The sequence below is a fragment of the Liolophura sinensis genome, chromosome 1 (genome assembly GCF_032854445.1).
Source record: "Liolophura sinensis isolate JHLJ2023 chromosome 1, CUHK_Ljap_v2, whole genome shotgun sequence".
In the NCBI taxonomy this organism is placed as follows: Eukaryota; Metazoa; Mollusca; class Polyplacophora; order Chitonida; family Chitonidae; genus Liolophura; species Liolophura sinensis.
In genome coordinates this window covers 86,903,289-87,047,467 of record NC_088295.1, presented here as the reverse complement: position 1 = coordinate 87,047,467, position 144,179 = coordinate 86,903,289, and the positions used below count along the sequence as shown (strand labels likewise).

General features: G+C 38.7%; 9 protein-coding genes across 15 annotated transcripts in view; 5 read left to right on the top strand and 4 right to left on the bottom strand.

Moving 5' to 3' along the window:
• The window catches only part of LOC135479296 (fibropellin-1-like), a 20,405-nt gene extending 14,416 nt beyond the window's left edge, over nucleotides 1-5,989 (bottom strand). For both annotated transcript variants that reach the window (XM_064759120.1, XM_064759127.1), the window contains exons 1-2: nucleotides 5,638-5,989; nucleotides 3,699-3,903 (exon numbers count right to left, since the gene is read on the bottom strand). In XM_064759120.1, the coding sequence (XP_064615190.1) occupies nucleotides 3,699-3,903; nucleotides 5,638-5,709 (277 nt within the window). In that variant the 5' untranslated portion in view covers nucleotides 5,710-5,989. The remainder of the gene's footprint in view (nucleotides 1-3,698; nucleotides 3,904-5,637) is intronic.
• Nucleotides 5,990-29,100: 23,111 nt separating this feature from the next.
• LOC135461972 (protein lifeguard 3-like) lies at nucleotides 29,101-39,826 on the bottom strand. Of its 3 annotated transcripts, none has more exons than XM_064739280.1 (12): nucleotides 39,708-39,826; nucleotides 38,765-38,931; nucleotides 38,106-38,359; nucleotides 37,715-37,779; nucleotides 35,400-35,453; nucleotides 35,073-35,123; nucleotides 33,775-33,814; nucleotides 33,300-33,337; nucleotides 32,550-32,637; nucleotides 32,117-32,227; nucleotides 31,396-31,443; nucleotides 29,101-30,363 (listed from the first exon to the last, which is right to left on the bottom strand). In XM_064739280.1, exons 2-12 carry the CDS (start codon nucleotides 38,874-38,876, stop codon nucleotides 30,217-30,219), a joined length of 1,008 nt encoding a protein of 335 aa, XP_064595350.1. In that variant the 5' UTR covers nucleotides 38,877-38,931; nucleotides 39,708-39,826; the 3' UTR covers nucleotides 29,101-30,216. The 3 variants fall into 3 exon arrangements, with proteins under 3 accessions (XP_064595350.1, XP_064595352.1, XP_064595351.1); XM_064739282.1 differs by having other exon boundaries at nucleotides 38,106-38,356; XM_064739281.1 differs by having other exon boundaries at nucleotides 38,765-38,944; nucleotides 39,708-39,805.
• Nucleotides 39,827-45,192: 5,366 nt separating this feature from the next.
• LOC135461971 (uncharacterized) lies at nucleotides 45,193-52,551 on the top strand. Its single transcript, XM_064739279.1, has 5 exons — nucleotides 45,193-45,220; nucleotides 45,904-46,012; nucleotides 46,372-46,713; nucleotides 47,482-47,576; nucleotides 49,758-52,551. The coding sequence occupies exons 1-5, from the start codon at nucleotides 45,209-45,211 to the stop codon at nucleotides 49,914-49,916; spliced, it is 717 nt and encodes a 238-aa protein (XP_064595349.1). The 5' UTR covers nucleotides 45,193-45,208; the 3' UTR covers nucleotides 49,917-52,551.
• A 1,520-nt stretch (nucleotides 52,552-54,071) lies between these two features.
• On the bottom strand, nucleotides 54,072-65,746 carry LOC135461970 (KAT8 regulatory NSL complex subunit 2-like). 2 transcript variants are annotated; one of them, XM_064739276.1, is made up of 9 exons: nucleotides 64,394-65,746; nucleotides 62,761-63,003; nucleotides 62,122-62,306; nucleotides 61,703-61,820; nucleotides 59,191-59,354; nucleotides 58,311-58,399; nucleotides 56,550-56,703; nucleotides 55,243-55,397; nucleotides 54,072-54,902 (listed from the first exon to the last, which is right to left on the bottom strand). In XM_064739276.1, exons 1-9 carry the CDS (start codon nucleotides 64,528-64,530, stop codon nucleotides 54,192-54,194), a joined length of 1,956 nt encoding a protein of 651 aa, XP_064595346.1. In that variant the 5' UTR covers nucleotides 64,531-65,746; the 3' UTR covers nucleotides 54,072-54,191. The 2 variants fall into 2 exon arrangements, with proteins under 2 accessions (XP_064595346.1, XP_064595348.1); XM_064739278.1 differs by lacking the exon at nucleotides 64,394-65,746 and adding an exon at nucleotides 63,573-63,785.
• LOC135461969 (cyclin-T2-like) lies at nucleotides 64,044-78,944 on the top strand. The gene is made up of 10 exons (XM_064739275.1): nucleotides 64,044-64,186; nucleotides 66,083-66,164; nucleotides 66,473-66,601; nucleotides 69,009-69,069; nucleotides 69,493-69,555; nucleotides 71,430-71,475; nucleotides 73,766-73,856; nucleotides 74,373-74,445; nucleotides 74,959-75,032; nucleotides 75,273-78,944. Exons 1-10 carry the CDS (start codon nucleotides 64,044-64,046, stop codon nucleotides 77,082-77,084), a joined length of 2,574 nt encoding a protein of 857 aa, XP_064595345.1. The 3' UTR covers nucleotides 77,085-78,944.
• A 3,471-nt stretch (nucleotides 78,945-82,415) lies between these two features.
• Nucleotides 82,416-90,980, top strand: LOC135479257 (uridine phosphorylase 2-like). 3 transcript variants are annotated; one of them, XM_064759073.1, is made up of 8 exons: nucleotides 82,416-82,601; nucleotides 84,710-84,821; nucleotides 85,376-85,537; nucleotides 86,374-86,488; nucleotides 87,002-87,072; nucleotides 87,378-87,516; nucleotides 88,148-88,294; nucleotides 89,146-90,980. In XM_064759073.1, exons 1-8 carry the CDS (start codon nucleotides 82,543-82,545, stop codon nucleotides 89,286-89,288), a joined length of 948 nt encoding a protein of 315 aa, XP_064615143.1. In that variant the 5' UTR covers nucleotides 82,416-82,542; the 3' UTR covers nucleotides 89,289-90,980. The 3 variants fall into 3 exon arrangements, with proteins under 3 accessions (XP_064615143.1, XP_064615152.1, XP_064615159.1); XM_064759082.1 differs by having other exon boundaries at nucleotides 82,501-82,601; nucleotides 83,312-84,821; XM_064759089.1 differs by lacking the exon at nucleotides 82,416-82,601 and adding an exon at nucleotides 82,844-83,479.
• A 2,952-nt stretch (nucleotides 90,981-93,932) lies between these two features.
• Nucleotides 93,933-103,991, bottom strand: LOC135461967 (speckle-type POZ protein B-like). Its single transcript, XM_064739274.1, has 10 exons — nucleotides 103,857-103,991; nucleotides 102,998-103,164; nucleotides 102,445-102,566; nucleotides 102,069-102,220; nucleotides 100,281-100,408; nucleotides 99,226-99,403; nucleotides 98,578-98,633; nucleotides 98,253-98,375; nucleotides 97,186-97,328; nucleotides 93,933-96,673 (listed from the first exon to the last, which is right to left on the bottom strand). The coding sequence occupies exons 2-10, from the start codon at nucleotides 103,073-103,075 to the stop codon at nucleotides 96,529-96,531; spliced, it is 1,125 nt and encodes a 374-aa protein (XP_064595344.1). The 5' UTR covers nucleotides 103,076-103,164; nucleotides 103,857-103,991; the 3' UTR covers nucleotides 93,933-96,528.
• Nucleotides 103,992-104,234: 243 nt separating this feature from the next.
• Nucleotides 104,235-117,366, top strand: LOC135465036 (RUN domain-containing protein 3B-like). Its single transcript, XM_064742579.1, has 9 exons — nucleotides 104,235-104,398; nucleotides 105,196-105,311; nucleotides 109,482-109,615; nucleotides 109,932-110,017; nucleotides 110,498-110,587; nucleotides 111,169-111,249; nucleotides 112,398-112,551; nucleotides 112,851-113,008; nucleotides 114,141-117,366. Exons 1-9 carry the CDS (start codon nucleotides 104,313-104,315, stop codon nucleotides 114,832-114,834), a joined length of 1,599 nt encoding a protein of 532 aa, XP_064598649.1. The 5' UTR covers nucleotides 104,235-104,312; the 3' UTR covers nucleotides 114,835-117,366.
• A 13,164-nt stretch (nucleotides 117,367-130,530) lies between these two features.
• On the top strand, nucleotides 130,531-143,244 carry LOC135479241 (glutamate decarboxylase 1-like). Its single transcript, XM_064759048.1, has 12 exons — nucleotides 130,531-130,609; nucleotides 131,479-131,585; nucleotides 132,837-132,952; nucleotides 133,572-133,651; nucleotides 134,245-134,416; nucleotides 134,992-135,056; nucleotides 138,611-138,689; nucleotides 139,324-139,473; nucleotides 140,370-140,419; nucleotides 141,390-141,444; nucleotides 142,627-142,716; nucleotides 143,071-143,244. The coding sequence occupies exons 1-12, from the start codon at nucleotides 130,569-130,571 to the stop codon at nucleotides 143,242-143,244; spliced, it is 1,179 nt and encodes a 392-aa protein (XP_064615118.1). The 5' UTR covers nucleotides 130,531-130,568.
• The last annotated feature ends 935 nt before the right edge of the window (nucleotides 143,245-144,179 follow it).

Sequence of the window (144,179 nt, the reverse complement as noted above, 5' to 3'; positions counted from 1 at the left end):
GGAGAGAGTGTCATGGTCACCTGACAAAGGGAAACGCCCAGGTCTAACGATAAATCTGTGATCCGATTGGCTCAAAGAAGATTATCACGAGAGCCCAGTGGATACAAACGACTTAGCGACGGCTTACAGACTCACAAAGTGGGTGCACTGTAGAGAAACTTAAGCAGGGGTAAGTCGACCGGCAGAAATGGGAATAAGTAATACTTATATGTCAAACTGGGTAACCTTATCAGAGCTTTGAGAGAAGGTGTTGGTTAGGGTCTTGTTTTAGCTTTGTAATACTCGGACAAGACTGGATGTCTGAAAAGTTCGCAGAGCTACTCTAAAACAGCGCTGGTAATCAAAAATCTTTTTATAACCGTAGGAAACCCCATAGACTTCCTCCCTTGATAAACACGTCACTATAAGCGTGGTGAAGGTAAGACAGAAAGCTGAATATCCTGTGTTCGTTGTATATATCATAGCAAGGAGTGGGGCGGTTCAGGGTCGGGGCCGTTATTGGGGTATAGAGTCGGTACAGGTCGCTGTACTGCTATATGGCTGTAGCAGATGTACCTCACTCTGATAACATATTGTGTTGCCGAAACCTGTTGAAACAAAGCTATAATTGAAAGAGTTTTGAAGGTCAGCGCAGCACCAGCAAACATCCATTCACACAGTTTTTGTTACCGCTTCTGGATAAGGCCTGGCTAATCTAATGAAATCAAGTTTGCTGTGTACGTGTAAATCTTTGAGGAGCGTGACATGATGTGGTCCTGTGTCGTGCTAACATAGGAAATCCCTTCTCCCTGATCCACCCGTGGGGATAGGCTGTCATGTACTGGTCGCCTTTGCGACGTATACACCTGGGGATGGTGTATAATCCATGTAGTTCATTTAACTATACAGACCTACACTGCTTAACTATACTGCATTTAACTATAAAGACCTATACTGCTGAACTATACTACATTTAACTATAAAGACCTATACTGCTGAACTATACTACATTTAAAAATACAGGCCTACACTGCTGAACTATACTGTATTCAAGTGAATGCTGGTCCGGAGTGACATGACAATGAGCCTCTTAAATTATTTTTTTTTTTAATTTTCAACGATTTCTCATCAAACCTAACGTTTGTTTGGATTAAAAAAGACAATGACTATAGTTTCGCGTCCCGTTCCTTAAATACGTTGGTTTCTGTTCAGTCCATGTTTCCTGTGAACAAAGCGGAGAGTCTAGTGCCTGTCACACAAAGCAAACTCATTTACGACTGAACTCAATGTGGAAACCTTCAATAAATATTTAATTATGTGGGTGGCCTGAATGAAGGAGAAAAGTGTGCCTTATTACTATGGTTTTGTTAATATTGGAAGAATAATATCTTCCCTGGGTAATTATTAAGCTTCTGGGCGGGGCCCACCTGAATTCATCGACGACAACACTTGACTGCTATAAAGATGTCCGCTAATGGCGTGTCAGAGATGGGTAATGATCGTTTTACTTAAAACTACGCGGGTGAAGTGTATATATCACTCACAGGCAAATGGGAGCTAAAACCATGAGGCATAAGTATTCCTGGGTTATCGTATGAGCGCGTGTGAGGTTTGCGAAAAGGAGAGGAGAGCGTATAAGGAGTGTGCATTGGGGAACATGCTGTGCATTCTAACGAGGAATATTTGCCGAATAAATTAGTCCTCCATAGAATCGCTCGCATTGACCTGAGAGGAATGCCGTTTTCACGGCTATTTCCGTGCCGCTTCGAGATACACCAAATCTCTAACAAACACATACAGGGCTTCAGTTTTTACTTATTGACAAACGGTCGCTCGTTAGGCGGGTAGAACAAAACGTGAATGAGGTTGCACCTTAAACCTGCCGTCCCATCTAGATATGATCGTGATTTATACAACTACGATGTTGTAGGCCCATGTCAATCTTGAAAAGTATCATTTTTACACAATTGTGTAAAAGAAAACATTCTTTGTGAATATACCAATATTTGTAAAATTCTTAGCGCTTATTTAGATGTTACGTGACAGCATTATTATCAGTTTAGGTATATATATATACTTTAACAAAAAATCTGACCGATAACTGATACCATTTCACAAAAATCAATGCTTTCAGATGAAGATTATTCTAACATAAATACATAACGTGTTGAGATTCACCGTAATTTTGGACGATTACGAATAAGTATGTAAGTACAACAGACTACAGCAATCAACATGACTCAGGGAAAATGACTTCCCTAAATGATGAAAGATTGCATTTACGTCGATCTCACAGATTATTCTGTTCCTTATTACGTATAAATTCGTGATCAGGGACTGGTGAATTTGTTATTAGGAAAGGATTAATCCATTAAATCGATTATCAGTCAGGGAACGGATTAAACACTGGATTTAACGTTGGATTTTGTGAGGGTTGTTTTTAGTACAATTATTGGTGAAAGTATTTCGAGCATAATTTCAACAGGTAATAGACGTTGAGTTGCTTTATTTTAGAAAATTAAACGTACATTTATTGATATATGACAGTCGCAAACGTATTTTGATGAGGGAGGACAATCGGTGGAGTTGGGCCGGATCCAGCTTGACATTGGCCCATATGGGCTGGCCACGTAGCAATGTGATATATACGGGCCAAATCCGGTTCAAACTCTCTGCACTTTCAACAATTCAGCCAGCTGCACTTGACTGAAGATACCTGCCAAGTTAATCAAGGTGACCAGCTTCTTTTCTCCGCAATTTTGTTCAACTGAAGAACTGGTCCAAAATGGACGAATGCCGATTCTGGGCCAAAACGGATTCGCTTCTATGCTTAAAATGATTAACAGCTCAAGGGCACAGACTCTCTCATCTTTCAAACAGCGCTCCTCAAGTTATCTTCTTAGTAGTCTACTCTAGATGTGCGACATAACAATATTAACAGAAATGTGGACTGCCAAGGTGAAATTCATAATTATACTGTATGATTATGTATTTGGTTTGAAGCAGATCACATGAAGCTATAATAACCCATTGCAGTTACTTAATATTCAAGGTCAAAGACTCTCTACATTAGGTCATACGTCCGCAGCCACAAGCACAACACACTTTACACAAATGTCACAAAGGTTTGTCTTTAGACATGAGAAAGAAAGAAAACAACAGTATACACAAACACGCAGACAAAACTGTTGATATATACATACAATTCCGGTTCGCATATAAACCAAGACAAATGGCACGCACGCACTTCTCAAATGTGTATAACTTCTGTGATGTGAGATAACCTTCGCCGGAACACGATCAGGCCAATTGTTACTCTGACATTTGAGACTCTATGGATATCCTCTGTTCTGCTCTTGTACGTTATCAAAGTAGGTGTATAGCTGAACATAAAAGCGTAAATGAACTGTTGGTGATGAATGGTGAATAGACCCAAGTACCGACGGTCCGCATCGGAAAAGATGTGTATTCAACGCAGCTTTCAGTCATTTAAAGTTACTGAAACTATTCACGTGAATACCAAACGCCTTGTAATAGTTCGACAAAGTGTCGAGAACTATTGTCTATTTTTTAAGTGTAAATGAAGCGCAAAACCATATATCTTTAATTACCGAAGGAAAAAATGAATGCTTCAGAAAACAGCTACGGATGGACTTCTTTTTTCGACTGAACTGTTTTAAGTGCGTCCAGTTTCTGGGATCAAGGAAGTTATAACTTACCAAGCACGGCTGTCTTAAATTCTCCGAAATCACAGCTACCGGCAGCGTTTAAATTGTAGACGCACACCTCGAAGTAGGTCTCGCATGGGTCTCCCTGTTGCCTGTCACACACTTGGTAACCACTGCCGAGAGGGGATGCCAGTTCTCGTCTTAGGTTTTCGTATCTGTTTAGTCGCAGCTCTATCACCGTGTCTCCCAGGCAAAACTGGAAACATACAATAAATTTGTTCAACCTCAAAAGTCCTCTTTTGTGCCAAATTAGTTTATGATAACAATGTTGTGTAAAAGGATTATAACAGGATTAGAATGGATAATAAACTGTTTGTATCGATCGGCCACAGTAGGATATATAAATCAATTAACAATGACACTGACTCAGTGTTGTTCAATTTTTTAAAATACTTCAGTTTTATTTAACATACTTAAATAAATGACAAAAAGTATTAGGAAATAATGACAAGTATTAGCTTCGCCTTAAAGCCTTATTCAATTTATCGTTCTTACACGCATGTTTGGGGAATTACGTCACCAGGGAGAACCAAAGAGGCAGCCAATTGTTTGACATCCGGCTAAAGCCAAGTCTTTGGGAGCAACAAGCACCCATGCTCAATATTAGCACCCGATGGAATAAGTCAAGGGCACTAAATGTTGTCTATGTTTTCTTTGCCAATGTATGCGTGTGGTAAATGGAAGTCAATTAAGAGATGGATCATATACCGGCGTGCTAATGCAACGGGTGTACAAGGGATAAGCGCAAGGCTGGATGAAGGTGGCCAGTGTACTTGCAAAATATGATTCGAGCAACATTGACGGGAGATGGCCAGTGTATACAGGGGATTCGAACAACATTAGGTGAAGATGACCGGTGTGTACAGGGGATTCGAACTTCAGTGGGTGAAGATGGGCGGTGTATACAACGGATTCGAACAGCATGGAGTGAAGATGACTGGTGTTTTAGAGAACAGGCACAATTTTGGATAATTATGGCCGGTGTAAATGGGATAGACACAACAGTAGTTGAAGATGGCCGGTGTGCCCCAGGTTAATCAGGAGAACAGACAAAATAGTAGGTGGATGTGGGCAGTGTGAGAGATGTCCAGGATACTAACGTCTGGCCGCACACAAATCTCCGCAGATCAGGAGGCGGTTAGATTTCATACATACGAGCTCACGTCTGGTCTGTTGGCTCTGTTTACCCGCCATTATAGAGACAGGCCAGGAGAAGACCTACTCTACACCTAATGAATCTAATACATTCCCAGATACATGTATTTAATGTTCCATTTCAAATACTGTGTTTCAGATTCTTACCTTCGATCGCCGCAATATTCCTGCATGTATAAAATAAGACGCTAGCTTACTAGAGGTAAAGATGTTATAAAATGAACATCGTACATACTCACACTCACGATATACGGTTACAAATATTCCAATCAATTCATTTACGGATAGCCCCATTATTCAAAGGTCTTTTCATTGATTTCCTAAAACTGTAAACTGTTATCCCAGAAAGACAACAGTCATCAGGAAGGATGCAGCCGTGGACACAATTGATATCGTATTGATAACTGGCTATAGTGGGGCGCGGCATTTAATAATAATTTTCCCGCCCGATTCTGACTTCCCCTCAGCCTGTGTTAATGGATTCTATTGATCACCGAATGCTCAAATAATCGACGAACTTCCGAGACATGCCTAATGCAAGACGCCGGGGAAGCCTAAGATGTCACCTTCTCACGACGACTCAAAATGTCTATTCTTAGCTTTTAAACTTACAAACTAACCTGTGGTTTTGTTGAACATACGGCTTACATATGATTGTGTGTAATACTCTGGCTACTTACAGAATAACGTGGAGACTGCTGAACTATGGAGGCCAAACACTGTTTAACACTAATACACACCCGACACAGCGTCTGAATAACAAAATACTTCTTACCCCGGGCAGAAGAACAGTTAATATAACTGTTCTCAGAGACAGCATGTTGGTTGGTGTTGGGGGAAGTCTCATCCAAGTAGTCCTCTAGTTATTTCACAAAGTGTTCCGCTTCTTTCTCCTTCCCACTACGATTCACAGTGTGCTCGATTTCCTTGTCCCTTCGTACGTGTACTGCTCCGTTAATATTTCCGACGGTATTACCACTAAAGGAACCCCCTGAATGTTGCCTATGATTCCTTGCCTGGGTTCCGAAAACTGAGAGAACGATGAAGTGGAGTTAATATTTAAGAATCCCCCACGATGTAAACTGTGTAAACAAGAGGACGTGAAACTTCTTCCCGGCTATAGGAAGGCCGTATTGAGGTGAATGTCGCTGGGAGGCTTGTCCGTTTGTTCAGGGGCGGATCGCTAGACCGCTACAGCATTAAGCTACAATCAAAACCAGAGCCTATAGCCAATGAAATCACACAGAAGCTGATCCTTAAAAGGAAGGGCGTAAAGTAGCAATTTTGTTTAAGAAATCTTTATCATATCCAAAAATAACAAGCCAAACATTTTAATGAAATTTTCCATGCATGTGAAGCAGATCGAACGATCTTTTCCTTAAAACAGTCAACCTTTTTTCCACGTATTATTCTCATGTAACTCTTGACAAAACAGGTGTTAGGAATATTGTTTTTATTATATTCAGATATACTACTAAACAATAATTGTCGTTCTGTGCCTTCTGCTAGACGAAAGTGTTTGAGAAATCGACATTGTTTCTAACGTTTCTAAAAGCAGTTTCCTGGCCGTGAGTTAATGCATGAAGCACGTTTCTGTCGCCGCTAACTACTGACTCTCCGCACAGATTGCGTGTACTCCTGCGAAGAGTGGATAACACGCCAAGCCTCTGTTTGAGGTGTAAGTCATAGCGCACAAATAAAGCCAAACTACGAAAACTGCTTATGTTACACATGTAGTCCAAAGGACCGCGAATTAATTGTGAAGAAGTTGCTTTATTTTATATTTGTTAAGGGTTTGTGTGGAAATTTAAAATGTTTGGTCTAAACTATATAGATTTTTCATACAATGTATGCTGTGTGTTAGGGTGACTCCAGAAAGTCTGGCCCAATCCGGAAAGTATATTACTTAGTGCACGAAAAGGCTAAGAAAATGAAACCATAATTCATCTGTGTTACAGTTCATATATCGTGCTACTGAAATTAGATCACTGGCCACGAATTACTCGTGACAAAATGATCTGGCGTCTATTCTAAAACCAAGAATGTGTAAGTGTGTCTTGTGCATGCTTTCAAATAATAGATAGCTGAATGTGAAAATGTGTCTTCAGGTCGGAAATAATAGACAGCTGATTGTGACACTTGTGACAAAATTTTAGCCAGCTGAAAGTGGAAATTTGTGATTTAGTATCACAAGTAGATGAATGTGAAAACGTGTCATCTGGTCTTAAATAATAGACAGCTGATTGTGACACTTGCCTAAAATTATAGCCAACTGAAAGAGAAAATGTGTGATTTATTATCACAGGCAGATGAATGTGAAAACGTGTCATCTGATCTCATATCACAGATATCTGAATGTGAAAACGTGTCATCTGATCTCATATCACAGATATCTGAATGTGAAAACGTGTCTTCAGGTCTTAAATAATAGACAGCTGATTGGGACACTTGTCTAAAATTAAAGCCTGAATGTGGACATGTGTAGTCAGCTCTGGAATCATGGGTACACCTGAATGTGGACACGTGCAGTCAGCTCTTGAATCAAGGGTAAGCCTATGTCTAAATGTGGACATGTGTAGTCAGCTCTGGAATCATGGGTACACCTGAATGTGAACATGTGTAGTAGCTCTGGAATCATGGGTACAACTGAATGTGGATATGTGTGGTCTGCTCTGGAATCATGGGTACACCTCAATGTGGACATGTGTAGTCAGCTCTGGAATCACGGGTACACCTGAATGTGGACATGTGTGGTCTGCTCTGAAATCATGGGTACACCTCATTGTGGACAAGTGCAGTCAGCTCTAGAATCATGGGTACGCATGAATGTGGACATGTGTAGTCAGCTCTGGAATCATGGGTACACCTGAATGTGAACATGTGTGGCCTGCTCTAGCATCATGGGTACACCTGAATGTGGACACGTGCAGTCAGCTCTTGAATCAGGGGTAGGCCTATGCCTAAATGTGAACATGTGTAGTCTGCTCTGGAATCAGGGGTACGCCTGAATGTGGACATGTGTAGTCTGCTCTGAAATCATGGGTACGCCTGAATGTGGACACATGCAGTCAGCTCTGAAATCATGGGTACGCCTGAACGTGGACATGTGTGGTCTGCTCTGGAATCATGGGTACGCCTGAATGTGAACATGTGTGGTCTGCTCTGGAACCATGGGTACGCCTGAATGTGAATATGTGTGGTCTGCTCTAGAATCATGGGTACGCGTGAATGTGGACACGTGCAGTCAGCTCTGAAATCATGGGTACGCCTGAATGTGAACATGTGTGGTCTGCTCTGGAATCATGGGTACGCCTGAATGTGAATATGTGTGGTCTGCTCTAGAATCATGGGTACGCCTGAATGTGGACACGTGCAGTCAGCTCTGAAATCATGGGTACGCCTGAATGTGAACATGTGTGGTCTGCTCTAGAATCATGGGTACACGTGAATGTGAACATGTGTAGTCAGCTCTGGAATCATGGATACGCCTGAATGTGAACATGTGTAGTCTACTCTGGAATCATGGGTACGCCTGAATGTGAACATGTGTAGTCTGCTCTGAAATCATGGGTACGCGTGAATGTGGACATGTGTGCTCTGCTCTGGAATCATGGGTACGCGTGAATGTGAACATGTGTAGTCAGCTCTGGAATCATGGGTAAACCTGAATGTGGACACGTGTTGTCTGCTCTAGAATCATGGGTACGCCAGAATGTGAACCTGTGCCTGATAACATGAATAAATGAAGCTTGAAATACTTTTAAAAAATTAAACTGTCATTTAAATTCAACAGAAAGTCTGTTAGTTCAGTGATTCTAGAACGTGTTCCGTTATTGCAGCACGTGATTCTGTTATATACACTACACAAACTATTAAATCAAGATGAAGATTTAGTAAATTAGCAGGACATTATATTGAATATGACCGTATTACAATAACAGAATACAGTCTAGCATCGGTCAACCTTTCTGTTAAACACAACAGATTTTTTGAGTGTATATAAGGTAGCTGGATAACCACTAAACCACCTTTCCATGACACTTTAAATATTTACACACTACGAAAACAAATATTACAACATATGATACAGATGGGCCAACAAATGTTTTTTTCAGCTAAGGCCCGTACATTTATGAAATTTATAGACATGAGTATAATCAACTCTTAAAAATGTTTTGATATTCTAAAATGCTGATTTTAAGTGGTATATACATATAAATAGCCGTTACTTGCTTTATATGATAAAAAATGCAAACCCAAAACGCTTCGTAAACGTTTTAGGAAAACAAGAATGCTGAAACATTTATTTTTATTCTGTTGCCCTTTTCAAGAAGTATGGAATTCTCCACATTGTATTCACAAATCTAGTACTATTGCAAGTACATGTTGTTACGATCATGTAACTGCATGTAAATTAATGGAATTTTTAATGAAAAATTAAAATAAAAACCATCAACAAATATAGGTGATCAAATCCATAACGCCTTTATTCAAACTATCAGGAACAAAGTCAACAACCTACTCAGTTTAATTCATAATTTAGCTCTGAGTCACGTCTTCAAAATACCCAGTTTGAATAAACCAAATTCTCAAGAAGCGTATTTCTTTAGTTGCAAAATTGTATTACTATTACCACTACAGAAATCACGCTCATTGTTCTGCAATGCCGGAAAACTCCATGAATGTATAGCTCGTATTCTTGTTGTCTTTGAATGTAGACTACAATGCAATTTTACATACTTCATTTAACTTCAACCACCTAAGACCTTACAACAGAAGAAGTTGTAACTTCCTCGCCTGCCGTTAAGCATTAAGGGTATAGTGCAACGACTGGTTGACCCCCATCAGCATAATGGCTCGGACGGGGCGCCTTACTTTGCCTTCGGTAAATCGTCTCGGTGAAGCAGCGCTAGATAAAAGAGCGGTGGAAATCCGCCCCGCAACAAGGAGGCAGATGAAACTCTAAGGACTCTTTCGTCGTCATATGACTGAAAACTTGTTAAGCACGACGGTTAAACCCTGCTCACTGCCTCAATTTTAATAGTTTCAGAGCAGTTATTCTTCATTTAAACATTATTAAATTATTAATAATGCGGTTTGTATGAGCACTTCCAGCCAGTCTTCAATCTTTTATTATTTGAGCTATTATTGATCATTTTCTGGCTGAAGTTCCTTTTCCCTCGGTACGTCTCAGTTTGCGTATACGTTGGGAGATCATTCCCAAATTCGGTTATTCTAACACACCTGTTTGTACTGAACATTACATGAAAAGATAGTGCGGGGCCGGGTTATGTGCAAATAGTTATATAGGAGCGTTAGCGTTTCTATATTTACCCTCTAATGCTAACATAACAGCTTGTTCGTCAATTATAACGGGGGTCTTGACCTTATGCTTATAACATTGCGGGAACGCCGATACCTCCGCGTTTTTCATTAAGTATTTTGCAAACATCTTTGTACTGATTCCTTTCAGTATATTATGCGTTCAAAGAGTTAGGTGATGTAAACTTTTCCCTTTCGTTGTTTGTCTTGTACAGTAGTAAAGAGTGCACAATAAATTGTATAAAATGTATACCACTCGACAATATCCACCCGTTTGTTTCTTTCTTTACTCGAACGGGAACCATTCAAGCCATAAAGCCGTCTTCAGCGAAGAAGTTTATACGACTTCATTTATCTTTACCTTCATATACTGGTACCGTTTTGCAGTTTGGATGGTGGGATCATAGATCGGTGCAAATTTTACAAAAGTATATTTTTTTTTTATAGGAAGAGCTACATTCAGTTGAACGTGACCCCGACTCAAAGTATATATTAACGATGTTTTAACGATCGATTATGTTTTGAAAGAGAGATCAAAAGTCAAGATTACCAAATTCAGTCATCGCCATGTTTCAATAAACATAAAACATGAAGGATACATACATTCCTGCATCAAAGACCTGAACTTCCACAAGGGCTTAGAGGTGGTTTCTTTAACTGTTTATTAGGTGACAAAATAAATGTTCCGTCGGGATGCAGCATCCATATATAATTACCATAATGATGACACTGCCCGATACACCACGCACTTATTTGGGAGAAAAGATAACCGTATCAGAGCATGGGCTCGCCATCTCAATGATGAGCCATACATGTCCGTGCAATTATCGAAATGAAAACAAGTTAAATACTATATAGATGAATGTATAAAAAAGGTTTCTTATTTTTCATTTTTTATGTTGAAGTCTGAAGCTATTTTAATCGCTTACGACTGTTTGCCTGCTCAATCTTTCTTGTTAATTTTAAATGAGTGCACAAAAAGCTGCGGGAAAACCCCCTAAGATTTATATTTTCAGCTTTAATGCAGGAAAAGGTGGATTTCATGAACAATGCATCTTTACACTGTACATATTCATTTACGCTAAGTCAAACAATCCTTTCGTCGTCTTAATAAGCGCCAAGATTGCCAGAGAAAAGAGATTTGATGATGCGCTGGGCGTTTCTGTTTTACTGCCTTCAATTAATTGCCAATTTTACATCAAAGGCGATGGGGAATTCGCCGGTGAAATGTAAACGGTCAGTGAAGTTTCAATGTATGAGGTGACAAGCACGGGGAGAAATGGTACTGAATGTGAGTTTGATCATCCAGCCCGCCTCTCCACCGTCCCCGTGCCTTTCCCTCTGCTTCTCGTTCCTCACGCAAGTCCACTGGGTGTCGTCTGCCAAGGTTTAGGAGGCTGGCCATTGTGGTGCAGCTGTTCTCAGCGTTTGCTCTGCTAACATGAGCTCGTGGCTCACACCTAAGGGTCACTTAATCCCCAAATGTGAATCGCCAGCATCTTTACGTCAAGCAAATGTTGCTGGAGTGCTATAGATAACTGTTAAAATATGTCCCAGACACATTTTCCCTTGTAAGTAAACACCTTATGGGAGGGTTACCACGGCGCTCATGTACACATCTATGAATGCCATGAGAATTATGGCATATTTAATAATTGCAGTAAACTGCCATAACTTTATGCTCGAGAAAGGGGGCATGTGTACTGTTTCAGGACGAGGTCGAATATCTGAGGTATTTTACTTCAAAAAGTCAACACATTCGAAATTCGTTGAGAAAATTATTTTATTAAATATCTAATAATTTCTTTCAGTAAATAAAGCTAACATCCTAAAGATAAAACATTCTTAAAACATAAAATATTTATTAAGAATACTTTACGACTGATTGTCGTGGTGTCAGCTATAAGAGTTCTGATACACAGATTGTGTTCAAAATTAGTGAAGTCAGTCATCGCTGTGTTTTGAATAAAACCTGCAGAAAGCGTACATTCCTGCTGAGAAAGCCTGGATTTCAACAATACTCTGTTAACTGACAAACACTGCAGATTTTACTGCAGACTTTACATACGTTGTAAGAAAAATACCCAGTCAAAAACTGAAAGATTCCATGAATTGTTATTAGCATATATCGGCAGTCAAATTAATGGAAAGTAACAGAAAAGTTCATAGGTCAAAGGGGCAATCTGATAGTTACTGGGATCTTTACAAGATTCATAAATGGAAAGAGAGAGTGCAACATTTATATACAATTTCGTAAAAAAAAAAAACATGCACAGCAAAGCAACCGTCGCTGGCTCCTTATACTTAAGTATTGTTCTCAGTTCAACCGATCGGCCCTGCAGTGAGTTTGCATGATCAAACAGCCCAACATCTCCATGATTCGGTTGTGACATTAAATCAGAGAGCATACAAATATTCTTCACAACATAATAAACTTTTAATATTAATAAATAGTAATCTTCGTCGCTGGAGCTTTCCTAAATAAATTAAAGTCTGTGCGTAATTTGCAGATTTGCAGAGTAGTTGTGTACATGACGGAGCCGTGAATCTGGGAAAGATTTGTTTGTCAACAAAACAATAATGAGAGAATGTTTGTGCTTTGCCGATAAATGATATAGGGGTGAAGGGTTCATGCAGTCTAGCCTGCAGGTCACATCCATCAGTCCTTCAGTTTAATACCACTACCTAATATTCCAGTTTTGGTCTTCAGGTAGAGATCTACAGATAACACTGGAGAAGGATTCTGTAAGTTAATGCTGTCCGTAATTTTGCAATACATATTTACAGCAGGGGGTGGGGGGGGGGGCTTCCGTGGCTCAGTTGGTCAGCGGGCCAGAACAGAATGAGTTCAAGTCCAACTCATGCTGGCTTCTTCGCTGGTCTGACAGCAATCTGCGGATGGCCGTGGGTTTCCTCCAGCCGCCATCATATGAGTGAAATATGCTTCAGTACAACATAAATCAACACTAATCAAATAAACAAATCAAATCAATCCGCACTGAGCAAGTATAAGTGGTGGCTGGATGTGTTTAAGGTGACCCAAGGGCTAGCACACAGTGTGATTTGGGTGTTTACTTGTTTACAGTTAATTAATGCATGACTAACTTCTTTAATATGGAGATTTGCTGTGTAAATTCTACCAGGTAACCTTTCAGACTCTATAGTAATAAAACTGTAATATAGTAATAATTTGAACTTCATCACCAATCAGAAAATAACACTGTTGATTTGATAGCGACGATCTTAATGTATAACTTTTCAATTTGTACAATGTCTGTGCATATTTGCATGTTTTAATATTAATGTTGATTATTTGTATATGTTCACTCTGTAGGGATTGTAATTAATCTGAGATAGAGAGTAGTCAGTTAGAGATTGTACAACACGGATTGATGAGACGTGACGAGGCAGAACGAAATACTGAAATATCTCCACTTGGGAAATCTTCATGTAAAAGACATGCCAAGTTTTAATTGCATGAAAGTCCATCAGTACCTGGTATTTGATCACCTTTTAATAATGTGCGATAATTAAATAATAAATTTTAACACCAACTTCAACGTAATTTCCATGAAGATGTATGTATGTTTCCGCTCTGTACTTGATGTATATAACCATTTATGAAAATAAGCCTGCATGACATCTGGATTTGAGCTTTCATTTGTACATATTGATCTCTTGAAAACTTTGTAATTCTTCCTTGAGCAGGTCATTACATGTATGTGTATGTTGTTTTGTGCTTTTACATCATACAGTAACATATGCTACCAGGGTAGATGTTTTGTCGTTGAACAACGTATTGGGCCTTTTGCAGTCTTAATGGGTTCTTGCTTTACCGTGCCACGATTAACGTTCTGTTTATTCATGTCACTGTTTTCTTAAACGCAACATTATAAAGAATTTTTCACTTCTACCATTTTATTTTGGGGCGGGGGGGGGGGCACCATATTTGTGCAAGACAAGTGATCTCCAACGAACAGTGAGATCTGCGCAAGCGGCCAACGTCAACCGCTGATGGTCACCAAGGCCTGACGAACAGTGTAATCTGAGGAATCTGCACAAACTCCCTGTATAATGCCGGTTAATATTCATATAAATGTTTTAATTAAAATACTGACGCATACCTGTATGTATCCTAGTTTCCTGCATCTGGTATTTCTTTAGGCGTGGCGTACAATTATACACTACCAGATGCAATTTACAGTTTCATCTTTATGCACAGTGGTTGCTTCGTCACTAATTTCTATCAAGCCTATTTTGCCTTAAAATGACCGATTTGCCCTGGCACTTCTACGTCTAGTGTGAAATAAATTTATTCCATACACCACCTACTTCTCATTACTGCAACATCCAATGTTGTTTTGAACTCTTGTCGATGTCAACGATTAAGGTGAAACTGTCTGGATCATGAACCATGCATATTTATGAAGGAAAGTTCAGGGCTTTGAAGAGTTAATATGGCTCAGTAATTCAAGGTAGATGATGTCGGACATCGCTAGCTTGATTAAATGAAGATGATTACAGGGTAAATAGATCCGTCATATTATCAATCAATTGCCAGACCATCAATCGCCATGATATGGCTGAAATGCTGCCAACATGGCGGTACAGCTAAGATCTAAGCATTCAATGAGTGTTTATTGTGTCGTCACTATAGTGATAGTGACGACAGTGCTTTATCAGCTGGTCAGTTAGGACAATGTCAAAACAGGCTTTGATAAATTGGATTAAACAATTTTCAAAGAAACCAGTGCCCTTAGAAACGATTTGCGACTCTACCGGCTTCAAACAATAGTAGAGTAATAGGTTCTTTAGAAGTACATTGACTTGGTTTACTTTCATTATCATCTAGGTACAAATGATGGCATTTCTTCTTTGTTCCAACTTGCAGATTTTTTGAAGGTTCTGTTGACCTCAGCCAGGTGTGCCCTGCCACACGCACCATTGTTTTCCTCCTGAGAAGTAAAGGTCATAAAAGACCTACAATCAGTGTCTAACATAACGGGGTAGTTCATGTTCACGATATCGGAAAAGATAAATTATTTTATCCATAATTGTTGTATTTTGAACGTAAAGTTATCATAAATTTGTGCCAACAATTAATTAGTATGTAGTTGACGTACCAATATTGACCACAGAGAATTACTGTACTGGTATGAACAGTTAACATGCCATGTATATATTTGCTTGTTTTCATATACAGATACCTTGTACTAATGATATAGGACAAAAACATAAAAAACATACCTGTGAAACATATATGTTTGTCTTTATAAGAAAAAATATTCTTCTCACTTTCTGCTCACTGTCTTCTCACTTTTGTTCTATTCCAAATGATGTTTTGAACCTTGGTTGTAACCAGGCATAGTGTAAACTGTATAATTTATTTATTTATTTATTTGACTGGTGTTTTACGCCGTACTCAAGAATATTTCACTTACACGACTGCGGCCAGCATTACGGTGGGTGGAAACCGGGCAGAGCCCGGGGAAACCAACGACCATACGCATGTTGATGACAGACCTCGCCACGTACGGCCGGAGAGGAAACCAGCATGAGCTGGACTTGAACTCACAGCGGCCGCATTGGTGAGACACTCCTGGGTCATTACGCTGCGCTAGCGCGATAATCAATTGACCCACGGAGGCCCCTGTAAGCTGTATAAAATCGTGTTTAACTCTTGTGGCGTCACAAAGGAGAACCAATATCGGCGAGTGGTAACTGAAATTTAACATATCAAGCTTAACTTTTTGGAAAGATCAAATAAGTTAAGCCTAGAAGCAACACATTCAGAGACAGCTGTTCGTGTTGATATATACGTATGCATATAATTTATGATTTATGAAGAGATGTCATAATGGTCGACGAGGGCGGATATTTTAGTGCAGACAGTTTGCATTAGCCATAGGAAGTTTGTGAGAGGAATTTGATCGTGGCTGAGTGACGAATACTGCAGGTGTTGAACGGCTGCACCCATTCCTCGGGATTACCTGTGAAATCAAGTTTGCTATTTAAAGGTTGTGATTCACTTGTGGCAGTGAAGAGTTAGAAAACGCAATTAAAATACGCCTTTATCAAACATTCTGACACCCTGTATATTTATAATTAGGCCATAACAGCGAAGTTATTCAAAGACAAAACCATCTTGGAAAGCCCTTTTACAAAGTGGAAATACAAACACTCATAAAATATTACATAATTTCTGTTAATTTCTACTAGCCCATTTTCACCTTTTACTGTTTCTTCATGTTTCTTTACCCTGCATATACCTAAAGTAATCAGCAAGATGGCCAGTGTAAAGTCGAACAGGAATCAGATATTTTATTTACGGCGTTATTGTTATTACAATTATAGGATTGTAGATTTTCAGACATCCAGGATAGTATACTACAAAAGAAAACACTATAAAACTGTTCTACTGGACAATGTATATTATTTACTGACATTGCGGCGACAACCTATCGCCTTCAATAGAGTAAGGTGTTAAACAAAAAGACTTCCTATTTATATTGAAGCTACATACAAAAACAAAGTGAACAAACCAGTATGTACAAGTTTCATGGTGAACACAGTTCACGTTCATGGTTGAAGTATACAATGGGTCTACACAATTTCAAACAATGAGACAACAGGAGCTGGTACATGGTGGCCGAATTTGAATATAATACAGTTTTACATGAGTCAACAAATTTTACCATTACGCTGTGCTAGCGTGCTAACCAACTGAGCCACGGAGGCCCCCAAAATATAAAGGTACGTCTTTTAAGCATTATATGTGATTTCTTTTAAGTATACCTGACAGTAGTACACAATTTGGAAAGTTGCGATGACTTTCTCCGCATTCCGCGCGTTTTTCTGCTGCCATGTTAGTGACATAAAATTAACACATCATTTCCAAAAAAAAATAACCAAAAACCAATCCATGGTACTAATCATGTTTGAAAAAGATTTTGAAATAATATGTGCAATTTAGCCTTGCAGAAAAGTCTGGTTACAGGCCTACACGTGACAATAACATAGACCACATGTCAGTATCAGCAGTATACGGATAATATTGATTTCAAAGTCACCTAAAACGCGCACACTGAAAATCGAAAGCGCCGCCATGTTTTTTATTCAAACCAGTCATGTGCAAGTTATTTCTGTAACCTGAGAAAGCGGCTGTTTCCACTGACGCCACGCGAACCCTGTTTTGCCTTTTTTTGCTATAAGATGAGCATTGGGTATACGCGATGCGACATGCTGTTTCAGGTTTCCCTTACATGACGTATCCCACTGAAAAGCAATCATAACCAAGAACATCACAAAAAGGCAGGCGTGGCCGTTTGGGTCTGTTTCCACTCCATTTCCCCCCAAAACTAAGGATGTGTTATTTGCTATTATATTTATCTTTCAACGCCACAACCAAGGTGGGTAAATAGGGCGTACATACCACTACAGTGGGTGCCCCAATCCACGCTATAACAATCTATGTACAAAGAACAGTAATTCCACGAGAACTATGTAACCTGGAAGAAACGGAAACATCAAAAAGGTAAACTAACGCCTAAGATTGGAAACACTGTGTAATGCCCATGTTATAAAGATACCGTTTTATTTTCTAGTCAATGCAATCATGGCCATGAGTTAAGTGAAACAGAAGATGAATTTCCCAATCACTAACCAGTTTATAGACGGTATATGTAAAGTATAAAGCACTCTTGCAAAGTTTGGCAGGAAACAAGATATGAAATCTTGCTATTATGTGATTACCATGCAATCAGATGTTGCTAGATCATATGTTATATGTTATACGTTATATGTTATTTTAAGATAGGTTATACACAGATAGCTTATACAGTTATGGGTTATACACTGATGGGTTACGCACAGAAAACGTGTGCACTGATAGGTTATACACTGATAGGTTATACACAGATAGCTTATACACTGGTAGCTTATATACTGATGGGTTACACACAGATAACGTATACACTGATAGGTTATACACAGACAGGTTATACACAGCTGGCTTATACGCTGATAGGTTATACACTCATATGCTGTACGCTGACAGGTTATACACTCATATGTTGTACTTTCACACGTTGTGCACTGTTATACCAGATGAATTTAGCTGCATCCCACCGGCACAAACACAACCCTCAGCCTGCATGTCTTCCTTCGATTACCACTAACTTGTCATCTTGACCTTCAGTTCCTATTATTTGAATTGATAATTAAGTCTCACGCCAAATTTAGCCGCCAGTTGATGGAATCAATTTTAGTTCAAAAGCTGAAGTTAAATCGCCACACCTATATAATCAATGGATTCCATTTAAAATTAAGATCTTCTCAAATTAAAAGCAAACAGTCTGTTTAGTGAAGCACTTGAGAAAGGTGGACTGTTACCACATCTTATAGAAGTGGAACTCTCGAGTATGATAGACAAACAAAGGCTCAGCATCAATTAAACACTCTACAAAGTTGGTGTGAGCCGCTTCTCACGTGACCAAGTGAGCAGTAAGCAATACTATTAGCAGAGCCACAGTTTGGATGAAAGTTATTTTTGTTCAATATACTGTTGAAGGGGATATATTAACAATATATTCAACTCTTCTTGTTTCGTTTTGATTTACAGTAAAAAGTTGATTTATGTACCTGTATTAATCGCTCTGAATTTGGACCCAGAGTATTGGACCCTAGAGTATAGGACCATGATTATGTTACCCAGAGTACTAAACCCAGAGTATTGGACACCAAGTATTGGACATCAAGTATCCGACCCGGAGTAATGGGGACAGAGTATTGGACTCAGAGTACTGACCACAGAGTATTAGACACATAAACAGTGATACAAGTGTACAGTTGTAAGCCAAATATGGTATAAATACAGTAGCACCAATCCATATACAGGTACATATGTGTCAACCAGCCTATCTGTCTATGCTGCAGTTAGCCGTAGGCTACGTCACAGTGTCCGTATAAAAGATGTGAGGGCGCGATTTTACCCAGCCTTAGCCCCAGGCAGTTTGCGGAATGTCTCAAGTCGATGTCATCCCACCCAAGTGAGACAGGTATTGTGAGTGGGGCAAGTCCGCACAGATACCGGCATGCAATTCACTGGTCAAAATGTCCCATGGATTAACAGTTGCAAATTTTCTCACCTGTTGAATTAGTTAAAATGTTTGCCTTTAAAAAGAGAAGTTCTTCTGATAGTATTCATCAGAAAGGGGTCCATGCACAAAATACCTCACGGGATAAAGGATGGTAAATAGACCAGTTTGTCTTGAGCTTATATGGTGAGGGCCGCAAACGAAAACATGGGGGAGAAAAGGAATCTGCGCGTCACGCTTTTAGACCCTTACCCTCAGATCTCCACTGTAACCCGCCCAGTCCTCACCTGTGCACTGGTCACACCGGCAAACCAACAGTACATACATACGCCGCTCAACAGAATCATGGTTATACGTGTACATGGCTTATCTCCTCGACGTGATTCACACGAAATTGTATTTTTAGATGATATCCCTAGAACAAATTTCATGGCTTTACTCTAACACGAAAGATTAGGACATGTTTCACATGACTGTATCATGTCTGGCCGGAAGACATATTTAACTTGTGGGACGATATGCACTATATTCCATAAGTATAAATAATCAAGGGGGAGACAATTTGTGTCACACCGTTTTCACGCAAGTACAAGTTATGTATGTGTACTGAAAAGAGCTGCACGTTCACTTCATTCTAAATCATTCGTTACAATTACTAAAACTGGTCTGAGTTTGTTCCGAGAGCACCTGTCTTCCACCAATGTGTTGAGAAGTTGCTAAAAATCGGTGGTCTCCCCCGGGCACGGCTTTAGATCTTCATGATTTAGACCGTTAGATTGAGCGCAAACGTATAACTCTCCAGTAAGGCGTTAAACAACAGTCAAATAAATATAAAAATAAGCATATTAAATGCATGCAGCCGGATTATTTTAAAGCTTAAAGAAACACAACCCATTAAGTCATCCTCATCGAATTTAGCCGCACATTTTATTTAGGGGCAAGCTTCTTTCAACAGAAGTATGCCTTTTAAATAGAAACTAAATCCTGAAGGGATGCTATATAGCTCTCGGTTTGATTGATTTGTAGACTTTGACTGAACTAATGTTTTCTTCCAGGGCTGGGGCCTGGCTCACCTATAGGTAAAAGAGCAACTAAAGTAAACATATCAGGCAAAGCCCAACATTAATAGCAGCTGTATATCTGTGGACACGATCATCAGACATGTTGGGTCGGGTTAACACCCTGATATTACACGACACGCATAACCAGATAACAGTGGTCTTTTCATTTTAAGTTAAGTAACAAGACTGGCCAAATTTAACTTCTCTTGAGTCTGTATGTCCAATGTTGTGTAAGTGGCACTGAACGTGCAGCTCTGCTGGCGCTGTGAAGCGATTGGAAAGGCCCTTGGTTAATCACAGGTGTGTATGTCCAGTGTAAGAGGCACTAAACGTGCAGCTCTGCTGGCGCTGTGAAGTGACTGGAAAAGCCCTTGCTTAATCACAGGTGTGTATGCCCAGTGTTGTGTAAGAGACAATAAACGTGCAGATTGGAAAGGCCCTTGGTTAATCACAGGTGTGTATGTCCAGTGTTGTGTAAGAGACAATAAACGTGCAGATTGGAAAGGCCCTTGGTTAATCACAGGTGTGTATGTCCAGTGTTGTGTAAGAGACAATAAACGTGCAGATTGGAAAGGCCCTTGGTTAATCACAGGTGTGTATGTCCAATGTTGTGTAAGAGACAATAAACGTGCAGATTGGAAAGGCCCTTGGTTAATCACAGGTGTGTATGTCCAATGTTGTGTAAGAGACAATAAACGTGCAGATTGGAAAGGCCCTTGGTTAATCACAGGTGTGTATGTCCAATGTTGTGGAAGAGACAATAAACGTGCAGATTGGAAAGGCCCTTGGTTAATCACAGGTGTGTATGTCCAGTGTTGTGTAAGAGACACTAAAAGTGCAGCTCTGCTGGTGCTGTAAAGCGAATGGAAAAGCCCTTGGTTAATCACAGGTGTGTATGTCCAGTGTTGTGTAAGTGGCACCAAGAGTGCAGCTCTCCTGGCGCTGTGAAGCGATTGGAAAAGCCCTTGGTTAATCACAGGTGTGTATGTCCAATGTTGTTTAAGAGACACTAAACGTGCAGATTGGAAAGGCCCTTGGTTAATCACAGGTGTCTAGGTCTAGTGTTGTGTAAGAGGCACTAAACGTGCAGCTCTGCTGGCGCTGTGAAGCGATTGGAAAGGCCCTTGGTTAATCACAGGTGTGTATGTCCAGTGTTGTGTAAAAGGCATTAAACGTGCAGCTCTTCTGGTGCTGTGAAGAGACTGTAACGGCCCTTAGTTAATAACAGGTGTGTATGTCCAGTGTTGTGTAGGAGGCACTAAACGTGCAGCTCTGCTACCGCTGTGAAGTGATTGAAAAGGCCCTTGGTTAATCACAGGTGTCTACGTCCAGTGTTGTCTAAGAGGCACTAAACGTGCAGATCTGCTACCGCTGTGAAGTGATTGAAAAGGCCCTTGGTTAATCACAGGTGTGTATGTCCAGTGTTGTGTAAGAGGCACTAAAAGTGCAGCTCTTCTAGCGCTGTGAAGCGATTGGAAAAGCCCTTGCTTAATCACAGGTGTGTATGTCCAGTGTTGTGTAAAAGGCACTAAACGTGCAGCTCTCCTGGCGCTGTGAAGCGATTGGAAAAGCCCTTAGTTAATCACAGGTGTGTATGTCCAGTGTTGTGTAAAAGGCACTAAACGTGCAGCTCTACTGACACTGTGAAGCGATTGGATAGGCCCTTGGTTAATCACAGGTGTGTATGTCCAGTGCTGTGTAAAAGGCACTAAACGTGCAGCTCTACTGGCGCTGTGTAGCGATTGGAAAGGCCCTTGGTTAATCACAGATTGGGGACTTCAAGGCTGAGGGTGTTATTTTCTGAAAAGTGAAGTTTGATCAAACTTGTACAACGGTTGCCTGTGTACAGGGGTAATGCCTTTACGTCATGTTTGGGACCTGACAAACAGCACTTTCACAATCTCTGCATGGCGTGTGTCAAGCAATAGATGTAGTTTTGTGCAGGGCTACATAAAACGGATATTTAAATAAGCTCGCATTTTTCACTTGTTCAAAGTTGCTGGCAGCGTAATTTTATTATCTTCCGATAAATTTCAGAAGAAAGCATGCAATTGTTTGTGATAAACTGGACCTTGAAACTTTGTTATACATCAGAAGTCTTATGATATGGCTTGAAGGGGAGGGGGATGGGGGGGGGGGAATCTGACGTCTCAGGCATAGCTTCTGTCCGGTTACTGACGACGCCTCATGGTAAATCTGATTCATTTACATGAACATTGCTTGAATATCTAGAGGAGACGATGAAGTAGGCAGACAGGCTAAAAGTTTTTTTGGGGGGAGGGGGGTCGTTCTCATACAGACATACTGTGTTTTGAATATCAGTGGTGGACACCTAGTGTTAAAGTAATGGTATCCGCAAACCTTATCTCTGATGAGAACCTGGTTTTCTTCTCGTTTCGGGATGTAATTTTTTTTTTTTACTTTGCTAAAAATATCAGAAAGAACATACCACCCGGCCACAGTATACACAGACACTATACAAAAAAGACCATCCCACCCGCCGGCCACAGTATACACAGGTATTATGCCAGAAAGACCATCCCACCCGGTCACAGTATACACGGGTACTATGTCAGAAAGAACCTCCCACCCGGTCACAGTACACACAGGGACTATACCAGAAAGAACAGCCCACCAGATCACAGTATACACAGGTACTATACCAAAAAGAACATCCTACCCAGTCAAAATATACAAAGGCACTATACCAGAAATAATATCTCATAGAATCACAGTATACACAGACATAACAGCAGAGAACATCCCACGCTCACAGTATACACAATATAGCAACCTACCTAGTCACAGTATACACGGGCACTATTGCGAGAAGCGAACTTCCCACCCAGTCACAGTATACACAGGCACTATTGCGGAGAACATCCTACCCAGTCACAGTATACATAGGCTCTATAGGAGAGGGAGCACTAGGTTGTTTATTTTTTTTTCTCTGATATCTGCAACTTGTGACTTACTTTTCCATGTGCGACATGCAGACCAGCACACTATATTTAAAACAAGTCACTGAACATCGTAAGGCTGTGCAAATGGCCCTCGAACGCTGTCCATATATTGTCATGAACCAAAAGCTATAAAGGTTTTGGAATCTAGAAAATTCTAGAAAAAAAACTCCCAGTTCATAGTGACTGGATTAGCACAATTTATCACTAAACCACGCCCCCACTGCCAGAACTATTGGATGTAAATCCCCCTATCTTAAAGTATGTACTATATTTTAAAAGGGAACATGTATATGCATAATCGGTGTTAAATGATAAACTGATTTACAATTCATTTGCTTTTATAACTGATACAATATTGTACCCAATTTGAAGATGTAATACAAGAGATTTAAAACTGACAAAAAATCGATCAGCGCAAATCCAATCGATGTTTTATTATTACAGAATAGCCAAAAAACTTACATTCCAACAATCTGTGCACCTGTTACCGTGCAAATTCTGAAATAAAATGTGGATCGCATTATATTTTTCCCAATTATAGAATCATTTGAACTCCACAAATAGTACAGGTAAGAGTCTGATATTTACTGAAAAGCAATAATTTTAGATATTCTTGGTAAATACGCCTACAGCGAATTTGATTTGATTAGCGAAATCTTGCTTAAAAGAGGTTCTAATATACTTAAAGACATAGTCTGCTGGTAGCTTAGATAACTAAAAAATCTCAACGTTTGATAAAGCGATAAAGATTGCTTCTATATCTTCTCTCCAAAATGTGCCAGGTTTGAACAGCTGTTAAAACACACGAACACGTGGATCTGTTAACAATATATAACCCTGAGTCATTTAACATCAACGAGTTGAGCAAATATAAGCTCGAGGCTTCATGAAATGAAACGTGAGCATGTAACAGAGAAATTATGCTTCTTGGCCAGAGGACCGTGGCCGTAGGTCTACTCAACCGGTAGTACGATCTGTCGTGGAGAGAGTACAGGGAAATACAAAATGGAACCAAACTGCCTTAAAGTTTCGCAAAAAGAGACAACAATTTGATGATTTGGTTTTGAGATGTGGTAGATTGTATGTAGGCTTGGTAGAGAGCAGTGATCTCATATGAAGTGACTAAGGGCTTTGAAAGTCTGGGTAGGGGCAAGATGAAAGTGGGCTTGGTGATTGAAAGCAACGTGGGTGTAGGCCTACGCAGAAGGCGGGAAGGTACAATTAGAGCCATGCGCAAATATCGCGGCCGCCGCTATTAAAGGGAGACGGTTGTTGTAAATGTTGAGATCCAGAAAAACCTGTGTAAATCAACACAGTGTACAAAGGAGAGTAGGCTGAAAATGGTCTAAAAACTTGTCAGAACAAACATTGCCCGTACACACTGTTTTGTGAGCGTCTTTCTAACCCGTGGCAACATTGTGAGCTCCGTGTTGGAAAATGTCAGTTCATGTTTTCATTATGTCATAGAACGTGCACAGCCTGACAATTATAGCTGTCACCACTGCGTCAAGAATAGCATTACACATGAGGTTCTAGAGCTGACTATGGGCGCAATCCAGTCACGGAATAATCTAATTAATGTCCTAATCCGTGCACAGACGGTGCACGACTGTAATCCCGCACACAATAGGAGTGCCACGCGCATCCTGGGAGGGTCGTTCTTAGGAATTCCCCAAATATCCCGCGTTTTGGTTTTACTGCCATACATAGCCAAAGATAAACTACACGCAATGATGGGGAAGTAAACGCGGTGATGGGGAAAGTAGGCCTACACGTGATGATTGGGAAAGTAAACCCATGCAATGATGAGGAATATAAACCCAAGGATGAAGACAGTAAACCCAGTAATGGGGAAAGGAAACCCAAGGATTGAGAAAGTAATATCATTAATAGGAAAGGTAAACCCAAAGATGGAGAAAGTAAACCCAATAATGGGGAAAGTAAACCCAATAATGGGGAAAGTAAATTCTAGGACTGAGAAAGAATACTGGATGATGGAAAAGTAAACCCAAGGATGGAGAAAGGATCCCCATACAATACTGAGGAATGGAAACGAAAGGAAAGGGCAAGTAAACCCAGGAATGGGGAAAGTAAACCCAAAGATTGAGAAAGTAAACCTATGAATGGAGACACTCAGTCATGATGAAAGTAAACCCAAGGGTGAAGAAAGTAAACCCATGCAATGATGAGGAATACAAACTCAAGGATGAAGTAAATCAATGACAGAGAAAGTAAACGAATGATGGAGACAGTAAACCCAATAATGGGGAAAGTAAAACCCAATTACGAAGATTGTAAACCCAAGGATAGGGAAAGTAAACCCAATGGTAGGGAAAATAAACCCAAGGGAAAAGTAATCCTAAGTATTGATGAGGAAAGGAAACCTAATTACTAAATCAAGCGATGGGGAACGCGATATATATATATATATATATATATATATATATATATATATATATATATATATATATATATATATATATATATATATCACTGTAAGCTGAAGCTAATCGTCCTAGACAATTCAGAGTGACTGCCGTGGACACGTGATAGGAAAAAAACTTCTGCCTTCAGCCAGTACAAATTTAACACATTAAGGCTCTTAATTGGCATAATTACGTTCCTTTAGCGGGCGTTCCTTGATTACGAGTAAATATTAGATATTGGCACACTTGAACTGACTTCTTGGATGCAGTTGTCTTCTGTTTGTCTGATGTACATACTTCTCACAACCATTGTCGATTGCCGGAAGTGGTACAAATATCGTCTTGATCCTCTCCTACACCAAATTCCCACTTAAGCCACCTCATCCCCTTGTCACCTCGGAAGCCTGATTGTTTTCAGCCTGTGATAGAGTTATATTTATCCGCACACAACTGCAAACTTGGAAGACGGCTTCTCACAACCTCTACCTGTCTGAGGGAGTCGGGCGAGCTGAATAAGTGTTCATATTTAATGGTAACGAAACGTGACAGCCAACATCGATCGTCGATAAGTCTGTCTGGAGAACACTAAATGCACAGACTAGACTAGTGGGAATTCATCATTACTGGTTGTATTCTGATAAGACAGTTTGGCGGACATTTATCGAGCTCCACTCATTCACTCGCTATATCGATTATCTTAGGGGTACAAACCCCATGCCGCCTCCCCGTTGAATTTTTTTTATCGAAATAAATTATTTGTCTCCATGATATCCAATTCGGGATACCAAAATATAAATGGTGCCGGTCCAGATGGCTTAGTTGGTGAAGCGTCCGCTTCGGAGCAGGTAGATCCAGGGTCAATCCTAGGTCGGGTTAAACCTAAGACCTTAAAAGAGGAAGTTGCACCTTTCTCAGGATAGTGCAACGACTGGTTGAACCGTATCAGTATAATGTTTCCAGTGAGGCCGCTTACTTGCCTCCGTGAAGCAGCACTAGATAAAAGAGCGTTGGAAATCCACCCTGAAACAAGGAGGTACATTACACGTATACGCACTCTTAGGATTACTTCGTTGTCATATGACTGAAGAATTGTTAAGTACGGCGTTGAACCCTAAGCACTCACTTACTCAAATACAAATGCATTATACGAGCGGTGTGGCGCATACGACAATGTGTTTGGATGTCCGGCGGTTAACAGATATACATTTAGCATCCCCAGATCGTCATCTCACGATAAAAAAGTGGATAGCGACAAGCCTTTTATATACATGTATTTAACGTGGATATGGTACAGCGTAATAAAGCTTAGAAATCCACACACACCAAAAGGAGGGAAATCACTGTGTTGCACCCCACCCTTGGCACCAGACTTCGTTGCTATGATAAGAACGTATAACATGAGCGGCGTGTCCCTTGGCGATACACGACGATTTCACCTTATATAGAGTTTACACCCAGTACCTACAGTGAGCAGTTCTCAACAGCTTGCTCACAATGAAGCGTGTTATAAACCCCCTCTAGTTTATTCATTTGATGAGAATTCATGAGAAGTTTAATTCAACTTATCAAGGATTCAGCTTAAGCTTCGTTAACTGAAGTCAGCCATTGAGACATATATCGTTTACTCACTTGTTGATATCAATATTTTACTGTTGAAATCAACGACCTGTGAATGCAGCACTTACAGTGTGAGTGCCTCGCGTATCATCTCTACCTTGACAAGAAGTGAAAAAGGGCTCTCATGAAATCACAACCCTATTGTGTTAGTCAGTCACAGAGACTGAGTCCACCCAATATCAGAAGTCAACGGTCCTGGAGGACTAAGAACGACTCCGATGAATATTATTGAATTTTATTTATCGATTTGATTGTGGTTTAACAGCATACTTGAGGAAACTATACCGGAGTTTTCTGAGCAAAAACCTACATTCGCTAATCAAATCAAACTTTCCGTATTAACCAAAAAGTTAAAATTGTCGCCCTCGGTAAATATAGGACTCGTATATTTGTGCTATTCAGTGTTAAAATAATTCTAAATTTGTGATGCGAGACAAGATAGCAAGATTAACATAATCTCGCTACCTTGCATAGCTAAGTAGCCACCTAGTGAGGCAGTATGTGTGTGTGTGGAGGGAGGGAGGGGGGGGGGGGGGATTTTGGTTGGTGGAGGAAAATCAGACTACGAGGCGTAAACCACCTACGTTTGGCAAGTTACTGATAAACTTTCACAGGCGTGACGTATACAAATATGCACGTCATACTGATGGAAGACAAGCAGTCTTCAATATAATTAAAGATGTACAGCATAAAGAGTGGAACCAGAGCAGCGAGGACAAAGTGACAGCCGGCAAATTGTCACACCTAACCCGTTACACTACACAAACAACAGGCAGCGAGAACGGAGAAATGTGCAAATCCTGCTCAAGGCCAGTTTTGAATTCGCATAACGTGGTTCACAGCGCCTGACAGGCAAGCACCTGTAATCACTAGAACGACTGCAATGAAAAACCCCAACCTTATTTTCAAGACTGGAGTGGTGACAACAGCACTCCAAATAAATGTACGATACCCTAATATTTATTTGATTGGTGTTTAATGCTGTATTCAAAAATATTTCACATATACAACGGCGGTCAGCATTATTGTGGAAGAAACCGAGCAGAGCCTGGTGGAAACCCACGACCATCCACAGGTTGCAGGTAGACTTTCCCACGTACCGCCGAAGAGAAAGCTAGCATGAGCTGGACGAATTCACAGCAACGGAATTGATGAAAGGCTCTTGGGTCATTGCGCCGCGCTGGCACGCTGACCATCTCGGCTGTGGAAGCCTCCTTGGGATATAAATGTATGAACAAGTACATTCATCATACACTTTTTTTTCCTTCATCCCTGTACAATAAATGTAAGATAGGACACAAATCAACTGAAAACTCGCAAAATTTACAAGTAAATAGTTGTATACATGTATTTGATTTAAGTACAGCTGTATATCGATTCCATTCATTTCCAGAGAAGCAAATGGCTTTCGTGGCAATTTGGGCCTGCTCCAGAAGCCAGTGGAAAGACACAATAAGTTTACCAATACAGAGCATCAGCACGTCCGAAGTTACAGATACATGTCAAACAATTCCCAACAGCCAACAAATAGAGTGTGATAGAAACATTACCCAAAGGGGGCATAATCCAATAATGAATGATTATCGTAACGAGTTGTCTCACTTGATGTTGTTCTGCTTTTCAGTCCATCAGTCGCGTTCACGGTTCTGCAGTTTCATCATGCAGGTGCGTTCATAATACAATTGCTGTCCATAGCTATTTTGGAAGGAACCAGTCCACAAACCCACACCAAAAGATGCACATATGTGAAAAGTGAATAGGAGAATTAGAGGGAAAATACTAATCTTCAGATTGATGACCAGTTTAATAACAAAAATTACCATGTAAAAAGAGTAAGTATAAGCATATCCTTACCTGATGAAAGTTATATTCTGTGTTGTTAGTAGTTGTATGATCCTGCCGACAAAGCTTTCATTTACAACTCTGAAAAAACACTTACAACTGGCTAAAATACACTGTATTCATTGCAATCATTGTACTATGTACAACATGGCATACACATTCTAGTTGAAAGACTTCCTCAAGAAAAATAGAATAATATTACCCATTAGATCACGAGAGCAAGAACACTACACAGAAACAGTTCTATACCAATGTGACAATATAATAGATTTGGTCTGATCACAATATCTAGTATGAATGTAGTGTTCAATATAGCATGGATGAGTATGTAACACATTAAAGCCTGCAAAATCTGGATTAAAACCCACAAAAATGTAAAATAGGCAAATAGGTCTATATTTTATAGTAACATTTGAAGTGATGAGAAGCTAAACTCACAGCCAGATATAGTGCAAGTCTCAATACGTAAGCAATAAACATGAACAGATAAAAAATGTTCTCTTTAGTCAGAATGATACATATATAACAGTATATACACATTTAACTCAATATACAACAATGGATGAGGAAACAATGGCACAATGAATGGGAAAACAAATAGCAAATCTATCACAACTTACTAAGACTTTCTCACACTGAAATCCTACAGTAATAAGCACATGTAGAAATATTACATTTTAGTACCAGAAATACTAAATACAGACTGTATGGGATAAAGCTAATTGAACAAAACTGCGCACATTAAATACATGTAGTAATACAGATTCTGAAGTCTGGAGCCTGTGTACCCTTTAGTAAGTTTACACATATTTGTGCAAAATATACACAATATACCTTCTCAAACTTCAACCACATAGTAAATTCTACTCTTGTGTGTCTTTTACATTATCCATAGTGACTATTTAACACGGAAAAAAATCCTATATAAAGAGTGTGCAATCTGGAAAGCATATTGTCCTTAACTTAATTTTATCTATCTTCCTTTTTTCACATAATTCAGTATTTTAGTCTTGCTATGTGGTGCTTTATTAGTCTGACTTGCCAAACAGAGAAAGGATGATAAGGAACAGATAGACGACATCCAGGTAGAGCTGCAGGGCTCCATAGATGTACTCTTCTGGGCTCAGCTCATGCTTCCTGCCACCCACCAGCATCTGCGTGTCATACACCAGGAACTGTCAACAATAAACCATATAACATAAATATTCATATACAAAGCATGCTTACTAGAATTCCTCAACCTTTACAGTTTATCAGTTTGGTTTTATCAGTCTACACAAAATAATGCCCTCAGAATATTCTGCAATAAACATCCTGCAAACATGCGAAAGTGTTGAAGAATTATAGTAACACTCGGCTCTCCTACAAAGCACACCACATTTACCTACATCAAACTTTAGTCTGACCATACAACTCTCTGTCCCTGAACTTTATGATTAGCCATGCAGACACTGCAGGCTAAAAACCAATCAAACATATTTTCTTGCTCTGAGTCTGTGATCCTCACCTCTAAGCATAACAAATCACATACATCTTGATACATATCCTGTTTTGGCTCAAACTACACTTTAGTGACTGCCTTCTGTATGATGAATTCAACCAAAACATTATAGTCACTGGTAAATTTCTATGTCCCATCAACCTGAGTAGTCTCCCTTGTACATTAAAAAGCAGTTGTAATTTCCTAATGATGGCAGATGAGGGTTGAAAATGTTTTGATAAGTTTAATATTTTGGTTTGATTCCACATATTGTGGGCAGTCATGACTGTTTGCTTTCAGGTGAATCGAGATGGGATAAATGCATGCAAATGGTATGTGGGATTTGCTACAATGTGAGGCAGGAGTCGCAGGATGAAAAATTCTATATTTTATTGTACACAAGTGTATAATCTGAATTGAGCCAGCGGTGTCTCTGTCGCACAGAAAAACAGTAAAGCAGAGCCAGACATGCAGAGTCATTCATGGAATAAGTAAAACATTTTTCATATGGGAAGAGCAATTCTTATTAATCACCAGTAACAAATTAGTCCAAACAACAACAGGAAATGCTAAATATAAAACAAAAACTGCAACACAGATATCTGGTAAACAAAGTAGCAGATTTGAAACTTTTCAGGCAAGAATTGGATTTAACTGCTTCATAATGACAGTGCAAATTCAAAACCAGAATTACGATAGTATATATGCCCGCACGGATATTACTCACCAGAGAGAACACAAGAGCTGCCAGTCCTCCATACACACACTGTAAGATCTGTAACATACCACAGTAACAAGAAGATTTATAATACACCATACCTGTATCAGTTAACATCAACCTCAATAGTACAGCTTGCACTCAAACCCTTTGAACACAACCTTCCAGTGACAGGCCATTAAACTTCAAAGATCATTCATGAACATGGAACTGTAACCAACATGGTTTGGTTGCTTCAAAATAACTCTCGAAATAAATGTACTACAGTATTTTAGGATTTTTTCACCTCAGTACATGCAACATTTCCTTCAGAATACAAAAACATGCAAAGTTTCATTCTTTCCATCTTATTTATTTATCTGACTCTAGTGTTGTACAACACCATACTTCAAAAATTTTACCATTTATGTGCGGTCTGTTTTATGGGTACCTGGGGTAAACCACTGACCTTTGGCAAATTACTGACAAACTTTCCTATATAAGTATAGACTTGTACGCCATACTGGTGGAAGGTTAGTGGTTGTCAAGGAACCTTAATCGCCAGGAACGTCGTCGACAGCTCACTGTCACCAACACATTCAACAGTGAGAGCAGGGCAATACTGAGTTTAATGAAGCCTTTGACATGACATTTGATTAAGCTCAAGACTACTTCACAATAATCTAATATCTCAAATGCTTTCCCCAGATAAATATGTGACATGGATGAAATCCCTGATACAGTGTCTTACCCTGGCTGTGTCTGGGCCCACCACACCATACACAATGATACAAGCTATGCCGAAGAAAAATAACACCATGCTCAGTGCAAAGATCAAGCCACTGCACAAAGTGAAGTCAATCTGAAAAAAGATAATTGATGATGATGATTAATACTGTAATTCTTTAAGATTTTCACATGTTAACAAGATGTTTGGTTTTGTAACCAAATTCACATAAAATAAGTACATAAATTTGGGTATTCTTGCCAAAGTTTTATCAAATCTATTGAACATTCTATTCTTATTTCAACTACAAAGACAACAAAGACGAATGACAAAAAAAGAGTGGTAAGAAAGCAGTCACTTTGCACCACTGAGTTAAGTAGACTTTTACGGGATATATTTAAATCTTGCAATTACTGCCAAGTACTTGTGGAATATTGCCAACAACAAACTCCCATACCTTGGTCTGGATGGCAAACAGAGTTATGGACAGGCAGACTGCAGTCGTGATTCCGGCAGCATACAATACAATCATGGTGTCATGGAAACTAAAGAACATGAAAAACACAGTCAATCTGTCAAATCAACTGTTGCTACACAGTCAAAATAAATAAATAAATGTTACATTTCTTAAACAGATTTGGTAGCATGTTTATCAAAGAGCACATTAATACAAAACTGTTCAATCCACAAAGTACATGTGTCAGTACGTTAATATTCACTACTCTGATTCACTAAGTCATGAATTTTGTAATCTGAGTAACCAATGTGCATTCCGAGTATCAATGATGGACGCTTAAAGTATGACACACGCTTTGCCTGGACTTTATTAAATACAACTACCAGTTTGGATGCATTTTGGCAAGCTGCTGTCAAATAAATATATTGTTTTATTTGTACAAATTGTTCACTTGTACAACAGCTGTCAGGTTTATGGTTGGTGGAAACCAGCACACATGGATTTATTTTAACATATCCGTCCCGAATCCACCTTTCATTGACTACAGGGAAATTATTAGCTGCATCTTAAAGATAAATAATGTTCTAAAAATGCCAGGTTGTACACCAGTAGTATAGAAGACTAAATGCCTAAGAATTCATGTACATGTCTGATGTACAGCAATATTATACATACAATACAATACATACATATAGGCTGCAATAATTTCACCAAATTGTAATTCAGGGGAGATAATTCTGTAAGAATTACCTTGCAATGGTCCCTGTCATGTAGCTGAAGGCAAGCGTCTGGAAAGAGATGAAACTTGTCATCTTACACATGGTTCTTAAAAGGAATTTCCTAATTAACACACACAAACACAAAAATGCACAACGGCTTGCTAGTAAATTAAAATAATTAAAAATGCTAGTATCTGCCAATCAATGTTTGTTGTTCAATTTTTCATTCTGTTCTGACATTTTTTTTCATATTAACAAAACATTATCTTGGAAGACTCAAACTGACAATAAAAATATTTTACTATTTAGAACTTTGGTCACTGGCAATAATTTTGTGAGGTAACTCAAAATGTTCAAATATTTTGGATGATAGAAAGAATCCAATCAACAGTTTTAGAGACTGCGAAAAAATACCAATATTTCTGACTTTAACTAGCAAATTGTCAAGCTTTGTTTCTGATTGGTCCTGCTTTTCTTCGATGTTATCAGGAATGAAGTGCACTTACAAATACTGCAAGACAAATGAAGTTCCCGGGATACTTCCGCCTGAAAGAGTCATAAAGCATTCAAATAAAAAAAACAAAAAAAAAAACATTATGTACTTCATATTTCTTAATGCATACTCTTTTTCCAGATGCAGTAATTATGAAATATATAACTACACTAGCGCACTTTATGTCCATTCTATTCAAGAACAAGGCATTCAGAGAACCCACCAAAATCCCACCAGCTCGCCTGCTATGGCAGTCAACTAGAGAATGGAATCAGAATAAAAAAAAGTTGTAAAGTTGAGGTGGTGAAGACATTGTGGGGAGTTTGTGCACAAAATTGAGGCCGTGGTCTTTGATATGCGAAATTGGAACCGCATGCTGCAATCTGTGAACAATTCTAACACAGTGAATGGCTGAGCAAATGCTGAGTTACGGTAGTAAATAAACCTTACTGTGGTGTGTTCTAGTACCAACTCACTGGAGTGGTCATTGATATGCAAATGCCTTCCCATGATCGGCTCTCCGTGTACTAAGGGTGGCCACTGCGGCCCTCTGATTGGCTACGCAAATACTCAGCTGACAACAGTCACTGTCTGTGTGGATAGTTTTAAACATTCCGTTGCAGTATGGGAAGGCACATGTATCGGCGAGTGTTATAGGTTCCCAATACTAATACATGTGGTATAAGAGATAAAATGTTACACACAAAGGTAATTTCTTACACTACAAATCACAAAATAAGGTGAAGTAAAATACTGAAAATATTTTTTGTATGATGTTTACTTGGGACCACCTCTTGGTCTTTGTGTAACAATGTTATAAGTGAGGATGTAACACATATTTAATAAACAAATTCTTATTTGTGATATATTCCTAAACATTATCATAATTAAGATTAAATGCATGTCTTTGGACATAAACAACAAGTTTACAATCAAAAAATTTATTAGAAATGCATCATATCCTTATTTAGAACATTACTATGGAAAGACCACATATACCAAATTGTGGTCCAAAATACCCACCATACAAAAATATTTTCAAATATCCTTTCTCCTAAAAGAAAAAAATCAAAAAAAAAAGATTGAAGACCGTACAAGATTTCACACTCTTTTGTCTAATTTTGTCGTCATTTTTATGTTTTCTTCTCCTTCAAAGCAACATGCACAGCCAAACTACCAAGACAGCATTGGTCAGAGGCAATCAGCTGCAGGGAGAGTGTTTTAACCCACAGCCAACACAGGGTCCTCAGTGAATATTACTTAATATAGTTTGTAGCTCCTTGTTTTTACAGTGCTATGCTACAAGCTTACCTGACTCCAGGGCAGCATACCAATGTGATGTAAGTCACCAGAAAGGTGGCACTAAAACAGAAAATAAAACAATCACCATAGCCGCCATTTTCTACACCAATACTTCATATGAACAAAGGACCTTTACAACTTTAGTCGGTTGTTCTGGTGTAAGGTTCAAATACATCTATAATAAAAAAACATGAGCATACACTTACATAATTGCTCTTCAGAACTGAGAGTAATAAACAGATTTATTGTAAAAAAAATTAGAATTAATTTGATACAATGATACAAAAATATATATGTACACATATACCAAAGTTTCATCTTGAGGATAGCACTTACTAGGACACGTAGTAAAACCAGCCATTTCTTTGCACCCAATACTTAACTGAACCTCTGAAAACAAAGTATATGTATATGAGAGCAATTACATGTATATAATGTTACCATATACAGACCACAACTGAAATATTCTGTGAATCATGTGTTCTTTGTTGTGCATTTTTTTGTTTTTTTCCAACCATTTTCCGGTCCTCTTCTTTATTACTTATTTTTCCTTGTGACCCTTTGAAAGACTTTATACAACAACCTTAGGTTTAGATCATCCTTAAAAAAAATCTTTACCAGAAGAAATAGGGCAGTTGGAAATTAATTTTTGTTTATTCTCTTGAATAAAAAGATGGGGATTATTAAAAAAATTGATGTTAGAGAAAAACAAAATTTATTCAAAATTATCAAAATCCCCAAAAACTTTTAAGTAGAGGTTATGCCTAACAAACATATTAAAAGTTTTGATGATGTCCTTATTGCGAGGGGAAACAAACAGAACATCTTCAAAATGTATTCTATGACAAAGAGTGTAATGTGGAACATTTTTTTTTCATAAATGTGATTTTATGACTTCTTGAACACGCTTTAAATTAACAATGATGATGGTGATTAGCTGACTGGGGCCCACTCGAGGAAATCATACAGCAACACAGCCATTTAAAATAGAGCAATGCGCCAGATAATACAACGCAGAGAAACAGGGAATGTGGGTACCTGGAATCTGATGGGAGGCCTGTCAATCATTCATAACACAACAACATTTAATTTGGACTTGAAACTGACAATTTACAATAGTTTTCCCATCAAAATGAAAGTGTTGCAGGTCACAGTAATAAGCCAGCCATCAAGTGACTGCAATGACCTCAACATAGCAATGGTCAATATATAACATAGGTCAACTTAGCAATGCAGTCAATGCAGTGTCGCCATATGTTATTATATGCGTCATTTCTGGCTACGCATACATGTAAAAGTAAAGAGAACATCCATAAGGCTGGACATTGTTCACTTAAATGGTCTGGATGTATCATTTTGTGCTGATTCCAGTGGTTAGATTTATCTTGGTTAATGTGCTGGCTATATTTCAAGCCCTTTTGTATACCAAATATCTAATGTAAGTAAGGGTGAATCTTTTGTAGCCCCACAAGGTGTTACACATCATAAAGCATACTGGCTGTGTTGATATTTCATTCAGTTGCAATGACTTGTACAGAAATTAGCTTCAAAAGCTCTACATTTTCCAGGCTGCTATCAGGCTGAGATATTTGAAGCTGTGTTGGTATGTTGACTGTCAGCATATGTAAAGGCTTTTCTTTGTGTGATATTTTATGTCCAACAAACCATCTCATACAAAACACTTCACCTTGAACACAACATCATACAATTTTCACATATATCAAACATGAATAGTGAGTGGGCTATCTCATAGAAATGTAGCAATCCACTTTGAGATCCACTGAAAAGAATTAAAACATCTTTTCTATTTGAAATTTAAATTCATTACATGTAAGTATGGTATCTTAATGAGGTGCCTCATGGGTGTTTTTTTAAGCTCGTATTTGGTTTAGTATTAGGTCCAATTCTGAGCGATGGATTTAATACCTCATTAAAACTGAGATTGGTGTATAATGTGACGTCATAGATAGCCAGTACAATATCACCAGGAACACTTGTGTGATCATTCACTATGGTTAAAATGTTTTTCTAAGAACCTTCGAATTCTTTCAGATATTGCATGCCAATTAGAGTTTCAGTCATGACACAGTGGTTTTCTTTAATAGATCGCAGTGAAAATCTATTATCAGTCAGGAGAATAACCAAAAGAAAATGTGCTGGTCGAGATCACGTACATCAAATGGAGCATAAAAAGAAAAAGAAACTAATCACATGCACAAGGACTGTCAAAACAAGAATCAACATAAATTTAAGTGGCTCTAGCTTTACCTTATTTTTTATAGAGGGCTGAACATGCTGAAGATTTCTCAAACTCTCAAAACTAAGGATTTTCCCAGTAAAGCTCAAATAATGCCATATGTCTTGCATGCAGAAGAAGTCAAAAGACGCATTTTAATCTCAACCAAATTTCAAATAAATTTAAACAACTTATTCTTTAACAGTTCCTCACAGTATCACTTATAAATAAGCCTGAGAAGCAAACACTGAACATTAGAAACACATACACAACACAAGTTTTGGTCAATCCTTTCGGTTTGACTCAGGTGAGAATTTCACGATTATATAATGCATAATATATGCTTTTGAATTGAACACATAAAAGACAAGATTACAAAGCCCTTCACAAGATATAAAGACATTCAAAAACTTACTGAAACAGGAAAAGGCAGACAAATCCAACGGTGACAGATAGCTGAACAAGAAGTATCAGGTATACCTATAAAGCAGAAAGAATTTCATAATATATACACCAACTAAAAAAAGCTTTTTTTATTTTATTTCCTCATCTGTTTTTTCGTACTTGCACTAGGTATCTTCCAAGCATCCATCAGCATGGATGCTGATGGAAAGATATCTGGAGAGCGCAATATTATCTCTAATAACAGACACTTGTCAACAAAGACAACAGGGCTTTATGTTTATGTATACAAATGGCCTCAGCATCCATATAGACAAATTCCATCCAAAGACACTTGCAATAAGAACACCGAAACATTCATGGTACAAAGCAATCTTAAATGTTCAGAAAACCTGATAACTCACCTTTCTAATAAAGGCATGTCTGATTGCTTTATCTGAGAATGACCTCATGTTGCCCATTTCCGAATTCCACTCTGTTTGGGAATCATTGTCATCCGGCTTGTTGAGCCCCTGGGGTGGTATGCGGGGCATGAACATCGGCTGTGGAGGACCTCCAGGTGAGGGCCCGAAACCAGCCACAGGAGGGGGCGCATAGCCTGCAGGTTGAGGGGCGCCTGCAAGTCCAGGTTGGGATGGGGCACCATAGCCATACCCTGCTGAAAAGTCCATGTGATAAATGCACCGCAAGTTCTACATGTACTACATGATGTGAAAATGAACAAAAACTGCACATCCCATTCCATTTGTAGAACTTCCTAAGAGAGACTACCATAATTTGATAATTTTTTCTCTACTGAAATATTCTTAGAGCAACTCGAGTACTTCGTCATCAATTGTAAACACTGACAAAAAATATACACATGTACTTTTGACAGACTTTGGACAAATGTCAAACTTTAACAAAGTTGTTATGACACCACATGACACTGTTTTTAAATCCAGACACTTGGGATGTGATGCTTAAACAACATTTTCTGTCACAAATTACGCTGGAACTAGTAATGGAAGTAAATGCTGCATAACCTTCACGTCAGCTTTTAAATGCATGCAATGCTACTCACCTTGACTGGGGTAAGGGGCATTAGGTGAAGGGTTGTTGAAGGCTGTCTGACCACCCCCATAGGGGTAACCAGGGCCAGTGGCTTGGTTATAGCTGGGAGGCGGAGAACTCATCGAGCTGTCTCACTCCAATGGAGTCTTTTCATCCAACTAACAACACTAGTAAGGTCTGAAAAGAAGGACTGAAAGATGTCATGGTCATTAAGGATGCTGAGTCAGTATAATGGTTGGTGCATGAGGTTAAATAAGCTCAATCATACAACTCTACAGTACTGTTATATATATGTGGCACAATTACTTGTAATGTCAAAATTATATCTACGATGTGCAGATTGTTCTGTTGTCTTACACACTACAATTTCCAGGTATCATTAAGCATAATGTGCACCAACTATGTCTTTACAACTGCCTCGAATAGTTAAATGGGTGGCAAACTAATACTGCTAGTCGTATACACTGAATAGCTGGCTAAAAATATTTGAATATGCCAGAATCATGGCTGTTCAACCGTAGGTTGTGCAATGAATATGGCGTAATTGTATCCAAATCTTCCCCAACCAACTGCCAGTGTCTATTCGAACTAGTGTATTTGGATTATTACAGGATTACAAACATGGTACCGGTATGAGAATTTCTTACTATGACCGTGTGCAAGTTAGATTACTGCCTATCATGTGCGCCCGCTCATCCAGGCTTTCACCCATCCAAGTTTTTCAATAAGGTCATTGTCGGTACTGTGTATATATATATATATATATATATATATATATATATATATATATATATATATATATATGTGTGTATACAATGTGTATATTTTCCACCAGCCCAACGAGAGGCAACGAATACAACAACAACGACATTTTAAGTTGACTTCTAATGACCAATTTGTTTGCCAAAACACATTAGGTATCGCTCACTGATAATATACCATATACTCTTTACCTTCACGCCCCTGAAATCAACGGGTGCCGAACACTATTCAGAAAACACTAGTCCAAGAACTGGGCAAATTCCAGAAAAACCTTCGCGGAAGTGTTTTGCGCTTGTGTACAGCCGATTGGGGGCGCTGCGGAATGACGTCAAGGAACATTTGTAGATCGCTCATGTGTTGCGAAATCGGGGGTCAGTGTGTATGTTTAGCAGTAGCATCATAGACTCCGTCAAAAAACGAAGTCCCTTCTAAACAGATAGTGACTGTCACGCACGACAAATCAAAGTGGAACAAGTAACACCGGTCAAAAAACAAAGTCCCTTCTAAACAGACAATGACTGTCACGTACCGGTACGACGAATCAAAGTGGATCAAGTAACACTTAAATGTCCCGATATAATCCCGATATACTATACTTGAATGTTCTTGCGTCCATTCATCCCAGCCAGACTTAAGCCAGATACACCCGCTGTACCGTGGTTCTCTGAACGAAACTTACCCTGGTCATGCATTCTATAGATGGCTTACATGTTCAATACACAAAACCGCAGTTCAGAGGGTGTAGGGAGTAAAACCCCGCATTCTGCGTACAATAAGAATGTAGGCCTACTTAGGTCATATTTCTGCCTCTAAGTGAAACTTCAAACACACTGACAGAACTATTGCATCGGAACCTATAGTCTGTATAGGACAGCAATTCTTTTATTCGGGTATCAAGAAAATCTGTTCTTTTTCTATGCTTTCTGCCTGGCATAGTACGATACATACATTGCAATTATATTTTCAGTTAACATTGGTTTGTGCCACTTACCTTGTGCTGATCGCTGACCGGTTTAGCGCGGCGGAGCTCTATTTTTTTTCCTAACTTCATAAGCATTTACATAAGCAGTTAAAATACCCTAACACAGGTTTACGCGCTCTCAATGCAATCGCAATCTCTCTTAATTAGCCGCTTCGGGAGCGGTAGATCCAGGGTCAATCCTAAGTCACACCGAAGACCTTAAAAGAGGAAGTTGTTCCTCGCTAAATCCACAGTAGATCAAGTCATTTCCTCTCTGGGGCTGTCCCCATGAGGAAAATTGACAATTTAATTGCCAGGTATATACGACATGTGTTTGACTCATGAGTTAGGCTCAACAAGAACCGACTTTGTAAATTATTTTTGTTTTCTTATCGTGTATATATCATGCATGTATGCTGTGAACCATTCTGTGTTACAGAGAAGACAGTAAGTGACCCAACCCATTCGTCACCGGTCTTATCAGCAGCGGCACCACCATCACCGATGTTTCTTGCCCCAATACCACCTGCTGCATCTCGAAGTCAGGAAAGTCGCCCAATCGAAGCAGAAACAGGGACAAATATAAACCCAATGGAAGACTTGAGGACGAGCTACACAGAAGGTTCATACGACAGTAGAACGCATCGTTTTCTTCTGTGACGTTGTTGTGCGTGTGTACTTTATGCACCATGTGTTTTATGAGCACAACTATACACCTATAATGGTATAGAAAATTGATAGAGGGTATCTCGCTACTTCGACCTTTCTAATACAGGGCGAAGCAGCAAGGTAACGAGGCAGCGAGGCGAGATAGCGATTTAGTGAGGCAGCGAGGTAGTGTGGCAGCGAGGTAAAGAAGCAGCGAGGTAGCGAAGCGAGGTAGCAAGGTAGCGGGGTAAGTAATCTTGCTGTCTTCGCTCGTTTCGCTACCTCGCTGCCTCTCTGATCGCTACCTCGTTACCTCGCTGCCTCGGTACCTCGCTGACTCGGCATCCAACGACCACAGTCATGCAGGAACTGAATGAATCTCCTACTGCGCATGATTGTTGGGGACCTGTATGATCTGACCAAACCCCGTCATTGCTTTAATTCGGCTAAGACATTGTTTTATATTCATGCGCACACGTAGGAAAGTAAACACGAGGAGATAAACCGCTATAGGCTAATACTGTCATACTGACAAAAGTGTCATCAAACCCATTCCATCCACCATAATGCTGGCTGACGTCATAAATGGATAACTTATTAAATAAATACCACCAACCAGTACTGAAATATGGCGTAGTAAAGATTAATAGGAGGACAATGATGGAAGGAAAAGCCCACTTGGCTTAAAACGTTTTCACCTGGTTGGAAACGGTTTACACCTAGAATCTTTAGGGCATTATTTCAGCAATTTCAAAGACACTCTGTGCCAAACCTTGCACGTGCGAGGTATACGATAAAACGTTTTGGAAAACCTGGCAATTATATCGCGTTGGTGGACACGGGAATTGATCTCTGAGAAAGCGAACATCAAATAGTCCCTTGCCAAGCGTGCGCTGCTTCGAAGCCTATATATATTCCCCCAATGAACGAGACGCACGACCACCGACCAAACAAATTGGGCATCCCAACATATCCCAAGAGTGCCAGCGTCATCTCCAACAACCAGACCGTGTGTTTTCTGTCTATATGGGCGACCCCCCATAATCTTGCAGAACGAATGGTGATTTATCATAATATCACATCAGCGAGGTAACGCGCATACCTGACAAAGTGATACGCCTTTTAATTCTATGTACACCCTCGACCAGTTACAAAAGCACATCGATGCCAACTCCACCAAATCATCACACTCGCCGCGTACGGGATAAATTCGTAACCTACATCGACCACCTCAGTCCCCAACTACAGTTACGATAAATGTCTCACCAAAATGAGGCCTTGTTATACCAACGTTTACTTCTTCGCCGAATGGAAGAAACGGCAATTTCACACTGCCACGACTTGAACAACGATCTCACCCACGCAAAGCCGAGCGCAAGGCTTTGCAGGAAACGTGGAAGAACTATATACGCCTTGAGGACACGAAAAATAATACAATCGTGACTAGACGCCCTTAAATTCTATGGTTTTTTACCAAAAATCGCTTAAAATGCGTCTCCCTGTATTTGATAGGCCAGAGCTTCTGGGGCCTATAGGCGGCCCCTAGACCCATAGACGCCTATAAGGCTTGTATAGTCGTCCCTCCCGCCACAATCATTTCCTGCTGCGCATTGTCAATGTAAACGCTGAATAAGCATGGAGGACATATGTCTGGATCTACGATATTTTTGTTCATAGCCGATGATGCCTATTTTGACGATTGTTGGTTCCTAATCAGTCGCCTAAACAAACGCCTAAATTCACGTTCTTGGTTTATGAGCGCAAACCAATTTTTAAATCCACCAAAGAGCTATAACTATAGAGACAATTTGTTTATATGGATTGACTAGTTAAAAGATTGATTCGAATTCAGCAACATCAGCAATAAAATCGACTGGCCTTGTCGTCATAGCGTTAGCAATTCTACTGATGTTGTTCGCAACGATTGTTTTATATACTTTAGAAACAAAATCCTTGTCCGAAGGTTGAGAAGGTTGTATAAGCAACGAGAGTATATGACGTTACGTTTCACTATATTCCATGACACGTCTTTGTGATACCACCACACCAGAGCTGTCTGCAGTGGCCATGGCTTGACTTTTGTTACCTTAATTGGTTTTCTATTCGATGAATATTGTGGGGACAAAATCATTATCCGCGTATTGTGAAGAGTATTTCTATTGGCGTTTTAATCCCTGTTTGAAATTTTTTCAGAGCCGCATGCAAGGTAGGTCTATAGATTCTATACCTTAAACACACGGATGTAGTTTGTACCGTGCCGGTAGTAATATATTTTATTTGTTTATTTGATTGGTGTATAACTGCATACTCAAGAATTATTCAGTTACATTGAACGGCGTTCACTTTTGTGAACTTTTGGAAACCAGAGTGCCATTGATGTAAACTAGCGACCTTATAACCAAGTTACTGACAAGCTTTCTCACTTGCATGTGCACCGTCACACACCGTTGTATAGGCCCTTCCTGTATATATGCACACAATATTAATAGCGGCGGAAGGAGACAAGTGATCTTTATAACGAACGTTAAGCTGAGATTCCTTACATGCGGTAGCGGTATACGGTACGCGGTATGCGGTACGCCGCAAAAAATCGAAATAGCTAAAATAAGTTGCAATGATTCCATAGGTACGGTCGCGGATCCGTTTTTTCATGCGGAAACGTATACGGCAAAATCAATCGCACTATGTAGCGATCGGTGCGGTATGCGTTTTCAAAACCGGACAGAGTATCCCAAGAAATGACGTCACTGGTGGGGTGTTTCCCCGACACGTGGTCGGAACTTGTTTAAATTGTTCTCTGGTTAGACGAAAGTACTGTTGGAATTTTTCTCCATCCAGCTGCAATTCCGAGACCAAGTTATGTAAAGCTCCCTGCTGAGCTCTTTGCCGCAAAATACTGTGGACCCACCATCGGTGTTTTCTCTTTTTTCGCTTCTTAAGTTGCAACAACTTATATGACATTGCTATTATGGCAAGGTCTGAATCTTGCTCTAAAGCCACACGTCGTGAAATGGAGGAATGCGACATGTTTGCTCTGATAAAAACGCACCATGAATGAAAGAAAACGCATAGGTTACCGGATAAATGGAATCAGAGAAAGCGCATACCGCATGCCGTATCCGCGTACCGCGTGGAGTATACCGCAAACCGCATACCGCGTATATGGAATCTCAGCTTTACAACGACTGCACAAGCACCCACCCTCGAGAGTCGTCAACCGTACCGCTTATTACAGGCGCATCGGAAGCCATTTGAAATTGTGGTACGGCCATCGGTCGACTATCCCAGCACAAAAGGAAAGGTTCCAGGTGCTTTCTAGGCCCGGTGAGCCTTGGGATGCTAGACGGCTGGAGATGCCCTGAAATCGTTTTACAGGGTTTTTATTCTCCACATAGATCTGTTGTAGTTTTATGTGCTTAACGGTCTACAGTGCACATGTGTGTGTATGGGCCTTCAAATTGTTGTTGGCCATTAAATTAGTTCGACTTTTGATTTATTTCCTTCTTTTTTTTTTCTTTTTACTTTTTACTTTGAACTACGGTGCCGTATCGGCAGCTGATAAAATGCGTAGGCCTATGAAAAATACATAGATATATCGTCCTGACATTTTATACATTTTTATCTGTACAGAAACTTTTGTAGTTCTTGGGTTAAATAGTAATTTTACGTCAAAACACTAATTGTCAATGTTACTACACAACATTTCAATGTATATGCTAACATAGGGCTAATGTTATTTAATTTAGTCAACATTGTAAAATACCTACCCTCCACATTCTTTCAATTTAAAAATAAACAACACCCTAGCAACATTTCAAAAACAATCAAAATTTTTTATACAAAATCATTCATGACACGACAACTTTTAGAAAACACCGCTTCCCATGTATACTAGTAACCTCTAACGTTTCCACGCCCGTCAAATTTCAACAATATCAGTCAAAGAAAAGAAAACATTACTTTTTACGCGTAACCTCTTATATTCAACGAGTTGATGGTGCTCGGGCATATCCTTTGTTCCCCTCAGTTATCCCCCTTGAGCAGCTCTTTTGAAGCTGTAGCCGTCAACAGACAGAAAGGGTGATGGCAAACACAGTAAGTTCTGTAATATGTGTTTTGTTTCTTATTTCTGTATTTTCAGTACTTAATTCAGTCCAGTATTCTAGAGGAGCAGATTTTTCACAGAATTAAACACGAGAACTAATTCTAAGGGGCAAATCTGAGCAGATCGCAGTGATTGAAATATTTTTCTTGAAGCCTGTGCCCTTTTTTCGGGCTTTTGTCAAATCCGTCACAATCGATGACGAGGGTTGATTCGATGCAAATATTAGGAACTTTCCTGCCCATAATATACTATAACTTTTTATGGCGAACTTAGGCCCACAACATCAATCTGTATCTGTCTCCACAATTTTACCCCAGACCTCTGTGCATAAATGCACAATTTTTGGATAAGAAACTGAAACAAACGAGAGCTTGGCCTTCCAATTTTAGCAGTCAGCCATGCGGCAGTTTGCTTCTGCACGTACAACATGCCGGTCTTAAGGTCTCACTTCAAAGTGCTTAAAAGGACCACATCGCGCTGAAAAGGTATACATAATATTTCAAGAATCTTGATCAAACATTCAAAAGGGTAGATTAGCCAACTGAAACACAGAGTCTGTAACTTCACTGACTACTTTTTTAATTAGATGTGTTGAAATATATATCTGTATCCGAAAGATATGAAATAGATCATTGGCTCTATCAACATCATTTTGTGTTTTGTACACGTGTAGTCAGAATCCAAAAATACAACGGCACGAAAAGAACGAAGAAAAGCATGGTGGAAGAAGAAGCAAGAAAAGGGAAGTTCAGAACCTTCAGGCGAAGGAGTCCGGCTTCGGGGTATGCATCACTGCACTACAGTTCTACCTGGAATTCATGCTTTTTCTTGTTTTATGACTTTGCTGGGCTTTAAATTGGAGAATTATGAAATCATAATTTCAGTTTTCGTCCTTCTTACCCAGCACTGCGTAATTATTACCTCTTAGCAATACAGTGTGTAAATGACCCTTTAATTTATGAACCTGAGGATGGTCATGGGCTTTCTCCCACTAAAATGCTGGCCATCATTGTATGTGTCAAACAAGGAAATTTTCTTGAGTATGGTATAAACATCAATCAAATGAATAAATAAATAGATAGACTTTACTTCATGTTTCATGTGCTAAATGGTTTATCATGGGCATATATGTATTTTCCAGTGAGAAAACCTAAAGTGGAAAATGACCAGCCACGTCAAGCATCAGTTGTTGAAACACGAGATGGATTCAAGCTTAAACTCAAGTTAAATAATTCATTGCCTGTGAAAGTGGGGAAAAAGACCGTTACAAAACAGAAGAAGAAACCTCTACAATCTCAAGGAACTTCAACAGTGGCAAACTCAGAAGCTATTTCCAGTCCTAAGAAGAAGAATCGGAAGCCAAAAGTACCAACTCCTGCAGAAACACCTCCCAAACCTTCTCCAAAGACATATGTGTTGTTTGTGGGAAACCTACCTTTTGATATCACCAAGGAACAGCTACTAGATCACTTCAGAAAAACTGGTAAAAGTTGACAAAAATAAATAAGATTTTATGTATCACGGCTCTGCATGGACAATCAGCTATTATCGAAAAGCCATCCTGATTAACTATGTAATAGCCCTATCCTTGTTACAAAGTTAAGCTGCACCAGTTTTCATAAGTATGCATAGGTGATACATACCCATTTCGTCTTCAAATTTCTATTCTTCTGTAGTGTCTCATACTGTGAAGTGTGGCACAGAACCTAGATAGCATGTATGTACAGATGCATGTGTTTTTTTGTAAGTTTTGAGTGAAAAGTACAGTATTTGGATGCAAGAACACACAGTGATGTGTATGATTGCATGGTATATTTTTATCACACATCTGTGTTTATACTGACATATAGGTAATGTACATACGTATATCTTGGAGCTGTTGTGACATAAACTTGTAGATGACATTTTAATGGATCACAAGTTGTTGACATTGACTGTTCACAGTAAAATACTGTCATTCTCTATTACAAAGGTCATATGATATGATCTGTAATTTTCGGACATGAAAAAAACAAAACCTGCAATAGATGTGTGTTCAACATTATATGAGTGTGTAAATGGTTGGCATCTCAGAATCTCTTTTTCTACCTAATGTAAGCAGTTTGTGTATGCTAGCAGAACACTAACTCATGGCTCTCACTTTCTTGGATGGTTCTCTTAGATCTCATTGTACAAATCCAGTCTGTAATCCAGCTATTAGCTTTGTTTGAGATCCAATTGAGCATGAAATTTTCTGTATCTTATATTGCAGGTGGAGCAAAAAGTGTCAGAATTCCTAAGGAAAGAGGAACTGACAAAGGAAGAGGCTTTGCATACATTGAATTCAGAGATGGAATCAGTTTTAGGGTAGGTGTCTGGTCAATTCCAATTTCTAATGCTAATACACATGAGGCTCGAGTTACAATCTTAGACTTGCTCCAGGATTACGCCCTGGTCACTGTTCAAGGGGCCTTGGTGACAATAAGCGGTCGATGCTCGTTTACTTTCGTGGAAGATCATTTGTCTCCCGAAACACATCCCAAAAGATATTTTTAAAGACTGAAATACAGCCATCCAAAACCACAGTGCAGCAATAACTGGTTGGCAATATCATTTCCTTGCAACATCAGAGACTTGAATAGTACTAATGATTCAAGTTGAGATTCCTGGAGAAAGGAAAATAATTGTTTATTGACTAATATTTTTTCCTCTGCATTTATGTTCCATGCTTGCTATTACTTCCTGTACATGTAGGTGAAAAATAAGTCTGTCCATTAAAATTTGGCTTTTGTAAGCATTCATTTTTACCCACCCAGACCAGTGTTATAGCGAGTTTGTCCTGTCTGTCTGTCCATCCTGCTCTCCCTCTGTCAATCCATCTGTCTGTATTTGTGACTGGTCTATAACACCTACAGTTTTCCATATTTTTTAATTTTTCATAGATACATACATACATACACAGATGTTGAGGTGTCGCAATTCACATTTGTCCATTTTTGTATTTGTCTTGATAACCAGATAGCCATTTTCCTTATATATACAGTATAAATGGATATGATTTCGTGTAAGGGCTATAACTCCAGCAGTTTTTTGCGTAGAGTTTTAATTTTTGATGGATACATGCACAGATGAAGGTGTCTCGTGACTCACATTTGTCCATTTCTGTGGTTGTGATTATTACCAGATTGCGATTTCCCTATGTATGCTCTATAAACCGAGCTGTAACTCCAACAGTTTTCCATAGTTTTCATTTTTGGTGAATACATACACACACAGATGACATTGTATTGTGACTCACGTTTGTCCATTTTCGTTGTTCTCAAGATAACCAGATAGCCATTTTCCTTATATATACTATATAAATAGATATGAGTTTGTGTCCGGGCTATAACTTCAAGTTTTTTGCATAGAGTTTTAATTTTTGGTGGATACATACATGTACATACACAGATGACTGTCAAACTCACATTTGTTCATTTCCATTGGTTGGTTAGCACGCTAGCGCAGCACAATGCCCCAGGAGCCTTCCACCAATGTAGTCGCTGTGAGTTTAAGTCCAGCGTATGCTGGCTTCCTTTCAGGCTGTGAATGGGAAGATCTGTCAGCAAACTGTGGACTAAGATTGTCGTGGGTTTCCCCTGACCATCCGTAATGCTAGCTGCTGGTGTTCTTCCATACATTTCAAACAAATCCTTTGTTGGGGCGTATGTTGTGTTCACCTGGTGTTTTTTTTTTTTTTTTATTTCAACAGGCTTACACCTGCTATCATCACCTTGTAGAAAACCAAGAATTTTGATTTATTTATTTATTTGATTGGTGTTTTACGCCGTACTCAAGAATATTTCACTTATACAACCATGGCCAGCATTATTGTTGGGAGGAAACCGGGCAGAGCCTGGGGGTAACCCACAACCATCCGCAGGTTGTTACCAGACCTTCTCACGTATGGCCACAGAGGAAGCTGGCATGAGCTGGACTTGAACTCATAGCCACCACATCAGTGAGTTTCTCCCGGGTCATTACACTGTGCTAACGCGCTGATCAACTGAGCCATGAAGGTCCTCAAAGAATTTGAGCTTAACTATACAGCCACTATCTTTTCCAAAATGCAGACTTCTGCAAATTATGATCAACTTCACTTCCATCATTTTTTGGTAAAGCTAAATTATTTATTAATGTGTATACATTGATGGCAAGTGGGCATTTTTCTAAAAAAGAAGCACATACCAGCTGTGATATATTTCACCTGTACTTAGTCTAGGTGTATCTTTTTGTACATATTTCTGGCTCTGTTCAGGGTCCCCAGAAGTTCTGGTACCTGTAAAAGGTCTCCTCAACCACCCTCAACACCTGGAAATTACTCATGCTGTGATGATGGTGTATCATATAAAACATTAATGAAGCACAAGTGAGCTGCATTTCTCATGCATGGGTCACAGAGTATTGTGCAGAAGGTGACATTGTTTGATATCATTATTATTATTATTAGTCTTCATTTTCATGGTACTCCTTTTCATCGACAATTTTTTTTTTTTTTATTTGTTGTAGGTGGGGTTACGCTTACACCAAACTACCCTGGCAGGTAGAAAGATCAATGTTGAATTTACATCTATAGGAGGCAACAACAAAAACAGGCGAGAGAAGTTGAATGCAAAAAACAAAGCCCTGGAAAAGTTGAAGGTGCCGATTGGTGATTCAAAGAGTTGAATGCACGTGTTTACAAATTTTTACGATAATATGTCACAGTTTGAATTTTTGGGTGATTGAACATGGAAACGACAAGTACATCCTCCTTAAACTTGATCAGTAATGGTTTTTAATCAACATTGACATATCCGTTCTGTGAATACAAATGTATGAATTAAGAATCTCCTGTCATGTGTCGATAATAACTGTCTGATAAAGAAATAGGCCTGCATTCATTAACATGTGAGTTGCAGCGGCTATTAACTTACATAAAAGACTTGGCTCTAATTATCATAATGGAAAGTAACCCTGATTTGTGTTAATTTTTATGTTGGCATCTCTAGTTTAAGTGTGTACGTGTAAATTTGCCAGTTTTACGTTAAAATATTTATTATATGATGTATTATATAATTAATATACAAGATGTGTTTAGTGCTTCATGCCTCAACCTGATCACTGAAAGGAAACAAAGCAGAATATTGACATGACAGCTTTCCTCAGGTGTACAGGCAGTATTTGAGCGTAAGGTAAGAGGTCAGATGTGCTAAATGCCATGCATTACTTGTACATGTTGTCTCCTTCAGACCTGGAGATCTGTCTGACTTACTAGAAATCTGGGAGGTAAAAAATGGTTCTTGACATCTGATTTGATCAATGTATATTTCACTTAATCTGAAAATCGACATTGAATTCTGAATTTAGGCAATGTTGTAGAATTATAATTCCAATCCATTGTCTAATACTACAGCACATACCTATTTCTCGGTGTACTTTTACAGTAGCTAGGTGCACTGGTATTGTGTATATATATATATTTTTTCTCTTTGTGGACAGCACTTCATTAAGCAGTGGTAGTAGCAAATATTTGGGTTACCCTAATTCCTCAGCGTTTTTGCATTTAAAAGAGCAACTTTCAATTATACACCTTTTTCACTTGATTTTGACTACATTTTTGGATTGGCCAATTTCAGGGCTTCACAAAAAGCAGAATTTTATCTGTCTACACAGACCAATTCCCTCAGAATATACAACTTGCAAACATGAAAAGGTTGAAGAATTATAGTACGTACCCCTAAACGTTTACCGTTATATATATGTATAATTTCCACATTGACACAATCTATACAGTAGGATTGACCAGTGGTCGCTGCATATGGCCTAGACCATTTCCACCAAATCATAATGTGCGGATCATAACCTCATATTAACAAACACGGCATTAGTTTTTCAGTAATAACAGATTACTGTCTTCAAAATGTGTTAAGCCCGATTTCCTGAGCTATTAAGCATGTTAATCCCTGTGATGTTCACTCTAACATTATCTTCTGGACATAAAGATTACATCAGATCATTTTAACAGTCAGAATGAACTCTCAGTTGTACATGTATAGGACATTCGATGAAATGGCAATACAGGCTCCGTGACCTTGTTTCAAAGTTGTAATTTTGGAAGCCTGTCTGATGTGTTTTGTTTTTGTTTTAACAAGGAACATTTCATTGTTTAATATTGTGAGATCATCACATTTATAGGAAATGCAGAAAGCATGGATGTCACTGATCTGTTAGTGTTGATATACAAGACCCTAAGAGCAAGCCAACATATAAATCAGCAAACTACAATGAAGTACGGGTGCACTGTTTATAATGCAAGGAGTTTAAAAGTAAATGTTTTAAAGCACATGACATTTAATCATTCACAATCACTTAGACTGCTGTGTACAAACCATGAAAAGGTTAAGCATCTATTCTATAACAGTCACCTCATTACGACTGCTTTGGTGGCCTAATGGTTAGAGCGTCAGCCTTGAGGTCACATTTGCAAATCAACGTCCAATGGTACACGTAAAAGGCCTGGCAAAATACATTGTGAATTTTTCAATTTCATTTTTAGCCTGTCAACCATTGCTCCGCCTAGTTTTGTTTGTAGGCCTGTATGTTCACTTAGAGCTAGCTTCACTGTGTGGGCTCTTCTTTAATCCCGAATGAAATATGTCAAAACTGTCAGGCATTCATTCCAACTTGGTTGTCTTTGTGAGTCGAGAACCAGGAGGCATAACTTTTGCTGCTTTACAAACTTTGACATACGAGAAATACACAATCCCAGTCAACGGGAAACGCAAGGTTTACGCAGTTATATACAACCTGGGAATACTTTATACAAATATACCATATAAAGACCTGTTATATTAGTTCCAGATACACCAAACTCAAAGTGTAGTTCGTCTAGAGGCTTGTCTAAAAGTCCTGCAATACTGCTTTTATGTCGAGATGCACGTTCAGTGTAAAATAGCAATGTATTTAACAGAGAATTGTCTTTCCATATCTCTCTTTTTGCACGTTTTTACAGCTGAAAACCCCTGCACTTGGTCTACATACATACCTCTTGTGTTAGTCAGTAGATACACATAATTAGTGATTTAGTACAGGGTGCATGAAAGCTTTATGTTGGGTTCACGCAATTATTCCATAGTGAAAATTGATTAAGTTACTTATTTAAGTTGTGACAGATAAACAGAGGCATGTAAGTACCCAAAACTTAATATTGACAAAAAAAAAAAAGAGGTTGTCTGAAAAGCTAAACTTACTGTATGTACGTGTACAATTTGAACAATGATGTTTACTAGCTGTGTTAGTGAACAACTATGGTAGGTTCTTTTCAGTGTAAATTGTTCTGTAAATAAACATATTTTACAGTTGTTCTGTATTTGCAGGTACTTATCATTTTTCATCAGAAAACTGCCTTTATCCATTGTGTACATAATATCTATAAACATTACAATTGCAAAGCGAAGTCCTCCAATACTGATGTAACTTTGCTTGATGTACACATATACTGGCTTAGATTTGAAATTGTTTCCTCTTCAAGTGACGTGTTCTTTCAGATCATGGAACTAACCTTGTATGTTCTAACTGTAGATCCATTGGTTTATTTCGTGACTGGTAAGATTCCACTAAAATGGATTATTTGCACCATTTTCACAATTTGGTTGACAAAAAAAAAATAGATGTCATACAATCTTGAAGTAAAGTGCTAATGCGATTTGAAAAATTAAAGGATAAGGTGGGTGTGTCAATAATCTGGAACCCAAAGTTTTCAGGAATACAAAATGGCCAAGTATAAATCTTTCTCTCTGTTTTATTTCAATTTGAAACCCATGTAGTTGGGGATTCTAGCTTGGATGACTTTGATTAACTTTTGTCTTAATGACATACTCAAATACTTTCACTAACATGGTGGTGATCAGTTTAATTGTTGGAGGAAACCAAGGTATCAGGCTCAAACCACTGACCTGTGGCAAACTTTTTCACTTATGTGTGTATATATGCTTGGGGTTTAACGTCATACTTAACAATTTTTCAGCCACATGACTAGGAGTCATCATTAGGGGCGTGTACATATACCATGTCTTCTTGTGGCAGGGGGAGTCAATGCCGCCAAAGTGCTGCCGCCACTGAAGAATCATGCCGAAGACAACAGATATGACACCCACGTTGTCACATTGTAATGACAATAGGCCAACCTGAATCAGTTCTGTTTCCTTGCCCTCGCCTCTCAGTGCTGAGTGCAAAGCGAGGCAGCTACAAGTATCATTTTTAAAGTCTTTGGTATGACCTGACCCGGGTTTCCACTTATGATATACAGATACACACACCATGATATATTGCTGGAATGAATACACATGTTCTTCAAGACATGTAGGACTGTAAGCCACCACGAACATCATCAACTAGTTACTGTTCCAATGTCCCACTAGCAGTGATAATGAGGAAATCTACAGGCTCCTGTTGCAAGGTCGAGTTTGAGCCCACACTTTGTGTGTATCCTAGAGACTTACAGACAAGCACCCTTAATCACTATACCAAAGCCTGCTCCCACAAGTGACCTGGATTGTGGCCTTCAATTTGACAACTCACATGTCAACAGGTTAATCAATCAAAATCACCATTCATATAAATCAATCAATCTTGAAAATAGTCTTTACCTTTTGAGTAGGTCTTATTTTCTGTCCTACTGGTAAATACCTGTAATTAGCAATCCCATGTTGACCCTCAGTTTTACATATGTGCCTATGTTCAATAATACCTTACTGATTTAAAGTCCTTATTAGAGACACACATAACCCTAGGTCAAACAACATTTTGATCAACAATTCAAAGAATATACATTTACAATCTGCATGAGGAGATCTTGATTTTTTTATTTAAATGAATAAGATCCCACAAACTGATATTAAACACTGAATGAACGAAAGTGAAGAATATTTTGGCAGTCTCTCCTGACTTCATCAAGCTCTTTTACCCTTGAGTATTCTGGGAATCTTCCAAAGCAGCAGCATCACTGGTCACCACATGAGATGGTCTTGAGGCTAAGCTTGGCTGGAACTGGGGGCTCACACCAGCTGGGTGACTAGGACTGTTGGAGTTAGTGAGTGTGGAAGAGGTCACAGCAGAACTTAGAGGCAATGGTTTGAGAAAACTGTCCGAGTTGGACTGAGAAGTGGATGTACTGGGACTGTGTTGCGGCTCATCCAGTACCTCTGGATGTCCAGCAGCCACTGTCCCTCCCATGACCTTGGCTATACTGCTTAGGACACTTGATGATGATGAGGCAACTGGCAATGACGGAAATGCAGCAGCTGATTCTCCCATAGATGAAACAGAGAATTCTGCTGGCATCTCTACTGACAACATATCAGACTGTGAGGTGGTTTCCTCTAAAGCTGATGGTGATTCTGCTCCTGTGGGTGGTATGTCTGCCAGATTAGGTGCCATATCCGAAGACGCAGATGGAACATCAGAGGACATGTACGGTTCCTCCATTGTTGCCGACAGTGTGTCTGATGACGCAGAGAGGGCATCCGATGCAATGGAAACTGCCGAGAGGATGGAAGACTGAGCTGCCAGCAACTGTAACCCAGTGTCATCTACAGCAGAGAGCTCTGACTGCACTGAAGTCTCCATGGTGTTCTCTGCCAACAGAATCTCTGTATCACGAGTGCTTTGCTCCTGTAAAGGAAACAGATTATGCGAATGTACACTAGTCTTGAATTTTTTTTGTTGGTCCTACAGAATGTATCACTGGCATGATGGCAGTCTTGATTATGGATGGAAGAAAACACATCAAATTGACCACATAAAATCACTTCATTATAACCCATTGGAAACAACCACACCTTTACCCACATAGCTCAGAGAAAACCACTTCATATTGACACACGGAGTCCAGAGGAAAAACACCACACCTGGACAGGTGTCTGACAACCTTTCTGATTTTGTTAGTCAAAACATACTGAGTCACCGAGACAATTCTGAAAAGGTGTTAGCCATACTAAGTTTATGTACCTACCTCAGAGTCCTGTACTGTGTGGGGGATGGGTTCAGCCAAGGGTAGATGCACATTACAGAGCTGTGGACTCCTGAAGACAGTGACTGGTCTCCCACACTCTCCTTGGGCAAACCCACAAGACTGAAACAGTACCTGATGGGGGTCATCCATCACATCTGCACACAGTTAAGGTTCACAAAGAAAACAGCTCACAGTAATAACTCTCTCAACACAAGGCATAATCTTAAACAATTAACTCTGCAAAACTTCCACTGAACAGTACAGAACATATTTCACAGCGTAAAACCTCGTGGTAACTACTTGTATAGTCAACTCAAGGGTTACAGTGCAATGTTGCTCACAGCTCCAGTGCACTCAGGGTGTGATATAATGATTGCACATGTGCACCAATGCATTTGAATTCATGACAATACATGTAACCACTTCGCTGTGCATCGCATGCATGTGCTGAATCTGACGGATGATGCAATCATGTTTTAGAGCAAAGAATCCACATTTAAAATTCTGTTTGGTACCATTAAACTATATCAAAGAGTCCCCCCATTACCCAATTCTGACTGAAATCCACCTACTCGCAGACCCACACATCCACAAATTAGCACGTCCTGGCAATTCAATGGGCATCAAATCACATCCTGTCTGATATGTCATATAGGTGGGAATGAGTGCAGGATAAAATTTAAAGGGCTACTTTTTATTAAATGACGTGAACATTGTTAAGCATGATCAAAATAGACTTCTTTACAAGTCAACCTCAATGCAAAGAAGTACATCAATTAGAGTGTTGCCAAAGACCATGTCAATGTGGGACAGGACAAACAACAACAGTCATTTAAAGGCTGTCAAAGCCACAATATTAACACTACCAGAATATGTTTTCATTTTATTTTGTGCCATGCCAGTTTCTCTGGAACGACGCTTGTATATCTTGGGCACAAACGGCTGAGATATTGTGCAAAACTGCAATTTTCATCATTAATGTGGTAACAAGTTGAAATTGCCATGAACTTTGCAGTTCCATTTCTTCTACAAGTTTCACTGGAAGCATTGCATGGTTGGATACAATCAAAAATTCAATACTGTAATGTGATTGCTTTCTTATGTGTACCATTGATGACATAATTAAATTTCTAATACATTTTTTTTCCAGCTATCACTTTGTCAATAATCCAGAATATTTCCTCTAGCAATATTTCTGGTAATACTTTATGTTTGATTGCTGAAATTCACTTTTTAAGCACATCTGACCCTTGACATCTCCCAGATTTCTAAGATGTAGTCTTAAAAGTATGGAACAAAAAGGATGCGGTGAGCACAGAATTTGGTGAGAGGTAGTGCTGGTGCCTGACACCTTGTCCCTCCAGATGTGTGAGTACACATGGGCACTGGGGTAGGTCTGTAGCTCTGCCCCTCTGAGACTGCTACTCGCCTCTCCTTTGACTGTCTCTGTAGTAATGCTTCCTACAACACCAAAAAACATATTCCATGCAATCCCTCATCGAGACACATTCAAGCAGTCTTGTAAGAAAGCGGAATATAAACAAAATAAACTCCTCTGTGTGGAATGAATAAACGCCATTTTGGCAACATTTCAGCCATACTGTAACAAACTTTATGTGGTCATTTTACCTTTCGTCGAAATATATGCACAGGGATTGCTGCAAGTTCCAATTCTCACCACTATATACCACTTGTTTTTTTGTTGTTTTTTTTAAGGACAAGGCAGCACCTGGACAAATAATATTTCCATCAAAAGCAGTATATTCTACCTTTCTAAAAAACATCATACTTATTTCAATAAGATTTCACCGAATAAAATGTAGAAAAAAATTACAATACTGCACAAATAACTTTTATCCGATCAAACACGTTGCTACCAGGTTGCACGGCATAACCTGTTATGTAGCCTTTACCCATTCATTCCATGAAGTGACATAACACAGAACTACTGCATTAGACATTATTTTTAGATCGTTTACAACAGTTTATTTATGTGTAACCGAAGGACAATTTCACAGTGTTGTGGGACAGGTCTGTATCATTTACAAACCACCACAGACGTAAATCAGTTCATTTACAAGCCGTGTAATATTCAACGACTGTATCACAAATTATATCAGACAGCAGCATACTGTCAGTTATCTCCCCAGTAGACTGTGTGGGCATACTTAGACATGCTGTTTAAGTTATACAATACATTTTTGTCGTTCATGTTAGTGTTTCGTCAGCCTGCAGTTGCTAAATAACAAAATATCATAGTCAGTGAAAAATTCATTACGGACGCTGAAGATTTATAGGAATGCGAACACAGCATCTAATGGGACAATGCTTAAAATAAATTAAATCTTAAGACTTAATATTTTTTCTCTGAATTTATTAGAAATGAAGAATTTAAATTTTCCCCTTTGTCTTTCTCGCATATAAAGGGATGCTTTCTTCTGTTTTCTTTTATATAATCCAGTAAAATTAGTGAAATGCCATGTTTAATAAAGATGAGGTGCTCTCTCTGACGTCCGTGATAACTTGGTTAGCACTGCTCTCATCTACAAAAGCCACCACTACAAAACTGAAGCATAATGTTCAGCAATGGTTGAATGCTAGATCATCATCTTGGCCTCTCTGTCACCATCAGACACTCATGTTTCAGACAATAGCACAGCGAGCTAACAGTCACCATCATCTTGGTTCTTCTGTTACCTCATCGGGGACAAACATTCAAGACAACAGCACATCTAGTGCTAATCTTTTCCTGTCATATATTACTAATCAGATTTGTTTTCATTTGTGTTTCACGACGTGCTCTGGGAAAACCCACCACCATCCACAGACAGCTGCCAGACCTTCCCCGCATGAGCTGGATTTGAACTCATAGCGAACGTATTGGTGCGAGGCTACTGGGTCATTGCGCCATGCTGGCATGCTAACCCCCTTGGCCACAGAAGCCCCCTGTAATCAGAATGATCAAGATTTCACACCACTCTAAAACGAATGTGATACATTTCAACAAGGACTGCAGACCACACTTTCAAAGATGTAACTTGTAACTGATAAATTCAAATAAACCATACCTTGCCATGCCTTTGATGGTATCTCTTAAGAGCAGCCAACTTGGCCAGTTTGCTTTGAGTTTCCAAGTCGCCTTTGGGAAAGTTAGGGGCTGCAATTTGGGAGAAAAAATTTTAGCAAAATTCAGCGAAAAGAGCTACTGAAATGGACATATTGGAAGTTTTTAAACTGATCAATAATACATATACTTTGAAACTATATTTCTCTTAATCTTAATTAGGTTTCTGCTCATGATGAATATTCAACTTTTATGATTTTGGAGCCCTTTAAGAGCACTACAGCTTACACTGATGTTTAACAGAAGTCAGTGGTTATAGTTATACTTATGCACAAAAAAGGCAGACTGAATGGTGTATTCAAGAATACATTAAGAACATAAGATGTTAGTAAGATCCATGCTGGGAGGGAACAACAGCGATGGGTGTAAACCACTGGGGTTGTGGATGTATCTGACAAGCTATCCCACACACTTCAAACGTGCGTACGCAACACTGGTTGAAGGTAAGTCATCTTCAATAAGCTGAACACAAGACAACCTAAATAGCTCTAAGGATGCTGTCAACTGCTGTCAAGACATCCAAGAGTGGTAGAGGCATGGGGAATCTTGAAAGAGATCTCCAGAGACAGAGATGGAGAATCATGCATGGCAAACATTGCACTGGAGAGTTACGAGCTGCTAAAGTCTGAAGCTCGGCATGCGAGCTCAAGACACAACTCAACTGATCAACGTTGGTCCCCAATCCTCGACAACCATACAACTTTAGAATTGAACTGCACAACCTAACAGTTCCTGATGAGCAGCATCTTTACTCCACATTCATGAGCATTTCAGCGGAGGTGGGTCTTAAGCTTTCAATGATGCTGAACTTTATGACAACGCACCATGGCTATCCTTGTCCAATTTTGTAGTATGAAGGAACTTCCGTCGTTTCTCCTTCAGTATGTGCTGAAGTCGTTTAAACTGCTCAATGTAAAGGGACTGGAGACGAATCAACTTGTCTTTCATGATCAACGTCACTTCTTCCGCAGTGTAGATACCAGCATGCCTGTCATGACCAAAAGACACATCCACATTTACAGGTTATTATGGTGAACAACAACGACTTACAGCAAAGCCACAAACAATTCCGAGACCTTCTTGACCTCTGGATTATGAATTTCAAAGAATTATTCCTATTCAAGTAGTGGTTTCCACACCATTGCCAAGAAACTTTTAAAATTTAACATTCAGGCTGTGTGTAAGACTGCATGAAATTTATGCAAATTTTGTTCCCACTCAAAGTGGTAGTAAATTCCATCACATTTTAGTGAAACTTAGGTATGTTTTAGGGCAAGCCTAGGAGGAGTGTCATGAAAATAGGAGGTAAAGCTGATCACGCGGTTTGGCAGCCATTTTGAGTTTCACGACTAAAAAAAAAACAGAAATTTATTTTAAAGTTAAAGACAGCATTTGACTTAATATTTATGTCCACTGAAAGACAACCATTCAAAGTATCTTAAACTGGCATCTTAAACCAGTTTTTTTTCCACCCAGTAAAAATTCAGTGGAGCTTAATCTTTACACAGTTTCAGCACCGAGAGCAAGGTGATGTCACGTTTGCTCCAGCTCTCTAACGTCTAAGATATTTTCTGCTCAATGGTCAGATGAACACCCAATTAATAAATATGGTTTTCTCGGAAATTGGACATAATGAAAGAATATTTCTTCCACTGCTTAAGCTATTGATACAGTTGGGCTACCATATCAATAACAAGAAACTCCAGCGACCCTGTTCAAACAGCCTGCAGATGCATGAGCGTGGCATTCCTGGTTCAGGTCTTAGCCTTCTGAAGGGTTGTGCTGGTGATTTTGACCCCTACTAAATGTTTTCAAAATTAAAACAGGACTCCAACTAGATTCATGCTCAATTCTGAAAGACTTGGAAATAAATCTAAGCACCGCTTAGGCTGATCTAGACATTCGACTGTCGCTGGATTTTATGCATCAATATTGTACTGGATATCAGAGAAAGCACCTCGGCTTGATCACTGCATTTCAATAATATTTTACAAAAAAAAAAAAAATGGTTTGTATGCCAGAAAGACAAGGAAGGAAAATTTGAATTCTTCAGTTATAATAAAATCTAAAAAGAAATTTATATCATTAGATTTAATTAACTTTAAGCATTGTGAGATGCCGTCTTCTCATTTCCAAAAACCTTCAGTAACTAATGAATTTTGCACTACTCTGATACTTGTTATTTAGAAACTGCTGACTAAACACTAAAATGAACGACAAAAAATGTATTTGTATAATTTGAACAGTGTGACTAAGTAGGCCTAAGGTCTGTTGGGGAGATGAATGCGATTTGGGCCATGATGACATGCTGCTGTATGACTCCATTTGTGATACAATCGTTGAATATTACACGGCTTGTAAATCAACTAAATTTACGTGTGGCATTCTGTAAATGATACAAAACTGCCCAAAACACTTTGTGAAATGGCCCTTCGGCTACACATAAATAAGTCGCTGGAAATGATCTAAAAATGATGTCTGATGCAGTAGTGCTGTGTTATCATATGATTTATTTATTTTATTTGATTGGTGTTTTACATAGTACTACTGCCATATTTTACTTATACGACGGCGGCCAGCATTATGGTGGGAGGAAACCGGCCAGAGCCCGGAGGAAACCAAGGACCATCCGCAGGTTGCTTGAAGGCCTTCCCATGTACAGCCCGAGAGGACTCACAGTGACCGCATTAGTGAGAGGCTCCTGGGTGTGTTATCACATGACACTTCATGAAATGAATCAGCAAAGACTATGTCACACCTTGGACCGCACAATCTGATAGCACTGCGTTTGGTTGGATAAAATTCTCAAGATGGCTGCTTCAATTCAAACCAGTTGCTTGTGCAGTAATGTCATTTTGTTCTACATGTTATTCGTTGAAATCTCATTAAAATAATAAAGTTTGATTCTTTTTAAAAAGCTTGAATTTCCTGCTTTTGATTGAAATATTTTTTAGCCAGGTGCTGTCTTCACCTTTAAATGTTTTTTTCTTAAGAACTAATGCATTAATTGGTCTACAATCTTATATTCTTCTAGACTGACCATTACATAAAGTTTGAGAAAGGTATCAAAAGCTCTGTCTGTTGTTTTCAGCTACGAATGGAAGATCAAAGCCACATAATCTCTATGGCTGCCTATTGTACTACTGGTAGTCCCGTTGTACGTGATACCCGATAGTCTAGGTTTCAAATCCAGAACATCCATTTTCATTTTCTTCACATTATACATTGTTCACAGAGCCGATTCCCAACACTGTTGTCCTTGAAAGCTATATTATAACTAAAATTTCTATTCCACTGGCATGCTAAATTCTCTTTTTATCAGAGTAGTGATCTTACTTCAGTGGATCTTCCTGTTCACTATCAATGCTTTCTGCATCGCTCTCCCCATCACCTCGCCATGCCTGCTCCACCAGAGGCAACTCACTGTCAGAATCCTCACTGGAACTACCATAATCTGAAATACACAAACCACACCACCATTTGTATCAAAGCTCCAGGTAACATACTAAATCACAGATGTGATGGAGCTGGATCCTAGCAGATAAGCTGCTCACAGGTTAGCGAACTCAACAGATATACAGCATAAGTCATGTTTTTTTTCTTAACTACATGGTGAATAATGTACATACATGTATGACCACAATTCAGCAACCTAAATCTATTACATATATTGCACATTAACAAAGATTTACAGCTCAAAAGATGGCTATATATCATTACCCATTTACAAAGGTAACAAATCAAGTTGGTTATACCGAGAATTCTGCTGGCTAAGCTCTCCCCCAATAGTTTGGCAATGTTCACATCTGAATGGCCTTCCTTGGCTGGACTATAGTGATTAAGTTCTGCCAGAAGACTTTCAGCTGTTTCGTTAGGACGTCTTTTTCTACTCGTCTGTTGTCTCAATAAGCAGGACTTCCGTGAGTGCTCAAAGCAATACCTATAGATGATAAGCAAATAATTTACTTATTTGATTGGTGCTTAACGATGTACTCAAGAATATTTCACTTATAAGATGGCATCCAGAAATATTGTGGAAAGAAACCAGTCAGAGCGAGGGAAATCCACAATCAACCACACGTTACTGGGAGGACAAATAAATACTTATCTTTATACAGTTATACATAACTAAAGGATACCAGCAGAAACCACAAGAAACTGAAGTCTACTATTTTCAATTTGACATTTAAAAAAAAAACAACAACAACAAGTCATCAAGATAAAATCAGCCTTACAGAAGGAGAGAAACACACTGTGCCCCATTCATTAAGTTTATTGTGAATCAAAACCAAGTTCTCCTGATATTTGGCTAGATTCACAATCATCTCATAGGGTGAGTGTCATACTTACAATTGCTCGTGAAAAGGCGAATGTATTGGTATTAATGAACGTACCCCTCCCTTCTATCAGCTCTGGGTGCAGCATTTCCACATCGCCTGTTTGTTTTGGTAGAAATATAACTGCACTGCTTATATGGACTGGTTTTATCTTCCAGAATATGCTTGAGACAATAGTCAAAGCCATCGAGTCTATGCTGCATACAGGCTCTATGTGAGTAGTTACAGAACAGACCAATGCCTTCTGTGGGCACACGGTTCCGTCTAATGAAGGGCTGACGAGTTCGCAACATGGTTAGCCTATAAACAAAAGAATCAAAACATTCAATCAATATCAAGGCTGTGTGATTATTGGTAGCATTGTGAAGAAAGTCACACAAGGATTGTTACTAGTACTTTTTGAGTGTTATCGGGGCTGAATTGTACGTCCATGAAGGGTTCGATGAGACTTGTGTAATTCTGATGTAGTTTGAGCTGTACTACTTATTCAAATTACCACTCTTACCCATACTTAAATAAAACTGCTGAATTTTTTAAATCTTTCCAAACAAAAAAATCAAACGATTGTATGCTATGTTTCGATTCGAACTTTTTGCCAAGTCTGTGCATGGTATGTGATGGCTGTGCAAACGGTAGCGAGTTGACCACGAAATCCAACATTTACAGTGCTCTTAATTATATTTGAACACAATAACAGAGGCAAACCACAAAATAAATTCACAATTGGAAGTTTTTAAACACCCAAGTTGCATGCTTATCTAAAAAGGCAGGTCAACGACCAAACAATATGCGAGTTTTATTGAGAATATATGCAGAAGAGCAAAACTTTGACTGAGCTCTGCGAGCGCTTAAGTTCAGGGAGAACTCACCCTATGCCAGGTTAAAGCAAAGTTGGTAGACTAGACGGTTTTGGTTTTACGCCGTCTGAAATGCGTTTGTGAGCGTACCATCATCGCCGTACACTAAATTCTATTGTAGAAATAAAACTGATTATATTGGGATTGTGATAACGGGTTAATTTTCTTCTGAGTAGCGAACAACTTGGCACCGACCTAACCAACCAAGCCCTCACCCAACCGAAGTCCAAGGTGTCTGCGTGATGTAGCGCTAAATCTAGGTCACAAATACAATTTATGAAAAAGAATTCATAATTCGTCGTATAAGGTAAAAAAAAATACCCCTTTATTTTTTAATGAGTAACGCTACAAAAACACCAACTACCAAAATTACTTTCTACAGCATTTTGACTAATCAACACAAGAGTTTTCGCACAACGTGAAGACCATTACCCGTTCTGCGCTTGCGTACTTGAAGCTGTCTGTGTGTCTCTGTGCTGGGTAATGGCGGGGGAACGATGGCTTTTCACCAAGTCACAAATTTCGAACACCCCCAGCCGAAAAAGCGGTATAGACAGCGACAAAGAGCTGTCGTATAGACAACAAGCAGCTAACTTCATTCAGGACATGGGGCAAAGGTTGCAAGTGTATCCATTTCATTGTAAAAATTGGTGATTTCAACACGACCTCGGCAGGTGAACTCAAAGCGTCGTAGTTTCTCAGTCTTCTTTCGCCGTGGTGGTATTTTGTTTATTTTGTGTGAAATTCACGTTAATTCTGCGTAGTTATTGATGTAAAATTGTGTAGTGGCATCTTAATTGCAAGTTTACGCACGTTTATGATGGTTAACTCACCTTGTTAACTTGAAATGGATGCTAGTTTTGTAGAGCCGATTTTCCGCTGGATCCGCCGGCTGCCATCTTACACAATGAATGTGCACTTGATTGACCTTGCCTCTCCACCATGTGACTAGCTGCTGTATGGGCTCCATAGGTTGGTCGTGGCTAGTCACTGCCTTTCCCGATCCTGTGCTTGTTGTATTATGACATCGTTTTCCCCAAACGTCCAAGATTAAATTCAGTTTTTCTGTTGAAATAAACAATTTTGGTTGAATAGGAAGAGCAGTTACTCAACATTATTGAGGACATTCCATCATGCAGAAGAATTATGTTATGAAATGTCAGAATGACCTAGGTCTAAGTTACAGGCCGGCACAATAACAGTGCACACTCCAATAAAATCATTTAAATTTTCCTAATTTTTTATAATTAAAGACATTTTAACTCTGCTTAAACATTTTTCTTTTTTTGTGCCCAGCAAAAAAAACATTGTATACCTCTTTTGTTTTCACATGTACAAAATGTCGGGCATTTAAATTCCAAAGGCTGTTAAATTTTATATGAAAGACAGATTTCATATCTATTTTAATCCAGTATTTAAGTTTGGCCTTTCTAGTCTATTTTTATTTTCTTGTGTGTTTAGTTTTCTCAGATGGGCACACATTTATGTACTCTGTTACTGATAACTTCATGCGAATTTCAATCAGAAATTTACTTTCCCTTCTGATACATTAAATTTGTATCTTAAGAGAATGTATCAAAAGATCTCAGGTTTACTTACATTTATAATGATACCATTTACAATGTCCATATTACACTACCATGATTCACCAGTGAAATAATTTTGGGTTAATATAGCCCATAGCACTGAATCCTATTTCAGTGTTCAAATGCATAAGGAAAGGGAATTACGTTCAGTTTAAGGCACGGTCACAGATGATTCCAATTGCACATACTCTTCAGCTGACAAACATAGCTGGTTTTAATATTAAAGCAGTGAAAATGGACAAAATGAGTATTTAACAACCACATTTCAGCGCTGGTGCAGATCTAAATCCTGTGGGGGAATGTAATCAAATAGTTGAAATAACATAGATGTATAAAATAGTTGTACTTCAGAGTGAATATTTTTCTTGTGCTGCTTTTTGATCAGATATCGTAATTAATCAGATATCATCAAAGTTCTGTCATATTTTGTAAATCAATTATTCCTGAATTTCTCAGATGGGCAAAGGCACACATTATTCAAAGATTGAATTTGGCTTATTACGTTGTAACACTTTGATGTTGTGCAAAACTTGTTCGTTCAATTACAGCACATTTTAGAGCAGAAAAATGTAAGCAAGATGAGGTGATTGGGGTAAATGCTGTAAGACCAAAATGTGAGGCAATATTTTGTGAAACTTGGAGCATGACAAAACATTAACATACGCCCAGCATAATTTTCAGCTTAAGTTACATGTTTAGAAAAAAAATTAATGAAAGTTTATTCTTGTCCATAAAAAGACTAGTAAGGGCTGTTTTATCATACATTTATTCATGACCAGCTTTTGGAATCTTTGACAATGTAATGGGTGGTTACATTGATTGCCTTGCCTGTTAAACATGCATAGCATTTAAAGTGAAGTTTTTATATATTTTACTTCGTCTGGTGTAAGGTTATAGAAAATATTTCAATTTGTATTACTCCTTAACTGCTCTCAGTAACCAGCTATGCATCAACACAGCCATTGTCTACATGCACCGCTTCTACATGTTCCATTCCTTCACCAGATTCCATCGCAATGTAAGTATTATGGTTTTTTTTTTGTCATTTTCACTAAAGGTACTCTGCTTCATATGTCATGATTTGAGTAGTCTGATTTCAAAGAGAAATTAATTAGAAGTTTGTTTCATTGGAAACAACAAATTATTTTGCGATCTACTCTCAAGACCGGATTAAATATTGACATTTGAAGTATTTTTCCAGGCATATGCATTGTTGAATAAGTCCACATACTTAAGAAGTTTGACCCATAACATTTGAATAAGATTTTTTTTAATATAATCCTTCATAACAGTGAAAATAATCTTTGCCATGTGTTGATTTTACAGAGCATAGCTGCTGCATCGTTATTCCTAGGTGCCAAAGTTGAAGAACAACCTCGAAAACTTGAACATGTGATCACAGTGGCCCATAAATGTCTCAACAGGGAAGCTCCTCCTCTGGACACCAAGAGTGAGGTAAATACTGGACACACACATGAGGGACAGGGACCGCTTTGATAGCCTAATTGTTAGAGCATCTGCCTTGAAGCCCAGAGACCTGGGACCAAACCCAGTTTGGGTCATACCAAAGATGTCATGTCTGGTGTCCTTGGCGTGATACTTCAGCTGCTTCACTTTCCTACATTGACTCGCCCTGCCACAAGAAGACACAATATATGTGCACATACCTAATAACTCCTCTTCATAATATGACTGAAAAATTGTTAGTACGACGTAAAACCCCAAGCATACATACATGCACTAAGGACAGGCTCGTAGTGAAGACCTTGTCGGAGCAAAACTGTTTTCCCAGAAACACATATTGGGGCCTAATCCAGCACTTCACAGCGTTTGATTACCGGATTTTACTTGGATGTTGGATCCAGAATCAAGAAGGAATATTTGACTTCAGTGTGAAAGAACTTGGTTATGAAAACAGCAAAGTTTTTAAAGAGCATTAAAACTCTGAAATGAAGCAGGTGATGAAAATTGGACCAGCGATAATTCAATTAGCATTCAGATTATGGGGGCCGGGAATTACTTTCAGCTTACTTTAAAAAAAAAAAATGCTGTCCGACTGACCTGACTTCAAAAAACAGGGTTTGTTACCCACAACAAACAACTTTTTAATGATAGCCTGGGGTAGCTATGATACAACGTGATGATCAGATGCACATATCATCCGGGATAGCAGAGTTCTCCACACTAGACTGAATTAGACTGAATTTTCAAGCTAAGTACATGTTGTTGCGTACATTAAAAATGTATGAAATGTATGAGGTTCCACCCCCTGCCCTTCTGAGGCCAGATTAGGCCCTGCATATGCCATTGCATTCTAAATCCTTATCCAAGAAATGTCATGTGGCCTTGCATAAACCACAGCTGGTCGATCAAGAAGGAGATGTCACACAAGTTTCGTTGTGCATACGTTGAGGATATCTGTCTTTTTGACCGTGACTGGTGAAAACTACTGTCCTGAAGACATTCAGAAAATATTTCATATAATTATTGGTTTCATTATTTTTAACATACAGAGTAAATGTGGAACTCAGGGCTTCTGCTGGTGCTCGCCATTGTCACCAATTGCGGATAAAAATTTGGATTGGTGATAAAATCAGGGAAAAGGCGAAAGTTTCTGGCGACATTAGTTACTCAAGAATATATACTGGCTATTGAAGGGTTGGAAATAACGACAGTGTGAAGACTCGCAATGCACATGGCCATGTGTTGTTGTTCTCTATTCTGACGGAAATAATGGGTTGGGGAACATCATCACAGTTTGGTATAAACCACGTGCGTTTATTTTATTTTATTTTTTAAGCAAGCATTACATCCGTTTTTTTTTAATTATTTTGAAAAAGAAACGGTAGCAGAGCTTCCGTTGGTACTTGCCATTGTCGCAAATTTCGAACAATTTTTTGAAGTGGCGGTAGAAAAGGGAAAATATGGGAATGTTTTTGGTGATGAATTTATTTACAAAGAAAATGTACAAACGTCATACACAAAATACCTGGTGCAGCTTTCCTACTACTTATCAGGCGTAAGGGGTTACTTTGGTGTGATGCATATTATCACTATTTTTCTGATGAAAACAGTCCATTTACTTTTATTTCAAACCGCTTCATTTCGGCGAAACAATGTAGTCAAAGCGATTTTAATGGACAAATCTGCAAAGAGGGTTCCGCATTCTTGGAAGTTGACCTACATTAGATGACGCTTAAAAATCATTTTTGTTAACTAATGAACGAGTATCATGGCATTTTGGGGTAAACCTTTCATAGCCAAATCTAAAGAAAAAAAATAAATTAAACAAAATAACTATTAAGGGAGATAAATATAGGTAGTGTTAGACGCGTAAATGAAGTTACTTCCCTTTAAAATTTTAACCCTTCCACCCTTGAACTAAATTTATAAATTTATTTGGTAACAAATTTTTCTGATAGAGGAAATTGCATTTTACTAAGACCCAACACAGATTAATTGAAAAAAGGTTTTGTTTTTTGTTTTTTTTTTTTCAAAAAAAAACATTCTGCCATTATTTTGAGGGCAATTGTTCTAAATGTGGAATGGGATACACTCCAGATGTAGCTGGAAGAAACCAAGCTGATTCTAGCAGCTATACCAAGGCAGATAAAAACGAATTACAGATGGAGACCACCAAGATTCATAGATACTGCTCCCATTCAGTCAGTTGAAGATCACAAAGATCAAGTCTAGGCTGCTAAGAAAGTATGGCTAAAGAAAAATTGTATTTGCTACAGAATGTGACTGGCTAAAAAAAATGCTGACCCAGAGGAAACCCTGGGAATTGAACACTTCATAATACAGATGCAAGTAACAGGTTGTTTTAGTGTTATTATCACTTTTTGTTTTTTGCCCAAAGGCTTACCTGGAACAAGCACAAGAACTGGTCATCAATGAAGGAATACTATTACAAACATTAGGTGGGTCCTTAAACTTGCTAATCATAGGTGACATATTTTACTTCGTTTACTTGCAGTTCGTATGAGCTTTTATTTCGATTGGATGCATCTTCTCACCACACTCCTGCCCAAAATGATTGATGTGTTTACCTTTTTTTTAAATATTTCTGGTAATACTCATATGTTGTTTACTGTAATTTGTACTTTCCATGCAAGCGCAATCATTACTTTGCTGCAATTGGATTTTTCGTTTGTATGCAGTTCCCTTCACGATCTAAGGTGTTTTATTAAGTTCAGCTTGTTACATGTATATGTAGCTTGTTATGTGTATCTAGTGTTTAGGTATAATGTAAAATTTTACTGTCCTGCCTTTACGGGAGAGGGGGTTAGGGGGTTCTTTAATTTGTAATGAACCTTGTCTTTTTTTATCTTTTTTTTTATCAGGTTTTGAGATTAAAGTTGACCACCCGCACACGCATGTTGTGAAGACATGTGACCTAGTGAGAGGTGAGTACAGTACTGTTCACTTTTGACAACGTTTAACACATCCAACAGGTAAGTAACTGTTACATGAAACACCTTTACCGGCTAGAAGTGACGCAAACTGTGTGTATTTTCCTGGTAAATAATTGACAGTAATCTTTACGTGTGTCACCTGGCTGGGATCTACGATTACACTCAGTCTGAGCCATGGTTTCAAAGACAGCTTGTGTTGAAGGCAGTAGGCAATTGCCCAGTGAGGTCACATGCATATATTTGAATCCAACTGCCATGTATTAACTAGACTGTAACCTTGCCTTGGAAATGTTCGATATCAGGTAAAGTGCTGTGGTTTTCTCCAGGCTGGACACAGCCATGGATTTCTCACCAATAGATATGGGTGCTGTCAGGCAATTCAAATTTGTTTAGTACATCTAGAAACTAATAAAATGCATACATACAGAGGTTCATATAGTTTCTATGTTTACTTCAAAACTTGCTAACCATTCCATGTACACATTGGTTCACTAGACATTTGAAATGATATGTAGGTAGGCTATTGAAATTTAGCTCTTTACGACACACACTGTAGTTTTTTCTCTTTTATAAGTTTAACTTCTTCGACAGAATGTTAAAGCATTTCAGTTTGGAATTCCATAAACTGTCATCTCTTATGATTACATGAAGGGTAGTTTCTGTGTTGCACAGTACACTTGATGGAATCCTCAGTCTACTCTGGATTTCTCCTTTCTTACCCTGTGCGCAGCATTAGCCATTGGGTCTTATTGTAGTCCATGTTATCCATTCTTTACTAACGCATTTTTGTAGGTAGCCCATCAAAAAATAAAATTTGACAGAGAATAATTCACTGACTTTAGATCAACAGAGTTCAAATTTGGCTTGTAAGGTTGACATTTAGATCACCCTTAATCTGCTTTTTCAAATAAAATATATAGGAAAACATATAATAAAATATAAAATAAGATTTGGCTCCTTAGCTTTTGTAAACAAGGTCTCTCTAAAACTGCAATATATCCAATCTTTGTGGTAGTGGAATTGTATTGTGATGAAGAGCCAGTGAGTTTTTGGTTACCACAGATTCCTAATTTGTGCAGTTTTATGATACTTCACGGTCAGGCTGGATTGCAATTGAACTCTGCTAGCTCGAATACCAGGATTTTTATTCTGTTGAATTTAATTGTGTGAATATGGTAAACTAGTTTGAAACAAAGATATTCATTTTCCTCTTCTAAATGTGAGAACATAGATGGAAGTCCTGGTTTAGGAGCACTAAGAAAGTAATATGCATCTCAGTATTACAGTGAGGAGAGGCATGCAAAGAGTCGTGTGATTTAAATGTACATGGTTTGTTGAATATTTTCTTCCGGGCCACACAAAACAAGATCCATGTATATTAGGTGTATATGCTGAATACATGTACTTCTACTCATAGGACAATGTACCTCCTGATGTTAAATATACAGGCAATTTAGAGGGATTTTGTAAGATAATTTGATCTTACCATTCAAGTTTTTCATTTGATTGTGTGTTTGTTGCGCACATAGCGTCTTTTGACTTTTTCAGGGGAATTTCAAGCAAGCAAGTGTAAAGGAATGCTGGAATATCAAGTAATTTAGTTGTATTTCTAGGCTGATACTATGTAATATTACAATTACATATATGTCTTTATGTGCATAAGACAGCTACAAGTAACATAGAGTTTATAAGAAACGTATTACTAGTGTATGCACATACTTGTGAACTTTTAAGAATATACAAAGAGAGAATTCAGTGCTAACAAAGAGCTTTTATTTTCTTTCTCCCTGACCCGCCTTGTGATGGTTGTGTTCCATGCTGCTCGCTGGCTCTGATGTGTCGCCCACCTGCGTGTCACTCTGCAGCCAGCAAGGACCTTGCCCAGACATCCTACTTTCTGGCCACCAACAGGTTGTTGGCCCTTATACCTACTGTATACAAAATATATATTCATGTAATTTGAATGATTAATTAAGTAGCTGGACATTACTTGATCATATTTTCTCACCTGCTAAACAACAAGTGGTATAGGTTGGAATAGAGCATGCTAGTAGAGAGTTTCCTTATCTTAAATGTTAAACTGATTTTCAAGCTGTAACTCCACTCCTGAAAATAATTCTTCACAAATAACTCATGTATTTAGGAGATATGTATGTTTGAAGAACCCAAGTTGACAATGCTTTTGATTAGGTTTATAACACTCAAAACACCTGGGCTGGTTATTACATTGAATCTTGCTGTAAAGAATTGATCAAGAAAGCTTTGAGTTCCAAATCAAGAATTATCACTATAAATGCATGAGCAGGAAAATATGCCAACGCTGACACGTTTAAAAACCGACAACTTTTCAATGACGACCAGGTCACTCGGTCCACTTTTGTCTCTATTTACAACTTGTGTATTTTAATTGATTAAACCGACACTTGTCTATTGTAAATTATTGACCACAATTTTAAGGCCCCATTGTATCTCATGCATGTTGATCCACCTTGTGTAATTTGACACACACTGGTCGACTTTATTAAATCGTTTTATTATCGCTGGGTTAAGGAGAGGCCAGAGAAGGGAGATAATTGTCTTAGGGATCAGTTTCTCTAATTTATGAAGACATTCTCGTAAACTTAACTTTAATCAGTGCATTTCTCTTGGTGTAATCATTGGCTGAGATGATATTGAGCAGTTCAGGATATCAAACAATGAAGTATTGCTGCTTTCTGCCACTTTGTTTTCCATATTTCGTTGAGTCAGCCATGACTGACCAGCTAAGAGTAAGAGACGTTGTGTGGAAATGTCCGACTGATAAAGTTCAACTCATTCATTGTTACTAGACTTTTCCGAAACGGACATGGGACATTTCAGTACAAGTTCAGTGTTGAATGAATTGCGGGCAGCGATATCCTAAGACGGAAGCATGTTTTACCTTGGCAAGCATGAAACCGATTCCCAAAGTGATAAACGACGTTTCAGAAATGCCTTCAAGCATCTGTATACGCATGCGTTATATTTTAATAGCGCTGCTACATACACTCTTGCCTGTTTTTTTTTTTGTTTTATTTGTTTTTCTCCATTTGAAGTCCACTGCGTATTTTAAGAAATACAGTTTAAGACATGAATCTTGATTCACCTTAGCTGCTTACTAATGACATCTGTCCAAAGTACACAGCAATGTTGTTGTTGCACATGGAACCTCCATAAACCAACATTTTTTTGTGGTACTGGACATATAATTATCATTGTGTAGGATTTATTGGCTGGAATTTCCAGCAGATTTGATCCCATTCACCTCAAATAAATATCTCCTAATAAGTAAATAAGACCAGGAGACCTTTCTCTTCTTCTTAATAGTCTTGAATGTTACATTATGTTACCCGATAGTTTGTCATTGTCTGTGTTGTAGGCCTAACTTGTCTTGAATTATGTTACACAGCATCAGATACTTAAATCAGATACCATCAGATACCAAATACTTATGTGCATGTGAATGATCCCCTACACTGAGAAAAAAAATTCTGTGAGAGCAGGGAGAACAGTAATCCTCTCCAAAAACTTAGTTACTCCATAAAATGCATAATTGTTGGATTAATTTTTCTTGGATAAATGGTATTTTCAAGTACTGTTTTTATCTTTAAGGAAAAACATGATTAGATGTAAACTTCAAGATCCATGGTTTGTATGAAAGCTGTTGACTGTATTAGGGATGTGTTTAGGTGCTCTATTTTATGTCATATTCCACTTGGTGTTTAGCTGGATGGTGCTAGAAGTATTTGAAATTATGATTAACATCACTTGTTTACTTGGTTGAAAAATCTATAAATTTACCAGATTCAACAGAAGGAATCTCTAATTGACAAGATGTAATCTCTGAATTGTGAGATGTGTTCACCAGAATATCTTGATCATGAGCTGGTTTGACATTAATGGTTGTCAAACATAGATTCGCAAAGTATAAAGAAGTGTTTGATTTGACACAATTTTCAAAATTTCTCATATATTGGCCATGTATGTTCAGTTTTGATCCAGTTTATTTCTTTCTCGTCAGTAATCCAGCTACAGATTATTCATTTTCAGGTGTTTGCAAGTGCTGAATGATGCTGAAGTGATGTCTGCCTCTCGCGCTTTATTCTACAATGTACTCCCACTGAGTTGAGGATTTGTATTTACTAATTTTCTTCTCTTGTTTTTGTGTCATTTCTATTACTAGTCTACACCTGACAACTCTCTGTCTTCAAACTAAGCCAACTGTGGTAGCTTGTGTCTGCATCCACCTGGCTTGTAAATGGTCCAACTGGGAGGTGAGTGTGAACAGATTTTGGGTTGATGATTTATTTTTTTTGGTAAAAACATAAGAGATATTCAAGGTACATCATTAAAATTAAATATTTTGTAGTGTTAAATGATTCCCCATGAAGTTGTACATGAAGGAGAGCTTTTCAGTTTGCCGGTTTCTGTGGATTATTTTTGGTGACTTAAGAGCTTGAGTTTTTTTCACTACTTGTTCAACTTTGTCTGAAAGGCTTTATGTTAGTCCTGTGTTCACTATAAAAATATCTTGAGAAAATATTCAATTATCTCTGCAATAATAAGTGAGTAGGAACCCTATCAAAAGTGAAGGATGTCAGGCAATATTTTACTAATTTTCAACCTCCTCTCTGAGGAAAATTCATATTTTGCTAATGTATTCATTTATATCTCCAGATTTTTTCAACCAGATGAAACAAAACTTCATATATGTACATGGATTCACTGATGGTTCCTCTGTGGACTTGATGCTTCAGTGTTAAAACTTTTTTGTTTTGTGTCACCCGTAGATCCCAAGGTCTTCAGAAGGAAAAGACTGGTTTTGGTATGTGGACCAGCATGTCTCACTGGAAACATTGGAAGGTCAGTCCACTCATGTTTCATTTGGATTATATTTTAGTGAGTGTTATTAGTGCAGTTCAGAATGAACCTTATTGACTGAGTTACCTGAATACAGTCCAAAGACTCCAGGCAATCTGCAGGCCTTTGCTGGCCCAGATGAGTAAGGCACTGACTGACTGCAACTGTCAGGCCATTGACCATTGATATATTTGGTTGTTAGATGGTTAATGTCATACACAAGAATTTTTCACTTACACGATGGCTCTCAATTTCATGGGTGGAGGAAACTAGTTCCTGGAAAAACTTACTTGTGACAAGAAGTCGACCAGTGAATTGTACTAGAAGACAATTGGTCATTAATTACAAGAAAAATAAAAATAGAAGAAGAGCAATAGACCCATTTCAGAGCCCTTGGGCTCTAGTTGATAATCTAACTATTGACGCTTGTGTAATTGTTTTATTATTATTAATTAATACAGTAATTATTGTTAATGTTTTTGTGGAGAAATAACAGCTTTACATTTTATATTCTAGGTTTTACCCAAGATTTCTTGACCATTCTGGACAACTGCCCTAGCCGTTTAAAACGAAAGATTATGACCTGGAAGGTAAGTTCTGTCTGTCGATGTATGTAGTGATGGCTGTTGTTGATGTACTTGTGTGTTCAATCATTGCATGACTATTGGAAAATAGGAGTAATTTGCATTCCTTGTACATGGAAACGTAATTCATTTCACATATCAGAGATTTCATTACTGGAATGGTGAAGGAATAATCATAGTACATGTAGGACATCAGTTGTGCTCAAAAATTCATGTAGTTATTGATCCATTTGTTGCAATTCTCAGAATGCAGCCCAGGAAAGAGAAAACCCCACAGACAAACGCCCCAGGCCAAGTGCTACATCTGCTGCCATCTCTGCTGAACCACCGTCTGCCCCAGGGAATCACCCAGTGGACGGACGACATGGGCGCCAAGAGAACCACGGTGCTTCAGCCACCATGACCAAGTCCTCTGCATCTACCCTTGCAGGCAGAGCCCAGCACCAACAGCCTGCCACACCTACTGTAGACTGTAGAAAGAAAGTGAAAGCAGAAACCACTCCAACGACAACGTCATTTAAAGAATACAAGGAAAGGAAAGAGCGTGAACGACTGGCAGCTGCTGCAGCTGCGGCCAGTTCTGGAGAACCGAGGATGAGCCATCCTGGCCATGAACATCCAAGAACTAGTCACACGAAGCCCGAGCCTCTGTCTGTTGGAGATCTCAGTCGTCAGAGAGGGGTGAAAGGAGAGCCACTGTCATCTATGGAATATGATCTGCAGCGAGGTGCAAAAGAGTTTTCATCCCTGGGCTCTGAACACCAAAGACTCCATGATACAAGAGCAGAACCACGCTCATTACCGAATTTAGATCATCAGAGAAGTAGATCCACAAAAACAGATTCTATGCCTTCATTGAGTATGGACAAAGTGAGGCCTGAGTCACACAGAAACAGTTCTGGATTGACCAAAGCTTACAGTAATCCACCTGCTCCCAGAGAAAGGCATCATACGGATGCAGTGGATAGCTTGCAGCATCAACAGGCCTCTACACACCACCGGCACAAGCATTCACACAAATCAAAAGAGCAGAGCAAAGACAGACCAGCTGGCCAACCACCAATTAAACTTAAACTGTCAAATAGACTGAGCCATTCTGGGACCAATGGAAACAAATCAGACTCTCGTTCACATTCTTCTGCCAAATATTCCCATCGACATCAACAGCAAGCACAAATGGGGCAGGCAGAGGCCATGCAGTTCAGCAGCCCCAGTGAGAGACAGCCAGTTGATAGCAGAAGTAGGAACAGCACATATTACGGAAATTCTGGAAGTATTGCAGAAAATTCCAGCTTGCTTACTGCTGGTTCAGAATCCAAACTGGACCAGAGGATTGCTGCTCTGACGTCTCCCCCAGTGGCTGGCTTCTCTCAACCCTCTAGGGCTCAGAGTGTTTATAGAGATAGTCCAGACTTCAACCCACATTCCGTTGGCTCAGGCTTCCAATCTCAACAGACTTCATGGCAGTCCAGCTCCTTCAATCAGGGCAATTTTGTGTCTGACCTATCATCTGTAGGCATATCTGCTTCTCCAGTCAAGCCCAGAAAACGAGGTCCCAGCCCTGCAAATCAATCAAGACAATCTCCTTACAAACTTCCAAAGAAGGACACTCATGATACCAGTGGCATGTTTAGTACCCAAATGTTCACCCCACCCAACCTCGAGTCTGGAGACTTTAAGAGTGCTTTGGGAGAATATCGTATGTTTGGTAATGATTTAAGTGTTCAGAATCTTGAAGCGAATGGCAATGACACAGGATCTCCTAATATCCCAGTTGGCACACCCTCCAAAGACAAAGTGAATACCTTGCAGTTACAGTTACAATTACAGCAGTTAATAGAGAGGCAAAAGTCACAAATAGCACGCAAACAACAAGACAGTAACCCCATGACTGGTTACACTAGCAGTAGTAGTGGGGGGTACATATCTGACCCAACTTGCCCACCTTTACCACCCCTTCCCAGTCAGGAACTAGCACCTCCATTACCGTCAACACCCCCAAACTTACCTCCACCACCACCTCCCCCACCACCACCTCCTCCCCCACCCCCTTTTTGATGTAAGCTGATGTTTTAGGAGAAAACTTATGCCACTTATTATAAATGAAATTATGAACAGACATTTGTCTGGTATACAGAATTAAGAAATATTTTGTATCACAACATGTGTGCCAGCTTACAGGTTAGGCAGAAGGCGGAAATGTTAAGGTACATAACTGTTTTGTGTTCATTTCAGGGGTATGAGAGTTAATTTTTGTTGAAGTTTTTTTTTAGTTGTACGAGATCTGTTTAGCTCAGTGATCTGTTCTCAACGCTTGATGTTCTTAAATGAAAAGTATCGATATAAAGAGTATCAAAGGTACCCAGTACTTCATCGGAGGTGCCAGCTGTTTCAGGCATGTTACAACTATTTGGGGGCTGAAATATTTAACAGGGTCAGGATGCTGGTTAAATACCATGTACTTTTATTATTGCAGGTATTCAAATTACTTTTTTATGATTATCATTATTAAATACATGAAATTGTGATCCAATGCTGTAGTGACTTGCTGGTGTATTATTTATTTACGGGTTAAGAGTCATACAGGTAGGCTTTCTTTTGTTTGATTACCTGGGTAGCTGTAGAATACTATTTTAGGGTGGCAGTTTAATACATCCAAATAAGTTACCAGCCAAATTACAAACAAATCAGTCTGAACTACATTTACTTGAAATCATCCAAGTGGGTGAAAGAAACTTTTAGAAATTAACTATCAGTGGAAGAGGCGGTAGAAATGGCTGTATAAGAGATGTCATGAAACTAAGGTGCGTATTAGGAAAGTTGGTAGTTTGTTACTGAATAAATAAGCGTAATATTAAAAGCGCCTTGCCCCACATACTGAATTTATACCTCCATTAATGCTCTTTCTGATGACTTAAAATTACTAAATCGAAAAGTTTCATATCACAGACACAACATAGGTATTCTAAATTTATATCCTTACCTGGTCTGGTGGAACAGACGGATATCTTTCATATATGTCACGAACAGTTCACATTCATTCATACATTTGGATTCATATTCTGGTTTCTTATGCATTTTGTGGTGATTTGCTATTTGAGCTTGTTGATCAGACTTTGGCGGTTAAGATAATTAAGGTATTATGAGTGGGTTACCCACTCACAAGAACCTGGAAGATGTGTATGACCAAGGTCGTCTTGCATGCATTAAGGGCTTGCTACTCAGAAAGGAGAAATTTCTGGTTGGATTTAACAGTTGTAGTGGCATTTGCTGCTGTAAAATCGTGTAGATGTAATGCAGCATTTGTTTCAGAGAATCTTGGAACAAGTTTGTGTTTTGACCTGCTATGTCAGTGATGGTCCTTATTTATTATTACATTTATGGTTGAGATTATGATTCCATAAAAAGTGGCATATTTAAGATTTGCCAGTGTACAATTAAAGATTGAGACCACGTTTCATAATTTATACTTGATGGTTGATAATACAAGAGTAAAAGAGACTAAAAGTTAAAGCATTTAAGTCAGAGTACAACTGCTCCAGTATGGGGACTATTTTTTCATATCTACGTTTCCAGCCATCCCACCCTTTTTGTGAATAAAAGGGAACAAATTTCCAAAGATAAAAACCTCTTCCTTGTCATTGTTTTGAAAGAAATAGTGAACAAAGTTTATTTTGTAGTATTTGCCACTAATAGGTGTATTAGATTCTGTCATTCCACTGATTGGTGGCATTAAGTGGATGACTGCTATAGTAGGGCTAGTTATGGCTTTACGTGAAGATCATTGAAGAACTTACATTTTACCAATGTTCTTGGGTCTGTAGTTTGTCTGTAGGTGGGTTACTCTAAAACTGACTGCTGTTATGAACTATCACGGCATTGGACTTCAACCAAAGAAATAAATAAAACTAAAGAAATTTTCAGAGATTGATTTACAGCTTTGGTGCTGAGCAGTTTTAGGAAAAAGATTGGCTATGTGTATACTTTGGCTGGTTTATGTACACACTTTGGCAGGTTTATGTACATGTGATGTGAAGTGGTTGTTGAGGTATGACATCGCCATTGGATGTCTGTAATCTGTTACTGGTTGAACTGATGAGCGTACACTGACTGGTTGATCTGTTACTATACACTGACTTGTTGATCAGGTACTATGCTGTGACTGGTTCGTCAAATGTACTCTGACTGGGTGATAAGGCCTCATACTGTGACAGGGTGATGAGGTGTCATACTGTGGCAGGGTGATGAGGTGTCATACTGTGGCAGGGTGATCATGTGTCATACTGGGCCAGTATGATCAAGTGTCATACTGTGGCAGGGTGATCATGTGTCATACTGTGGCAGGGTGATCAGGTGTTAATGTGACTGGTGGAGTAGATGTCATTGCAAACTGGGCGATCTTATGAATATACTGTGACCGACTGATCTGGTAAACACTTGACTGGGTGATCTGAAGCACATACTGTGACTGAGTGATCTGATAAATGTACTGCGGCTGTGTAATCTGATAAATATACAGCGACTGGGTGATCTGAAGCACATACTGTGACAATCTGATGTAACTGTGTGACCTGATGAACATACTGTGACTGAATGATCAGGTGTCAAATTGTGACTGGGTGATTAGATGTGTGGTCTCTGTAATATATGAATACACTGCGACTGGGTCATCTGATTAACATACTGTGACTGGTGACCTGATGATTGTACTGTTACTGGGTCTACTGATGCATGTACTGGGAAATGGTGATCTGATGAACATACTGTGACTGGGGACCTGATTAATATACTGTTACTGGGTGTGCTGATGAATGTACTGTGAAAAGTTGATCTGATGAATGTACTGTGATGGGTGACCTGATGAATGTACTGTGATTGGGTAATCTGATGATTATGCTGTTACTGGGTAATCTGATACCCAGTCTGGTGTCTGTGCATACTCCTTATATCACATGCGTGGCTCTGTAACATTTGTTTTACATCAATGCCACTGCTAGCAAATTTTGTACATAAATCTTGAACAATGCCAAGGTCACTGCGGTCATGGTGATGAGCAGTTAAGTGATGTCAGAAAACACAAAAAGCTCTGTCTCAACCTTAGTTTCTAATATTACTTAATACACAAGTTCTATTAATCTAAAGTATCCACAACATGATTCGAACCAACACCTGAAGCAATATAATTGATGAATGCTGAATAAGTAGTTCTGCACGAGGACACCAGTGGCATGCCTATGTCAAGCTTGTCTAGTGGTGGCACGGTTGTAAAACTAATGTAGAGAGTGGTACATGCGCTGTAAGAAGTAAGGTCTTCAGCATGAGACTTAATTCAGAGGGAGCAGCACTTTGGCCGCATGGACTCGTCCTGCCACAAGAAGACACAGTATGTGCAGACTCACAGAATGACTGTTTTTCATCATATGACTGAAAATTTTGTAAGTATCGGTATGACGTAAAGGCCAAAACGTACATACAAAATAAGCTACACATAAAGGCCAATAAGGTCTGCTTGATAACCCCTAATCCCCTCAGCCACGGAAGCTCCCCTACCCAGATTGACAGTATTTGGATATGCGCAGGTAGATAGGCATAAGCCTACGTTTATATTTCCGCACTTTTCTATTCAGCACATGTACAATGACCAAGTCTCTGTAGATTTACAAAGTAATAGCCTGCAATGTAGCAGAATAAGTCACACACTATTTTATTACTCCTATACAAATTAGTGCTGAAGAGGTCTTTGTGGCCAAGGTGGTTAGAGTGCCAGTGCGGCGCAATGACCCAGAAGCCTCTCACCAATGCTGTGAGGTCATGCTGGCTTTCTGTCCGGCCGTAAGTGAGAAGGCATGAACCTGCGCAGGGACGTGAGTACCCCCACCCTCACCCCCCGGGCTGTGCACGGTTTCCTCCTATCATAATACTGGCAACTGTCGTACAGGTGAAATCTTATTCCATACAGGCAAGCTGGGTCTATGTAAACAAGTTGGGCTCTGACTGGTGTTCATAACAATGCACTGGTAAGGCGAGTCGGAAGCTGGGGGTCACGTGACCACCCTTCCGTGTCGAAAACAAAATGCCGCCCAATGTTAAAGCAATGTGAAAAAGGTCAATTTTGCCACTTGGCTAGCGACCATTAAGGCTTCGTTGTACAAAATAATGTCACGACAGCTCTGCAGAAATACTCAGACTATCTGAAAAGCTGAAAATTATACAAATCCAACGCATGCAAGATCACTGACAGCGACTCAAAAATAGGCATTTTCCTATGCAATAACGATGAGGACCGTTTTCTTCACTCACGCCGTTTGTTACTAAGATCGTGTGGTCTCTAGCTTCCGATCCGTCTTATAGAATAGGTGAAGAAAACCACCATTGATGGTGTGATTGTGTAAAACTTGCTGAATGCTGCATAACTGAGCGACCATAAAATCGATGTACATGTACCACAAAATGAATGTGGTCGTATGTGCCAGCTAGGGTTTCTCTCGGGCACTGCCCGGTTTCCTTCCACTGTAATGCCGGCCGCCGTCGTGTAAGTGAATACTCAAGACTGAGTTTTGTACGGTATAAAACACCAATCAAATAAATAATTAAATAAATAGAATGCTCCTGGTCAGTCTGCATGGCTCTTGATACATGTAACGCAGCACGCATATATCTGCCTGGAAGAGTTATCCAGTAAACAAAAACGTATGCGTATAGGCCTATAGATGCCCAGTGTGTTAATGTGTGCATGCATGCACAAGGAGGTCATAGGCTAGCTCTACTTCAACCACACCTATAAGTCGGCTACTTGTGCACACATAACATACACTGTGCGGTTGTATTCTCCCTTCAACAGATGAATGTGGCCCAATAGTACATAATGCGTAATTATCGAATGCAGTATCGAACAATCAGCTTTGCCTATGTCTTTAAAATATTATATGCTTTACCATTATTCAGAATTTTATTCACGATTTTCTTAATTTCAGCCCAGAAGATAAGTTTAACATTCCTCGAAATTATACATCATATACTGTAAATAAGGCAACTAGCCCTAATTCTTCTAAAATTTGGGACAGGTATTATTAGTAATGTAATTTTACATGTCTTTACCAGCCTTTAGAAAAGTAAAGATATGAGTATCTTGTTCATTAGATGGTTTAACAATGTGGGGAAAACGAAACACAATATTCCTGCTAGAATTACATATATATTGGCTAAAATGAGCAGACCAGGTGTCCCAAATTTTAGAAGAAAAAGGGTAAGTTCATCCCATTGTATAACTCTCTGTGGTCTACATCATCTCAGATCTGTGGTGGAAATGTATGGTCAAGTTTACGTGGAGGAAACTTGGCGGAGACCAGAGGAAACCATACGCAGGTGTCTGACAAATCTTCAGATCAAAACCCACAGCCAATATCAAGAAATGGTTGGAAAAAATGGATCGCCGCTATGGTTCTTAGTTAAAGTTTTTTAGTTAACCCGTTCAAAACGCGCAACGAAAGAGCGGAAACAAGCTCAGCTTAAAGTCATGGCTTCAAAAACGAAGAAGGCACGTATGGTGCAGTCAGACAACGCTTTGAGTGATAGGTGGGTAAAACATGGTCAAATTCTCTTACAACACTGTCTACTTGAAGATGAACATCGATACTCGAAGTGTGGTGCACGGTCGCCGAATCGGTATGCCGGTCATCTTAGCAGAAACTTGCATGCACATCGCACTTGACTTCCTCAGTTCCTGTTGTGTAATTACCAGTGACGCTGTATTCATTATTGTCGATGACACAGTATGTCACAGTATGTTTTTTAGGGTAGGCTGATATGGACGGTGAAGCAGCTCTGCGAACAAACCTACGGCACAGGTACCCCCTCCATTAAGTCGAGTGATCTCCCTTTAGTCCTACTAGCAAATCCTATACAGTATAAGAGTGTGTTTGATTATCATTCAGCCTTAACAGGAGTCATATTGCCAACACCCGAAACCTACCTACCTCTCAACAACACGTGCATAAATTTGACAAGGTAGTAGAGCAAATAGTTCTGGCATCAATCCATATCAGCCAGTTCCTCTTCAGGCTGATCGAGGTTAGAAACATCCATTTCTCTGACCATTTCTATCAGTACATCTGAACATGTACGCTTTCCCGTTAGTGAATTGAATTTCAAGACAGAAATATAAAAAAATGTAATTTTGTATAGGACTAGTCTCATTTGAGAAGATCATTCGAAGACACATCTATTGGGCCAAGGGGCTGTTCAGGAAAAATTTCACAAACGAAATTAAATTTGTTTCTTCATAGAAACTACACCTCCTGGGCCCAGTTTCAGGAAGCTGTCCTAACGTTACAAGGTTGAGCTACCGTGACGACGTAATGCCTACAGTACTGGTTGCGTTGGTAGTTAAGTGAACGTAATGTTAAGAGTGCTTTGTGACACCGGGCCCTGGAACAGAAGATAGCCATTTTCAGGTAGACTATTAAGCCACAGAAATTAAGTAACAGCATTTAATGAGATGAGAGATTGTTTAATAGTTATCCAGTGCGGTTGCAGTATTGCTTTTATCATTGGGTGCACAACCAAGGGTAAGGATGTTTCCTTTTCCATGATTGCCATGGTAACCAGATTAACTCTGTGTCCAAGCTATACATCTTCAGTTGTTTTGTACATGTATGTGCAGTTTTAATTTTTGGCCTGGGATCAAAACCAGGGTTGGGTCATACCAAAGACATTAAAAGTGGTCTTTGCACTGAGCGGTGAGGGCAAGGAAACGGGACTGGTTGGCCCATTGTCAGTATGATGTGGCTGGGTGGGGTATCATGTCTTGGGTCTTCAGAATGATACCTCAGTGATGGCAGCACTTTGGCGGCCTGCCACCTGAAGACACAGAATATGTACACGCATCTAATGACTCCTCATACGACCTAAAAATTGTTAAGTATGACGTAAAGCCTTAGGCATACACACATATACGTACAGTAGAATGTACATTCATACATACTCTAATTTTCAACCTTTCCAACCACCTTTCAAACAATATTTTGAAACATTCTGAGAGAAATACATGTATGCGTGTAGGGAAATAATTTCTATTGTGTAATTAAGCTTGCATATTTTAATGACACGAAATTTGTTCATTTTTAGATTCATTTTCATATTAATTGTAGACATAAATTTGACTGATAAAAGTGCTTTTAGTAGTTGAAAAGATGGAAGATTTATAGTTCTTCATATGCATAAGAAAATTCACTTATATCAACCGCTCTGCGGTACTACATTTGGACTAAATTGTGGTAGACTCCACAGATGCGAATGTGTAGGAATACATTTAAATTCTGATTAAAAAATGACAAAAATAAAGGTCCTAGAAACCATAAATTTGCTTTACATATTCCCTTCCAGGAAACATTTACATGTGGGTGACTAACCCTCAAAAAGTTAGAATTCTTCTGGTCAGGACCAGTACTTTTTGGAAATTAACGTTGTCTAAAGTGAATAGTAACACCTGTACTTTAAACATGCTTATTGTGAAAAAGTATTTATCCAGTGAGATAAGTTGGTTTTATCTTGATAAGCACTGCTGGTAAGCTGTAGCTGCTGTAATGTGATTCAGCTCTACAAAATGACAGTCAGTTTTATTTAGTTAATTTGTGTTTTATAAATCTCATGTGTTAAACATTCTGTGTGTTTGAATTGAGCAGACAGGGTTTTATTTCCAATCCACACTTTGCTAGCATGGAATCGGATGTTCTGTATCATTTAGCCCTGGACACCAAGAATTTCAACCTGACAGAAATGTTTTCTGATGTCAAGGTATATGATTTATTTATTTAAATGTGATTGTTGTTCAGTGCCGTCAAGGTAAATGAAACATAGGATCTTTCAGTGCAATGGTTGCAGTATGACTGTATGTCCACAGAAAAAAAACCCTTTAAACAATGCCTAAAAATTCAGGCATGATGATTTCTGAATTTTTGCTAAATTCTTTTGTCTTTGGAAGTGATGAGAAATGTTTCTCAGCTTCCAGCAATTTTTGCTATGGGAACTGTTCAATAATTTTCATCAAATAAATTTCAGCGTTATATGTTTTCTTTTCCATACTGCTGCATTGTTCAACAGAAAAGACACATTATAAGTTCAAAGCATGACTAACTGTTTTCAGTGTTTAGTACTGAGGAGCCAAGACTTCTTTTTTTATATTATGAAAAATATAACTTGTAAGATGTAGAACTTGAGCAGGTCTGATTAATGAAATAGAAAGTGAAAAAATGATTTAAAATTCTGTGTATATTTCACTTTTTAGTTCCACATGATGCAGTGACCAGCCCTACATTGTAGAGGATTTTTTGTTGCTTGTTTCGTAACAGTTTGTGTGTATGGGAGGATCACCAGACAGGATGAAAAAGTTAGCTGACCGGCTGGTTGAAGAACTCCCATACAGCATGCCAACAGGACACACACTCTGTAATATAGCTGGTGGATCAGATAGATATGTACTGTATAAAGTCGGTCCAGTTCTAACAGCTAGCGTAAGTATGGTGTTGGTGTTCTAACAGCTAGAGTAAGTATGGTGTTGGTGTTCTAACAGCTAGCGTAAGTATGGTGTTGGTGTTCTAACAGCTAGCGTAAGTATGGTGTTGGTGTTCTAACAGCTAGCGTAAGTATGGTGTTGGAGTTCTAACAGCTAGAGTAAGTATGGTGTTGGTGTTCTAACAGCTAGCGTAAGTATGGTGTTGGTGTTCTAACAGCTAGCGTAAGTATGGTGTTGGTGTTCTAACAGCTAGAGTAAGTATGGTGTTGGTGTTCTAACAGCTAGCGTAAGTATGGTATTGGTGTTTCAGCAGCTAGCCTAAGTATGTTGTTGGTGTTCTAACAGCTAGCGTAAGTATGGTGTTGGTGTTCTAACAGCTAGAGTAAGTATGGTGTTGCGTGCACTTTATTAATGCATGTTGAGTTATCATGTGTTCAGACCATAACTTAGTCTGTCCTTACTGTCTTTATTAAACTCAAAACATGGCGTGGGAAATGTTACCTGTAATCAATAAGTTTGCATGGCTGCCAGAATTGCAAAAGTGGTGAGGGGAACTGACATGGAAATGCTCTGTGTATCTGTTTATCTATCCATCACACCCAGTCCCGTGAACAAGATAGCTATAACAGTTTTCAACCATTGAAATTTATAATTACATAGGGGATTAAGTCATGCGAGAACTGTTAGAATTGAGTTTCATGGCTCTGCATAATCCAATATTGCTTCTGTCTGCCATTTTGGATTTTCTCTTTAAGAGGTGGTATATTTAGACTTGCTAGATTTGCATTTCAATGTTTACCACATGTTTATTTTATGCTTGCTTGTTCATTGTAGCACGGCATGGGTGTTCCTTCATTGTCAATCATTCTGCACGAGCTGTTCAAACTCCTTCATCATGCTCAGTGTGAAGATGTTATCTTCTTTCGAGTGGGCTCTTCAGGTGGAATTGGTAAGTTGTCATTATCCTTCCCAGCTTTTTGGCTCACTAATACAGAGGTATGATGCATGGTTAACAATCAGATAGAGAAGACTTAATAATTGAACGTTGAGAACATATGACAAGAGCACAGAGAGAGTGAAGATATTTCTAGAAAGGACTAATTTATTTCATGTAAAGGTTAGCATTTTTCAAGTGACACATTTTGCTTGATCCTGATTGACTCACCCAACTGATTGTTGGGTCACATAAGAGTTTTTATGAAAATTTATGCATTTTTTCCAGAAAAGACTTAAATGTTGGTTCTAAAGTATCATTTTAAGGTTTCTCTGTGCTTCTGAAATGGTATTTTTACAGACCAAGCTTTAGGTGAAATATAGTATTCCATATCAGTGAAAGAAAAGCAAAATTGTAAAATGGTATTGTAATGGTAATGGAATTGATGTACCGCCACAAAGACAATATGTGTGCGTACATTTCATTAAAGTAGTACTGTTTTGTTTATACGCTTGTTGATAATTACAGGAGTTCCGCCTGGGTCAGTGGTGGTGTCAGAGTCTGTTCTGGATGGTCTGCTTCATCCACACATGAGTTTGGTAGGTCGACAGCCTCACACATCTGTGTGCACATGATTATTTTTATCTGTGAGAATGATATATCTTTTGTTTGGGTAGTGAATATACCTGTCGTGACAAAGGGGTAGAAGTTAAAAATATATTCTTCTGTGGAAAATTTGCTCCACTGTAGAACAATTATATTGGCTTAAATACTGTGGCTTTATGCTGTTTTAATTTTGTGGCTCTATTTTGTAATACTGTGCCTCTCACATGTTGGGGCTATATGTTATGATTCAGATTATTCTGTCATAGTCTCTTAGATCATCTCTGCCCTTCGTTTACAGCCTGTTCTTGGGGAGATAAAGACATTCCCGGCTTACCTCAACTCTGACATTGTCAAAGATCTTGTAAAGTTTGCCCACGATGATGATGGATTTAAAACCTACAGGGGGAAAACTCTCTGCGCAAATGATTTCTATGAAGGTTAGTGGCATGTTAAGATTTTATCTAGTGGGATTCCCATGAGATCCCTCCGAGTATTTTGGTATTGGGAATATAAAAATGTTGAAAGATAGACAACCTTAGAACAGCCATTCCACAGTATGAAGACTTAGCCCACACCTTTTTAAGTTTTTGTTTTAAAAAAAGAATTTTTCAACATGGAGTGCGGTGTAAAAATAAAACATTTGTGCACAATGGGCTATCCCATATTTTTTCATGTTAAATACATTGTTATGTGATTGGGAAGATCGAAAAAGGTCGATTTACAAAATTGATTTTTATTCTATTTTTCCCTGCAAAACAAAAATTATGAAATTGGTGTTGAGTTAGTGTGGAATAAAATTTTATTGTTTGGTTGAAAGATGCAACTCGCATCAAGGGATAAGTCGTGGTTGGAGTATTATGAGCATACATGTAATTGAGCTGCTTTCCAACATATACTGGCCTTGTGATGACTTATGATGTCATCAAATGATGTGTGTATTCACAGACTACCATACTATAGGCCTAATTTTGTATTACTGGCAAATAAGGAACCCTCTAAAAGCTTATTTAATCCAGTCTGTAAACTGAGAGTAGAGGAACAAATTATTATTGAATTCATGTGTTTTAGGTCAGGGACGACTAGATGGAGCATTTTGTGAGTATACCAAAGATGACAAGATGGATTTCCTGAAGCGTTTGTCTAAGGAGGGGGTGCTGAACATAGAGATGGAGGCCATATGCTTTGCAGCCATGTGTCTGAGGGCAAATGTGAAAGGTAAATATGAATGGCTTACAAGTATTTTTATCAGGAAATTTAGTACGTTCTAAAATTAAACCTGGTTTTCCAAGATTTTTGTTTGTTTTACATGGCCAGAGTAGCTAAAGATGTTCCATGTAAATAAATATTTAGATTGTTACTTTCAAATGGGAGGGGAGTAGGGAGGGTGGCAACAGTGGCTCAGTCATCTAAAGTGTCACTCACAATCTAAAGTATTCAGCTTTGTACATTAGAACTTGTTTTCATCAGAGCTTTGTCAAGTGTTGGTACAGTGTGCAATGCTTCCTTCCCACCACAGAAATGACTAACATTCTGAGAGTGAAATATTCTTGAGTACAACATGGAATCTCTCAGACCAAATAAATAGATAAATGTACATGTAAACAAATTAGGGTTTTCATACCAGTCCAGCCTGCACTTGTTTTTTGCTCTGGTATTTGGTGTAATTGGAGCCTGACCTTGGACAAGAAATGTTTAGATTCCCAAATTTCACTGCATTTGGGACTTTGTGTCAAGAAGCAGCTGATAATGCTCGGGTGGCTGTTTTCACAGTCTAATGTTTGTTGAATACCACATGTCAAGTGGAAAGCTTGTCAGTAACTTGAAAATGTTGGTTATATATACTGGACATGCCAAATAGATAAATATCATGCAGTAGATCCAGTGATTTGAACATCCTCACAAATTTGATTTGTCTTTCAGTTTATGATTTCATGGATTTAAATATCAGTTTGTTCCAATTTGAGTGAGATCCAATTTGTGCGCGATATATTTACCAGTATTATTACATGATCTAAATCTGTTTAATGGATAAAACAATTCACCTCACCATTTTCTTTCTGTTTCAGCTGCTGTCGTATGTGCGACACTTGTGGATCGACTCCAGGATGACCAATTGACCCCATCCCATGATACACTGGTAAAGTGGATACTCCGGCCTGAAACCATTGTTCTGCGATACATCAAATCAAAACTAAAAGAACAAAATTAAATGCATTGTAGTACACTTTCAGTGATCAGAAATGGTTCATTCTAGATACTTATGTTACGCAAATTTTTTTTATATATTTTCTTTATGCTTTGTTATTGACACCATTTTATTAACAATATTTTTATAGAAAGTATATTTACTTGTTTGTATTTTATAGTATTCCATAGCTTTAGTGCATTTTAATCTCCCATCTGCACCTTTGGCATTTACTTCACAAGTATTACATGCCTCTAGCTTTGTGTGTGTGTCTTTTGTGTGTGAAAATTGGCACACTATATCTGAGAGAAGAAACGCACTTTGTGTATGGTAAATGACGATGTTGTACATTTTGTCAGAGTCTGAGAGCTTTGCTGATTGTAGAAGGGTGTTTTGAGACTTGTTTGTAAGGCAGGATGACAGTCTGCTGGAAAATCTAATATTTAGCACTGAAAGTAATATTTTATGACTTGTATTTGCTTCTAAAACTGCTTCTGAGGGCGAAATCTAGGTCACTTACCATAATACGCAAAACCAAATAATATCCTTACAGCTCTTAAGGATAATAAACCATAGTGTGGTATCCATTTTTTTTTGTTTGTTTATTTCATTGTTACAAATCAAATTGAAGTATACTGCATTTGAAGTATTGAAGTATAAGCATTTTTAAAATGGGTCCAGTTTTCATACCTGAAAATGTAAGAAATGGCACACCTGAACTGAATGATCAGAGGCAGGAGGCTTGTGACTGAGGGTTGTTTTCTCAATTGGAACCAGGTGCCTCCATGGCTCAGTTGGTTAGCACGCTAGCACATAATGACCCAGAAGCCTCACCCATGCAGTCGCTGTGAGATCAAGTCCAGCTCATGCTGGCTTGCTTGTACATGTGATGGCCTGTCAGCAACCTGTGGATGGTCGTGGATTTCCCCCAGGCTGTGCTCGGTTTCTTCCCCCCATAATGCTGGCCACCGTCATATAAGTGAAATGTTCTTGAATACGGCATAAAATGCCGATCAAATAAATAAATAAATCAAGTGAAACCAATAGATACATGTAAATATAGGTCATGTCATGTCTCTGTTATCTAGTAGTTGGTTTCTCATGACCTTGTATTGGAAAACAATGTTAAGTTCGATAATTCTTAATATCAGTGTTACATGTATTTAATTATTATGTGATTTTATATATTTGCTGATGTCTGGAAAAGTACCCAGAGGAGAATCATGAAACCCACAAATTCTCAGGGCAAGTTTGAAAACTAGCCAATCTGTGCATAAGTTTTGCATATTTAATGAATTCCATAATTCTCATTGCTCAATGATTTCTGTGCAATAATTGATCTAATTAGTGCCAAATTCATTGCATTAATTTCAAAGAACCTAGATTAAGGTTAAAAAAGAGCCAAATCTGTACATAAGATTTGCATATTAAAATGATTTAATTGGATGTGGGTCGGGTTTTTTTGTAATTTGCTCATATCTTGAAAACAAATTGTGGAGAATCATGAAGCTCAAAAGTTACATTGTCTTAACCAACATGATCCATGCATAAATTTTGCATATTTAATAAATTGTGGTGGAATAACTGCTCTAAATACTGTCCAATTTTTAAAAAAAATTGAGTGCAAGGTCTTTTTGTGTGACCTGAGAGTAGTATTGAAAAACAGACAGATCAGTATATAAGTTTTGCATATTCAATGATTGGCCTGTGGTTCATGTGGCACAACTGTCCCAAATATTCTGTGATTTTGATAAAATTTGGTGCACAAGTTCAGTTTATATATTAAACATCAGATGAAGCATGAAAACCAGATGGATCCATGCCTATGTTTTCAGTTACATATATAGTGATTTCTCCATTCTGATAGCTTGCTACAAAGGCAGTATTTGCTCAATGATACGGTCTGATTTCTGTAAAATTTGTGAGCCCTCAGGCATGTCAGGTCAAATTTGAAAACCAGATTTATCCAGGCATAAGTTTTGTATATTTAGTGTGGAATGTAAAATCTCTGAGATTAACTTGTTCTGCCCACTTCTTCATAGGAGTAAAGTTAATACTCAACACACTCATTACTTACAATATACTCTGGATATGCCTGAGTATAAGTGAATGATACATCGTATGATTATCAAAAGCAGGGTTGGGTTGCTACGATTCTCAACAGTCTTTCATTGTTTCCCCCAAAATTTTGAATGTGAGCAGTTTATGAGGTATGAACAATTAAAAGTGGCCTTGCCATGTTTACAAGCCTCAAGTTTTACACATGATTGTAGACATTTACTAATTTTCATGACTGACACACTGACCGCACTACTGTCAACAGTCCTGCCATTTGTTACATTGTTAAACATGAACATGTTAAAGGATCAGATTTTACAAGAAAAAAATTATTTACTAATTGACCATATGTAGTACATGCACTTGTAAGTTTCTTGGTATGGCTATGTCACACTGATCATTTTAATAATTTTTCAACAGATTTCAGTTGTCAAGACTGTTCCTCAAAGTGACTGAAATGGTTGGTTGGTTTGGTTCCGGTTTATTGATGCTTTCGGTCATGTTACAACGGTGCTACTTAAAGCCTCACTGAACCACCAAGCCAGAAACAATTGACAACATACCAAAATAATTGCAGTATATGCACACAAGTTAAAATATAATTGGCATATCCTCTTATTGCAGGGAACCAAACTAAGAATTACATGAACCAAGGAAGTCCAGGTTCTCTTAGACATGACCACGCTTGGGTTTTGAGTGAGTGAGTGAGTGCTTGGGGTTTAACGTCGTACTCAACAATTTTTCAGTCATATGACGACGAAGGAATCATTAGGGTGCATGTACGTGTAATGTGCCTCCTTGTTGCAGGGACGGATTTCCACCGCTCTTTTACTTAGTGCTGCTTCACTGAGACGACTTACCGAAGGCAAGTAAGCCGCCCCGCCCGAGCCATTATAATGATACGCGTCAACCAGTCGTTGCACTATCCCCTTCATGCTGAACGCCAAGCGAGGAAGTTACAACTTCCTCTTTTAAAGTCTTAGGTGTGACTCGATTAAGGATTGATCCCGGATCTACCGGTCCCGAAGCGGACGCTCTACCAACTGTATCCGGGCCGGTCTTGGGTTTTTGAACCTAGATGTCTAGTTTACAGGGCGACACAGTCAGCCTAGTATACATGACACCATGAAAATGTAGTGTGAGTTGGGGCAGTGCCAGAACATGCATATAGAGGCACTACATTGTATGCTCAGATTGAGATGTGTGTGTATGTGCTTGGGATTTTTCGGTTGACACCCCACCCAGTCACATTATACTGATACCAAGCTAACCAGTCCTTGCTCTAACCTCTGAGCTTTAATGCCAAGTAAGAAACACGTACCACAAGCCTTTTGTCTCTGTACTTCTTCAGTCACTCAGCAGAACAAACTATGAAGACCATGTGACAAACTGGAATTCTTCAACCTTTTCGCATGTTTGTAAGGTCTGAAGGCATTATGCTGTGCAGACTGATAAAATTATTTTTTTTTCTGTGAAGCACTGAAATTGGCCAATCCACCTAATGTACATTGGTCTCCAAATCAAATTTAAAATGTGCAAAAATTGCATGGAAAGTTGTTCTTTCATATGCAAAAATGTTGAGGAATTAGGGTAATCAGTAATTCTTATTACGTGTGTGTGGGTCCATATACCACTACACAATTTAAAGATAAGGGTCAAGTTACTTTTTGGCTCTGTTTGCTACAGCATTGTTTTCATAACAGCCTATTGACTGCTAACCAGCAAGTTCTTAGGCTCATATCCAGCTCTCGCTAATCTTTAAGGCACAAAATTGTCAAGTTCCTGGTAAAGGGCAGTGGTTTACTCCACCGATAATCCTGTAAATTACAAAGTGACAACTATTTTAGCACCACTGTAAACATCAATCAAATGAACTAGTGGTTTTGTGTTTTCCTCCACTTATAAAGTCAAAATGGCATGGAGGCTTCCAGTTCCGATTGTAGATAAAATTCTACTACAGTATGGACACAGAAAGGTAACAAGAAGTGATCTGGTACATGAATGTATTTAACAAAATTTAGTCAGCAACAAAAACGAAAAAGAGAAACGATGGCAGACAAATCTGAAAACAGTTCTATTAGAACTACTAAATGCATTCAATTAGATTTCGTTTCAAACAATTCTGTTGATAACTTCAAAAGTACCGATGTCAACCAAATGACCATAGGACGAGCCCTGTGGCTTCTTGCCGGCATACATAACATGTGTACACCCCCAGTCTGACCTACTTGTATCTATTGTGGTTAGAACTATCCCGATACAGACTAACATAAATACTGCATCAAGGAAGCCACTGATCCTGAAATATACTATGATACAGCCATACAGCCCTCCACATGCTCCATCATAAACAACCTTTTCAATGTACGCAAACACTGTGAAACTGTTAACAGAAACAGTACAAAAATGTATCTCTTTCATAGATTAAATGTACAATGGCCTGCTATTCAGCCTGCTGAAGGCAGAAAAAAAGTAATGTTCTTAAGCCTATAACACTGTCAATCACACAGTGCTTTGAAAGAGGAAAGTACAATGTCTTAGAGTATTTCTGGCACGTTCATTTTCACATCTTTCAAAAGCTTTCCCTCTGCATGACAACATAATCTGATAAATGTTCATGTTATCCTGTTGTCCTCTGTAATGTACCACACGTGATGGTACTGGTGGCCACTCTTTCACCAGTAGGCAGAGTAAAAAGCCACCTTGCACCAGTCACATTTACTATGTCAGGTCCACGTTTCCATTTTCACACTTGCCATATGGATCATTACAGAAGAAGAATGTTTTAAATGAAAACTAGAAACTCACCCCATGACAAGTATCTGGGGGCAATTCCACAAAGCCATACCAGACTTACATGTTCGAAAAATTTGAAATACAATCTCAAAGCGTATTTTGTGTTTTAGACATTAAAATTTTGTAAGCCTCATCAATGTTCTTTTAAGACAAATGAGTCAAAATTTCAACTTCCAGTACCAAAAACCTAAGCATCGAACAGAGTTTTAAATCTTGACTCGAGTCAAAAAGTTCTTTGTGGAATCAGCCCCGATTTTGTCTTAGGTTTTTTTTTTTGTTTCTTTTTCTTTGCAGGAAAACTAATTTAATGATGCTGACTTCTAACTAATGCTTAAGTTATAAAAATCCATAAACAAATATTTCACAACTCTTAACATTCCCTTTACATCATAACTGCTTTCCACACTATGGACAGGCACAATAGGATAGTGCGCCATGTGACTTCTGTTGAGGAGCATGTATTGACATCTATAAAAGCAGCCACAAAACAAGAATGAAGTACAGAGTATGTAGATTTGTCACACAAAAATGTCTGTAATACAAAATTATGGTACATTTGATTATCGCCAACAGAAGTCAAAAACTGATGTCAGAGATGATTCTGCCACACCTGTACAGCTTAAAAACAGAAACCAAACCATACATGTTAAGGCAACTTAAACATTGTTTATGCAAGATGCTTATGACATATCTTTTGATCTAACTCTAACGAGAACCTGACGATGTTCAGTATTTTGTTGTAATATGAAAGACCTACAGGTGGAAGAAGGAATAAATTTTTGCTAGCTACCCTATCATAACTGACAAGCCAGGCAAATAGGAATTGAATTGTGGCCTCCTCATAAGACGTACATTCTAGTATATTAAACAAAGCACATTTTACAAACAAGTCACTCAACCTTATCTTTTTATATTTAATTCACATTACTGACTGCTGTTCGAGGGAATTTTACAGACTGTGCGACATGTTAAGTTTCCACACAACTTTTCAATCATACTCATGGCATGAAACTTCATTGTGAAATCTACCTCTAGGTCATTTAATTTTCACTCTGCCATACCAAACATCTCAAAGTTCTACTGACATAACATTCCATGTCAAAGAAACCTAGGCTTTATGGTACAAATCATTGGTTTTCAGAATGTGCAAGGTAACATATTTACAATATTACACTGAACAATAACAGTATTTCACAAAAGCAATAATAATTTTCTCTTAATAAATTAAAGTCATATAATAAACATGGGCATGTACATATACATGGCAGCAGAAAGATACCTCAAAGCTCAAAGCTGTGAACAGTGTATGGTTCTGTGCCTAGTTTGTTACATGTTAACTTTGTACAGGACTATTCAGATCACAGGGATAGCACTGCATCAGATGTGAACTGCTCACATGAGTAACGCTAGCAAAACATAGCATGTGTATAGACATTTTGTACAGGTATGTAGTTTATCACAAACTGCGGCTAATAACTGGGTGTACTGGTAATCCTATAAGAAGGGCCAAGGGCTCTGATGATAGGAACACCATGAACAACAGTTTGCGAACACTGGCTTCCAGAAAACCTATTATTTACATGTATAGGGAACATATGTACATTTCGTGTGTACTGCCAAAGAGTTTTAGAAATGAAAATCTTCAGCAGATCTGCAGAAAATGGTACAAAAGTCATACCATGTGGACTGTTTGGCTTATCAACAGATATATTAATGGTAACAGCAATGGAGAATGAAAGAACAATAACACAAGTAACAAATATCATTGCTGAGGGAGGAGAGCTGTAAAATGGCAGTTGGACATTGCTAGTTTTTAGTGTTCATTAGGGGTGTACTATGCGTGTGTCAACCTTGAGATACATCATAACAGGCATACAATTACGTTTAGCAATAATAATCCATGTCTCAGCATTGCTCAGATAATTTGCAAACAAACAAAGAGTTTGGCAGGATACACACACTGTCATGTGATCTGTACTTATAGGTCTTTAATACAGCAACCAACTGCAAATTTCCAAAAATAGTTTCAGCTCCGCATTAATGGTAATTCTGCAAATCTTGTTTTCTCACAACTGTCCAACATGTCAACACAACAGTACGCATTTGTAATCTCACCACCACCGTGTAGTAAGACCACTTGATCAGCACAACTTGATTTCATGCCACATGGCATGGCTTGCTTACTCCAGTGTGTAGTCCATGCTGGGGGATGCACTGATGTCTACTGAACACAGTCTTACTCAGAATAGAATAATGATGTTCCAGGAATAACACAGTCTTCCACTCTCGTGTTAACATCACAACAGCTTACTCTACAGTGATAACAACAGCGAGAAAATCTCTACGAGTCACTCGGAAGAAGAGACAGTCACTGTATATCAACAGCTCTTGGAAGCTGGAGGTATGACGTCTAGGATTGCTTGACGCGCTTCCTGGGTGGGCCCAGTGGGGGACTCTGTTGGCTGGCCAGAGCCCGGAACGCATCAGCTACTAGGTGAGGATGGTTTACTATCATGGATTTCCAACCTGATGTCTCCATCACATCAGTTGCATGACTGAAATCATAGTTTCAAATTTTATTTAAAGTGAGAGTCCGTTCAAAACTGAAGCAAGCTTCACCAGTTACTTTTAATGGGCTGACATTACTTTTAATGGGCTGACGTTACTCTAATTTCACTGCTGTTTTCAAGTAATTATTTTAGAACATACATAGTGTAGTATCCTTATAATTGATAAAAACCATAACAGGAAGTAAGTCTCAGAGATATTCACATTATGTTTGAGCAATGATACCTCACACACATCAAGACACAATTACTTACCCTAATTCTTCTCAAATTTGGGAGAGATATTAGTAGTGTTGAAAGTAGAATATTACATTATTTTACCCGCACTTTGGAAAAGTAAAGATGTGAGTGTGTTGTTCATTAGATGGTCTACCTACATCAGAAAAGAGAAACTTAATATTTCTGCTAGAATTACATCTATATATGCTAAAATGAGCAGATCAGGTACCCAAATTTTAGAAGAGATAAATTATCTAATGAGGTAATTAATAGCTACTCACCAATTAATAAAATCAATTGCATGAGATTTCAGCTGGTCTGCAGTATGTAAATCTGCCAAAACTAACACATCACAAACATTGTCAATGGTCAGGTTGGAGCAAAGGGCTTCTTCACACATCACCTTCAGTCTCTCCAAGGCATACTGTAATGTGGCAAGAAGAACATAAGTATTACAATGAGCTATTATCAATATACTCCATCAGTAATAAGAATATGATCTGATATATTGTGCACATGTGTTGTGTAACCACAAATGACTTTCCTTCAGTGCTGATGTATTATTTTAACCCAGATTTCTTACGTATTGCCAACGCAATAAGCAATACATGGCTCCTATTGGCCTCAGTCATCAGAATAATACCTGCATGAAAATCCACAACAGAATAAAAACACCCCAAAACTGGTTTGTAACTTGTTTTGGTGAAGCCAAGTTTCAATTCTGAAAAAAAATCTGGAAATTGTCCAAACAGGACAAAAACTGCAATAATTTTGTCTAAAATGGATGAGATTGGCTAAACTGAGAACTTGATCTGTAACTTGCAACTGTAAAGACTTTTACAATATACTGAACCTTTTCGAAAAGAAAAAAAAGTCAATAAAATTACTGAATTTTAAATTTAAAAGTTTAAATTTGGACAAAACCAGCCATAATTTTCTGTAACTTGCTAGGGCGAATCCATGTATCAAGTCCCAAGTAAACATGATGAACCGTTTGAAAAAAAATCCAGAAAACTTTCTTGACGGACACATGGAATGCAAACCAACAATCCTCCCTAGGTTACTGTTGGGGACTGATAAGAAATTAAATCATTAAAGTCCAAAATGGCTATAATTTTGTCCAACCTGGACACTAAGGTCTCAAAATTGATCTGTAACATATTATGGTGAAGCAACATACCAAGTTTTAACTCATTAGGATGAACAGTTTTTGAAAAAGTTGGAAAACTTTCTTGACAAACAGAAATAGGAATGCATCTTTACCCTGGACGGCTATAGTCCGTCCAGGCTAAAGATACAGGAAGGTCAAAAATTCAATCAGTATGACATTTAAAGGAATGCATAGCACCTTGTCAGCAGCAGCCAGCAGATCATCTGCCATCCTCTCTAAGTTTGGGGCCTTCCCTGTGTAAATAAACCTCAACATCTCTCGCATTACTTCATGGTCAACATCCAGAATTTCTACCCTATTCTGAAACACATAAAGAAAAATGTATATAGATACACAAAGAGCAAGTGGTCTTAAAACTGACCTACTGTATACCAACCATCTAGAAGTCTAGTACAAGCTGATTAAAAAATACAAGTATGCTTACAATGTCACCTTTAACAATTTAACCATTAAATTTCTGATATGGAAAATAAAACACATTTTAAAGAGTTACAATAGATACCTTAATCTGTTCTTCCATCTCGTGTTCAAACATAGCATTGAAAACAGGAGATCGTGCTGAAAAAAATGAAACATACATGTGGCATTGAAAACATGGAACCATGTTGAAACATATCATAATAAACCTTATTTTACAACAAAAATCAAGAAATTATCACTATTAATTCTTTGTTTAGAGCGTTCTTTTGAACAATTTCACCATGGTGTGGTGAACCACAAGGACATGACAGATAAATATGTCAATATTAATTTATTACATGGCTGTTAACACTTAAGAACATTTCATATGTAGGATGACAGTCAGTCATCAGGGGTGGAGGAAACCAAAGTGCCTGGTATAAACCACTGATCTTTGGTAATTTACTGATGAGCTTTCCCATGTGCAATGCAGAGACATGCACAACATACTGGCAGAAAATAACAAATGTTAAAACTGAGCGCATATTGTCACTAATGACCTGTAAGGAGTGTGAGCTACGGAATATACCATTCCCTGTTCAAGGTCAGAACTGAACTTGTGACATGTCTGTCTATTTTAAAGACAAGATAAGCAACAATTCTGTATAAACCTTTAAAATATTCACCTTTCAAGAAGAAAAATTAAACAAATAAATAATTGGTAAACATTAATAAACCAAATCTCAGCTACCTCCTAAGACAGCCTTGTGTGCCTGGAACTCACGGCCGTGAACACACAGCGTCACATCACTGAAAGACGTTCTCTCAAACAAGCCTCCAAAATCATCGCTGAGCCGGAGTTCTGGGACTTTGACTGGGGTACAGTTAGACTGACCAGAGACATTAATTGTGTCTCCTACAACACTGACCTGAAAAGATAAATTTTTTTCTTTAACATCTCAATGTAGTTAGAACCAGTCAAATCAGGATGTGAATACAGAACCTTGGTGGTTAGGGCTTCAAGAGGATGAAAAAAAAATATAACAGCACACTGGAACTTTAAGCAGTTTCGGCTGGTGTGCAGTGTTTGTTGTTGTAATCATCACTACCATATAGGAGAGAGCATACAACTGTAGCTATTTCTAACCACATTACTGCTTCTGGAAATCATGGACAGTGCAGTAGAAACCAACACATCAAAACAGTGTCTATCTGTCTTCCGAACTTCGTACTCCATGATAATCATCTACTTCTGAAATACGGTAATTTCAACTACCTATCATAGCTTAAATCCACTGGAATTCAAGTTTCAGATAACTAGTTTTCAGAATTTTCAAACTATAAGTGATAAAATTATGTCATTAAAATCAGCTTTTTTTGCACAAAATTGCCCATATTCCCTTGGCACAACTTCAGTGGAACGTTGCTACAAAATTTCAAGTCAATATGTCAACCTTCTAGGCTGTATCCTGGTCATAAAATTTTGTACATTATAATCCGAATGAAAACAATATCCTGCAGGGTAAGTTGCATGGATCCCTAATTAAGATCTATCTTAAAGCCGATACTTTGAAGGAATCTGACAAATTAGTAACTTACCTGTGAGTGTTTGATTTTGAATAAAAGGAAACCATATTCATTTACTCATTTGATTTGTGTTTTAGGCTGTACTCAAGAATATCTGACTTATCTGGTGGCGGTTTCCCACAGGGAAACCCACAACCATCCGCAGGTTGCTAGAAGACCTTCCCACATGTGACTGGAGAGGAAGCCAGTATCATATAAAATAAAGAAAATGGGACTTACTTCACAAAATATTGTTAATTTGTCATCTGGCAAGAGTCCATTCGCTTCATCCATCAGAAAGTCTCGACGGATGAATTTTTTGAACCCCCAATCTTTGCCCTGAACAAACCTATAGGCCCTTTGACTCTCTGAGAATAAATGAAACACCATCCATCATAAATTGAGCAATAAAAGTATAAGAAAATGAATCTAACAACCTACTCTATTCCCTAATAACCTATTTTTCATCAAGTCATGTTATGCAAATTTCTACTTCTGTAATTTACCCTTTATTCAAGATGCGCTATGAAGGCTAAGACAGACAGGTTCAGCATAAGAAAGCATCATTCTGGATCCGCATGTAGAGGTGCCGTTTATGAGTCCTGCCATACTGTTTACATTTCTCTGCCATAAAAGGTATGTACTATTACAGTGGTGCAATTTTTTTTGGTGCCTGCCATCAGGGCAGCCTGCACCTCAAATCAGTCTACCCTGAAATGAAAGGGCCTGCCATCAGCGCTGGTAATAGCCTTAATCTACCTGCCCACATGAAGCACAAGCATAACATATGTTATATAAATTGATCATTCTCCTGTCTTCGTCATACTAGCTCAATTAAATTAAATGCCGGGGTCTATAATTTTCAACAATTTTAAATATTTATCTGCCTCCACGTTTAATCGTTGAATTAAAAAGCCTGGTAGGTCCATTCCGCAAGGCACTTTGCGGAATGAAGTGGGCATTTAAATCCACTTTGAAACGGCTACACACGCCAATTTCTGGTGTGCATGAAAGAGAATAAGACCTTAATTACCACTCCTGTGAGTACAAATCCATTCCCAAGCCGAAATGTTGTTGAAATCCACAAAATATTTCCTTCTCCCTCCTCAAAATAACTTTATGCTGTCATGGCAAGTGGGAGTACTTAAATCTCAGAATCACGTGCCAAAAGATACGGATATCAACTTAACAAGACAAGACCGCAAAAACAGTCTTAAATGACAACTAGCGATGAATTCATTGCTCATCATGGATGTAGCATAGAAAGGACAATTTGCACCCAATGCATCACATGCACACCGCGATATTGAAAAGAAAAAGGTCAACACTTTATCAGGTTTTCTGCATATAATGATTTTGAAATTGATTGAAAATTACAGGAGCGATAGAAAAGACCCAACTTTCCTCAATCCACACCAGAAATCGGAGTGGATTTATAGGCCAACTTCGTTTGGCGAAGTGCCTACATTATGAATTGAGTATCAGAAACTGTTGAAAACAGACCTCAATGTTTAATTTAATTGAACTAAGGTCATACAACCTACTGCTCTCAGATGATAGAGAACTGGTAGTTTTATCTTTGTTTGGATTTTTTGGAGCAATGTTCGTTAAAAAACAGTGCACGCCACAAAATTGCAGCTTCTTGTTAGGAACGGATTTGACGTTAAAAATACAAACTCTCCTGTGTCCGGCTTCGCGTACTGGATGCGTGCATCTTGGCTACCGTACCACAATGAACCAAGTCACAGAGAACACAAACAACTTCCTCATCCATTGGTGGAACTCTTGTGTGGCAGAGGCACGTTTGTTGAGTTAACAACAAAAAAGTAAAAGGGTAACATGTGATATCCATCGGACATTACTAGTTGAATTTTTTTGTAAAGGAGAAAATCATGTCAAGAAATATTGGCTGCCCCATCGGGCAGGCTACGCGAGCCTATCACATGCCCGCAGCCATTTTTGCCTGCATTTGGCATGCAGGCAGGCATTAAGTTACACCACTGTACTAAGCCTCCATGTTTCACTTACCCATGGCTTTTGTTTCCTCCCTTTTGGCATTCAGTATTGAAAACTTGAATTTTGCACGAACCTCACTTTTGTTACAAGAAACTAGCAATAAATACAATGACAAATAATCTTTGCTCTCCTCATCAAGCCCCTTTGGATTAACCCGTAAACACCTGAAATGAAAAACCCAAATGGGTAACAGAGATTCATCCATATCATTATTTCAACAATATATAATTTAATATTTACCTTCCTTTATTAGGAGTAAAAACCATAAACTTGGAATGCAATATGATCATTAAGGGCAGGATAAATTAACTTGTTTAAATTAAAGTTTAAATTTTTTAAATTAAAGAAACCTGTATGCTTATTTGCTAATGACTACATAAATACAAACCATTTTAATTTGTCATTTGCTCCAGCTGAAAATGTTGAACTCTTTAACACTTCACCCATCTCTTCTCGACAAAAGCTGAAGTTGTTTATTGTCCATATATATGAAAATTTAACAACTTTGACCTGCAAATCAAACGTGAACAATTTTAGTATTCGACCCACTTAACAGCAAATAAAATGAAATTCAACAAAGAAATAACCATACTGTGCACCCATTTGGAGATGAAAGTCAATGAAGGTAACTTTAAATCTAGATGATCCACTGAACACCTTGGCATGATAAGTAAGCAAAGTAATAATTATATCTCAATACATGTATTTTGACTTTAATCAACAGAATTTCACCGAGGCACAATGTAGCTAAATATACATATATACAGTAGTCTCAGAGAAAATTATACCTAATAAACAATAATAAGATAAGCATAGGGATAAATATTTATGGTGTTATTTAAGTGTCAGATTTGACAGTATATACCGAATCCAAACAGAAAACTTTTTGATAACTTAGGGATTAAAACTTGCAATATCAAATAAAGAGCAAATATGCTGACCTGCGTGTAGCACCAATTCTCGGCCACAGGGCACGACATCTCCGGTGGCGGAGGTGTCGGCACTCTCGACACCGCCATTGTGGCCGACGAGGAAGATGACTGACAAGCCGTTGCTGATACTGTTGAATAACCTTTAAAAAAATTTCTTCTTTCTCTAGAGGTTTTTTCTAAAAATATAACAAAAGTTGAACAACATGGGTTGGTCCTAGGATTTCATGTGTCTTATTTTAGTCAGTCTACGTCTATTTTGCAGCCTTTCAGTTTAACCCAAATATAATAGTCCAAGGGAGATATAGTGATTTCCATATGTACAACCATGTTAAATTGTATGTCAGGTAAAGGAGGTAGTAATTTATGTACAGCTTATGTATGGGGATTCTAGGATTTGTCCTAAGAAACAACATTATTTAGGTGAACATATCAGAAATTCAGTTAGTGTTAAAGATGTTTCAATTGCTGAGATTGTGTTGGTTAGGCCTACACATTCTTATATCTTTCACTGATGTCAAAACTGCGTTTCGTTTTCTGTTTCCACCAGGCACCGGTACACCATTTTACATGTAACTTCATTTCGTAATCTACCTGTGCCAAATTACGTCCGTGTGAAAATTCATTATTCTTTCGCTTCATTTACATAAAGGTAGTCATCAATTATTAAGACCATACAGGTTAAAGTAACTTAACGGGGAATTCTAACGACAGCACTACTGGCAGACTGGTGTCATATCCAAGCCTGTCAAGGCTGGACTGGTGCAGGCCATATGCACTTAACCCACTCAAATCAAGTCCGGACCCACATAAGACCCACCCTAAATCTGACCTGTAACACACAACTTTTCATCCTATCAAAAATACTCACCGCTAAGACCAAACCTCACAAACCCTACCAAGTAGTCATGGATCGTTTTGGGGGTTAGCTGTCAAATATTAGGTAAAATTCCAAGATAATTGCAGTCCCTTTTCACAAGTTCAAGTCAAGTTTCCCGTTTTTCAGTTCGAGGCTGTGGCCTAGATAACCTCATCCCCATTCTTCGTCCGTAAGACAACATTATTGTTCTCTCCAAAATTAAACATAATTTACGCGGTTCTGTGATATTTTTGTAACGGTCTATTGCATAAAAAGCTTAAATTCCACCACAAACGAAGTAAGTATAAATTAAATAAACTACGGCGTTTATTAGAGAGTATAATTATCCAATACGACGACTTCCGGTCACATGCAGGGCCATTTGTAAACAGATGATTTTTGCGTTTGATAAGATGCCATTGTTGTCTTCATTCCAGGTATTCGGCTACTTTACGTAATTGAACACACATGATGTCAAACATGGAGGAATCGCGGATTAGTCTGGGGACAAGGCAGGTCGATGTCCAGCGTGGAAACCTTGTGCAAATGTGCAGGTGAGTCGGTCATAGTAGCTGTACAGTAAGTAGTCAGTTGGTGTAGTCAGACTCACACTCATTGTCACCAAGTGTCATTTGTCACGTTTTCTGATCCCAGGCTGTTTGGCCAACCCGATTTGAATTTATAGCATCGAAGTAACAATTAGTTTTTATGGGTAGTTTTTGTTAGCTGTTTAATGGTAAATTTTGGTATTTTTGTTCGCACAGTCACAACCGAGAGAAATGATGTCTAATGGGTAAAGCTCTGAAATTGATTTAAAACTTCCTAGTTTGTTTTGAAGTCCTAAGCTCCTTAATTCTGTCTGTGATGAAGCATTATTAATATTGAATTCATTTTCTCCCGGATTATAATTTAGTATATTGTCATGTGATTACATTAATTGGATGGGTATATTTGAGAACGCACTTAGATACGAAGTTTTTACATGCTCAAGATGTCAAAATGTGAGCGTTGGAATTTGATGTGAAAATAATGTACTGGTACCTAAACACCATGAAAATTAGTGCAAAACTAATTTGTCTGTTGAAGAGTTTGCAATCTGATTTTTAATTAGGCAAAATTTTACTTCTGGTCACAAGAAATTCATACTATGACCGATTACATTGTCATTGTTAAGGACAGTTGGGGATTTTAATTTGAGTTGTGTGAAGATGGTGCCTATCAGTAATGGTAATATTTTCTAATTAACAACGGACAAAACATGCACACATATTTTGATGATAGATTTTTATTCAGTATTGCACCAAAATGTTTTCTGCTAAATGTTCTTAGTGTCCCTTTTCTTTCTTTTAAGGTTGACAGTGAAAAGTTTGATTGACAAGTCCAGCTTTGAGCCAGTGGATGACAGCAGTGACGAGTTGGTCAATTTCTTTGCTGTCATGGAACAGTTGCTCCTCTTCAGGATGAAACGTACTGGCCTAATCATTTATCAAATATTGACTTATATTTGTTAAAATATTTGTGTTTCTATGCAGAAGTTAATTGTTATCAACCATGATCACAGAGATGTCTGGAAATATTTTGAAATTCATGTGTCATTGGAAAGGCTTGTCAAGAGTTAATCATACTAAAGTTCTCCAACATGCTTGACCACAAAGTTTGCCACAATGTCACAATCTAATCTTCATTGATCATATTTAATACCTGTACATTCAGTCACCTTATGTGAGGAGGTTGTTGAGGTCCTAGGTAAAAAGAATTGCTGCCACCGTACAAGTCAAATATTTTTGAGTACAGGTATGTGGTGACACACAAAACATCAATTAAACAAATACAGTATCAATGATAGAGGTAATGGTTAATATGTATTGCCATAGTTAGTGATACAGGGTGTACAGAGTATTATGGTTGACCATGTGGTTAAAGGTATGTAGTTGAAGACTCTCAGGCTGGTACATGCCAGCAATATTTTATGGTACTGTCAAGCTGTTGTTGATATAATTGTTTTCCTGGAGATTGCCCCCATGTGAAGCTTATCCACAGCTACTAGCTGCTTTGTATTGATTGAAGGAAGTGACTGAGCAGGGGAGCCAGTTTAACTGGCAGATGTTTGAGCAGCTGTCATGTTAGTATTTGAAAACAACATACAGTATTGTTATTATTTGTGTGTTATACCTTCCTCTTGAAAAAAAGGGGGGGGGTGTATAGAGATTGCTTTCTGTTATTTACCTATGTCATGAAAATTACATTGTAATTACTGATTACAAGAATTATGAATCTGACAGGTTGCATAGAGTATGTTAGACTTCAGATCAAGTTTGACAACCAGCCAAATCTGCACATAAATTTGGCATGTTTAATGAATTCTAAGAATGTCATTGGTTTTGTGCAAGACTTGTTACTTTTCTAAATATAGTTTGATTTATTTGTGTATTTAATTGTTGGAGTCAGTTACCCTTCCACCAGTCAAAGGGGATGGGTGAAATAGAAAACTGGTACTACATGTATTTGGACGCTGTTTTTAGCACTTGTAACATGGAGAGATAGGAGAAAATGAAATCTGGGCACCTTGATATAACAATATAGCCACAAAAAAGGATGTTTGGACACCCTCTTTCACATTTCTGGCTAACCCTCTGTTGGTGTTTTATGCCGTTCTTAATACTTTTTCACCTATATAATCAGAGGAAACTGGGCTGAGCCCGGGGGAAATCCACAACCATCTACAGGTTGCTGGCAGACCTTCCCAAGTATGGCCAGGACTTGAACTTGCTGCAACGGCATTGGTAAGAGGCTCCTGGGTCATGTTGCCAAGCTGAGGCCCCAAATATAGGTTGATATCTATAGATTTTGTGCCCATGTTTATATTGTGTCCTCAGATCAAATGTGAAAATCATCTGAATTTGTGCAAAGTTTTGCATTCTGATTGGTCGTAGGTTTCCGTGCAATAATTGCTCCATGTGTGATAAAATTTTTACTTTGCTGTGTTACTTTGTGGAACTTGAGATCAAATTTGAAAACTAGCTTGATCTAAGTTTTGCATATTTAGTGAATTCCTTTATTCTCATGGATCTCCATGCTACATTAACTCCTGTAAATAACGCCCAGCTTTTATACAATTTTGTGCACAGGGTCATTTTAGGTAACCTCTGATTTCAGGTCAAGTTTTGCATATTAAGTGATTTATTTGATAATGATTGTTTTTTTGTTTTTTTTTCTTGTTTATGTGTAATAACTGCACAATGAAATTGTTTAGTTAGAAAAAATCAGAAAAAAATCATGAAACTCACAGGTTTAATTGACATATTGCGGAAAAAAATTCAGACTTTTTCAGTTGGTTCAGCTCAGTACAAAAATGAGTTGCATTGAACAAAAAATGTCAATTTAAGAGAATTACAGGAGAAATATGTCACTAATGTAATCTGTCCATCCGTTGAGATAACGTGCAAATGAGGCAGAGATTGCCACAATGTAGTGTTCGCTTGTGGATTGCACATGTGAATAATATACATGTAGCATTTGAAAGCGAAGTGTACAAAACCAAATACAGTCTTCTTTGCTATCGACCATGTATTACAAAGTATTTGTAATTCACATCGATCTGTTTGGCTGATCTGAAGTTAAATGGTTGGCTGTGTAATTACAATTTGATTGTCTACTCAAAGTTAGGCACATGTCAGTAGATATCTGGAAGTCTTTATGTAGTAGACATTTAAAATAGCAGCACACATTTTTTTGGCTATTAGCAATATATCTCTTTAAAATGATTATGTAAGATGCTTTTTGATGCTGTGTACATGTATGTTTTGGTTGATCAAATATTTAACATTCTGTTGATCACTCTCCTAATATGCTTGATTTCATGCATGTACATTGGTAATACACTATGATTTTCAAAAGCTGGGTTGAGTAGGGAGCATGCATTGATTCTCATATTGTTTGGTTGTATATTTTGTTTACACTTCAGATTCTGAAAGCCAGAGGGTTAGTTACAAGACTGACAAAGAGAACACATATTATATATGTTGGCCAAAAAATAGTGTTACATTGCATGATATATAGCCTTTCAAATTTTTGTAAAAATTGTTTAATACAATAATTGCTAAATATATTTAAACATTACAGTAATTAAATAGTCACAGTACTATGAAAATTTGCCAAATTATCTATTCAAGTCCGCAGAAATATGGGCAGGTGCTCTTTCATGGGTACCTACAAGTTTTACCTGCGCAGACATGACAGGGAAAATATTGTGTTTAAATGAAACCAGGCTTTGGGGATGTTTACAATTTCCATTATATGCTATGTAGATTCTTCTTTTGTCTAGCAAACTATAATACTGAGTTATTATCAGTAGTACATGTCAGAATATCGTCTGTTGTTTGTTGATTTCCCCATAAATGTACTTTCCCATGTTATCTTTCACCTCTCCATTTGCTTGTCCCTGCCACAGATGAGTAATGTGCCAGTGTGTGTACTATAGAGAAGATAAGATAAAACATGTGAAACATGGCTTTTAGGGGGAGTTCATTCTGTGTACACATGTACATCTGTGATCTGTTTCATTCTTTCCAGCTGATCTTTCAGACTAATGTTGAAGTGAACCTATCCTATACCGTTTATTTGACTATCACTAGCTGGGTAAAACTGTAACCCTCAAAATTTTACTTCCCTTTGCTTTGACAAAAAAGTTATGTACAGTGTTTTGCCTGAAGTCTAGTACCAAATTCCTAGGCATCACATTAACATACAGTGGACCAGGTTAAAAATCAGACCGGAGACATTTTGTTAAAAATACATGTAAACGTCATCACGTTGGTAATATACAGTCATTATCTGTATTTATTTTATCCTCAATCTGTCACTTGGGTGAGCATGGTCAGTTATCAGTGTGATGTTTTCCAATGTCAACAGCTTTCTAAGCATTGATATAGCCTGTATCAGTGACATATCTGGGTAAACTTGCAGACTAATCTGACAATGTAAGTTTGTGGCTGTTTGTGTGCAGTGTGTAGTTATAGGATTTGACATACAAAAAAGTAAATATTGCCAGATGTTAAAGTTCAACCTAAAATACATTTTGTTCATGTACTTTTCTTATCATTTCATATACAAAATGGCAATTTTAGATGCAATTTTTCTAAATAACTGGCGATTAGGACATATGTTTGCATTTTTAGTGGTACAAGCTAAGAGCAGGCCCTACAATTCCTGTAAATTTTGTGAAAAAGGTTTTGCCAGGCTTTCGGTTGTAATGTTTTGACTCGGTCATCTGGCTCTTGAAATTTGCTGGTCATCAAGATCACTGGATGGGAGGATTTTAGCAACATGAATGAGCAGTACAGTTTAAACTACATCAGAATCAAAAATTCTCATCCCACTTTTCATAACCACACAGCTCTGTTTAAGCCCTCGGCTCCAGCAGTAATAAAAATGTACTTGAAACAATTCATGGACGAGTGTCTGCGTAACACTCACAATACAACAACAACAAATTGTTCATGTTTGAAAATTCACCAAATGTCTTAACAAATTTGTATCGATTTTACGCAGACTGCATTTGAGGAGAGTGCCTGTATATTATAAAAGTGACTAAATTACCAGGTTTTATGACACTTTTCCCTAAATTTGTGTTTGTAGCCCAGAAGACCTGGTATGGAACAGCAGAACCGAGGCATTACTGGGAGTACATCAAAGTGGCCTGCCGAAAACTATCCAACAACTGTATTACCAACATCGAGTCCATTGAGAATATCAGAACTAACAGAGGAAAGGTACAAATTAAATCATGGAATGTTATGTTTATAAATAGTATTAATTTGTTGTACATGTACAAGACACATGAAGTCCCACTAGGCAAAAGAAGGGAAATAGAAAAAATACAGAACGTATAATAAGTGTAATTTTTGTTTACAATTTGTTACTATTACTATTAAGAAACTACATGGTGTAGAAGACTTTAGAAATGCAGTATTAAGAAGATTTTTGTCGTATTTATGTTCTTTGTATAAAGATTTATGACTTTATAACAGTACATTTGTATAAAACTTTGTCCAATGATTGGGTTGGGCATGGGCCTTGTGTTGACAGGGACGGGCCTGGCTAAGAGTGGCACTCATGGAGAAAAGATTGTCTGAATATTTCTCCAATGCTTTGTCTCAAACCAGAGTCACCAAGTAAGGATTTGTCCAATGATGCATGAAGTAAAATAACATTTGTACACATATTTCCTCCCTATAAAATTTTTAATATTGTTTTCTTGCCTCCCTTTTGTTTCATTGTAAAATAATCCAGTGGCAAAATATTACAAATGCTGGTATTCAATTTCCACCTTTAAGTACAATTTATACATGTTCTTAAGTTGATTTTTTCAAATAAGGTCAGACAAAACAAAGCCAATTTCCGGGCTTCACAAAAATAGTAATTTTAACATTATACACAGAATAATGCCTTCAGAATATGCTTGAATAAACACTTAGCAAACATGCGAAAATGTTGAGGAATTACAGTACATGTACTTCTGACTTTCAAATAAAATGTTAGTTTACTAGTATTTCATTTTAACTACAACAACAAGTTGACACAAAGTAAGAATATATTAATGATTAGTGCCTTTCTTTGGTCTTCTATCATTATCCTCATTATCTCATTTTTAGGAACTTTTACCACGAGGGTTCAGTAATGATGAGTGAGGACTCAAGCATGTTGTGTGGGACTCTTCTGGGTCTCAATGCTATTGACTTCAGGTGAGCCAGTAGTCACTGAATTGAAAGGAGAATTAAGATGAACTTATAGCCATTTCACTTTTCAACTGTTAATAATTTTGTATGCAAAATGCATGATGTAGATGTCTAAAATATCTCCTTGAAAGAGTTGATCAATTGAGTAAATGTCTTGTGTACATCAAGAAGTAAAAAATACCTGAAAATGAACTTTAAAAGAAAGATTATGGTTTTAAGGGAAATGAAGAAAGTGTGTCAAAAAGAAAGGGTTTTAATTTTATTCCTCTGAACAGTACCTTTTTTTATGCTACATGTATTTTCCATCAGTGGTCAGAAATGATGGAAAATGATGTCATCGATGGAGTTAATTTGATCACGAGACCAGCTTAGCTGTCTGAATTCAGGCTCATCTCCCACAGACTTGTTTTTCACACCTATCAAAATGGACATCCCTTCTGTGGGCTGCTTACCTTTTGGACACTCTTCTGGGCGCCTAGGAAAATTGTAGTTTAAAACCACAAGAAGAAAGTAGAGACACTGTTTTGTACTTTTTTATGCCAGGATACATCTTAAACTGCATTTAAAGCATGACCCTTCTGTTTCAGTTTTTGTTTGAAGGGAGATAACCTTGAACTTATGGGACCTCTGACCATCAACTACAGTCCTTACTTGCTGTTTCACCATAAGTAAGTACCTTTTTTTTCGCCATAGCATTGCTTGGTTTCATTGAATTTACGAAATTAAGAGAATGAGGGGCCGCAAAGGCATCCAACAACTGGGATGAAAAAACAGTAGACTGTAAAACACTGCTCAGATAGCCGCATTGTTCTTCAGACCTTTAAACTTAACTGCCTGACCAGCTATATGTAAATTCATTTTGTCTTTGTTCTCGGAGAATGTGAGCTGTCAAATTTTGAAGAAAACAGACATTCTGACAGCACAACCCAGCCCCCCTATTTTATTAGCGAAATGGAACTGTCCCAGAATCTCTGATGAAGAGGGCAACTGTGTGTGAGATTATCAATTTGAACACACTTCTTTCACCATTGTTTTTAGTGTTAAGGTTTTTGAAGGTATGCTAGAATCTTAATCATTCTTAAAGGAGATGGCCATGTGGACTCAACTTCAGGTGCTTGGAAGGGTGAAAGCTGCAGCAGCTTAGATAAAATGATGGCCAAAGCGAATAATTTTTGTGTTTAATTTAAATGAGCTGGATGGTGAAGGTTTGTGGTTGTCATGATTGAGAATTCCTCTATCACAGTTTTGACCAAAGACATCGTGTGAAAATATGTCATCAGTGGGAATATGCCCTAGGAAATATTCCTAAAAAGATTTACAATCTCAAAGTGATGAATAGGACATTGGAGTGTCATTGGCATGGAAATATACATTGTTTAAGGCATACTCTTACCCACCTTAATTATGAAATTTCAGGATGTTCCTTTTCCTTAATTTAACCCTGCCAAATAATTTATCAGTTGGTCTGTGAAGGAAATTTGCTTTGATGGAATAATTTTATTTGTTGAGAGTTTCCCTTGTCTGTGAAGCACAGATTATGTTATCTAAACTAATGCATGTATGAGCAGATTTAGTGTTGCTTTTAAATGGTTGGGGTTCATTGTGACTGACAATTTTGTGAAATACTGCATTTAACCAAAACTCAATGACACAGTTGTTAATTTCGCCTGATTCTGGCATTTCTGGTGATCCTATTAAGGTGTTTGGTAAATTCTTTGCGAGATAGGATGATACTCTACCTCTGAAAATGTGTTATTTGGGTGACTTTTTGTCAGTGTTGTACTCTTTAACAAAAGCTTAGCTTGCCCTGCTTCAGTGATGAAAGCCTGAGGCAGGACTCTGAAGAGCTGGAGCTGAGTTATTCCAATGTGAGTAGTAGCATCATGAGTGAAGTGGATGAGGAAGATGCCTCCTGGTCTGTCAAATACAAAAGCCTAGAGAACAAGTTCAAGACCATTAGTGAACAGAAGGTATTGTCACATTTCTGAAATGTCCTATTAAAATAATCTCTTGGGATTAAATATTCCATCATCTTTTTTTGCCAATGTTTAAATGTAAAAAAAACCTATTTCCTACCTGGAAGTAGGTTTACCTTAGAAGAAACTAGAATAATCTCTACATCACCAACCTTTAGTTGCATATGACTCCCAGCATGTCATTGATGTTTCAAGTGATGTCATTTATGTCCTGTTTTCCTCCCTCACCCTTTATGGTATGTTTGTCTGAAAGATCACTTCATATTGTTTTATTGTTGGTTGTCTCCCTTTAGGGTTACCTGGAGGAACTTGTGCGTCTGCGTCAGAGTCAGCTGGAAGAGGCCACACGACAACGGCGCCACCTATTGGACACTCTGGAGCACTATGAAGCAGAGGCCATGCGGGAACGCCAACAGCTGGAGGGGGTCATCATCGAACTTCAGGGACAACTGTGAGTAGAAGTATATTTCCTCTGAAAAAAAACTTGACATGCTTAATTAAGTATGATGGATTGAATGTAGTTGGAGATGTTACTGCATCTTTAAAATGAATCTGTGCGTGAAAATGATAGAGTATACAGGCTTGTTTAAGGGGCACAAAAGTCAGGTATTGGTTGACATCACTTAATATATAGGAACATTAAATCTCAGAGAATTCATGGAAAATTATTGCTCACTCAATTTGAAAGCTACATCCATAACTGAATAAAAATTGTACTGTGATTTATTATCACCTCACAACTGTGGCCAGATGTAGAGCATACAAAGAAGAATTTTAAGTTTAAAGAATATGATATGATCCCATTTACATACAATCATTTCACCTTCACAACATCCAGTTACGTGTAACTATGTGTCATTTTGGGCTTGTCAGAGCTTCTTTGAAAGAACAAATGAAGACGTTACAGAGGGAGCTAAAGTCACTGAGGGGCGCGAGTGTTACCCCAGCCAGACAGCTCTGCCAAAGGGTCGTCTAAACCAGCCTTGGCCATGAGGGAAATCAGTGAGGAACCTTCAGTACGCTTACCTCGGCAGTTGCTGACCAGTCAGGACAGTGACCTGTGAGTGTCACCGACTGATATCATTTGAGACAGCTCAAAATTTCTGTTGAATTTTTTAATTTAATTATTTTGCGTTATTTAGCTTTTTGTTGATTCCCTGGTGCTACATGTGGATCAGCACTTTTTAAAAAGTCATCAAAGTAGAGTCAAATTGAATTTTGGCTGTAAGTTTGTGAAATACATGTCATCTCTTTGAAAGCTTTATTTTTTTTCATCCTAATGCTTTAGAGACAAAACTTTCTCTCTGCATATTCAAATTACCATTTGAACAAAACTGAAGCATTCAAAATTAGTGTAACATACAGAGACTTTTTTGAAATTTTCTTCACGATAATTGATATAATTCATGTGTGACAGTTGATAAAATGCTCAACAAATGATCATTTACTAACTTGTCTTATACTATAGTATGCCTTATAGATGCTGTTGCTGTGTTTGTTGCAATCAACAAGCCCAGTAACACCTTTGTTGCTTTAGGGTTTTATGAGTAGGTGTAATCTTTGTGTGCTGGGTCTGTTTTCAGGCAAAGTCAGACATCATCAGAGATGGGATCCACTGGGAACGTGTCCCACCACCTGATGGTGTCCACTGATCCACGCTCCTCCCTATCCCAGTCAGGAGTCAAGGAGGAGACGCAGAGTTTAGTCCCCTTGGCAGGTTCCTTTTCATCAGAGCTGAGCTTCAAGTCTGGAGACATTCAGATGACAGCTCTCCCCAAGACAACTAGCGGACTCTCCTATGATAATGACACAGTTACCAAAGAGTCAAGTGGTACAGCAGAGAGTGTTGTGCAGATATCTGTGAGTGACATGGACAAGAGTAACACTGGCTCTGGGCAGGATCCCCTGCAAGTGGATGTGTCTGGAGGAGAGAGAGAAGTGGCAGGGTCTGCAGCACAGCCCTTAAAAGAGGAAAATGGGAACACTGTGGACAAAGATACGACAGAAGCAGAGAGTCCCGAGGTCAGGTCATCTCCTGACGGGGAAGTGTCTGATGAGGAAAAAACCATCCTCTCTGCCATTGTTGGAGGAAGTCACCAGGCACAATCCATTGCCACTGATGAGCAACAGAGGTCAGGAGATGATTCCTTCTCCTCCGATGACGGGAGAGCTCCTCCAAGGGAGATGACCGTGGAGGAAAGCTCCTCTGATAATTCCAATGGGGGAGTGGACTCTGCTACCGCGTACAGGCGAGGCTCAGGACCAGTCCTCACCTAGTGGGGAGGATGTAGCTGTCCCTAGAGATTCTTCAGAGACTGCACCAGATGATATCACACCGGATCAGAGTCATCAGTATCTTGACACACACTAGTCTGAACACTGGAAAGTTGATGATTGATATCATTATTTTGCCAATGTAATTATTAAAGAAAATAGAGCTTTTCCAATTTGTTTTTTGTTTTGGTTATTTTGTAGAGGTTTATTAAAGCAGTGTTGATTTTTGTGCAAGTGTTAGGGATTGGGACCAAAGTGCCATAATTTACCTTTTATAAACATTCCCTCTAGAATAGTCATAAATCAGTAGTTTTATTAATGTACCTATGTTTGTGTTTGAGATTAGATTTGTGTTTGGCCCAGCACGGTTTTGGTGCTATTAGTGGGATTGTAGGATTTTGCTTGCCAGTGAGTGTTCTTTGTATATGTATGAAGGTGTGTGCCTTTCTATTATAATGCTCACAGTTGACCAAATCAAATTACTACTGGTCTAAAAACTAACAGTATTTAAACCATAAGTTAAAGTATCTTGAATTGTTTCATTGTTGCAATATGTAGAAATTAGCATTTAATCAAATGTTAATTAAATGAAAGGCTACAAAACATTGAGTTCATTTTCTTGCAAGTATAAGATTGCTTTCCAGCACAATTCTGATGGTTCTTTATGAAACGGAAATGAACATGTTAAATTACCTTACCCATCAAATATGTGGTAGAGTTATTATAATACTTTCCTGGGAAAATATAGAGTTTTTCAGTGAAACATAGTAAAACAAATTTATGTTGTGAACAGCTTGAATGCCCAGACTCTTCTTGATGGAGACATGGGTATCTTCAAACTCTGATCTGCATATGTGTAGCTTTATGAAGTATTTGTAACTTTGTGCTGTATTTGTAACAATATTTGAAAATTTATGTTTTCATTACATATTTCGTAAATGGTTGTATTTGCTGATGGAATCCAGTCAATCAGGTAATGATTTTTACACAGCTTTAGAAAGCTAATTGCAATCATAATGAAGGAATGTCTTTGATAGGATGTACATATCATGATTAGCTTTTGGGTCAGCTTGTGTTTACATTAGGAATTTTAAGAGACTTGTTTTGTTAGAGATGCTTTGAATTTTTATACACATTTGATACGTGTATTCATGACTCTCTGTTGGTGTCTTGTCACTTCGCTATCTAAGGTATTCCAGGATTTCCTTGATGTATTACCTGTTTCCAGATCAGAGTGTAAATAGTTTGTGAATATATGTTTCCTATCATTGCTCTAATACATAAAAGTATTTGTCGCTAAATATTCTAGGTAAGGACATTGACATATTTATCAAGTCAGCTTGAGTACTGTATGGGGGTCGTTGACAGAGTTAATGTACTGGCCAAATTATTCAATATCATTAGCCTTTTGGTTATTAAGTTGATGTGTAGTGCATATTGGCCAAATTCTCAGACGTATTTACCAAGTCCACATGCTTGACGTTCTTGGTGTATTGACCAAGTGGATATGCGTGGTGTATTGACCAAGTTGACGTGCTTGGTGTATTGACCAAATTGACTTGCTTTGTGTATTGACCAAGTTGACGTGCCCGGTGTATTTGACCAAGTTGACGTAATTGATGTATTTGACCAAGTTAACATGATTGGTATATTGACCAAGTTTTTAAGATATGGTGTTCATCAAGTTCCCATGCTTGACCAAGGAACCAAGTCAGCATGGTTGCGTATTGACGAATTTGACATGGTATTCACCAAGTTAGCATGGTTGGCGTATTGACGAATTTGACATGGTATTCACCAAGTTGCCATGGTTGGCGCATTGACGAATTTGACATGGTATTCACCAAGTTCTCATGCTTGATGTATTGACCATTTTGATATGGTATTGACCAAGTTGCCATGATATTGGCCAAGTTTTTTCGCTCGACTTACTGACCAAGTTGTCATGGTATTGACCAAGCTCACATATTTGACGTATTGACTAAATAGGGCATGGTACTGTTTGACATCGAGATTTTGTCATTGCACGCTAGTTTAATGCTGTAGTTGTACGGAATTAGCTTGTACAACTGACGACTCCTGGATATACAGCAGTGTTTGCTAAAGTCGCCCCTCTGGAATTGATTACTCCAGGTGCGAATTACAGCCTCTTGTGTGCGGGTATCAGACAATGGTTACTAAAACATTTCAATAGTTTGTGTGTTTTAGTGATACTATACCGTTTACTAAAGGCTAACTTTGATACCATGTTACGAATGAATGAATGAATGAATGATTAATTGTGGCTTAATTAATGATAACATGTTACGGTACAACTTTATCCATGCATATTGCCAGTGGAGCTATAATTTGTCCCAAGCGCACATATTCGTGCTGTAGCCAAACATTTATTTGCTGTGATCCAAGCGGACTTACAACATTTTACGCTTTATGTCAAAGTATTCCGAATATTACTGCAGTCACGATTTCAAATTCTTTCAGTATTTGTGATATTTGTCAATACATTCTTTAATAAAACACAAAATCATTGTTGACATATGAATGAATGGCTTGTTTTGTATCCATCTTTTCTTCGCTATTTCTTTACCAGATATACGCAGTGCACACATACGGGTTTGACAGCTGTTATCAAAAAAAACGTTGACTTCAGGTCTTCGATGGGTTATGTTAGTCTTTTTTAAGTATGTTTTATTGGTGAAGTCTTGTTTTGTTATGTGCAAGGAATAATTCCGTACACGTCAGCCGGGATGAGGTGGGGAGCCGTGGGCCGGTGGATTATGACGTATACTTCTGAATCCTTGGATACACCAGATCCCAATCTCGGACAGTTGGGAGTCTTTGTATTCCACCGCTTCTGGTCTGCGGTCTGCGATAAGCTGGCAGCGCTGACAGGGCCGCTCTAGTGGTCTCACGTTAAGCAAAATGGAGTCTCTACCGATTAAGATGACCACATATGGAACTCTTCGAGGGTGAAGATCCAAGCATAACATGTGGAAAGTTAATCCGTTACTCCCCAAATACCGATGGTTTTACTCTAGTATCCCGGTTTCCTTCATCTCCGTCGTGTGAATTAGAATGATTATGGCTTAGTGTCATAGCGGTCGCCGTGGTAGGAGTAAAATATTCTTGCTCATATGGCGTTATCAATAAATCAATCAGTCATCTATCTGGCAACTGTTCATTTGGAGAAGAAATGGTATTTTTTATGTCATCTGTACTTCGCCAAATGAGGGAAATGCTATGTCGAAATTACTGGTCAGACACAAGACAGCTGTTTCAGCTGTTCATGTAAACACCTTGAGGTAAAAGATGAAGAGATAACCTACATAACTGGAGGAAGATGCAACAGGCAGATCAGACGAGTCAATCCATTCTACAAGCAATGCTTATGTGTAACTATATTCATTCAGCTGAACCATGCATTTACCAAAATTAATATTGTTTCCTCCATCTGTGGCACAGAGACGCGTGGCACTGTATAAAGGACCAACCTTGCCGTCAATAGGACAATGTTGGTGTTGCATTTTTGACGTCCATTGACAGCAAAAACGTGAATGATGTATGGACAGTGCGTGTTGTCCCGGATTTTGATACCTAAATACTGATTATCTCTGATTTTGGGAGAGTAATTGAGGCAGACGTTTTGTAAAGGTCTCTGTGGTTAAGAAAACATGTCACTATCCTCCCATAATCTAACGAGATGTAACTGAGATCGATCTGAGACAAATGATTGTGTAATGGCAATGCCTTCATGCAAAGCCGTTGGTGTTTTAATGCCTATTGTTTTAATGTACAAAGTACAGACGCGTAGATTATGTGGTACCATCGAGGTCAAATAACGGAACATAATGATAAACAAAATGTTAGGGGTGGTATGTCAGAAAGTACTGCGCAAGGGGGATATTCCATCCTTGGGTCGGTGAGCACATATTAAATATCGTAACTTACTGAATTCCAGACGATGTATTCTATATACGATGCTAAACAAAATGTTAAGGGTGATATCTCAAAAAGTACTGCATTTATTGAGATCAGAGTTTGCACACATGCAGAGCACAATAACACGAGAGGATATTCAATCGTTGATACGATGTGTGCACATTAAATATCATAAAATATCAAATTACTGACATTGTTAAAATCAAAGTTAAAGAAAATACCAGGTGTGGTACCTCTAAAAGTACTGCGTGTTTTGGCCTGAAGTTTTACATGTATATAAAGCACAGTTACAAGGGATGTGTTCCATCGCTTATGTTTTGTGTGCATATTAATTACCGTAAATCACCAAATGCACGATTTCAGTACTTTATCTATTGAGCTGAAGGTTTGCATTCCTGTATCTCCCACAGGCGTGCTCTTTGGTAGGCTTGCTACCAAATCTAAGTTACAAATGATCTTTTTTTTGAGATCATACACTCATGTAGGTCCTTGTGTAGTTCTGCTTGTTAGGACATTACTTAGATTATGCTTAATATGGAATCAAATTATTTTTACATTTTGAAGTGACACGTTTTACAATACCACTGCAATATGCCCTAGCTCCTCTGTGGAATGACGTTATACTAGGTCTGCTGAGGAATCGGATATCCGCATACCCTTGGGAATTATTACCAGTCAGCTTTCCGATAACCCGGAGGGTCATATAACGGAAGCCCACATCCCACACATAGATGCATTGCTGTCCGTGTCTAAAGCGGCCTAACTCTACCGTTAATGGTAATCCAGGCATTACCCTCATGTTAACCGTTTTGTCTGGACCATTAATCGTTGTATCCGAGAGGGCAGATGGTACCAGTTGGTTGACCATTACTTCCTCTACCATCCTACAAACTCTGTCATACGTCATAGTCTGTTCTTCTCAAAGGAACCTCAACCTCGGTGCGTCTTTGGAATGGGGTATATTCATTTTATTTTTTTGTTTTCATTGGTGTTTTACGCCGTACTCAAGAATATTTCCCCTTATATATACGACGGCAGCCAGCATTATGGAGGGAAGAAGTCGGACAGAACCTTCCCACATACGACCGAAGAGGTTGCCAGCTTGATCTGGACTTGAACTCACAGCAACCGCATTGGTGAGAGGTTCGTGCATGTGTTATTGCACCGCGCTGGCACGCTTACCACTCGGCCACCGAGGTTCCAAAAATGGAAGCATAATCTTCATCCATATTTTCATTTAAGATAGTTTGGGGAACCCTTGGTCTTCATGGTACATGAACTCGAGCGACCACTCAATTTGGCAGCTGAAACATTTGTATAAGTGTTAGAAAGTGTTATGACGAAACACCTTTATCGTGAGCATTACGCTGATCTCATAGCTGGAATCTCTGCCTAGTACGCTAGAGACGGCAGGTTCAACCCCAAGTCTAGTGACTAACATCTTGACCCATCTCACCTTGCCGCTCAGCGGTATAGGCGATAGGTCATCAGATGGTGCTTTCGTTATACTGTGACTTGGTGCGGTGGCTGTTCCAATAATTACAGGACACATCCCACTGGACACAGGTCCGTAAGGTGTTCAAATGTAGCAACACTATTAGAAGTCTACATCGGCAGTTAAACAGGCCAGATTCAATGAGACTCAATCACGGAGCGACAAAGCACATTCTTAATCGGTGTAACTTGTGTACAACCATTACCCTTCCTACCATGTCTACATTCGAACACAATAACTCATGTCATTTCTCGGCTGAATTAATTCTTAATCTGAATTCTGGCTCGACATTGATTTATGTCATTTGTTATATTTAATTGCGACTCAGTATAGATGACCTGTGTTTAGGAAATGCTAGTCTTGTTGCTAACGTGTTGTGTTCTAGATCAAAGGTGATGACGTGTTGATTTTAAACACAGTCGGTTTAAAATACGGTTATTTTGAAGAGTGAATTAGAACACAGCGAATAATTCAGTCAGGTTTAAACTCATTGCAAAGAGAAACATAGGTAACAATAGTTTGCTTTTTGTCCAACAGGCACCCATATCAGGACTACAAAAAGTAGGTACAGAGTCGATGTCAATTTACCATCGATCATTCGTTAATGATCAGTAACGACTGTCTAACATTTACAGTGTATTTTTTTTGTTTTGTATCGCCACAACAATGGTTTCAGTACAGCAACCCCATCGTTATTGACCACAAAGAAAATGTGGGCCAGATAATCAAGGTTAGGAAGTTTGTAACCCCGTTGACAGGATACAGATGAAAACTACCGTGGCGAAAACAATTTCGTATTTATCCTACCTGTACACTGCCCGCCTCCGGAAAAGTATGCCCAAAGGCAACAAAGTGAACAATTATATAATCCTTGTTATGGTCCAAGTTATGTCACAGTACTTGGTATATAAACCCACCTCAGAACCTCTTTTTTTCCACTTTCATAATAGCGAGGTACAGATTCCGTCATCTGTTGCCTTACGATGGCATATACATTAATATATTTATTAAACTTTTATGGAAATGATAATTTGATGTTCATAAGAAAACTGACGTGTACATGTATTTTATCGCAGCTTGGGGGGTATTAGGATTTGGAATGGCGTTATTTAATGGCGTGAACGATCTATATGCCGATTTTGATATTGGTGAACGAATTTGGAGGGAGGGAAAGAGAGTGGGATGCAGCAACAGCTGTGCCCAATGGGATTTGTCTTGGGAGTATTGACCTATCAGCGGTTTGGGCCAACTTCTCTACATTCCTGTACCGAGCGCTCCTATTGTGGTCGGTGATTTAACTTTCTCAGTTCTCTCTTCGCTGATAACCTCTGCTCTCACGCGTAATCTTATGAGTGTTACACTGCGAGGTGTTTTGCAATATAGGCCTCCTGGAAATTCTTGTTCTTTATTAACCTCGGCACTTCTTCACTAGAACAAAATATTAATGTTGACCAGTCCTATGTAGCACCTTTTGAATATTGTAAAGGTTTGCACTGGAATTAGGCACTGCCCCTCCATTCTTCTACTCGTCCAACTACATGTTTTTCGGGCAATTAATACTGCCGGTATTCAAACTGATCGTCGCACGTCTGGGAGTTCAATCCAAAGCGCCAAACCAGCCGACGAACGGAACACGTTATCTATAGGGGGAGCAGGTGACAGTTCATTGCCAGCGTGCTTGTTCTTCCGTGACGGACACATTAAGTCAAGATGTCCGGGGAATTGAGTGTTTTCCAGCGATTTAAAGATTCCAGAGCTGTACGCCAAGCCAGAATCATGCTGGGCCTGGAAGCGGACGGGTTGGGGGCTAAGCCGCAGGGCGCTGAGAGCCCAGTCAAGAAGCTCGTCTCTACAGCCCAGTCTTCTCGGGAACCTGACTGGAGAAACTTTGAAGGATCTTACAGCAATGGTAAGTCCTGGAACACTGTATAAGCTTTTAAATCATTACCTGGTATAACTGAAACATGAATTTAAAGCCAGAAGCCGACCAGCACTGCTGACAGTAATTACCAACCTGCCGCCAGGAACCAGACACCTTCATATGTATACATGTTATATGGTTTTATTCAGGCACCTTGTCATTTGCGGAGGATTCTCTAGACCAGGCTCCATTCCCGCTAATGCCTTTTCTGCAACGAAGTAACTACACATGCTTGCATGTGCCATGTAAACGAAGTCAGCAGTGATGTCTGTAAGCATATTGCATTCGTTTCAGTAGAAGCATTATTCGGAATAGATCACATGATCCCGAAAGGCTTGGGGGTTCTCCCAGATACGGAGTTCTTCGTTATGATTTCTTACCCAGATGACAATGCTTACCATTTTCACACATCCTTTTCTCTCTGAAAGTCATGGAAATGAGAGATTGCACAATAATACGAAGCGGTGGCACGACAGCGCAAGAAGTGAGTGAGTGCTTGCTTGGGGTTTAACGTCGTACTTAACAATTTTTCAGTCATATGACGACGAAGGAATCAGTAGGGTGCATGTAATGTGCCTCCTTGTTATAGGACGGATTTCGACCGCTCTTTTATCTAGTGCTGCTTCACTGAGACGGCTTACCGAAGGCAAGTAAGCGGCCCCGCCCTAGCCATTATACTGATACGGGTCAACCAGTCGTTGCACTATCCCCTACGTACTGAACGCCCAGCAAGGGGCAGCGCAAAGAGATGGAACGATGCTGTCATCGCTTCGCAGTATGGTTGTATTGTTTCCTGTGCTAAGCGTTGACAAGATACTGTGAAACAGTCCACGGCACCGTGGAGCGATGAAACCGGGCATTGTGATCTTTATTTTCTCTTTCCGGTACTGATACTTGTCTTTAGTCAAAGACACGTATTTTCGTGGCGTCAAACTTTTCTCCACAAGTTGGTTCGGAAACAGTGACACACCGTATGTGGAGTTTGCAATAAAATGCATTATGCGCAAGTGACACTTTGTCCTTAATTAATCTGATGGAACAATGGGACGAAGCGATGACACGAAAGTGCAATGTAATGGCAGGATGAAACGAAGCGATGGCACGATACCGCAAAGCGATAGAACGACGCCAACATCTGAGTATCGTTTCATCGCTTTGTAGTGTTGTTCCATCGCTACACGGTATCATTCCATTGCTTTGTTCCATAGTTTCATTGCTTCATACTATCCAGCCAAAGCTTCGTACCATCGCGCTTTTGACAGTACGATGATGGCCTTACCTGGCTAAAACATATTTCAATCGAAAGCAGGATACTCAAGCTTTCTGAAAAGAATCTTTATAATTTTAATGAGATTTCCCCGTATAACATGTAGAACAAAATGACAATACTGCACAAGTGGATGGTGTGAGTCGAGGCAGCCATCTTGAGAACTTTATCCAATCAAACACGTTGTTATCGGATTGAGCGGCCTAATTTGTGATGTAGTCTTTACCCATTCACTCCATGAAGTCATATATGATAACACAAAACTATAACATAAGACATCATTTGAGACTGTTTACAATGATTTAGTTACGTGTAGCCGAAGCCATTTCACAAAGCGTTGTGGGGCAGGTTTGTATCATTTACGGATCCCCACAGACGTGAAATCCGTTGATTTACAAGCCGTGTAATATTCAACGATAGTATCACAAATTATGTCAGACAGCAGCATACTTCCGCGGCCCAAACCGCATTCGTCTCCCCAAATACATTTTTTGCCGTTCATTTTAGCGCTTCGGCAGCAGTTTCTAAATCACAAATATCCGAGTCGGTGCAAAATTCTTTAGGGATGCCGACGGTTTATGGGAATGAGAAGACGGCATCTCACCTGACAACGCTTAAAGTTAATTAAAATCTTTTGATATAATTTTTTTCTTTGAATTTATTACAACTGAAGAATTTTTGCTCCTTCGTCTTTGTTGCATACAACCGATGTTTTTTTCTGTCTTCTTTGATAAAATGCAACAAAATTATTGAAACGCCGTGTTCAAGCCGAAGTGCTTTCTCTGACGCCCGCGATGACTAGGTCAGCACCGCTTTCATTTTAGAAGACATCGTTATAAAACTGAAGCATACAATCCAGCGACATTGGAATGCCTAAGTCAGCCTCAGTGGTACTTCGATTTATTTACATTTGTTTCAGAATTGACCATGAATCTAGTTGTACAACAATTCTAGTGTAATTTTGACACCTAGCCATTTTTTATAGCCAAGTCTCTGAAACATCATATTCTGCATATCTCTCAGGTATATTAACTAGGTTTTAAGCCATAATATAACCCTACAATGCCAAAATGCTGCTACCCAGACGGCAATGACGTCAGGTTTGTGTCCAGCATGGCTGCACAAGTATACTCTCTTCAGACTGGTACCTCTAGTGAGTTCTACGATTTCCAAGGAGAGTTGGGAGCACAATTTTTGTACAAAGTACTGGTATACTGTACTATATTGCGCTACATGTCCTACATATTTATTTTTCCTTGAAAATCATTATTAATATGAGGGTAAACGACATTTCCCTCGCTTTTGTTATTATTATTATTTGTTCTCTAATTAAATCAGGTCGACATCTCCGTGAGATATCTATCCTCTGAGATCAAATTCCTATGTCCCTTTTGCCACCCACGCTCCTATCCCTATATTTGTACATTTCTAATATAGTGGTGTTCACTTCAAGAACAAATTATCTTGGTCAGCAAGTATAATATTGGAGAACATTGTAGATTAATATAGAAGAGGCAACAGCTTTACAGTAACGATTTGACACGGCATTTAGACGAAGTCTTCACGACACACGCGCCACCGGCACGATAATTGGTTAGGACATGCCTACAGCCCGGACAGACAAGTGAATTATGCGGTTCATATCAAGCTTAATCACACACAGCGCAGAGCTCAGCATAGACACAGAAAAAGTGCACCCAGTTTTGTGAAGCAATTATATGTGTCGTTATGTAAAACAAAGCCAGGTTTCATCAACGTACACAAAGAATTAAAGGACAGAAGTTGTAAAACAGTAAATTTGGCACCTTGGATGTCCATTCTCATGATGTAAAAGTACATGTGTACCCGTCAACTTTATCTGTGTATATGGCCTAAAGTTCATTTTCATAAACAAAGTAGTGCCTTGCCATTTGCCTGTGAGCTATCCACACATGCGGGTATAGCGAAATTAAATCAAGGAGTAGCTTTCAAACTTCACTAGTGCCTTGTCATTATTGAGACAAGGTTGGGATTTCTTTTCGTTGCTTTCCGTGATCCTAGATGGCTACTGCTCATCTTGTAAGCGCGATATAATTAAACAAAATCAAGACATGGCTGTCAATCTTTATCAGAGCTTTCAGAGGGATTCCCTTTTAATTCGGTCCTTCTAGGGAGAGGGTTGCTAGTCAGCTTGTTTCTTTTTGTCTTTTTTTTTTTTTTTTTTTTTTTTTAGTTTTTTAAAAATTTTTTATGAAGATGGGATCGTTTTACTATGGAGCCACAAAAGAGATATGCATACTACAAAGTAATAAACTTGGGTAAGTAAGAATACTTGGCTATACCATGACGATTATCAGCAGAGCAATGGTATTTCTCTTCAAGCACTTCAAGCAAAGGATTACGGCCCAGATATTCTTCCTTTATACATGTAACTACTTTGTCCCAAGACATTTCCACTAGATGCTATATCATCGCGAACTCACATTTTACAAGTCTCGGTGCAACAGATTGCCTCTTGCAATGAGTCGAAATATGACAAGTGTAGTTTTTATGAGAGTAATTGTTTCTTCAACATCGGCTATATCGTTGTAATGACATGGGTGAAAATATTTCCATAATGACTGACACGCCTGCAGGACAGATAGCTCTTTGAGCTGCGTGTTCGGCTTCAATCCGCGTCCTCTTAGCCCCTCTGATTAACTTGAGGTTCAGAGAGAGATACTGCGTGGGATTTACCCTCACGTTTAACACAAGCGGATCTGAAACATCTGTTTCAAAGGTTTGGGGGTATCTGTCAGACTGATTGATTCTTACGGGGCCGAACGACCAAGCCCCTCCATCCCACGTCAATATTTCGGAACTGAAGAGTCGATATTTCACAGGGAATATTCACCGGCGCCAACAGCTATTGGCGTAAATGAACCCTAATGCCCATATTTGGTAAAACCTTTGGCAGCGGTGGAGAAAAATAATCTTCAGTAACCCAAATAATGTGCACTGAATCGCCCAAAATTTCGAAATTCTATTTATGTGACGCAAGCACTAATATTTGGAGAAGTAATATAAAATTCTGTGAAGAAAGTCTACAAAAAACGGGCCTTCTTAAAAATCACAGGAGGGACATCAAGAATCATTAGAAAGACATCCTAGTCCTCTATCGCAGACCCACCATCTTAAAAATTTACATAACAATTGTGGAATTAGCCTTTCTACAGATTAGCCGTTGCCAATTGCAGTTCTTCAATGATTTTCTTTTCTACATCTCATCAAGATTGGTTTAACAGTTGCTGAACTGTGCTGAAATCCTAACCGCTTATAGCTGAACAGAACGAATATCGGCGCTTGACCACTGTAACATACCAATTATGTTTTAGGTCAGTAGCCATGTATTGTCCATGGATTGTTTTACAGCTTTTCTGTCAAGCGATCTTAACTCTGAAGCCAAATAGAAGAAGTGCACTATTCACATCATGGCATGATCGTCTATCTTGCTAAGACAAACCTCCCAAGGGACACTCCAGGTTTTTAAGCGAGAGATTTCACGCCCCGTCTAACTCCCAACTCCAATCGAGAACCCTTTCCGCCTGGGCAACTAGCTGCAGTAAATAAACGAACTCCTCCAATCCTCTACTTTCTATTCTGTCGGACGTGAAATATGGAGGATCAGACGTATGCAATCTAACAGTTCTTGAAGAAGCCACTGCTAAAATAATCGGGCTGTCTGCCAATCGAGATTTATAACCTGAGTGATAGACCTTTACTGGCACTCGACATTAATTCTACATTTGGGTCACACATACGGATAATCGTACGCATGCAGCACACGTGCACATCCCAAACAAAAGCTACACGGCGTTCATGATAGAGATAATGCTAGTACACAGACCAAGCAGCCAAATTGCAACTAGATCAGTATTTGAACCTGTGATTACACTGACCCGGGCCAGAGATGTTGACTTCAGTGAGACATATTTCGATATATAACACGTTCTAAGTTTTTTTTATTTTTAGTTTTACACACATGCACGAATATTTTGGTGCTTCATTGGTGCTTCACGATGCTCTCAGAGTATATTTCACTTATCATGGCGGCAGTCAAAATTTTAGATGAAATAAATCTGGCATGTATAACTCGGTGATAAATCTCTATACACCTGACAGACAAAAAATCAGGACTCAAATCAGTTAAACTATCTGAACTTGGATTCGAACACACGACCTTACTCACTACGGAAAAATAATAAGAATTAAGGCCGGCAGTCTCTACATTTCAATCGCCTTTTTCGATGCTGTCAAGTGTTACGAATTGATCATTGCACATCTACATTTGGGTAGATATCTAGTTATTTCCCATTCTTTTTCAAAACACTTTGAATCTACGACGTGAATGTCTGACATTGCACTAAGCAAATCGCTTGATTTTAATGCTATAAAATGGCAGAACTGGATAGAAATGAAGATAAATCTTGGTGACTGATTCCTGTGATACACCCTAATTGATTACATTAAATCGTTACTTTATAAATGCATTCTTTGGTTAACTGCTTATACCAGGCGTTTACTCGTCGGGAATTGTCGAGTTTGCCGGTCAATCTCTGTTTCCATAGATAACCTTTTTAAGGAAGAATCCAATATTTGGAAACATGATCAAAAATCAACAAAGGGTACACTGGGTATATCAGTAAATATTGCCCTGAAAGGCGGGCAAAGACGGCTGTCTCTTGGATTAGGCGTAGAGCCGTCGGCGTGACCCAGTCGTATTACCATAGAAATGCAAGGGGCCAAACTTTGTGCCGGTTTATTGCTTATTTAAGAGGCCATAATTGATGACTGGCGACAGCTGAAACTGACAATTTATGGAAATATTAGTCGGACGGAATCCAAATGGTCAATAGTTTCACGCCAGGGAAGGTGAAGCCCCTACCTTATCCCAAGCTGGGCAGGGTTTATAAGGAGGGCTTCGTGGTGACACACAGGAACGAGATAAAATCTAGCTAGATGTATTCACTATCGCCTGAGTAAGGGTTACAGTTAAGTCATGGCCATTCCCTGTGCTGTGAACAGGGAAAAAGAAAGAGAATCAGAAACAGAAACACATCAGAAACATCTCAGAAACAATCTATCATTCAGTAAGCCACAATCAGTCAATTATAAATCAAGTCGGTGTGCTTATTTGTTTAATTCTTCATCAAATCCATTTAAAGCGGGTTTATTTTTTAAACACAGAACTATATTAAAGTAAACAATAGTCGCGCTCCTCTTTTATGATGAAACGATGTCTGATAATATCACATACAAAACCCAAGGCTGCATAGAAAATTTCCGAACAAACGGTATAAACTTTTAGAAAAATTCGAACTTGCTGGTAAACTTTTATTTTGTACGTTCTGGAAGTAAATCATTATACATTTACTTAATTCCATTCGAGCAACGGCTTTAAAGGACGCGTTCAGTGCAACAATTGAAACATTGTTGGGGGAACTGTTAAAACTGTTAAAATGCTCTGATTAAATTTTAACGGGGCTGTATTTCACCGATTACGTGTTACCAGATGCCAACGGATTAGCTCATCTTGCCTTTTGGGTATGTATTCAGCTGTCTGCTGTTTTCTTTCAGCGTTGTTGCCACATTCGTCCAATCCAGAGACGACAGTGCAGTTTCTTGCAGAGTTGTTTGACATTCTACAAGATTATATACGGAAAGAGAATGACAGATCAAATAAAGTGTTGGATTTTCACCATCCACACCAGCTACGTGAGATTCTCGACCATTGTATTGAAGTGGACGAGTGTCCACGAGATCTCGAGCAGATTTTGAGCGATTGTAAGGAAACTTTGAAATACTGCGTGAAAACAGGCAAGTAATTTAATTTATTTCTTTAAAAATGAAGATTATTCATCCTAAGCCACCAAAGGCACACCATTTTTGTTCCCATTTCGCGGAAACACTTGCATTTTTTGTGTTTAAGAAATTCTCTATCTGATGCCGACATTTTGTACTTGTTAAAATGGAAATGTCACAGTGAAATAGGCCAACATCTTGTCGTAAATTCATCAGAATTTTCATCATTATTTTATCATCACTGTATCCCGTAATCAGAAAATTATGTTTGTGTTTTTGTAAATGACATTGTGCCTGATACATTGGTGTGATAGGTATAACCACAATTTGTTTACTCGAGAAATGCCAACTGTGTACAGAAAAGACAGGACCTTCCAGACTTTCTGAGCCCCAGCGTCGCCACTTTGCGCGGTTTATTGAAGCAAGATTGATTAATCTAATAGGTTGCTTAGGCTAGCTTGGTTTCCACACGATCCGGAAAGTCTCGGTTTACAAAGTCTTCATCAGTGTGCCCACCAGCACAAATTAACGACACCAAACTTAAAAGTTTGCGGGATTTTGTCATTTTATCACCTCAGTATGGATTTATTTGCATGCGTCATTGTAATTACTGCATGTTTCAGCCCTGCGAATATAAGAATGGAGTGGTTGGTTAAGTTGAGATGTTTCAGCTAAGATGGCATATTTCTTGATCATCATCAGACTGTTAATCACAATGTTCTACAGGAAGTTATGACAGCGTTCATCAGCCAGAACGGTGTCTTCGAATTAACGATTTGTTAGGCATAGTAACCCTTAAAATCTGTTAAGTACACGTCAGGACTGGGGAAGCCTACACATTTGCAACGGGCGAACATTTAAGGTGGATAGCAATTAGCGAGTTTCCAATAAAATGGTTCCCCGGGAACGTGTACAGGAGCGGCACCGAGGGTCTACGGTACTTCAGACGAATCGATGCCTGTTGGGCAATCAATAATTAGGATCTGTAGATTAAGTGCAGCTGGACGTCTAAAAAGCGGAACGGATCAGGTAAGAAGACTTGCTCTAAATATTCGGTTATCCTCTTCGATCGGTCGACATTAAGTGTTGATGGAAGAGTTGCTTGTCCTCCACAGTAAAGTCTTTAACACTAAAAGTGCCAGGACGTAAAGGTCTCGGTAGCTCGGTGTCACTTTAGTCCAGTGGCTAAATTATTATTACATTGCCCATAAAGGGCGAAAATTATAAAATTGATTTTGATCGCAGGTCACCCACGGTTCTTCAACCAGCTGTCCAGTGGTCTCGATGTGATTGGCATGGCAGGTGAATGGCTGACAGCCACTGCAAACACAAACATGTAAGCTGTCCTTACCACCATTTGTCAACTATATAGCACAGCAGTAACTATTGGAGTATGTGTACTTACCTAACTTCAGAACCAGAACACATATTATATGTCCACACACCTAATGATGATATTATGTCCACACACCATATGACTGAAAAAGTGCGACGTAAAATCTCAAGCATTCATTCATTCATTCCTGCGTTTTCAGGGCTTCTCTGGCTCAGATAGTTAAAGCGCAAGCTCGCTGCGACTTTCATTAACCAATGAGGTCGGGAGTTCGAATCCAGCTCTCACTGTTTCGACGATGCTTACGGTAAAGAGGTTTGTCAAGCTTCAGTATCACGAAACAGTCTCAGACTTGTTAGTATTATTCCTGAACTAAGCTTTGAACTTAAATAATAATTTTCAACTTTGTCATGAAATTCTAAGACAACTCTTAATATTAAAATAAAATCCCCAAGGTACTTCACAATTTTATGGCAGTAAACTGTTTTGACGTTGAGACTGCCTGACCTTTGTCTAAGACAGATTCGTGTTCCTGAGGCCTGGTATTTGGGGCCCAGTAATTGGGACTTGGTTACTGGGGCCTGGTATCTGGGGCCTGGTAACTGGGCCTGGTAACTGGGGCCTGGTTCCTGGAAACCGGGGCCTTGGAACTGGGGCCTGATAACTGGGGCCTGGTAACGGGCGAAGATCGGTTATTTTCTCGGTTTCCACCACCAATATACCTTACCGCCGTGAAAAAGTGAAAAAATCTTGAGTGCAATGAGTCAGTCGATCGATCAGTGTTTTCCATGGCTGTGTTAATATGATATTCCTTAGTTGTAAAGTTGTGTTTGTTGCTGAGATGTGTGTACCGTGTCCTGGGTTTTGTTCAGGTTTACCTACGAGGTGGCGCCTGTGTTCACGTTGATGGAGGACATCATCCTGTCCCGGATGAGGGCCAAGGTTGGCTGGACGGGTGGAGACGGGATACTTGTGCCGGGTGAGTCCCCCATTCTGTCATGAGTCTTATCACAGTCCAAACTGATATCAAGCACCTAGTAACCTTTTTAGCTGGTTCTCATTTTATTCATGACCATGTCGGTAGAAGATCAGTGTCGTTTAGCTATGTATGACTGATTTCGCCAGTGATTGGCGCATCTTTCATGGCTGAATAAAGCATAAATGTATCCATTGAGACAGACATTCGTATACCAGCCGTCAACCATGATGGAAGTTCCGGGATATTAAGGCCAAGACCATTCTCAAAACGAAGGTTTATACAAAGCCCCAAAAAACTAAGTATATACAGTACGAAATTAGGACGGAATCATGGACAAGCAATCAGTAGTTTTCAGTGATGTTGAAAACACACAAGGATTGTTCTAGCTGAATGAATGAATGAAATCAGTGTATATATCGTTAGTGTTAGTATATAAGCTGTCGATAAATCACAGTAGCTGTAGTCTCAGTTGCGTTTTGATTGCAATTGATCATATACCAAACGTAGCAATCTAATTCAAGACCATGAATATACCGCCCCTATTATCGGGATCTGACATAATCATGAAGCAGGGTACCAGAGATTCTGGACGCTCTGTCTTATTCACTTACAAGATAATTATACTCATTTGTTACTTTATTCTCGAAATCTTCATGTCGTCTAGTGAAGCAGAAGGTTCTTGTCTCATCTCCCCCACGTACTTCAGAAGCCCGTCGACTCTTTGGTCTAAGATTAGTAGTTGATTGTTCATTCTTGCCTCGGGTATGACGCTTTATTGATAAACTGGTTATGTTTAGTATGGCCTACACATGTATTGCAAGAGAGCAGTGGTCAGTCCTTCTGACCGGGAAATCGTATCTTCCTGACAGCTCGAGATCAAGGCCTACATAAGTTTGAAAAGTGCCCTAAATGGTCAGGGAATTGTGATCCGCCTCGAGCTCACTGATACTCTCAGGGGACGAGTATTCCTGTTCCGCTTAATTACTTGACAAGAATTTGTATATTTATATCTACATGTTCAAATGTACTGTGTGTAAAATGGTTAGAATGCATAGACACTTGTATCTACTATCCAAGCATTAGATCAATTTAGTTTGATCAATTTAACCAAGGCTGACGATGAAAAAGATGTTACATCTTACGTATGGATTCTCTACGTTACAATTTATTCCGCTGTCATATGCTTGCCTGGATATCATTATGTACGGACTTCTGTCTGAAATTATTATTTCTTATTAACATACGTTGCAGGTGGAGCACTGGCCAATCTGTACAGTGTGTTAGCAGCTCGATACCACAAAGTCCCTGATGTTAAATTCCAGGGGATGAAGTATTTACCCCAACTGGTGATGTTTACTTCAGAGCAGGTGAAGCCATACAGTTTTCTTTTCTGTCACATACACTTTTGCTTCTCTCCTTTGTGTTCGCTTTCACTGTGGTCGGGTTTATGGGTGGATGAAACGGGACAGAACGTGGAGGAAACCGCACTTAACTTCAGTCACGTTGCTTCCACTCCTTCGTAAGAACGTGTACTGGGGGGACGGATGTGGTGGGACGGGATCCTAGCAGTATCAAGGTGGAATGTCCCTTTTGTTACCGTGCTGTGGAGATCCGAGTCCAAAACAGTGACCAGTAGAGTAAATCCTCCAACCATTACACTGTCAGTGTGCACCCAACACGTAATAGCTGAGGCAACCAACGTTCAAATTCCTGGTCACGACACCAGTGTTATAGCTGATGGGCCTCACCGGGATTTGAAAAAGCTGGTGTCCATGGTTCTACCAACTGTGCTAAGGGCAAATACCCAGTAGCTTCTGTTTCATTACACATGGCAGATCGTCAGATACGTGTATATAAAACAAGAGAATTAACTACACAACTAGATGCTCATAGATGGACTGAATCGCTACATGTACACAGTTTCATGGCAAGGGCTATTCGGATTGAAAACTTAACTGATTTTAAGATTTTCTTACTTCATTTCAGGGACATTTTTCCATCAAACGATCGGCTGCTATCATGGGTATAGGTACTGACAACGTCATTCAGATTCGCTGTGACGGAAGGTAAGTTTCCAAATGCCATGATCAAATGCCTTCTTAAGCTGTAAAGCATAATGTAAAGATACAATGTTGATCAAAATAACCACTGTCAAGTGGCTGTCACAGACAAATATATAGCATCGGACGTAACATATAACTCCTTATACGAAATCAACAATTAATCTCTTTGTTTACTACTTTGTTTAATTAATGTATTCTTATACGCAAGCATATTTCGAATACATGACAACGGTATAAGGTGTAAGAAGAGAGAACGCGCTTGCTATACAAGTGCAAAGGATTAAATAACAACACAGATCACATAATCACCTTCCATAAGTATGTAGTCTAGAAATAGTACTACTTCACTAGGCCGTCGGTCACTGAGACTATCTCTAAAAGCTATAGAACGACATGATTTTTGTCGTATTTTTATAAAAGGTGACCAGGTAAAGGTTATTATCTGTGATTGAACTTGTTCATTTCCCATTCCATATATCAGGTCTGTTGCGCAAATAGTGCTTTGTCACATTACATTGTTCTTATAGTCATTTCTGTAATGTCTTACCTTCAGGGGTAAGATGCTTATAGTCATTTCTCTAATGTCTTACCTTCAGGGGTAAGATGCTGGTGTCTGATCTGGAAAGCGAGGTTGAGGCTGCCTTGGCTCGCGGTTGTCTCCCCTTTTATGTGAACGCCACGTGTGGTACTACCGTTCTTGGCGCCTATGACCCAGTGCACGAGATAGCGGATGTTTGCCAAAAACATGGACTCTGGCTGCACGTTGATGTATGTAGCTCATTTAGACTAAATTATCCGAATAATTCCTAAAATCTCTACTTCGGATGTGAGCATTCTTTTTTAACATTTAGCTGATTCTCATTCTTTATCCGCACCATCATTCTCAGTATAGGCCTACAACGACATTCAACATAAATGCAAAATATCCCCATCGTAGTCATCAAAAGTCATATAGTCGTGAAATCCTCAATAATCCATAAGTACTGGATTAATAACGTCTAAAAATCTTCCTGTTGGTCGATTTAAAACAGGTTTTGCACAATGACATTTAAGTTCATGTATTTTTTAAACCAGGCCCCTGTTTAAATCTTTGCTGATGTACCAGTATGTACCTCATGGTACATTTATAATATGCGAGTTTTGATAACTGAGAGATTGTGACGTTACAAGAGATAATATCACTTTGTTCTCATGTCACTGATTTCGGTATTTACCACATGTATCAAACAGGTACATCAAACGTATAAGGTTACAAGATCGTTATAATGACATAACGCCTCGAGGAATGATGCAGTGTAGAAAGAAAATAAAAGCTATCGGTTAATTCAGATTTCCTGCTGTAGGGAGCTTGGGGTGGTTCTGTACTGATGTCCAACAAACACAGGCATCTGCTAGACGGCATTGAGAGGTGAGTTGAGAACTATAGCTCCCGCATGTTAGAAAAAACTTGGACATATGTTCATATCCAGCTACTGTGAGGGAGATTTGAGATTGAATTGCTAGCTTTGGCGTGGGAGAACTAATTTGGACACAAGTTCTAGTAATGCAACCTCTTGTCTAAATGAGTGAACTTCGACGAGAATTCTTCTACTGCTAGCTCTTGTCTGTATGAAGGAACTTGGACGGGAATTCTGGTACTGTTAGGTCTGGTCCACGGGAAGAGGCTTGGACGAGAATTCAGCTATTACTAGCTCTTGTCTATATGAAGGAACTTGGACGAGAATTCTGGTACTATTAGGTCTGGTCCAAGGGAATAGGCTTGGATGAGAATTCTGGTATTACTAGCTCTTGTCTGTATGAAGGAATTTGGACGGGAATTCTGGTACTGTTAGGTCTGGTCCACGGGAAGAGGCTTGGACGAGAATTCAGCTATTACTAGCTCTTGTCTATATGAAGAAACTTGGACGGGAATTCTGGTACTGTTAGGTCTGGTCCACGGGAAGAGGCTTGGAAGAGAATTCTGCTATTGCTAGCTCTTGTCTATGTGAAGAAACTTGGACGGGAATTCTGGTACTGTTAGGTCTGGTCCACGGGAAGAGGCTTGGACGAGAATTCTGCTATTGCTAGCTCTTGTCTGTATGAAGAAACTTGGACGGGAATTCTGGTACTGTTAGTTCTGGTCCACGGGAAGAGGCTTGGACGAGAATTCTGCTATTGCTAGCTCTTGTCTATGTGAAGAAACTTGGACGGGAATTCTGGTACTGTTAGGTCTGGTCCACGGGAAGAGGCTTGGAAGAGAATTCTGCTATTGCTAGCTCTTGTCTATGTGAAGAAACTTGGACGGGAATTCTGGTACTGTTAGGTCTGGTCCACGGGAAGAGGCTTGGACGAGAATTCTGCTATTGCTAGCTCTTGTCTGTATGAAGGAATTTGGACGGGAATTCTGGTACTGATAGGTCTGGTCCACGGGAAGAGGCTTGGAAGAGAATTCTGCTATTGCTAAAGGCTTGGAGGAGAATTCTGCTATTGCTAGCTCTTGTCTGTATGAAGGAATTTGGACGGGAATTCTGGTACTGATAGGTCTGGTCCACGGGAAGAGAATTCTGCTATTGCTAGCTCTTGTCTATGTGAAGAAACTTGGACGGGAATTCTGGTACTGTTCGTTGTCGTCTGCATTTTTAGAACCAATTTGGAGGGTAGCTCTGACATGAGGTATGTAGGCACTAGTTGTTGAAGGTCTAAGGGCTCGAGACAGTAGAAATCAACAGTTATATGTAACTGACACATGAGCACCTAACACTAGTGATCACAAGTTAGAAGAAACCAAGGTCTTTTCTGGTTGACTTATCTATTTGATATAGACACTAGCCCTTTTATATATATGACATTTTCATAAGGTTTTGAAGGGATTATATTTACTGATGCTACAGGTAGGGGTCAATATTGCTCCTGAGGATTTATTTAAGTCCGTATCAACCACATCTAAAGATGTTTATGATATGATATGAATGATTATGATTTTATGATATGAATTATCGACAAAATGGAAACAAACTGCCAAGATCTGCAGTGGGGTTTTGGCACTAGTTTTCGTTTGTTTGATTCTATTTAATTTGTTGTTTTACACAGTATCCAGACTATTTTACCTATACGACGGCAGCCAGCATAATGGTGTGAGGAAACTGGGTTAAACCCGGGGAAACTCCACATATATAGACCACCCGCAGGTTGCTGGCAGACCTTCCCACGCAAGAGCCTTGTGCTGCGCTAGCACGCTAGCTACTATGCCACGGACCTCTGTTAGAAGAGAATGAAGCATGAGTTCTGGCATTACATATAACCAAGTAGTTACTTTATATTACAGAGGGTGGGGGGGGGGGGGGGGTGTGAAAGATAAATCCTATGGTGTGAAATATGGAATATGCGTGTTTAGGTTTGGGCAGAGACAGACATATTTTGATGTTCCATTTGTTGGAATGGTTCACACCATGAGCTAGCAACATTTCCATCCTAATACCTTCAAAGATACAACTAAAAAAACATAAAGTAAATTCAGGTCATGTAAAGCAAATAACGTATAAACAGTTTGCCAATCTAACGAATAGGCATGCAGGCAAAATTAGAACATATGATAACTGACCTCTTAATTTCCGATAGCTTTTAATACTTTGTGAAATTTCCTTACCGGTTGATGACATTTGGTGGCAGATATAGTTGTTGCAACGCATGCGCCACTCTTTATGTCCTCTTAAAATCACAGCCACCGTTACAGACAAGATCGATCGATGCCGGTTGTCCTTACCAAAGAGTTTGAAAAAAAATGTTGAGCATACTCAGGGATGAGAATGCATATATCTCAAAGTGAGACTAGCTCATATACGACAGCAAGGTGTTAAGGTAAGTTCTTGTGTGAGGCATAAATACTAGGCTACATGTGATAGTAAAAACTAGGCTAGAACGGTCGTTTTTTTTTTTTATTAGTATAATGCCCCTTACTCCAGATCTTTTCATCTGACGGCGGCCAGGTTTATGGCTAGAGGAAACCGGATTTTAAGGTCTTTGTTGAATGGGATATACAAAGACATTAGGGTACATCAAATTAATGTGTGAGATTTAGCGTTATGATTTCTGAAAGTCGATGTGGAAAATCATTTGTTGTAGAGAATACGAAGCTGTCTTCAGGGAGTGGCTTCACACAGTATTTTTACTTAGTTGAAAAAAAACCTTATTGATGGTTAAAATTGTTTTCGATCAACTCCATTTTATGTGCAGATAGGCAAATCTATCATTAAATCTGCCTTTATAGAAGATAAGATTTCCTTCAGAGAGAAAACTGGGCGAAATGAGTTTTCGGGAAACAAGTAATACACCTGTGAGATCAAATGCTCATTTGGACTTGTGTACTGGTAAAGAAAAGTAACAAAAAATATGCATTGTAAATAAAATACATGTCTACTCAGACGTAATTCTGATGTAGCCGGGATGTCCTGCACAGGATTTATTGTGGTAGGGTAGGTACTGAGTTAGGTGGAAACTGGAGTTGAACAGGTTTAGACTGTAGTCTGTGGCAGTGTGAGACAGTGCGTATCTTCTGCTGACTCACATCGACTCTCTGTAGCCTGGACAACTGACATACAAGAGCATTTTGTATACTGTCATATGATCCTCATTTTGCTTTTGTCACTTAGGATTCTTTAACATCAGTGTGCATTCAAACGAATTTGCGTTCTAACTTGCAATTCAAGAAATTGAATACAGCTCGAGAGCAAAACGAATATAGATGACTTTTCTGTAGCGTCTTGGCTGAACTTTTATAAATAAATATCACATAAGCACCTATGGAGTAGGTTACACTGACATGTTATGATATTCAAACTTATTGCGAAGTTACATAATTATAACACGTTATATCACAGTCACTGCTTATGTGCGTCTTAATTGCATGAATTATGTCTCCTCTGACGCTTTCATGAGTGAGAAAGACGGGTAATACAATATATGCTAAATGTTATTTATCTACAGAGCCAATTCAATGACATGGAACCCTCATAAGCTGATGGGCGTACCTCTTCAATGCTCGGCTATTTTGCTGAAAGACAAAGTAAGCCCCAAACATCACTGCTAATTTCAAGGTTCACAGGTTTCTGACATAACTCATTGTTGTGATTTATGAGAAAGTTTCAAACCTGACAACCCAGATACACAAGATCATATATTTGTTAATAACCCATTAAAATTGTTTAAAAACTGTGTTTCCACAAAAAAATATTTGGACATAAACTTCAAAGGCGTCAAAATTAGGTCTTAATTACAGAACATAAATCACGACTTGAGCACTATGATGGCTTATATTGATACAAGACTTCAGATGAAGATAGCTGAATATTTTCATCAAGATGAGATCCTCATTTTGTAGTGAAGACATAGTTATGGCCTGTCAGCTGAAATATGCAAATGTTTTCAATAAAATGACTCAACATAATGATCAAATCATATTGCCCAAATTTTAATTCACCTGGTCTTTTTCATATAGTGATCAAATAACATCGACTTAACCCTTAGAATAATATTTACTTTGGACAAATGCTGTACAGAAAAAAAAATTTTCAATGATTTAGGTGATCGATAGTATAAGGTACTGCAGCCTTCCTGCCGGACAAGTCGGGTTGAACCTAGAGATGGGCTCGAAAGTCGGCGTTTATTTTAAACACCATATTATTTATCTGTTTTCCCAGGGAATTTTGCAGGCCTGTAATTCGATGCAGGCAAACTATCTGTTCCAACAAGATAAGAATTATGACATGGGCTATGATACTGGGGACAAGGCGATTCAGTGCGGTCGTCACAACGACATTTTCAAACTGTGGCTGATGTGGAGATCTAAGGTAAACCCGCTCAACCTGGAACGTCCCGCAATGAATCCTTTATTTTCACATGTTACAACGACATTGCCATGAGAGTGTTCAACATGTCACAAGTGATATCTTAATTTAGACACAATCTTAATTTATCTTAATTTAATAAAATAAATGACGACGTAATGATAAGATTGAATCCCTATGCTTTGTTTCCCGCCCATCCTTGGATGTTGATTTCTGTACAGATTAAGGATTCTGTAAAATAATGCCTCATTTGGTTAGTGTAAATGGGCATGGAATATACTAAAGTGCATGTATACAAACGGCTGATATTCATAGGAAATTCTTTAAAGTATACAAAGAAACGCTTTTCTACGGTACATGTAGATCTTAAATTACAACTTGACAACTTTAAACGTTCTCTATAAATTAATATTTGGTGAAATATCAATTAGGCTAAGCCATGCACCAAATTAAAAAAAGATTTATTCTCCAGGTAAAATTTTACAAATTGCAATATAATACCGTACCTTCGTTAAGTTTAACAGCGCTGACAAAAACAAACTTTAAAAAATTAAAATTTAAAAATAAGCAGTTTTTCACACAGCAATACTTACGAAGTGTAAATATTGCTGTGTCATGCGAAGCTGTTCTTTTGCACTGGTGGCATTTTTTGCAGGAGTACAGCATCTGTATAGAGTCTATGTTACCGTACACGGTTTACCTTTGTATGTGTGTTTCATTGTAATGTTGTGTTTGGATATATTTTGCAGGGAAACTTACTGTAAAGTTGTAAACAATTGGACTGTGAACGCAAGTTTGAGCACTGTTGAACAACAGTGGAGAAACAGTACAATCAGATTGTTTTCCCTTCTAGTACTACTTGACCTTCAGTAGAGACCTGTACTTCTTTATATCCACAGGGAGACCGGGGATTTGAAGACCATGTCAATAAAGTGTTTGAGCACGCAGAGTAAGACATAAACAACTTTTCTGTTACAATGTATTCATTTAAGTCTAATTTCCAGCCATACGTTAAGGGCTACGTTTTAATTGCCAGTCGTAAACCTGTCAGTCACTTGTAGTGAGGCGTAAGTCACATTTCAACTCGCCAGACCTGACCATTGGTTTGTAAAACCTACATACATCACTGAATGTAAAGAATCTACGTGTAAACTTCATGATTTATGTCCACATATTCATTTAAAAAATACACAAATGTACATCTGTGACTTCCAATCTATAAATCAACAACTCACAAAGTTCAAAGTACAGAAAGTGTCCTCCATGAATTCATCGCTTAAAGGTCTTGATGTTTGCATTACAAATTTCAACCAACATACATAAAGAACACCCGCATAAAGACCTCTCTTATAGACAAGACAACAGCACTGAAAGTAGAACTAAAATGAACCCCCCAAGAAATAGTGGTGACAGAAAATAATTGTAAACGTTTGAAATTCATCTCCTCAAAAATATTTACGAAGATCATTTTCAAAGGAAAAGTTACGAAATCACCCCAGAGGTGCAGGCCTACATCAGCGGTCTGTTTAAGAGGAACAAAATTATGTGTATATTATGTGTTATTATTACGTTATCGTACAGTTCATTTTCTTCAGTTATAGAACAATGCATTGTTGTATAGTTAGTAGTTTTAGTGAAATTATTTTGTACAATTACGATCAAAAAAAACCATCACCATTGTCTCCTGGTGTAAGTGTGCTCTCGCCACTATATAGAGCCTAAAGGTATTAATCAATCTTTCATTAAACCAAACCATCATCATAAATACATTATGTTTAGTGTCTTTTAGTGTCATCTTAAAGGGAAACAAGTGGATAGAAGAGGCTCCAATTGGTATTAGTCAGCATGTATTAGTCCTTTTCATAAAAAATATATGCAAACTATGCGATGAAATATTTTAAATGGCTTCAACTTTTCAGATATCTCAGGAGGAAGATAAAAGGCAGGGAAGGTTTTGAATTTGTTGTTGAAAAGGTAAAGAAAATGTAATGAACTTTTAATAAATGAATGCACCAAGTTCATCCATCTGTGAATGAAAAGTTCATGGCACAGTCATCGTACCTCACGGGGTTCATGGCACAGTCACCGTACCTCGCGAGGTCCATCGCAGGGCCAATGTAACTACTACTATGGAAGTACGTATGAAAATCTTGCATTATCCATGATTCTGTCAGCAAGCTTGATCCTCCCCATCGGATTTGTAATCACATAGATGATGGCGGACATCGCTAGCTTGATCAAATGAAGATGTTAGTGCCAGAATGTTAGGTTGTTCTTTACAATTTTCACTTTGTCTCCTATTGCTGTCAACAAAGTTTTGTTAGTGCATTCAAAAGAGAATCCCATAGACCTGCAAAGTCACCGTCTTGCGAAAAGATTATCACTATATACAGACAAGAGTATTTTTCCGAAAGATGCCTATCACTAAGATCAACTTATCTGCAGTAAAGGAACCTTAAAGGAGAAGAAAACTTAAAACAATGACACTATAGCACATTTTTTTCTATCTGGTGATGCCTGCTACATTATTGTGCGATTTTTCCTCGCTATACACGTTGAGTAAAAAACGGCAAAGCTGGCATAAATCGCCCAGTCCATCGCGTCCTCCATCTTTAACACCCTGTAATTTATGCTAGGGGTGTGTTGCCTCTCAGCCATTGAGAGTCGTTAAAACTGCGGGCTTGTTCGCGTAAACTCGGAACCTACGTGCATCATTCTGGTTTCCCAATGGTCAAGCGGAAAACTAACTGTATTGTTCGCTTTCCTTCTGGGAAGGAGAGTTCTATCAGAAATGTACAAACTGCACTTCGGCGGTTTCCGACTGCAATTCTCCTCCTTATCACAGAAGACTTGAGGACTAGTTCTCAGGCAAAATGGAGTTGTCCAGACTTGGCGCTGACTTTATTTATATTTACTAACTTGAGGTACATATTAGAGTTTTTTTATGGAATGTACCTGCGAGGAAATACATACTTTTTTCAATGTTATTTGTTTGATATTTAAATTTTCTTCTCCTGTAAATGTAGACGCGACTCACTGGGTGACGAAACTTATCACAAACACGTCCACAAAAACCACGAAGCCCGTGAATGTATAGCGCCATCTGGAGACAGTTATCAATGAATTCCACTCTATCTTGAAGTTGTTTCGTTTTAGGGGGAGCTGACCAATGTGTGTTTTTGGTATGTACCACCGAGTATGAGGACGTTGCAGCCAGGTGTCGAGAGGGACCAGCAAATAAACACGGTATAGAGTAAAACAACTATTTTCTGTACTCTGAGTGCCACGTTTACGGTGAAATGACATAAAAAATTTGTATCGTAATAATTCACGATATTACGATCCTTGTTAGAAGGAATTTGTTATTCCTTTCATTTGTTCATTTGTTATTCCCCGTTATACAATTCTTTCTCATTAAGTCATGCAGCAACAGAGTATTGTAATTTGAGTCAAGCAGAATTGTCTGATTTTATATGTGATGAAACAGTTAAATTTCTAAACAGTTCAGTTTACTTGTAGCAACTTTCCGAACGAACCTCACCTGAATTAATATCAGAAATTAATATCTTAGAAATCGGTTTTTGGTTCTGTATTTTACAGGTGGCTCCTAAAATCAAGGCTCGTATGATGGAATCCGGGGCGACGCTGGTGGGCTACCAGCCTCTTGGAAATCTTCCCAACTTTTTCCGGATGGTCATATCCAACCCAGGAGTGACAGAAGCTGACTTGGATTTTTTTGTTGAAGAAATCGAGCGTCTAGGTCGTGACTTATAAACCCTTCATATATAGCTGTTCTTGTCATGAGTCGACTCAGTGTATAGAGCCTGCATACAGAGCAGTTTTAATCCTGCATGGGAATGTTAAATATCGCGATGGGTTTCTCAAGAGACCATCATTTTATTTGTTTCTCTGTGTACCTATAAGTACTAAACATTTACAGTGTTAATGGGATGGCGATTTGTTAGCCTAGACATTGTATAGATACAAACCACGTCCTTCTCATTGTGCTTGTAATGAGTGTAACGGGAGCAGCTTATACTAGCAGTAGGTAGTGGGAATTTCCCTTTAGCTCAGTTGGTAGAACGCTAGACTTCGACTGCAGAGGCCCGAGGAGCTCTGTGCCTGTGAATGTGGGTGTGTCTTGGGAGAGGGGAAGGATTTAAGTGGGGAGGAGTGTAACGGGAGCAGCTTTCCAGGGCATATACTAGCAATAGCTAGCGGGAATTTTCGTTTAGCTCAGTTGGTAGAGCTCTAGACTTCGGCTGTAGGGACCCGAGTTCGAATCCTTGTGTGACCCACGTAGTGAAATCCTTCAACCATTACATGATTAAGAAGACACAAGCATGCTTTAGGAAGAAAAAAGTTATGATACATTATTAGCATTGTGTTATACCATGATAACCGAACAATGTAGAGCGCCTCAAGTATATAACACACACATACATTTAATCAATGGCCCAGAATACCCTCTTTGTTATCTTGTTATGGCTGTAAAGTTACCGATTATTGATTCCTCACTGGATCCGATGTGCAATTTACTTTGTGCTAGCGTCGTTTAATACGATCTGCCCGTGCGAAGCCTTAAACGAAATAAAAAAAAACCGTCTATTAACCGTCTGTTAAAAGTTGGTCTAAAAATATCTTAATCATTTCTTGCAGACAAATGTTTGGTCCATGAATTAGGTTTTGGAGACCATATGATATTTGTT

Coding starts and splice junctions, on each gene's coding strand:
- LOC135461972 (XM_064739280.1), bottom strand. CDS start 38,876: ATGAGTTCTCCGCCTCCCAGCTATAACCAAGCCACTGGCCCTGGTTAC. Junction 35,454..37,714: donor GTCTGCCTTTTCCTGTTTCA/GTAAGTTTTTGA, acceptor CTTTGTTTTCAG/AGGTTCAGTTAAGTATTGGG. Junction 35,124..35,399: donor TGGTTTTACTACGTGTCCTA/GTAAGTGCTATC, acceptor TTTCTGTTTTAG/TGCCACCTTTCTGGTGACTT.
- LOC135461971 (XM_064739279.1), top strand. Junction 46,714..47,481: donor AGATCACTTCAGAAAAACTG/GTAAAAGTTGAC, acceptor CTTATATTGCAG/GTGGAGCAAAAAGTGTCAGA. Junction 47,577..49,757: donor GAGATGGAATCAGTTTTAGG/GTAGGTGTCTGG, acceptor TATTTGTTGTAG/GTGGGGTTACGCTTACACCA.
- LOC135461969 (XM_064739275.1), top strand. CDS start 64,044: ATGGCGGGGGAACGATGGCTTTTCACCAAGTCACAAATTTCGAACACC. Junction 69,070..69,492: donor AATACTATTACAAACATTAG/GTGGGTCCTTAA, acceptor TTTTTTTATCAG/GTTTTGAGATTAAAGTTGAC. Junction 74,446..74,958: donor CTCACTGGAAACATTGGAAG/GTCAGTCCACTC, acceptor TTTATATTCTAG/GTTTTACCCAAGATTTCTTG.
- LOC135461970 (XM_064739276.1), bottom strand. CDS start 64,530: ATGGAGCCCATACAGCAGCTAGTCACATGGTGGAGAGGCAAGGTCAAT. Junction 63,004..64,393: donor ATCCATTTCAAGTTAACAAG/GTGAGTTAACCA, acceptor TTTTGTTTATAG/GCTAACCATGTTGCGAACTC. Junction 56,704..58,310: donor ACCATCAAAGGCATGGCAAG/GTATGGTTTATT, acceptor TTGGTGTTGTAG/GAAGCATTACTACAGAGACA.
- LOC135479257 (XM_064759073.1), top strand. CDS start 82,543: ATGGCTTCAAAAACGAAGAAGGCACGTATGGTGCAGTCAGACAACGCT. Junction 82,602..84,709: donor GACAACGCTTTGAGTGATAG/GTGGGTAAAACA, acceptor TGAATTGAGCAG/ACAGGGTTTTATTTCCAATC. Junction 87,517..88,147: donor CGCAAATGATTTCTATGAAG/GTTAGTGGCATG, acceptor CATGTGTTTTAG/GTCAGGGACGACTAGATGGA.
- LOC135461967 (XM_064739274.1), bottom strand. CDS start 103,075: ATGGCGGTGTCGAGAGTGCCGACACCTCCGCCACCGGAGATGTCGTGC. Junction 102,567..102,997: donor AGAATTGGTGCTACACGCAG/GTCAGCATATTT, acceptor TTTGATTTGCAG/GTCAAAGTTGTTAAATTTTC. Junction 96,674..97,185: donor GCAATTGATTTTATTAATTG/GTGAGTAGCTAT, acceptor CTATGATTTCAG/TCATGCAACTGATGTGATGG.
- LOC135465036 (XM_064742579.1), top strand. CDS start 104,313: ATGATGTCAAACATGGAGGAATCGCGGATTAGTCTGGGGACAAGGCAG. Junction 104,399..105,195: donor AACCTTGTGCAAATGTGCAG/GTGAGTCGGTCA, acceptor CTTTCTTTTAAG/GTTGACAGTGAAAAGTTTGA. Junction 109,616..109,931: donor TCAGAACTAACAGAGGAAAG/GTACAAATTAAA, acceptor TTGTGTTGACAG/GGACGGGCCTGGCTAAGAGT.
- LOC135479241 (XM_064759048.1), top strand. CDS start 130,569: ATGGCAGGTGAATGGCTGACAGCCACTGCAAACACAAACAT. Junction 132,953..133,571: donor TGATGTTTACTTCAGAGCAG/GTGAAGCCATAC, acceptor ACTTCATTTCAG/GGACATTTTTCCATCAAACG. Junction 141,445..142,626: donor TTGAATTTGTTGTTGAAAAG/GTAAAGAAAATG, acceptor GTTTCGTTTTAG/GGGGAGCTGACCAATGTGTG.